The sequence below is a fragment of the Rhopalosiphum maidis genome, chromosome 1 (genome assembly GCF_003676215.2).
Source record: "Rhopalosiphum maidis isolate BTI-1 chromosome 1, ASM367621v3, whole genome shotgun sequence".
In the NCBI taxonomy this organism is placed as follows: Eukaryota; Metazoa; Arthropoda; class Insecta; order Hemiptera; family Aphididae; genus Rhopalosiphum; species Rhopalosiphum maidis.
In genome coordinates, this window is record NC_040877.1 from 7,397,422 (window position 1) to 7,498,593 (window position 101,172).

The window sequence follows — 101,172 nt, forward strand, 5'->3', positions numbered from 1 at the left end:
CAAATTTAAAGGTAAGAATATTATCTAGGGCATTTCTTAGGCTTTTATTGATATCTTAATTTTTAAGTGAGTTATGTAAAATATTAAAACTTTAAAATGCTCGTAACTCGCTTAAAAATTAAAATACCAATAAAAGCCTATGAGATGCCCTAGATAACATTACTACCTTTAAGTTTGATAATAGGTAAATTCAATTTATTAAATTGACTCTAATATTAAAGCTAACATCACAAAATGTGTTCTGCAGAACGAAAATTTGCTATGGTCTATATTATATATTAGTAAGACAACACATGCAGCATGTATAATGTCCTCTTAATATAAAAATGAATTAATGAACTGTTATTGTTAATTGTTGATGATGTTTTTTTAGTATTTTGGGTTTGCCCCCCCCCCCATTTTAAAATCCTGACTGATATCTATATACTACGAACAATAGTAGAGTATCGAAGACCACTAATTAAAATTTTTTAAACATCTTGCATCATATTGCTTTTTGTAAAAGTAATAATTGTTTTTGATATAAAATATAAATAATATACATTTTCATTTGATACCAATTAAAATTATTCACGTGAATATGATTTTAATACGTGTTTTATTTTATTCAGTGCCGTAACTAGAGGTTGGCGACATGCAGGGCGCAGTAAAGTAAGGGGCGCATTGGCCGCGCATTTAAGAATACAATTTTTTTTTTATAAATTATTTAAAGCCAAGCGTAAATGTGTAATCCACAAAAATTACATAGGTACTGGATTGCGCCTTGATGATGTTTATTTATTAGTGTTAACTACTTAAACTGTGATGGATTCAATAATTGTGCAGATGGAATAGAGGTATAAAAAAATGGAAGAAGTTATTTCCGATTTTGAATTTTTAAGCGGCCATTTCTTATATCATCAATCAGACAATATAATAAAAAAATATGCAACTGATTTAACAATAAAATATTCAAAAGATTTAGATGGAACAGAGTTAGTTTTAGAACTAATATGTTTCAAACAGCAAGCGTTGTCACTGTTTTCCGATTTAAATACAGCATCTCCATTGGACCTGATCAACGTGATATATTCTAATTCTTTAAAAGATATATACCCAAACATAGAAATTGCCCTAAGAATTTTTCTTACTCTTCCAGTGACCGTGACTTCTTGTGAACGAAGTTTTAGTAAATTAAAAATTATAAAAAAACTATCTACGCTCAACGTTAGGACAGGAACGGCTTACAAATTTGTGAATATTATCAATTGAATTTGAAACAAGCAATTCAATCAGCTATGGTGATATTATAAACGATTTCGCAGCAAAAAAGGCTAGAAAGATAAAATTTTAATATTTATTTTAATGGTTTATTGTAATACCTGTCCTATTTTAATTAAATAATAAATATTAAATATTAAAAAAATATGGCAGTATTTTGATTAGCGCATAACTAAAGAATGTAATATTATTAAATTTATGTAAAAATTATAGATACCTATGAAATAAAACAGAAGTAAGCGCCAGAATAAAATTTGCCAATGGCGCCACGAAGGGTAGTTACGGCACTGATTTTATTACGCTCGCATGTTTACTATATCGAAATAATATATCGTCTATGGGGAATAGTAAGTTCACTAAGTTCCTACACGAAATTAGCAGGTAAACAATTACATACGTTAGTTCCTACACGGACCAAGGGCGGATACAGTGGTCCTATAGTTACTTATCAACTAAAAAAAGGTCATAATCTATTTTAAAAAAAAACTTTGTTGGAATATATATTATGATACTTTTTTTGTGAACGGGAGGGGGGGAAATTGTCTCCCCCCTGTATCCGCCCTTGACACGGACATATGTAAGGTTAGGTACTTAACCTACACGCTAAAAACCAGGTACGTATGTTAGTTCTTACACGGCGGAAAATATTAAATATGTATATACGAATTGTATTTGTATATATTGAATTGCAGAATGTTTTACCGCAGAATAACATTTTACAGAATATTTTATGGCAGACAAACTTGATAACACAGCTAAAACAGAATTTTTTAATTATTTGATAGACAATTATACATCAAATGAATCAATCTTTCCTTCGTATAGTTCTGGTAGAGTTCGTACGACCGCAAAAAACGCATGTGAAAGTTTTCCTTCAGATTTTAACACAAATTTTTATCACCCACAACCACATATTTTTAAAATTATTGAAATTCTCAAATTTTTTCAAGTAGATACGTATATTAAAATAAGAACCACAATTAGTAACATAAAAAAAAAATCAGTAAAAAGTACGCCGAAAAAGAAGATTTCATAAATGAAAAAATTTCAGATTATACAACAAACAAAATTAATCAATACGATTTTGTTAAATTTTTAAGTTATAGAAATAAACCTCATAAAATATAAAATTTAACATTATGCGATTTTTATTATATTTTTTAATCATCATTATATATTTATTTTTGAAAATTCGTACATACATAATATGTACCTTTTTTCACCGTGTAGGAATTAACATACGTACCTGATTTTTACCGTGTAGGAACTTACATATGTACCTTTTTCTATCGTGTAGAAACTAACGTATATATTTTTTGTACCTTCTACCCTCGTGTTTGCCCTCGTCTATAACTATATCCGTGTACACAGTACAATGTACACGTATATTCACTTAAAAAAGTAAGACTTGTAACTATCTTATAAATTAATTTTTAAAATAACAAAATTAATTGGAACTCTGGAAGGCTGGACAATATTCAAAGTACACTCATAACTGTATCTGTATGACATCAAATTGTATTATTATACTAATATATAATACTATATACTTGATCAAATATTTTTTCGGTAAAAACGGGAATACCGGGACATACAAATTATTATAAACAAAATTACTTACTATTATAATATTTATATAATTATATGCAAAACAAAAAATAAAAATAATTAAAACATTTATCAATAAGAAAATAATTTTTATTATATAGATTTGTTTTTCGTTTAATAATAATAATTAAAAAAAAAAAATGCATACACGATACTACACTAGATGCTAGTTAATTTTTATTGTAACCTAACATATTTTATTGTATTATTACAAATTGATTTTAATAATAAGCCGGGCGGCGAATTCAGCTATCTGCTAGGAACGAGTAAAACTGGACAAACCTATAAAATCTTAGATATAGTAGAAATACAATATTAAATTAGTCAACAAAAATTAATTTTCATTATATTTTTTTATCTATAGGTACTTTCTAAAACGGTACATTTTAGACTTTTAGTGTCCCTAAGAAAAAAATGTGTTCGCGGGCCGCCATTTGATGACCCATAATTTAATGTGTATGTGATTCTGATTTTATTTTTTATAGACCTGCTAAATTTTTGTAATCTGTCCAATCTGTAATTTTTTACTGTAAAGATACTGTCTAAAATGAGTACATCCAATACACAAAGTCGAATGTCTATACCTTAAGACTTAAGTTATAACGCTAAAATTATAAGTTATAAGTTTATAACTAAACCTAATCAAGACACGCCTGTTATTAAAATAGTATCGGCTTCTTCGTCGTAATAATTTATTAATATAAAGGTGGTGTTTTTAATTTATTTTTTAATTCTTTAAATTATTTTTCATGGTCTTTTTCCATTTTATTTTATATTTTTTTATTTTAAAATTACCTTTTGTTAATCCTATTAAAGGGGCGAATGATTTTACTGAAATTTAAAATTTACTTGTGAAAATAATTTGTTTATCCAAAAAAAAGACAATTGATTTATGTTAGTCAGAGGAGTTACCTGTGTAATTATTGCTCTAAGTTCTTCGCTTGTAGAACAAATTTAATACCTTTACTGTTAGTTATGTTTCTAAAATGTTTAACTTTGTGTACCCAAATTTACATATTTATAACTAAAATTGTAAATTAAATTGTTTTATTACAATTATTATTGTTACAAAAGCTTCTATAGCCTATAGTTATGATAATATTATTATTATTAATTTATTCTTCACTATATTGTCATTTGTTCTATTATGTTTATTTATTTTTATTCAAAACAATAGTTTGTTTTATTAAAAATATCTTATTTACTTGTGTGTAGCAGTATAGCATATACAATTATATTTACTTTTATTATTATATTATCGAATTCGCACTTTTGCACAGTAGTTATTTGCTTATAGCTTATAGGTGACCAACTACTATTTTGTATTATTAATTTTAATCATACTAGTTAGAAATAAATATTATAATTATTATTATTATAAGAAAATCAATAGATAATTAGAGAATATTTAATATAAATTATGTTCTTTTTCAAAATATTTTCGTATAATATTCCGTCAAATTTCATACTTGCTAAATACACATCTTGAATATCAGAATAAATGCAATATTCATATTTATAAATACATAACACTTAAACAACTTTTACAATAATTTTATCATTTTTGCCAATGTCTACAATTATTACAATTAATAGTATCAATATAAACACAGCAGATAAAGCGCAGTATAATTATATTTCGAGGAATACCAATACTAATTATTACGAACTTTTGGTAGGCAGTCTGTAGTCACTACAACATAATGACTATGGCGTATCACTGCGGTTCCCAACCCATAGGTCGCGGGCAGCGTGGAACTTAGCCGTGAACCATATAATTTTAACATTAGTACATTACCAACATGTATAATAATATGATTATATACATATGTATATAGATGTGCTTTTAGTTATTGGTGGGCCTCAACAATTTTTTTTTACAAAGTTAATGGTCCGCACAACTAAAAAGGTTGGGAACCGCTTATATCCATATAGAGTTTGGGAAAATAACTATAAACTAATTAGTAGAATTGTTTGGAATTTCTATTTAATAAAACAAGAATTTTCAATATCAACAAACTTTTTAACAAATAAAATATTATTGGGCTGAATTAAGAATAATTAGTTACGTTATTTGCGTGAAACTATATTAACAATAACCGTGTTATCAATCATTCAGTTAATAATTATATTATAAGCATTTATTAAAATTTTATTCATTGGTTGAATTTATATAGAGTTCGTTCGTGCTTATAGAATCTTTACAAAATGAATTTAAGGCACAATTTTGTAAAAAAAATTAATTTGTTTTGGTTTAAAAAATGTGTGCATTGCAAAAAAATTAAGATTTTAAAAAACTTTATTAGTGTAATAGTGTGTATCGGTATGTTACAGGCACGGATCCAGACTAAATTTACAAGGGGGCATGGCCCATTCCCCCCCTTAGTTCCACGCCTGTGCCGAAAGGCGAAATTGCCACGAGAACTTCATACAAGCGGAAAAAATACGTAAGACTGAAAAATTGGAACCAACGGAAGCAACTATCAAAACGAATATAGATGCAATTGTCGTTCAAAGTAGCGTGCATAAAATAGTAGAAAATAAAGGAGATGGATTGCAAACTATAGAAAAACAACAAAATCTGACGAACCTGCAAGTACAAAACACTGGCTTAGTTGTTAACATGTTGCAGATAAACCCGTGATCCATATAGTTATAATATTAATATGAGTATAATTGAGTACATAGGTACTTATAATACTAATAATGTTTACATTTGAATAACTGTACGAATAATTAAATTTAAAAGATAAATTTTAATTTTTACGGTAATAATAATTGCTTTATAACATTTCGCCATTTCGTCTTAGCTTATTGTGTATAGGCCATTTCGCAATCATATTATATGTAGCTTTGTTTGGAGCCAATAATATAACATAATTATAAGTATAGGCATAGGCGAAAATAGGGGGGGGCTTTAGGGGCTAAGCCTCCTCAAACATTCCCTAGCCCCTCCAAAAATGTTCTACATTTTGTTAAGCTTTATCAGTATTATTATAGTGCATGATGCAAAATTTGTTTTAAGGTTATGTAATTTGTAAATGCACAAATTGTATTTGTCGTGGTATTATTTTTATTATTATTGTACATTGTAGACTTGTAGTCATAAACCATAATAATACCTACCAAGAACTAAGAATACTAAGTATTCTTATTACGGAGTTGCAGGTTTGCAGCTCATATTGATATACTATTTGGCTATTATACATTTATACGTTATACGTCATATAACTATACAGTATCTATACTTAATAACAGCCAACAGGTAAACCTAACCTATATAAGTATACCGTATACATATATCTAAATGTTGTATTAAAACATATTTTAGGTGTTGATTACTTGCATAAATACTTCATTCAATAACTAGGGCTTTAGCTTCCCAAATCTCAAACGCTATTTGCGCCTATGAGTATAGGTATTCTAAATAAAGCCAATGGCGTTTAAAAAGTAAAAATACATGTTTTTACAGATATAAAAATAAAATAAAATATCACATAACAATAACAAAATTAATGATAATAAGTAGGGACTATGTGCTAAAATATCTAAAATATATATATAGACATATAGTGTATACTATATATCAATATTTCTATAGCGATGTGTATTGTTGATAACTAATATTATGTGTGAGTTAATAAACTGCTAAATTTATAAAAACAAAATATTAAACCATAAAATACGCAATATGTTATATGATGAAACGAGGAAATCTAGATTGTTCATTTGTTAGGCATCCCTCCACTTATTTTGAGCTATGTCGACCACTGCTTATCATTAAATTCTAGGCCGAACGCCAATACTACGTCGTCATTTTTTTATCGTTCTCATTAACGCAAAAATATAAAAATGTTAGTATGGTTTACTGAACTGCGATACGTTCATCATGTAATCACTAATACTTAACAACACTAATAAGAGTATAAGACGCCAGACGGATCACTACCTTTTGTTGTACAAACTTTTTTTTCCAAGTCAACTTGACGAACGCCGCTTGCTATAATTCGTATATATACCCGGTGAAGTACACAACATCGTGCGACCACACCGAACAGATTATAGTCAATACTCTATAACCACACGGCGGCTTGTTGTTTTGGGCGATCCGAGCGTGTCTTGTTAATTTGTAAGTTGTAGGTATATTATAAATTCATTGTCTTCGTGCGTATTACACAAACACTTTTTTCTATCTCTGTCACTATCTCTCCCTCTCTCTCCCGACACTCGGCTCGCCATCCACATACTGCGTACCTACCTACGTTGCTCGCATCACCGACCTACCCCGGACACTCGCTCGCCAACGGTCCAAGCACTACTTCAACGGAAAGCATCTATTTCGACAGCGTTAATATTATGCATGTTTCACAATGAGTGATTTGTGATTATTCAGCGGTGAATCCACCAACGGAAAAGAAACAGTCAAGCATTCCTAACGGATTTTAACGTGAGTTGGTTATACTATATACCATATATATATATATATAGACGCAACTGCAAATAAACGCCACGCGCACCCCAACACGACCGTCGAACTCCATACTTTCACAAGTATTGGCACATTTTTCATCTGGTGTAGTTATTTATAAATAAAATGTTTTTGTTAAAATTGATTTATATTTTATTTCTTTGTAATATTGTAAATATTATTAAAAGTAAATCATTACCTGATTACAGTAGTAATATTAAAGAAGGAAAAGAATTAGAAATTTTTAACAATATTAAATCAAAAATTGATGTATCATATGACAAATGTCCTATTAGTCATGATGTGCCTGTTATTTCAGCTCTTAATATCGAAAGTGAAAAAATAAAAAAGCTATTAACTTTTGTTCTTTATAAAATACCATATATTGGTAGCCCATTAGAAGGGTTCTCAATAGCATTCTGGCCGGATCAAGAAAAGGATGTATGGTTAGAAATTAAAGATAAAGTTAAAAATGTAATAGATAAAAATACATTACTAACGATTAGTGGTATTCTTTCTGGTGATATAAGGATGTATAAAGAAAGAATAAATCAGCTATCTTCAGAAATAAAAAATCCTACAAATAATGCTTCATCTCATTATATGAACATTGCAGAAGATTTAATTGGATTCGAGAACAAATTTATGTTTGACAAAAATTATGCTGATTATAAAAATATAAATTATCATTTACTTCCTTTGTATTCAACTGTTATATCAATGAAGGCAAGTTATTATACTATTGGTATTAAATATTCAAAAAAGATCGGTTTAACTTCAAATGAAGTTTTAAAAATAAAAAATTATATTACAAATATTATTAAGTCTAAAGATGGTGCTAATAATTATATCAATAACATGTTAGAAGATAGTTTAAATAATGCTTATAGCACATCTAATCAATTTAATATTTATAATAAAATCATGTCTATTAAAGGTCACATAGGTATTCATGGTTTAGAATATATACCAATGTGGAACAACTTGATAGATAATCCATTTTCAGATGAGAAAATAAATATAAATATAATCTCTTATTCTATATTAGTTGGAAGAGTAACATTAAATATTAATAAGCAATTACTAAACATATCTCAACCATTAACACCTAATTTAATCAATGGAACTCGTAATGCAATAGTATCTATAGGTGTTTATATTTGGCGTATACACAATGCTCCACGAATAGGTGGTATAAATATCTTCTTTAAAAATGGTGACAATTATTCTCTAGGAGAATCTACTTCTGAATATAAAAAATTTGATCTTAACGGATCTGTTATTAAAACATTACAAGTACATGGTGATGGTGCAATTGATCGCTTAGTTTTTTATCTCTCTGATAAAAGAATATTATCATATGGAGAAGAAAAGATTCCAAAACCAAGTAATCGGAATTACGAAAAAAAATTTGAAGAAGATTCACATCATATTTCTTCTTTGTTTTTAAGTAATGATGCTTATAATTGTGGGCTGGCCGGTCAAGCCGCAAATATAGCTGTATCATACCAACTAGATTAACTCAAATAATTCAATGAAAAATCAGTATAATTTAAAAATTTAAAAATTTTTAAATAAATTCAGTTAAAAACATATGTTTATTTTAATCGTTTATAAAATTTAAAGTTCTTGGTTTTAATTTAAAACATTTTTTCTTAATAAATGGAAAACGATTTATCAATATTTTTTTTTTTTGGTTTTAAACAATTTTTATTTTTAGTTTTTTTTTTAAACAATTCAAAAAATTAAAATATATTTACCTTTCTTAAAGTTATTATTTTCAGAAATATTTGAAAATATATTTTAACTATAATTTTAAGATTTTTTTTTAGCTTTTGTCATAGGTGCAACTAATTCTAAATCCCAATCCTTATAATTTATACCCATACAATTGTAATAATACATTATTATTACTATTTTATTATTTTATGGTAACAAAAATATTCAAATTTTTATTTTATGGTAAAGTCCTCAAGGGCTAATACCTATATGGTATACATTATTTTAGCACCCCTTAAAACTTAGGTCTAGTTGGCCTTTGTACAATAATTTTCACCTATTACATGTGAACGTTTTGTTTTAAATTTTTTTGTTTATTTTATATAAAAATAAGATTTGTATAAATTTTTTTTTTAATTTGTTATATTTAATATATTCAAAATATTCTGTAATTCCGTTTTTTTTTTTATGTATAAAATATATTTACTATAAACATTATTATAACTTAAAAACCATAAAATATTTATAATAAAATAATTGTATTATTATAAAATTAAATAATATTTTATATTCTTATTATTAAGTTTAAGTATTGCTTCAATTTATACATCACCAACAAAAAAACCAAAAGAAGTTAAAATAGTTGTTGTATAATGTATTAAGTGTTTAATAAAAATATAAATTAAAATAGGTAATATTAAGAGATGTTATAGAATTTAAAATTTAAGAACTAAGTTAAGAAAATAATATAATTGCTAGTATATAAGTAATCATTTTTAACTATATTGTAACTAGGGTAATATACTAATATTTAACAATAATATTACAACTAGTATAATTTTATGCATATAGTCAATAAGATAACTATGTTAAATATAAAATCAACGATAATAATAAAATATAATTAATATATTATAAGGATAATATAATGACTGTTTTATCAGTGGTGGGTGATCGTGTGACTAGGTCACCACACTAAACAATAGACACCGAGCGTTAAGGGTTCTCGCTACTGCCGTTAATTTGAGTTCAGATACATTAAGTTTTGACAAAATTAAAGTTAGTTTAAAATGTCCAATTTTGATTCTGAAAATATATCTGAACTCAGCAAAAAATTGTCTATAGATCGTACGGAATACTTGGTAAAAATTAAATCTTATATTCTAATGAACAAAGGAATAAAAACTTGACAATATGAATTTTTTAAAATTATAATATTAAAATTAAAACCGGAAAGTTTCGTACAATTTACAGACATTTTTCTGCTGAATTTAAATATTTTTTTCAGAATTAAGATCAGATAACGTTAACTAACTTTAATTTTGTCAAATCAATAAGTAAGTCGTTGTAAAATTAGTATAATGAATTTTTATTGTTATCGAGTTATTGACATGTGCATGCGTATTGAATTTCACTTGCACTGTTACACTAATAAATAATAATCATTTGCAAATTTACAACTAACACATAGATCTCGGGCGGCTAAGACGAGATTATGAATTACCTAAATGTTGTCCCTTAAATAATAACCATAGCGAGGCCCCTTAGGCCTTAACAAAGTATTTAGTATTTACAATATTTTGGTTTTCGTCTATACTATAGAGTTTATAAATGCATGTGTTACATACGCAAATTAGTTTTTCAAACAATCATTTGTGTGTTGATCATACGTGATTTATTTCGGGATTCTTCTGTTGTGTGTGTGTGTGTGTGTGTGTGTGTGTGTAATGTGTATCGATCATATGTGATTAATTTTTGGATTCTACACTATCTACAGTGATCTGTGTTCAAACAGCACACAACAAGGTAGTATTTATTTTATATTTGTTATATATTTATTTATTTATGTTTAATTATTATAAAATATTTTTCTTAATGGAATATGTGGAATATGGACAAAGATAGAACGCTCGCTATATCAAAATTAACAGGTATTTATCTAAAGAAAAAAACCAGAATTTTGCAAAATAGAAATTTGCAAATTAAATAAATTAAAATCAATAGGTACAATATATGAAATAAGAACTAGATTAAAAAATGTTTACAAGGGAAACTCAACATTTAACGACCGGGAGGATACATATTAGACGAAAATAAAAATCAACATAGTAAATATTTAAAAAGGTAAATGTGCAAAAACGAGCCGTACCCATATAAGTTTCTCGATTTTCTGTATTTTTTAGTCATAGAAGTATCGGGTACGACTCGTTAGTGCACATTTACCTTTTTTACGACTCGTTTGTGCACAAAGACAAAAGTACAACTTGTTTGGGCAGACATATTTTAGGTTAAAATAATAAAAGTATAACTCGTTTGTGCACCTATTTGTATTACACATAAAAAGTGTATGACTAGATTTTAAAGTTCGATATTCACTAAATGTATACATTTTTTATCTCAACGCGTTTCAAAAACATTACAAAGCATCCATAGTTAGAAGTAGTTATAGTCTATAACCGTTAAGATTTGGCGCCCAGGGCAAAATTAAAAATCTTCGCCCCCTATTTTATTTATCATTATGTATTTCAATTTTTTTGGCGCCTTATAGACGTTATAGTACTGCTTGCTAGCGAACAACTGTTTAAAAGATTGGAACCTTGCATGCAATATCTAAATATCTATTATGTTTAATACACAGGCCTGTACTGGCTACAATCAGAGGGCGCTGGAACACAAATATGAGGGCGGTAAGTCGGTAAAATTAGTATTTTTTCAGATATTTTTCAAATTTTTGTACAATTATCTCTTTTGAGGCTACATTATTTAGCTCTTCTGGCTTAAAATGTTCAATAAACACTTCATTAACAATTTGACTATTATTTATGAAAATTTAATTTGTTACTATGCATTGCATTATTTTTTTTTTTTACCATATTATGTCCAATAACTATTTCTTTTGAAATTGTATTATCAGTAGCACCTCGTAGATTATAAAAAAAAATTAAAATTAAATTATAATTAAAAAAAATAATTATAATTATAATTATTATTATTATTATTATTATTATATTATAATTTATTACTAATTTATAAGTTTAATATCAAATTTCAAATTTATAGTGTAGTATAATATTGTCAAAAATAAAAACTGTGTTTCCTACTTGGTTTTTATCGAGGCGATTTTTAATATTCTGAAAATTGTTAGTGTCACAATAAAAAATATAAATAAAAAATATCGTATTTTATATTTATTGATAGCACAGCTGGAAAAATATATTTTCAAATCGCCTCGATAAAAAATCGACTATCAGGCCTTGCATTTTTAAGCATCGAAATTAATTTACTAAGATCATTGGATTCTTCACAAGTTGTTGACAAATTTGTGGTGACGAAATTTCGCAAAGTTATCATATAATAACAATTATTATTTAAGTTCTGTATACCTATATATTATGACCGAGACTTCTGCTTATTTGTATGGATTGACTTAAAATGTAGCAGAGTGCTATGGAAGTGTATGCCATGTTACAACACGTTCAATTATGAAATTTGAAAGTGCTTTTTTTGCTTTCAACGATTTTTTAAAAAGATGCTTATTTCCAGTTTTTGTGATTATTTTTGCTTTTTTGAACAGTTTTTTTACTTTTAATAGTTTTATCAGAAAATCCCTCGGAAAATCTATAAACAATAAAGCAAAATGTCTTGAAAGTGAAGTTTGATTTTTTTATAATATAAAGATTTATTTTTATTTTTTTGATTTTTTAGTTAGACAATTTTCCCATTCATTTTGTCTCAATATTTTTTTTAATATTTAATTATATTATTTTTAGCACAGTTACAAATTATGTCTAGACTCTAGTACCATCTTTATCATTAAATATTTTTGCTTATGTTTAAGTTTTTTAAATGCTTATTTGAATGAGTGCTTATAATGATGTTTTAAACGCTTATTTTAATGATTTTAAGTGCTATAAGTCCCGAGCCCTGATTATGACAATTGACAGTAGGTACATATTTTAATCTAATAAATGTAATTTACTATCTTTATTGTTTCATCACAACAAATCATTGTTTTTTCCTTATCAAAATTCTGGTTATTTGGAATTGTGGTTGTTAAATATATGAAATCGAAAAAAAAATATTTACTTCTAAGAGTGGGCACAGGGCCCCTATATTCTTAAATCCGGTCCTGTTTTTAATACAAAATAAACTTATATATTGCTATAGAATAGGTTTTCGAAAATTTATAATTATGTTGATATAATATCTGTGGTCCGTGGTCAGTAGTAGTTACCACGATTGAAGATACCATCTTTAATTAATTAGATTTAATATATTTTGTGGTAGTTATTAATAAATGATAATCAGATTTAATATTAGGTTTTAGGTTTATAATATTATAATAACGATAAGATGGATATTTAATAAGCCGTTTGGTATAGCATGTAACGTTTTACAGTTTATACGTAATTCGGTAGGTAAGAGATGTATTTTGTTAGGTTATGTTAGTTTTTAGTTTATTATTGTTTAGATAAATATAATAAGTGATATTATATTCCTACATGGTCAATAACACCGTATTACCGTTTTATAAGTTCCCGGTTTCGTAAGTTCCGTTTAGTTTTGTAATTTGAGTTTAAGTATATTATATAATTTTATATTTTATGGCTTATGCGTCTATAGTATGTTTTTGCTTAGACGTTGTTAATGAAAACTGATATTTACTTCTTAGTTTTAACAAGATATAAAATCTATAAGTCTGCGCCTTGCTGGAAATCGTCATTTGATAATAATACCATTTGTTTATAATCTATCGTTTTTCAATATATTCATTTTTCGCTTTGTTTTGCAATGAGTGAAAAAACCTCGCAAAGTAAACCGACTATCATCAGAAATAAAGAATCCGAAGTGGATATTTACACGGTAGTTGATTTAATTAAATTTTTTACTCCTTAATTTATATTAATTAATTTGTTTAATTTGTAATAATTTGGTAATATGTGAACAGTAGAATTTTCCAAATATTTCAAAACATTGTAGTTATCAAATATTATTAGTTATTACAACTTATAAACTTACTACTTATTGTTTAAATTGATACTTCTAGTTATCTCGACTATCCAATAGATATTTCCAAGACTACTTGTAATAGTCATCCAAGTTATCTCGACCATTTTGTATAAAAAACTTTTGTAAATGAATCTATTTACCAGTTTGCTATCATCTAGATTTCTATTGCACTGAATTTGTTAGGTGACAAAACTTGGAAAAGATCTGTTTTTAAAATTTTAATGGATATTAAAACGTACTCTCATCTATAAAAAAAAAAGATTAATAGAATTTTTTTTTTAAATTTTTAAATGCTTTTTATACTTGATACATTATTTTCGTATGATATTCTTTACATGTCAAAAATTTAATACGAATATATTTCTACTATTGCAGTAGTCAAGATTATCTTGGTTGATTATAAGTATAAAAAGTAGTATTGGAAATATTTTGGTAATCAAGATAACCTAAGGTAGTCAAGTTTACCCAGAAGTACCCTTAAATTTCATATTTTCCTCCTTCTCTACATATTAATTTTGTATTCCTACTTTTAAAAATTAAATTGAATAAAAACTATATGTTTTTAAAGATAACTTTTATTTATAGGCAGTAGCTAAATTTGAAGAAATACAAACATCTCATAGAGATGAAAATAATGATTCTACGATTTACTTTAATACTTTACATAAATGGCAAGACATAATGAAATGGAATTATGAGTTAAAAAATAAAGACGATACACCGGTAAGTTCTATTTATTACAATTTCTTATTAATTATAGTTTACTTATATCTCTTTAAAGAATGGGGTTTAGCCTTCAAAGGTTACAGATAAGTGAAGTTTGAAAATTAGTCTGTACGGTAATTTGCCAAGCACTATAATATTTATATGTATAATATAAATTAATATATGGTTTATTTTATACAAAATATTAATACATAGTTATCTTATCTTTTATTATTTTGCCAGCGAGCTATATTGATTTCAGGTAAATCTTAAATCCCATCCATCAACTTATATTACTATAGATTTATAGTAAGCGTCTGTTTCTTAAAACTATACAGCGTATTATTGATTTTAATTAAATAATTTTTAATTTTGACTGAATTTTTCACCAATTGTTGAAAGAAAGTAATTCTTATTTAACTTGAATATTTGGCATCCAGTAGAAAGATAACATTTGGAGACTTGGCAACCCTACACGGACCTCCCCTAAATATTTAAACACTCTTTTTTAATTTTTTTTCAAACTTGAATGAAGATACTTCTTAAGTATTATTATGAATGATTAAATGTTAATTATATGTAATTTTAACAGAAAGAAAAACTTGAAGAATATAAAAATAATGTAATACATTTATTTTTAATTTTAAAAAAGTTAAATAGACTTGATAAAATACGCTCAAAACAAAAAAAAGATTTATTGAATAAAAAAAAACAAGAAATTGATAGTAAACATCTACAGCAAGAAAATCTTCTGAATGAATTATTTTATTTGAAAAAAGAAATATCCAAGTGCCTTCAATACAAGTATATTATTCATTTAAACTAGTCGTTTAAATAATGTTTATTATATAAATTCCATTTTTATTTTTTTTAGATCTAGTGATAGTGATATTGACCTTGTACCGTTAGATACATTTTGTTTAGAGTCGCCAGATTCATCCGATTTTATTGTATGTTAATAAAATAATTATTTATTATTAATAAAAATGATTAATATTAACATTAATTATTAGGATAAATTAAAAAGTGGATTGATTAATGAACATGATTTACATATAAGACGTCTCCAATGGGAGTTTGAACAGAGGCAAACTCAACAAAAACAGTGTGATGAAGTTGAAAAAAATAAAGAAACTATACTTTCTGAAATTCAGGAAGAGAGCAGGATTTTACAAAGTATTTTACCTATGCTTAAAGACATACGCACTGTGAGTTCAAATTTTATAATGTCTTACATCTTTTTATTTATATTAAAAAATAAAAAATAAAATGTATTAATTAGTGGAATACTCTTTGACATTTAGTTAAATATATGTTATTTATGAAAAATAATAAATTTGTTTATATAATAGTTAAATTAATAAATTATATAATTTCAAATTTGTATTTATTGTTAGGCTGCTCAACCTTTACAACAAAGTTTTGGTTTAGCTCCTTGTCAAGCAAGGTCATATGCAGATATCGTGAATGTATTACCCAAACCATTATATTATTTATACATACAAACAGATGCATATAGGGTAGCTTGCAGTAAGTTATACTTTGTAGTGTATTAACACTTTTATGTACTAAGTCAATTAACTATAAAATAAATAAACTAATATTAGTTATAAAATTAATTCTAGAATCAAAATTCACTGTTTCGATTAATGGTGATGAAGAAGAAGCCAGAAGATTTGATTCTAATAAGAATAATGTCGTGGATACTAATTCTGATGAGGTAAATAAATATTTAAGATATTTTGATATAATATTTGTAAATTGCAATTATTTTATGAATCAATACGTTTAGAAATATTATTAATATTTTTACAATACATAATACAATGTATCTTTTCTATAATATGTTCATTGAGAGAATAGTACGTGGTGGATGAAACTCAATATTTCTCTTTCACTACAGTATGAAACAACTAGTCCCACCTACTTACCAGCTGCTCTCGAGTGAACAATGTCACATTTCATTGTAGTGATTGCGATCCTCAAGTATCAATCTTGTGATAGCAGCTTTTATGACTCAATACCTATCAAAAATAGTTAGGTCGTGGAGAGGGGATTTTTGATGGAGCCCCTGTAATTTCCGTCATTTGTGTGTGTGAAGTAGTACTATTCTCTCAATGTACAGATTGTATTTTAATATATTTTTAATTTCTAATGAGTAATAAAATATTTTGTATTATTTAAATGTATGAAATTAATACAGTATAAGTAAAGTTGATAAGTGAATACATTTTTAAATTTTTGTTTTTATTTTATTGGATTGAAAATAACGATCATCACCAGATAAAAACAATGTTTAATTATCAAATTAATTTAACTCATGTTTATAGGTAGTATGCTAATAGTGTTGTACATTACTATTATGAATAAAATTATAAACATATTTTTCAGTCCTTTATTGTTTATAGGAAAAAGTCTTCTAGCATAATGAGTGTAGGCTATTTGTACTGCCACCAAAGTTGGTTAGACATTTATACTATTGTTAAAAAATAAATTATCTTTCTATAATAATTTTTATCAATTTTTATTTTTTTTATTTTTACTATTTTTATTGGTTATTAATAGGGCTTGGATTTTATCGCATTTGCATATTTGAAGTTTTTTAGGTTTTTAGTGCTATTTTTTACTAATTTGCATAATATAATGTTTTATTTTGTATTTTTATAAATCTAGTTTATATTATATGGTACCTACCTATCAGTGGCGCACAGTAGATTTTTTACAAGGGTGTCTAAAATATATATTTTAACCCACCCCCACCAGTAAAATCTAAGTTTAGGCATGGTATAACTCTTATTTTTAAGTGTTTTTGGTTTTTTCTTACTAACAAAGATACTAAAAATAAAATTATATATACAAATATTCATCCTAGTTCACAATTCATACAGCACTAGTCACTTACCAATTCTCTAAGGGGTGTCAGTTGACACCCCTGACCCTCCCTGTGTGCGCTATGCTACCTATGAAAATTATAAAAATGTTGTCATTTATTTTAATTTTTTTTAATACATATGAAAAATACCCACATTTTTGTTCATATTAAAGTCTATTTAATATAATTTATATTTAAATAGTCTGGAGTATTAGCCTATCGAGCAGTAATTATGACTCCTTATTGGCTATACGCCTTGTATTTATCTTTTTAATTATGAATAGAATACATTTTTATTTTTGCTATTTTTCATGTTTTTAGGTCATATTATTGTGCATATTTCATTTATTTTTAGTGGTATAAAATCTAAGCCCTGGTTATTAGATAATATACATATATTCATTAATATTTTAGTTAATTCTTGATGAATAATTATATTTTACAGGAAGTAGATGTGCCTAAACCAAAAAAACGTCATCATAAGAAATCACGAACAGATACAAAGTCTGTACAACAAAAAAGTTTATTATCAAAACATCCTCTATCAGTTAAATTGACATTAAGTTTAAAGAATAATACTCAGTTTGTTATGGAATTTTTTTATTTGGTTAATTTAAACTTAATAACTGTTACCGTTAGTTCATCTTGGTCTGGATTTTCTTCATCCTACTCTAGGGAATTGCTTTCACCAAGTTCTATACTTGATGCATTATTCCCAGGCGACAATGGCAAAGAAAGCCCTCATATAGTAAACTTTCATCAATTAGAAGAAGTTAGTATGATTTAAATGACAATTAATCATTATTAATTGTAATGTTTTATTTATGATATAGGAAAAAACTGAATTCAACACTATGGAGGTAGGAAAGCCTTATATTTGGGCTCAAAGTATATGTGGTTTGGATTTTTTAAATCCTAATACACCTGATTTTTTAATTTCAAGAAATAATATAGCTCAAGTATTAAAGGCAATAAACAATCGCCTTAAAACTCGTCTTTCATTGATTACTCAGCTCGACTGTGGTGGTAATAATTTATGACGTGTTTATATATATTTTTTAATTTCTCTAATAATCATTATTTCAGACTTGGAACGTAGGTTCAGTATAAACGGAGTTAATTTAACTTCAGTTTTATCCCCTTGGAATACAATGACATGGGAAAATTTTATTAAACTTGAATATTGTAAACCACATGTTGAATTTGGAACAGTGACAGAGAATGATTTATTATTTAAACGTGTAGTAAATTATAAAACAGGTATACAATATTGATTAAGTCATTGGTAAATAGATTATAATGAAATAGCTAGTTATAATAAACTCAATCTTTTCAGCAACACTGACTGTAGTAATGGTAATTAAATGTGATTATCCAAAAAGTAATCCTATATTCACACTTCAACTAAATATGCCAACTATAAATGAAGGAATGTCTGTTTTAAATTCTACAAATAATAATTCTGTTAGAGTATGTACCTACAGTAAATAATTGCGTTATGAATTAAAATAATGCTAATTATAATAATTTAAATTGTCTAATAAAAAAATAATAATTTTATGAATACAGGAATTGGAGAGAGAAATCAATGTTTTTCATGAACAAACTGAAGATGAAGATATTAATGAAATGCTTATCAACATAATTGGTCGTCTTGTTGTTTGTTTTGAGGTGATGATGGAGACTTGGGGGCATTCAGATTTTCCCAAAACTAAAACTATTTTATACAACATAAGGTAATAGCAGATTAGAAATAAAAATAACTGTCTAGTTATTACAATCAATTTTAATTAAAAAATTACAATATTAGGTAAACAATAATATTTATAGTATATACCAATAGTTGGCAATAGGTAGACTGATCCAAATCCTGGTTGTGGAAGTCAGGAAACTAAACCATTAAAATATTTCAAGTAGATTATGTTATTATAAAGATTTGACTAAAATTTATTTTTTTTGTCTGGGGCACCTCATTTATTTATTATTTTAATTTTCTGGACCACAATAGAAATTACTTGCTGACCCTTGGTATACACTATAATTTTATTATTTTATTTTAAGAGGACATTATATTTGCATGTGTTGTCTCTGTATTACTAACATACATCATAGCAAATTTGCGTTCAGTAGAACATATTTTGTGATGTTAGCTTTAATATTAGAGTAAATTTACCTATTATCAAATTTAAAGCCAAAAGGTAAGAATATTATCTAGAAAATGTTTTATGCTTTTATTTATATTATTTTAAAGCGAGTTATGACCATTTTAAAATTGTAGTATTTTACAAAGCTATAACTCTTGGGAGAATCCAACATTATTTTAAAATATAAATGCTGAAAATTTATAGTCGTTAAACTATTCATCACTAAAATGTTTCTACTTATATAAATGTTGGTGTGACTCTGGGATCCTCATACCAGTTACGGCCTTGATTATATGTATTATTGGCATTTGTGTATCAGGTGATCTACTAAATCTTTTTAGGTATATCAGATGATCTATTGTATTATACTACGTATAGTCGGAGATCGATAATTATTATTACCTATTATTATTATTATTATTATTAATACATGATTATCAAATTGTAAAAAATGAGATCAGAAAAATACGGCTGGCTTCTGGTGAACAACGTGAGTACCAAAGTTTAAGATGCCAAACATTCCAATCTATCTGTGTTAAGACAGTAAATTTTTTACTTATTTGGATTTGAATAATAAATGTAATTCTAAATTGTCGTTGGGACAAATGTTAAAGTTAGCGTTTTACTGATCAAAAGACATGAGTATTGTAAATGTTTGTTGGTTTACTGGAGGTTCTAATGTAACAGTAATAGATTGGTACAATTTATGCTGCAATGTGTGTTGTAGTATTATTTAAAGTCTTTAACCTATGGGTGGACCAAATGAATGTGTTTAAATTGACGAGTTTTTACTACAAGGAAAAAGGAAATATAATAGAGGTAGGATTCTACTTTGTGATCATAAAGGTGCAAATTTAACAGACAACAATAGTTCAAATTCATATTCTGATTTTGAAAATATTCCTCTGAATAACAGGATTAAAAATTATGGCATACGAGTAGAAGTAACTTGGGTTTTTGGAATTTGTTGACAGCATGATGGTATAATGTGTTTTTATACTATTAAAAAAAATATATATTTTTCCTCCTGAATTTGCAGATAACTCTACCATAGTAGATCGCCTGCTACATGAATGCCATATTATTAATTTTATGTGTAAATGTCATAAATTATGACTCATAATATTGAAAAAATAACCCAATTTTTTGTTATTATATCATAATCTTTACTAGTGATAATTAACTTGTATATTAATTAGTAATTTTTTGCTAACCTAGTTTGATTCAATTCCAAGAAATATATTAAATATTTTAATATTTTTAGTTTCTACAATATATATACAGTGGTCGCCGTTTAATGTAATCACTTTGGTAAGAGACATAATTGATGATAATGTAATCTGCTTGAAAACACTAAACGAAAGTTGAAAAAAATAAAACATACTTTAAAAAAAAAAAATGATAATAATAATGTAATGTTGTATACAATTTAATACACACATAGTTATTAACAAATATTATTATTTATAAATAGTTATAATTTATTACTATTTAAATTTTAAAGTATGTGGGTATACAAAATTTAAAATTGTTAAAAAAAAAAAATGAAATACATATGTACATATAATATTAACTGCTACTAATTTGAATAATATTTTTTTATTGATGTCTATTTTTTTTTTTCGTATTGTTAAAAGATCATTGATAAAATGTTTATATTTATAATTTTGATTCAAAATTTGACGAGTGATATTACATTCTTCTTTGTAATACTCGTAGCTCGTAGGGCCTCTCTCATTTCAAAAGAACTTGGAGGTTTTTCAGTATATATCCATTTGTGGCTAAAGCTCAATTTCTCCAAGTTCATATGTTTTTAATAAAGCATGTAAAATATCTGCTTCGGTAAAATTTGATGTAATAGGTATATTTTCATCAATTTTTAAAATCTAAAGCCTATTTCTTCATATTCTTCTTCTTTCTCCTACTTGATACTTCCTGCAAAATCTCCATGTTTAAAATAATTTCTTTTACATAATGTTTATTTTATGACCTCAAACTGATAACATTATAAGATAATTTATAACCACTAAGATAGATAACAACTACTGGAGTGCGGACTCTGTTCCGAAAAATAAGCTGTCGTGTTTAGCGTTACCCCTACCACCCAATGGCAAAAACCTGTAGTTTATACATTCAACTATAGAGATAGGATGATTCGGTCACTTTTATTCAAAATCAATTTTTTTGAAATGTGACACATTTTACTGAATTTGCTGAACTATTAAATTTAATAAATTTTTATAATTAAAATTGCATAGCAATACAGCATTAATGTTGTAACCTGGTTATAATTGGAGCGTTCCGGCATACCTTACGAATAATTTGTTAAAGGGAATGCTTTTTATCCACATTTAGAGGTAGGGTAACTGAGTTCCCTCTATAACTCCTGACCCCCGAGTATAATATAATAAGTAGTTCATACTAGAATATATACTTTTAAAAGTTTGATATATTAAACTCTAGAATTCCCTTTTCAAAAGGAAAAAATAAGCATAGAGCCATAGAATTTGTACAAAATGAAACAACATATTCAGAATCTGATTCAGAAAATGAAAATGACATTAACATATTTTTAGATCAACTGAATAAATACACATTTAGGAGAATATGTTAATGAAATATTAAATTACATTTTTGGTTACATTGTTAGAAGTATTATGTCAAAAGTGGTGTGTGACTTTTGTATAAGTATGTTAATGGAAAATCAATTTGACCATAGTTATATAAATAATTTAACATTTACAAAGTCAGTTTAAGATAAATTAATTAATGTTTCAAAATCAGTCATATTAATTGTATAACATTTGGAAAAATCGTTCCAGGTAAATGTTATCTTAGGGATTCCTAGTCATGAATATATATTATTTAATTTAATTAGTTAAAGGTTTGTTAATATTAGAGTGAGATATGTCGAGTACTTAAAAATAAATGTTCCTTAAGAACCAAGTTATCTAAATTAATATTATTTGAAAATTTGTATTTATTTTTTTTTAATTATTATTTTACTTTTATTATATTTGTTATCTTGGTTATGAATATAATTTTTTTCTAGTATAATCATTTCCTTACTAATTTCTCTTTATAAATTATAAATATTTCATATTAAAATATATCAATATAAAGCCAACATCAAGATAAAAATTTTGATACCAAATTCGATCAGTTACGATCATTTTGTTACTGTAAAACGTCAAGTTGAAGTTTACTAAAATCCAGTGTTAAGTAATGTGCATTTAAATAATTTGCCATTCAGTGGTGGGGTTAACAGTATTCGACATGGCTCGTTTTCTGTTAAATTATGAACATAGCGAGTCGGCGCTCCAGTAATTATTATCTATCTCAGTGCTTATAACTCATATAAGTATACATCCAGCCTATACTTAAAGTTTTAGATAACAATAACTGTGATTACAATAAGCAGTGACCACTGTACTTTAAATTTTTTTTTTTTTAATATACGGTTTATTTTCAGGGGTCGAGCAAGAAATCATCCATTCAAGGCTGTTCAACATCATTCAGGAATTATTTTTGAACACCGTTAGACAACTTATATTTATTTGAAATTTCTGAATTATATACCTATATTTTATTGAGTATTTGATATAGGATCCTTTGGTTGCTCTATTATGGTTTTTGTTTTTATGTTTATACATGCTATAATATGAAATATGAATGCCGTAAGTTTCATTTTTAGATTTTAAAATATTATTCTTTAAACATACAACATTTTTATTTGATTAAGTCTCAATTGGTTTTTTGATAAATTTTTAATTTTATTATTTATAAATATTATTTTAAACTTTGTAACCCATACAATTTATTTGTATTAATTGCATATACATGTATAGAAGAATTACTTAATTCAATTTACTAAGTTTATTAATAAAGTGACTTTGATTTCAAATCATTAGCTCTGATGAATGTAAATTATACAACAACAATTTTATATACATTTTATTATTTTAAAATTTAAGACAATATTATTTCTGTAGTAAATAATTTAAGAATATAAAATTTTAATTTTTGTCTAACCTGCAAACTTTTTAATTTGTGAATGTAGCTTGAGTGTCCAAAAAGGTTGCTGACCACTGATGATTTAGGTTAATGTCTTTTTTTTGTTTGTACACATTTAATTATTGTTAAAGTACTTAAATTTTCAATTTTGAAAGGGTTGTTTTGAATAAAAAATTAGATCTAGTTTGTGTTTTAAAAAGGTTAAAATTAAAAATGTTCAGTATTTTTCAAAATAATCGGGGAAAATAAACAACAATTTAAAGCAAAATAGGAATTTTACGTAAAACCCGTTTTGAAAAAAAAAATTTTGTTGTTATAATTCAAAACCAATTCAATGTAGATATTTAAAATTTCACCAAATGTTAACAATAGTATTTCTTACAAATTGTATAATTTTCAAAATATTTTGACTCTGAGCTATTTATAGGCACGAGAAATGTTGTATTTTTTCTAGATTTATTTCTCTAAGTATTGAAAAAATGTTGTTTTTGTTTGGTCAAAAAATATGAAAATTTAATATAAGATCCAATATAAGTTTTTTTAGTTAAAAAAATATTTCAATTGTATAAGCACAATAATTTTTATAAGTATTTGAAATTATTGTATATTTTGAAAAATAATTGTCTAAATTGCAAAAATTAGCAAATTGTTGCTTGTTGCAATAAAATAAAATAAAATTAAGTAATTCATACTAAAACCTAAAAAAAATTTAAACTGATTTCTATAGATAATTGAAGTTCAAATTTGAACAATTTTTTATATTTAAATTATGAATAACAATATTCAATTATTTTGTTATAATTAAGAAAACATTATTTGCAGGGACTATACATTCTTAATTCTTATGTATATTATGAATTACTATACACAATGAAATCTTTCAAATCTACAGGTTAATTATTTATAAATAATACTCATTAATATAATAATTCTATTGGCTATTACACTGTCAATAACAATAATGATATAATATGGTGTAAATATTTATTATTATAGTAATAAATTAAATATTAATAGTATTAATTTGTTAATATAATGTTTTCTTCAAAAATCAAATCAACCTAGTTTAATAGTAATATAAAATAGTAAAATAATTTACTTTTATACTTAAATAACTATATCAAAATAAATATAGTAAATACTAAATAATGATTTAGGCTGAAAGTTGAGACTATATAATTTATTATTTATATTATATTTTTATAAGCGATCAAGTTCAGTAGTAATTTATAGTATTTTAATGAAAATCTATATTTTTTGCTCCTATATCGGGTTGTCAACTTGGTCTAGTAGATAGTAATACAGTAAAAACTACAACAAAAAACTAGTAATTGGTCAAAAAATCCATTTTAAAAAAAGTTGTACAAAAAGTTTGAATTCAGTTTTTATAGTCGGATAAAAAGTCAGAGTACATTTTTAGTGTCGGACAAAAAGTCTGAAAATACAAAATATTTTATATAATTAATATTTATCTTATAAATTTAAACATGTTTATAGACATTATATGATATTATACACATATATTATATATATTATTATATTTATTTCTATTTTCTCATTTTTATTTGTAACTAAATACATTTTAACAAACAATGAATTTTATTTTATTTATAAACACATCAATCTAAACAAAACTATATAAAAAAAAAAAATAGTATATCATAATTATAATAAAAGAATATAAATTTGCCATTATAATAGGTACCTAACTATACTACTATAGTGAATTTTCGTTATATTTTTGTTAGCTATACGAAAATATAATAATATATGTTATACAGTATCTATTTTTAAATTTTCAAAATAAATATTATTAGGTATACAACATATTTTGTATTTTGGACTTTTTGTCCGATACTAAAAATGTACTCGGACTTATTGTCCGACTATAAAAAATTAATCCAGACTTTTTGTTCAACTTTTTTTAAAGCGGACTTTTGGTCCGTGATTCCGTAAAACTATAAAATAAATATTACATTATAATGGTTGGTTTGATTTATAATCTATTATATAATTCTTATACCCTCTCTATTAGGAAAACTCTATAACATATAAAATCCTTTGGTCTCTTCAAATTCGTTATAGAGAGTTTTCACTGTATTTTAAATTAACTACACAGACTGCACTATCTTAAATCGTGATAAACGATAATGATTATTGAGCCCATTGAACTATATGATAACTATATGAATATCATATAGTTCAATGATTGAGCCAAGTGTTTTTAGTCTTTACCTTATCAATAATAGACATTTTAAGAAATTCGTAGTATAGACAATAGACCAGCGTTTCTCAACCTTTTTAGTCTCGTGACCCCCCCAAAAAGGTATAAAATATGGTCAATCAATTCGAGATCCCCCCTCCCTATCTATATTAAGTATAAATTTGTATCATGTCGTTGGGAAAGCCAAATTTTGAATGAAAAAGTTCATTTTGTAAATAGGTGTTTTATTATTTTTGACCTACCACCTACGTGACCCCCCCTGGTTGAGAAACTCCAGTATAGACCATGGCTTATAAAACTAAAAACATGATATTGAAAATTTACCATGTTGTACGTGTGTAAGACAAAAACAACACATGCGGGTGCGGAATCCCGGAAAAAAAGACCGAGAAAAGAAAGAATAATTATTATTGGTTATAAAAGAAAGCATGAAAATTCTACATGGGTAATAAAATGTTATTTTATATTTTACCACTAGTTATATATTTATGATAAAGTATGAAAAGGTCACTAATAACTATAAGCAGGGCCTAAAATTGTGTGCAGTAGCAAAATTAAAAGTGTACAGTATTTTTTTGGATTTTATAAATTTGTATTTGATTAATATTCAATATTGATTATTGAAAATTATTAATTAGTAGAGCACGGATGTTGTAGTACTAAAAAAAAATAGTAAAATTGATCGCAGTATTACACTAAAAAATACCAAAAATTACACTTAAAAGTGAAAATATTAAATATTGCATTAAAAAATAATAGTGTTTTATTATAAATGTTTTAAATATATTGTTATTATCTAAAGTTCTACCAAAAAATATATAATTATAAATAATTCAGTATTCTATTTGAAGTAGCTGAAGAATTATAACAATATAACGCATAATTGTTAAATTTTTTGTGCTGTATTAAATTCTTACCTACCAACTTTAAATTATGTTTATTTTATAAGATAACATAGATGTTATGACGGTTATTAAGTGTCGACTATATAACTAAAATAGTTGTATATAAATGAGTAAATTCAATAAAATTGTCAAAAAATTGAACTTAAAACTTTTAGATTTTAGTTCATACTTACATGACACGCATTTAAAATATACTTAATTTTGAGTAGAAAACGCTTATGGTTATACATTTATAAGGAAAGCAAATTGCTGAAATGACATATTCATATTTGTGTGTAACACTTCATATAATACGGCTATAGTATGTTTTATTGGAAGACAGTCGAGTTATGCGACCCGTTGCCGTCGTACGTTTATTAGTGCGTTATATTATTATTTTACAATATATATTAATTTGTTTGTTAATTTAAATTTACACGTGTTTGGATTACTTTATTATTCTATTCATTTCAACAGGTTAACGAGTTATTTTAGTAGATTTAAAGATTTCTTCTATTATTGTGCATATGGTGGCCAGTGGGAGTCAAAATGATACCTTTGTATCCGAAAACATTTCAGAAAAACGGCTGCAAGTGGTCCCTTTATGGCATTTGCACAAATGTCATGATTTAAAAGCATGTTTTGTTTTTAATATCAAATGCGTATATAAAAAAATTCCTTTGTAATGATTCGTTTCTAACTTTGGATCAATTTTTTCTCAAAATCATATATTTTTTGATCTGTGGTGGTTTTGTTCTATAGATGTGTGAAATATGTGTGCGCGTGCATGAAAGATTAGTTCGTATATTTATTTATATCTATAATGTCAAGAGTAATAAGTCCGTGTATATACACTCGAGTGTAGGTATAACATTATATACCTCTATAGTTTATACGTATATATTATATTGCATGTCCGTCAGCTGCGATGCTCGTTTGGTAAATGCCTTGTTTTTGTTGAAGCGGTTAAGGCGGTTTAAGTAGAAATAATAAAATCAATAAAACGAGGCCTTCAGAATGCGAAGTGAAGGTCCGTGCAAAATATGTGTTTACCTTCTGTTATGTATAGGTATAATATATATATATATATATATATATGCGTATAATAATTATACTCAAGCGTAAGCACTCATGACACACCCACACACACACAATTTTATTTACACGCGTCTGTCTTGCAAACGTTGTAACAAATCGCGTACTTGCCTACCTACCTACCTACTCATGACTCGATGGGGCGTGTATATACTGCGTAACTCGTATACAATAACGTGTAATAATAATACTTTCATGTCGTCGGCCGAGGTACAGCTAGCCGTATACATTACTATTAACCGCGTTATTACTGTGGTAGATACGTGTCTGCCGATATAATGTATAATACTTATAATGGTAATAATAATATATGATGCTGGCGGTATAGATGATTTACCTATATAAGTAGGTACGCTCATAGGCGTAAATAAGGAGGGACTTGGGGGGCTTAGCTACCCCCAAAAATGGTTTAGAGGTTTTACTTTAATGTAAAGCAATATAAGACTATAAGAGTATTCAGTATGGACCTGAAATTTAGCCTTCAGCCCCCCTCCTCACTCTAAAATGCCAAACACTATTTGCGCCTATGGTGTTACGCTCTCTTGCGCGCATATTGTATTACATATAGGTACTTTCGTCGTTTAGTCATACTGCATGCGTTACGACGCAGATGGATACGTATATTATATTGACAGAGTCGGGATTAATGTACCTAACAAATGGCACTGCGGGCTATCCCATTTTTGAAGTCCCTAATTTTACAAAAAATTGTTTTTACGTATTTGATCATTGATATTCTGGAAACACTTTTTATAGGGACCCTAGGCGACTGGGCTAAAGGCTATAATCTTCTTAGCCTCCTCACTATAAGCAATGTGTTTGAAAATAAAGGTAATAAGAAATATTTCAAACACGACTTTGAATTTAATTTGAACTTTTTTACTGCATAAAGAACTTAATTACACCTATTTTTAAAAGATTACCGTACATGCGCGACAAAATAGATTGTTTTAAAATTGTAACGCCCTTTTTGAGTTCATTTTTGAATTACTTTAGTTTTCTAGGCAACTTTGACTAACAAAGTTTTTTTATTTTAAAAATTGACATTTTTTTAACGAACTCAAATTCTTAGTGCGTAATACTATCAATTTGTATTAATAAGTTATTAATAATAACCTAAATAAATCTACACAAATTTAGACATAATGATAATTCTATACTTTTGCTTCATTTTTATTAAATATATGCAAATGCTTTGTAACAATATAAACTATATTGTATAGAAGATTATATACAGGTATATAACTGTTCAAAGTTATATGGGTTGTAAATAACGTAGTTCACTTCGAATCATCATTTCATTTTGTGTAGCCGAAAGTATTTTATTTTTTTGTCTGTTGTGCACACACATTAACTTAATATTTTATTCTTAAATTCTTGATGATTATTTGGTGGATAAGAATGAATGATTGTCTTCAGATGTCTCCATAAAAATCTATAAGGTGTTAGATCAGGTGACCTAGGAGGCCATGCGTGTGCCCATCTATATTCGATTAAAAGTTTGTTCTAAATATTATCGTTCAATTATTGTACATGCGCAGTTACTCCATCTTGTTAGAAAAATAGATTGTTGCGAATGTGCAGTAGAACATCAACCAAAAAATTTGTAAAATGGTTTGATAATAAGTCAAGGTATTTCAAACTAGTTAATGTGCCATCATAAAAATAAGGACTAAATAATTATTAATTAGCCACTTAAAAGTTCACACCAGATGCGTTTATTCTTCATACTTGTTGAATACTTGTATCAATTTGCCCAGAATGGATTATTATCAGACCAATACCGTTTATTTTGCTTATTAATAACACCATTATTAGTAATTTTGGAATCGTCAGTTTAACAAATGTATATAAAAAATATCAGTTCCTCACGAACTTGTGCCATTAACCATGCAATAAACGTATACACTTTCTCTCTGAATCACCAGCTACTAAATGTTGAACAAAACTTAATCGATAAGGATATGTAACTTTTTTTTTTAATTGAAAGCACTTTTCAATATGAGTAAATGATTTGGTGAAATTAATGTAAATATAAACTTACGACATCGCACCTGAGTTTAAAAAAAACATATGAAATCACACGGATCATTGTAGTTTTAGATTGTTAAAAAATATGATAAATACAACCATGCCTAAATCAAAACTTAATTTCACTTCCAACGAGTCAAATTTTAAGACAAAAAAAAATTGTATGTCAAAATTACTCCAAAAATGTAAGTAATTCAAATTTGAACTTGAAAGGGGGTCCAATTAAAAAAAAAATTGTTGTTGTGCATGCACGGAAAATTTTTTAAAAAATAGGTGTAATTAAGTCCTTAATATTATGATGTAATAAATATGATATGTGGGCTATTTGGTTTATTTGAAAATTTTAGTTATCAGTTTATTACTAATCAATATCAACGTTTATAATTTATAAGAATAGTAATAATAATAATACCTACTAGATCCAATATATTATATCTATTTCATATATTTTTGTAAAACTTTTTTTATACCTACTCAGTACCTATAAACACACTATACTTAATATATATAGTCTTTATATATAAGTTTCTGAATAGACTGCACACGGTATAAAATATATATATATATAATAGTAAGATTCAAGAACTTAATATCACACAAACGATATTATCACATGTATTGGTAAGCTATCTATCGTATTTCATATAATAGGTATATAATTTGGTATTATGTTATTTGATCTTCACTTGTACGAGGTGTATACTTAAGCAAAACACTCACGCTCGTGTATAAAAAAATATTTATACAATTATTCAGCGGCGTATTTTAAGGGAATAGGTGTCGTTAGGATTGTCACCTTCTCCTTTAAGAATCGGTCTTTGTGTATTCGAGTGAATAAATGTTTACATAACAATTAAATGTTGCAGTCAAACTGCAGGCATTAGATAAAATAAAAAATAAATATAACACTGTTCGGTAAAAAATTCAAGAAGGCGGCTCACGGGTAGGACGGGGAGCCTTTCGCATTAAAAAAATGTAATCGTCTATCCACCCCCCCCCCGTTCATTTTGTCGAGTTTCGGATAGGTTTTGTGATCGCAGTGTGCTCTACGTATGCACAACACCAGTCGTCGTTGTTATTATTCGCATATATGCGTCACGGACGCGGCTGCAAAGCGCATGGACCAGTCTATATATAATATATATATAATACGGCCGTGCCGGGTTGCTGCGTTCCCATGGCGACGGGACGATCGGCAGCGGCGACGACGAGTACGACGACGTGATCATTACATATTAGTCAACATGCCAACAGGCAAGTGACCGGACACATATTATTACATACACGATCGCGCGAGTCAGACGACCCGTATATGATATACGCTCGTCCGTACAACATAACATCATATAATAATAATATTATTGTCGACATACTACCGCAGCGTGTCGTCGTCGTTATCGGAATTCGTCGTTCGGTTTTTGGTATACATTTGTTGTGAGACAATTTTAGTGTTATCCGTGTCCACAGAGATTCGGAAACGGAACGCAGTCGCCCGGCCGATTTGTCGTGACTGCTTCAGACGGCTCCGGTGCGCTATCGTATTGTGTTTCTCTACGCTTAGGTTTCTGGTCTCGAGAACGATGTCCTTTACGACGGTATCTTTGGATTAGCAACCGGCCGTCCACAATTTTCAGGTGAGTAATTATATAATATTATATACTACGTCGCGATTAGTGATTACGCCAAAACTATATATTGTAAAAATGAGCTGCAATCAATGTGACATGTATCCAATGTTTCACGGATTGTCATAGAAAGTATAATATTATTATTGTGTTATCTCAACAGGTTATAAAATTGTATTTTGGTCCGTTTACATATGTATTGTTGTTATGTAGATGCACGCGCGTTCGCTAAAAAATTGTTGACGAATAGTAATTATTATATAAGTACACACATGCATATATAAGGAGAGATTCGTTTACGCTATCACATGACCTTCTATATTGTATGACTGTAATAGTGTAATAATATCGTATGTGTGACACGATTTTTATAATGTCGTATATTTATTTTCTTCTGCATTGAAGATTTGGAACATTGCATTTTTTAGAACACTCATTAAATCAATTTGAAAAATGTATAGACAATAAGTAATGGTATGCGCGGGAGTAGAAAGATAATTATTATAGCTTTATTCAAGCAGTACGCGCGTAATACTTTTGAGGGGAGTAATTTATAGCCCGAAGAGTAAACATTTATTACGAGTTATGACGCATTCAATTCACATATGTAGTGAAATTGCCTACACAATGCGCCGACTTAAGATTTCCCGTTCGTATTTACCAGATTTTTACATACTTGTATTATAAACGTAATATTTATATTTAAATACAATTTAAATACTATAAATTTGATATTCTGATAGCTAATATCATGGACATCAATATATCTACTGTGACATTAAATAGCAATTACGGTTAACAATAATAAAACAAATTAAAAATATTTCTTAAACAAAGTTACATCATTAAATAAAATATAGGTAACCTTTGAAATAATTGAGTTCATATTTAATTAAAATTTGCGTAGGAAATTAATACTATTCCAAATTTACACAGGAATCTTTTTGGCATTGTATTTCTTTAAAACAATGAAATTATCTACAATAATATAAGTTGTGTTAATGTTTTAGATTCTGAACGAAACGATGATGAATGTATTGATTTTACAATCATGTAAGATGTACCTATATATTTTTTTCTGTTGTTATCATCTTTTGGGGCAGTATATATGCTTCGGATAACAACTTTAAATTTGGTTTTTGATAGCAAATTGGATTTATTTGGTATTTTAGGGATGTCAAAAGTATCAATTTTCCAGTACTTTCCTTAACAATCGAGAAAAAACAAAATTAAAAATAAACCGAAATTTTTATACTAAAGTAGTTTTAAACTAAATTGATTTCTTTATTTTGTTATATATACAATTATTTTTCGTGAAATAACATGTTATAATTTTCAAAATTATTTTGATTGTTTTTGAGTTATTTATAGATTTTTATTATTATTTTTTTTATAAATTCCAATAAGAAATTTATGAAAGAGTAAAAGTGCTTGAAAATTCAATACAAGGTCAATCAAATTTTTTATGACCGTTTGTAGTTAATATTTTTACGGTAATGGATATTCGCTCGTATAATAACTATTTCGGCTCAAACGGTTTATGTTTTTTGTTATTATTCAAGGAAGAATAACCCATAGCTACTTGAAATTTTTATCAAATGTTTATATGATAATTTTCCATACAAGGTTTAATTACATAAGATTTTTTTGATTTTTTTTCTATAAATGTCAATAAAAAATTTTTCAGTGCGACAAAATTTTTGAAAATTTAATACAAGTTTGTTATTACAAATATATATAATTTTTAAGAATACAAAGGCCTAATTTTTTTATATGTTTCTGAAATTTAAATTTTCATGATTTCGTTATATCACTAAAATGTACAATCTACAACTTTTATAATAAAAAATTTATAAAATATTCAATTTTTATAGCTAAGATATGAAAATTTAATACGATGTTCCTTATTAGTAGTGCATACTGAAAATAATTATTTTTTATACAGGTTAGGTTAGGTAATTAAGAAGTAGTTAATTTAAAAGAAATTAAATCGTTAATCATTTTGTTATAATTCAAAAACATTATTTATGGGGACTTAAAACTTTTACATATATTATGAATTTTACTATACGCAATGAAAGTTTCAATATACGTATATTTACACTGTTTTACGATGAGTACAATTAAGTATTATTAACTCAAAAGTAAACATCTATTATGTAATTTGATATAACATAATATATAAATATATGTTATTATAATAATTAAATACTAATAATATAAGTTCAATATTTTTGGAAAAAATGATATTCACTTATTATTAGTTATTATTATAAACTTAAAAGTAAAATAAATGACTTTAATAGGTGTATCAAAAAAATATCATGAAATATACAATATATATACCTACTTACTACTTAGTGATATGGACGACAGACCTTTTTTGCTTAGAATTGTTTTTTGTATACAATGATAAATCATTGAATTCAAATTTAACATATCTATTACATTATACTAAGTATAATGTAAGTAATACAGTACATTTATTACTTACTCGATACCTAATGTACAACAGGAAATTATACAAATATTATTGTCATTTAAAACAGAGTAGATATTTATTTGTATCCATACCTATATTATTATTATATCATAATAAATTTATTTCGAGTCCTTAAAAAATTATGCTCATTAAACATAAGCATAGTGTTATGTAATATAAAAATATATTTACATAATATGTTTTATGCATTTATAACTTATCACTTTATAAGCTTTGCGTACAACGATTAATGCAACAAAAACATTTATTGTTTTTTTGCAGACAAACTGTTTAGCGTTTGAACATTAAATATTTTATGTAAATTAGCTTTAAATAAATAAATTATGAATACATATGAGTACGTTTGTTGTTGTTATTTTGAAATAAACAAATACCTTTCGACAACGTTCACGTATGCATAACAGTATTAATAGTATTATAATATGAATATGGTTGCAACACACTTACCTTGAATTTTATAAGTTAAAAAATTAACTAACTTAATTAAACTTCTCTAATGTATATCATTTAAATTTGATTATGATTTTTCAAAGTTAATAAGTAAGTACCTGTGACCCGGCGTTCGACGTTATTAAATTTCCTGTAAATTAATAATATAGTTGTTTCAGAAATTAAAAATTAATTAACTCAATAATGAATTTAAGTATGTATCTATCTGAAGACATTTCGAGTATACGTTATTATTTATAACCATATATATACATATATATTAGAAACCTTTATATATCGTTTAAAAATGCGATGTTAAATTTGTATATTAACTACTGAAATAACATTCTTGTATTCTAAAACATCGAAATAGTAAATTATAATGTCACTAAGATGACATTGTGTTTAGATAATTAGAGCCTTAAATTTAACGGAGTCTCAATTCCATGCACATTCTACAAATGCCCTACATATTTGTACACAATTTGTATTTTAATAAAGATTTAGGTTGTAAATATATAGAGGTCATTTTATGTTTATAATTACTATTAATACTAGTATATAATTTAAAAATAAAATATTGATTTGAAATGTTAGAATAAATATGTGCGTCTAATAAGTATACTATTAGTTATAATTTAATAAAACAACTTAAATACATACAAAAAAAAAAGATGTTAAAAAATACATTGTAAATTTAAACGTCAAGTCGGGAATAGTAAGAAAAAAATTGTATAGATTATCGTTTACACTTGACATACATAATAAATATAGATTTTCATAAATAAAGTAAACTAGATGAGCATTTACTTTTTTTATAATTTCTATGCTATAAAAAATATTTTGATGGTGGGTTGGAAAAAATTGATTCATCTAATGGTTAACTAAAATTGAATTGACCAGTCATAGACCACTAATTTGCGTTTAAAGGACCTTTAATTCACTATTAATTTATTAAATGTTTAGTGATTCTTTATGCAATTCGACAAACTAAAATAAAATGTAGGTATGATTCCATTTTATTTTATTGTTTTCAATAAAATAGGATTTCAATAGGTTATCATTATTCTTTAAGTAATTCGTAAGAATTCTACATCACTATGCATTATATACCATTCACTCTATACAGTATTAAATATTTTTTTTAATTGTGATTTTTATCTTATTAAATGTAAATAGAATAAAAGAGTGGGCAAGTGGGTATCGATCTGCTGTATAGTAGAGTTGGAGAGTAGGTCACTATAATGGATGTGTTAAATTTGAACGCAATGACATGTATCATTGTATATGAAAAACGATTCTGAACGGATATGATTTGTCAGTTTAGGATAATTAGTAGGATATCATATTATATTATTACCCATATTTCAATTGTAATAAATCGTTATTTTACGCGATTTCGTAAAAAATTAAATTTTTAATGCACATAATTTTTTTTTTATAATAATACTAGAATTTTTTTTACAATTATTTGAAGAACAAGCTATAGAAAATCTTGTATTGGGTTTATTGTAAGAGATCAAATTCATAAATTATGTTTATAATACATTTATATATTTTTTTATAATCAAAGTGTAGAATTTATTATAAATATCACAAGTTTATTATATTCTACTTCTATTAAATAAGTTAGTTACTCACCAGTTACTATGATCATTATTCTTAATCTATTTTACTATAAATGTGTTTGAGTACGGATGATGATTTTGTTAAAAATTAAATTTGTGTGTTACGATGCTGTAACCATAATGATTTACTTATTTTTTGCACGAGAGTAACATATATTTACATTCCTATTTATTTGAATTATATATTATACCAAACTGTATCGAGTCTCTTTGAATTTCCTTTGCCCTTGACCAACAGACCGTACGTAATAGTTCCGCAAACACATTACACGGACCCATTTTCATTATAAACGACAAGATGAAAACGAGAAATTTAAATGACTGGTTCTCGTCCGACAACTTGGTGGCTGTCATGACAATATATTATAATGTCAAAATGACGGTTGCACGTTCTTGAAACAATTTTCATCATATCAAAGTCTTTTAGGAGCAATAGGCACTTAAGTGTTAAGTGTTAATAAATGCTCGCGTATATACCTGTTAATTTACCTCAATAATTTCGTCGACCTTCGCCTAACAAAAAGTTTCCGTCAAAAGCTGTTATAATATCATCATTCATCACCGCTGCTTTTATGCTAATATTTTGTGGTATTGTATAACAGAAAATTTCAGCTTCAAAAATTAATTTTTATTTATAGTTTTAATTAATTTTAAATGGTTAAATAATATAACTAATAATACCATAAAATTAGGTAGGTTCTATTGGTTTAAAAATAACATTAAGATCTTTAAAATTATTTTTACAACTTACGAGGTTATTTGAAATATTTAGTATATTATACTAGGTATTATTATTTCTCTCAAGAATATTAAAGATGTCTATATCGACCCAAAGTAATTAGGTATCAGATAAACAATGGTTTTCGACTAAACTATAATATAGTTATATATTATATAGGGTTAAATTTTGAGTTTCCTAGGAATAATAGGAATTTCCTAATATCCTTAAGTACTTAACAATAGTTTGAAATTTATCTAATTAATCAAAGAAAATTATTTATTTAAGCACTGAAAACGCTAATTCTATGAAATGGATGGTTATAATGTAATTTTAGTAATTTTAATATTGTATTTTTAAAATATGCGTTTCAATCTACAGACTTATAAATTTTCATAAATTACTTTATAAAAAATTATTATTGTTACACAAATACACAATTAAAACATAATTATAAATAATAATATATTATATTTTATACAATTCAATAATAAAAAATATGAAGTTCAAAGTAAAACTAATAAAAGGGACCATGTTTAATAGTTGATATAATGTATTATATGATTTATGTGATTTTCCATTTATGTTAAAATACCAAGTTATTATTATTTAATTTTTTGTGAGTGAATGTAACATAATATAAATATAATAATAATCAATCCACAATAATAGTTATAATAATATATTAATATTTAATAACATAATAATGTATAAAAACAATACAATTTTAGTTTTTAATTATTGAATTTTTTAATTTATTCAACAGATATTAAATAAATAGGTTTTTTAAGTAACTCTGAAAGCTTTTATTCTGTGAAGGAGACTTATGGATCACTGAAGCAGTGTAATTATTTTGATTATACAGACAATACACAAAAAGCAAACTTTAGAAAAAATATTCAAATGTGATTATATATACATATATATAATATGCATAATGCATATTATTTTACATTGAATTTGAATTATTCAATGATAATCAGCCAATATAGAATAAATAGAATAATATAATATTAAAATCGTTTTTGAAATTCATAATTACTAATACATCTATTAGGACCAGGGTTCTAAAATTTATAATTATTTGATTCATTTTATATACAGTAAACATTTAGTTGTTTTGCATATAAAACAAAATACAATTAAAAATTCAAGTTTATATATAAATTAACTCTATTATAGAATTATGTATTTAAAAAAAATTGTTTCAGTTTTATTATTTTAGAAGATTTTTAACAATTTTTATCTATATTTAAAATCGATTTCAAGCCCTGGTTCCTGACCTAAATTTTTTTGAAAACTTAAAAAAATTAAAAAATGAAATATATTTTAACTAATTTGTTACTTAATGTTTCGATGTAACCCCCTATATTTAAATTCTTAAAAATCGTTACTGCTGTAGTGCTATGGCACAAACTATAAACCATATAAACATTAAACTTACCGTGAATCGTGGTCAAACCGGCAAACGTAGGATTTTCTCGCAGTGAACCCAGAGCAGCAAAGCCGGATTATATAGGTTTGATGTTGTCCTGGAATAAATTTATTGCCAATCCAGCAGAAACGCAATTTCGATAAAGCGTCTTATGAACTGACACAATTTAAGTCGTCGTGGATCATCATTAGTCGTTACTGAATAATCGCAGTTAAAAAATAAAAATTACATTATCGATAATCACATTATTTTAAAGTCTTTAGTTATAAAATCTTATAATTTAAAAATGTTTTATCATTGTATATTATATTAAGTAATTTAAATTATATGGGTATATAATATAATGTTTAAGTTAAAAGACATATTATAAAGATTGGGTCAAAAAAAAATTGTATTTATAAGGTATCTGATTAATGAATGTGTAAATTAATTAATTATTAAAAATTAATAATATCTATTAGTAATATTGATTAAAGAGTTTAAAAAAATATATTTCCTTTCGATAAGAGGTAGGTACATTATTAAAATTCCATAAGCATGGATACGGATTGTTTAAAGCTTCAAATAATCGATTAAAATTAGCTTGAAGGTTACTTTCCCATTTTCATTAAAAGCAAATCTTTTAATTTATAAAGAAAGGAAGGAAGAGATAGAGAGAGAGAAGAAAGACTAGAGAGAATAGGGCTGATTCAGACACGTGGCGACATATTTTGTGACGGTGACATTAATTTTGAATTTTCCAAACTCTCTTTCTCTCTATTGAACTAATAACTATTATGGGGTTCTGTGTTGTAAAAACGTTATAATCTCAATAATTACAGATAAGTGGACATTGGTTATTATAGTGGGACACTGTAGGACACCTGTATTAAGAAACACGTTGAAAACACTTCAAAGCCCACGCCCCACATCAACATGTTTATGTTAATATGTTATAAATAATATTTAAAAATTATATGTAATATACATTTGTATAACAAAACTATAAAATTAATTTAAAAAATATCTTAATATTTAGATATATTAACAAATTATTATATATGGTTTGTTTTTGATACTGAATCACGGTGTTCTATTAAATGGAACTAAATTTTTTTTTTTTTAATTTCGTTTTGTGTACAGTAGACCTATGTATATTATTCTCCAAAATATCGCCTTTACAATTAAACAATCATTATAACATAATAAATTGATCATTAACCAAGAACTTATGTGTTATATTCGTCTGGACGTTTAAAAAATATCAACAATTTTATTTAGTTTTTGCTCTCATGACCTATTCAGTTTAAAAATAAAATACCTAGATTTAATTTAATTGAATACTCACAAAATATTATCTCATCTTCTGTGTTTTTTACCTTTTTTTTCTCAACGATTTTAATTCGCTATTTTAAAGGTGAGCTAGGTATGAATTATTTCTCCACGATACAGGAGTATTGTATTTGCGTTAATTTGGAATTAATAATTATATTGCATATAATATGTATGTTCTTTGGATAACTATATCTGAAGTTCTACCGAACCGATTTTCGTGATTTATAATTTTAACGAAAGTATTTGGCGTATCGATAAGTTTTTTAATGATAAAAGTTCAACAAATTTATTAATTAAAAAAATACAATACACGTGGCCTGCCGTATGCACGCATAAATGGTCATAACTCCCACTCTGTATACTACTACGTCGTTGTCGACAGCACGGGTTTATTATTATTTAATAATTTCTAAATCAATTGAAATTTTTATTTATTTATTAACATTTTTAGGTAAAATATTTGCAGTGTTTCCAATATTTATAAATATTATTAAAACTATAGAAGTCAAATCACTTTCAAATACTAAACATTATAAATTTTGCATTATTATAACTATTCTTTTTATTTTTATTTTTATATTATGTATTTTATAATTATTTAGCTATTTTTATTTTATTTTAATACGACACCGACATGTAATTTAGCTAATATTATATGTATTATGATACACCATCATTATTTATGCTATGTAAAATGAAAAATCTTAGGACATATTATACACACTTAGACATCTAAGATAACTGTAGTATTATATAGTACAATAATCGTCAATTTAATCGAGGCACGATTAAAGGAAAATATCACCTAGAAGACCGACAACTCGTTTATTGGGCAAAATAAGTAAGATGTGATAATAGTAAGTTATAGAAAACTCAATTTAAATATTCATAAAAAATCATTGTAAGTTATGCTTATATTTTGTATACCTACATAAGTACTTAAATTCATTTTATTAACTAATTATTGTTGACCAATATAAAATAATTTATAATTTTCAATCATTTCCATGTAGCAAAAAATGTTTAATCAACATTTATATGTAAAAAAAAAAAATATAAATAGCTCAAAAATTATCAAAATATTAGTTTAGTTATATACTATATTTACTTCTTTGAAATAAAACAAATTATTCTCTGTTAAAAGTAAAAATTGTTATAATTTGGATATTAACTATAGATATTGCCATATTAGACGACTATAGGTAAATATTTATCATTAAAATGAAAAAAAAAAAAAATTTAATTTCAAAAGTTATATAATACATACTGATACTATATAAAATTATAATTATAACTAGTCATTAGATGAACTATAACATTACAATCATTATTAGGTACATATTGTAAAAAATGACAATAACAAAATCAAATTTTTATATTAATGTTAAATATTAAATACACCAAATTTATTTTCATAATTCGATTATTAGATACTTTTTAATTTCGTACTACACATAGTTCTAGGTACTTGCCACCAACTAACTAATAAATGTTAATATCGTGATGATTAATTAAATTATTCGGTAAATCATCATGATCTGTCAGTCAGAACGAGAGGATAATAGTGATGCATATTACGAGGAGTGTGTATCAATATTAAATTGTAACAATAGAAATAACAGTACAATAATTGTAATCGCATTAATTTGAAGAACAGATAGACGTGTTGGATCGATCGGTGCGTCGTTGACGCATGAGTGCATGGCGATGCTGTGACGGTCGGTTAGGTATAGGCATTAGTTATAGAATGGACTATAAAATAGTACAGCACTATAGAATTGATTATAGAATAGTCTATTCTATAATTAATAGTATGGGGTCTCGCCGGTTTCGGTGTCGGTCAGCCCGACGTTCTCACATCATATCGATACACCGCTATCGTTATCGTTATAATAATAAATTAATAATAAAAATAATACGAGTAATTATACCATTAAATAGTGATATAATAATAAATTTCAGTACAAGTAACAACCGTCGCAATAATATAATGGGCCTAAATCCCAATAATTTTTTCGTCGATTGACGGCGGGGCCTTTAAATGCGCGCGGACTCGGACTCGTGCCGTCGGGCACTGCTTACACTGACTACAAGAAGTCGACCTCGAAAGCAATAATAATAACAATAATAATAACAACAATAATACATGCACGTATTTTGTAGGAATTGATTTAAAAATAAATCAATACGACACCGGCAATAGTTCGATATATTATGGACAGCAACATTCATTGCACACGTTCCGATTCGATACGCACTGGGTCTTATAAGTTTTATTTACAATTGATCTCGCTGTGGCTATACCTCTATGGCTCTATCTCTCTCTTTCTCTCTCTCTATATATTTATAGTTATATAATATGTATGTATATACCTACCCACATATTAAACATATTTTATATATATATATATATATATACATATATACACACATTAAAATGTGATTTTTTTTATCCCTTTCGGCACATAGTCGTACAACACGAACGAATAATATTCGAGATACGTGCGCAAAGTAATTGCATTTCTCCACTTTATCCGTTTTTTTCAGGTTTTTTTTTTCTTTTTGTCTACTGAAACGAATTTCCTGAACGTCGAATTACATCTATTTCATATCGTATGTCAGGAGTATTTTACGATAAATGATAGTAACCACTAGTCCATTAACCATATATAGGTACCTAACTATTGAGGAAGTAACGAATTTTTTTCTTCGAAACACTCGCTCAGAGATACAGTTTTCATCTATCACTACAAATTTAGACTACCTACACAAACACAATACAAAAAAAATGCACATTGCACAACGCAATATGACATTATAATAATTTATGTGCTTGATTATGTTTTATTTGCGTTTAAAAATAAGTACCTTAAAGTTTTGTATAACAATGGAAGGTTCTATATTAATGAATTCAGTACTTATGAGTTATAGTAATTTAAGTAAAGTGGAACATTGATACTCCATTGGAAATTAAGTTCAATGAAACATAGATACTAAAAAGTCTCAAGTCCTACTATTTTGGAGTACAAAAGCATCCACAGTATTTAAAAAATCAGAATAGTGCCTAAAGCCTAATACTGTTAGAATATATAAATACATTTTATTTATAATTTTAAATCTTTTGATCCACTCACTACAATCATTGTAAAATTGTGTAATAAAAAGCTATCTATATAATATTATAAATCGTTCAAATAAACGTCGACCCATATTTATATCGTATAAAATATATTTAAAAGTAAATAAGTATTAACTACATAATCATACTAATAAGAATAAAAAAAAATTTAAAAAATTTTTTTTTTAATATATATTATTATATATATTTTTTAATATTTTTATATTATATTATATTATATTATTTTATATTTATAATTGATATTTAAATTGGTATTCTCTATCTATCTATGTGTATGTGGTATGTGTATTTTTTAAAGTTTTACTGACAACCAGTGGTTTCCAACCTTTTAATTGCCGAGTACCACTTGACATTTTTATGATCAATACTCGCATCACTTTAATTTTAAATGTTAAATTAAAGATAGTTCACATTTTTTTTACATTAAGTCTTTTATTATTAATTATTTTACTTGTATGTTCTTATTGTTTTATATGTATAAATGTAAAATATTTTAATTTCTAAAACTAGCTATTATTTAAATTAAATAATTAATCTTAAATTTGTTGTTGTTTATTTTGTACAAGAACATTAAAACCAGGGTGGATGGAATTTATTTTTATCCGTAAGGCAGTAAATCACTTGAATCTACTTCTGTACTTATTTTTCAAATACTGTAGCATTTCAGAAATTTCACTTTTATACTTATAAGCCATGATGACAATAAGTCGATTCTACATTTAGTGTTATAAATATTATATATTTATATACAAATTAAGTTGTGGGTTAGGTATATGTTAATAATAATGAATAATGATAACCATATAGGAATAAAATACAAAAATAAAATAATTATAAACAATTTAAAGCTAAGTTTTATAACTTCGATGTAAAAATTATTTTGTAGCTTTATATTTTTTTTTGCAGTGGAGATGATTCAAGATCGTCAAAATTTGAGACGACTATTGCTTGTATGTGTCTTAATGCATTATGTTATACTCGGATTAAATAATATAATGACGATTGTAAAAAATATTTGTTAGTGTCAACTTTTGCACAATCATTAAAATCGTTAAGAGGGTATTTTATAGTCTATCACAAGATCGTTGTTTTATACAACAATGGTGCATTTTAGACTATTCTAAAAACTTTATTGATTGAAAAACCTTAACATAAATCTTCTGTATACTATACAGAATAATTATTTTTATAGTAAATCATTAAAAAAAGTTTATAATTAATAACAATTTATTTTATTTAAAAAACCAAATTATTTTACGCTCTCTGTTTAATAATATGAATAATATGTAAATTTATTAAATAATAAATATATAATATAGTATGTTATACGCGCGTACCCTCCTATATTATGTATTATCATAATACAATTAGTATCATCTTATTATATCTATTATAATTATGCGTTTGTTTGTGATGGAAATGACAATACGTCACGTTGATGAACGACTTCATTCTTCTCTCGAATACTAGGGAAATTCGTATCATAGAAGACAAGAGAAAATTAATTAATTCATTTTATTCATGATTGTTACAGCAATATAGTAGAGGTATGTATTTATTTTACGCGATTTACTTGATTTAAAATAAGCAATAACGTACATTTTTAATCACTTCGAGAAGACTTATTCTGGGAGATTTATTTTAAACGAAATTTGCCTAATAGTTGATAAATATTTTTATTAATCCATTATGGTCGAACAAAATAACAACTCCAGAATATTAATTTATTATAGTATCATTTTAATTGTGTACTTATATAAATGTATAGTAAATGTCAATGATATTTGTTTTGACTGGGTACAACTGTAGTGACCACCACACGAATTAAAATCAATATAAATGAGACAAAAATAATATAATTTACGTATACTAGCTATTTACTTGGCAACTTAGGTATTTATTGAGGTAAAATAGATAAATATATATTATATTGTTATGTATTTATTGTCTTATTGACATCCCAAAGAATATTAAGTTATTTACTTACTATACTAGTACATACACAGAAAGAAAGATTTAGTTAGTTTCTTCACAACGAAAATTATTGTGTAGTGCGTCGACCGACTTTAATTTCAAATGTAGTGCTGTGGCGGGCCCATTAATACTTATAGATATATGATAAAAACTAATAAATCTGAAAACTTCAAATAAGTAACTATAACTTTCAAACTAAGTTCGTTCAACAATTTCTGATAAAGATTCTATAATCATTAATCATCTGCGGAGTATTATTATAAAATTAGTAATACTTGCATTTTAATTCCAGTAATTATTTTTATTTCACAAAATTGTAAAAATATTTATTATTATTAGATTAAATAATATTAATAATTTAATACTTCTATTAAAATTTTTAAATTTAGTATTTTATGTAATAAGTACACATGCAATTTCCATTAATGCAATACATAAAAATGTAGTTTAATTTAAATTATTACTAATATATTATATAGACATTATTTTAATTTATAATTATTCAATATCAACTACTATTTTATCACTTATTGTTAATTTATGGTATAATCCAGAGATAATAACATAATAGTCATATTACAATTGGTATTAAATTTATTGAAATATTATTGAATTTGGAATTCTGGGATAGGATTTATTCGAGCACAATAACAAATCTATACCAAGTCATAAATTGTTATTGCTTTTACGTATTAAATAATAACTATTTTAATTGGTTATAACTTATACGTAGGTATTATTATTGTATTGGTTTAAATGAATGCATTTTCGATATGCAATATAGTTATAGTATAAATGAAACTTACATTTATACCGACCTTAAATATTTAAAAAATGTAATTAAGTATAAAAATACTTTAAATATAATATGATTTTTATAGTATACACAATGCTCTATAGTTGTTATATTATACTCTAAACTACCTATTATGGTATATTCAAATATTTTATATGTACCTATTATAATTTGCAACTCATTATTATTTTCATTATCAAATAATATTAAGTTATATACATTTATTTAAGTTCTTTAATATATTTGTATGTAAGATATAACATCATTATTAATAGGTACTTGAGTATTCAACTATTGTATTTGCATTTATACCAAAATACATGTATTCAAAAATTATCTGAAACGTTTTAAAATTAAATATATTTAGTAAAAATATGGTATTATAGTGGGTTAATATTTTTAATTTAAAATGTGTTTGAAGTTATAAAATAACATTTTCTATTCGAATAAAAAAGAAAGTTTATTATCTATTTAGCTATTGAAGTACTAAATAGAACAGCAATTAAAATACTTAGGTTTGTTTTATATGTTTGAAAAATTATATTGTTTTTATTTTGCTAAGAGAATAATAATAAAATCAAAAATATTCTAAATAAATATTAGAACCATAATTAATCATAAGTTTTCAAAGTGTAAACAGTCATTAATTTTTTTTTCAGTGTATACATTGTGTAAGTACTTTTAAAAGACAGAAATCGATAAAAATGTCATAAAATATAATGAAAAAACAAATAAATGACCTAAAAAATCAAAACTCAAATTATATCAACGCATAACAGTTTTATATTGAAAATTTTTATCCATGTTCGTAACTTCGTAAGTAAAAGCATCTAGGCCGTTAAGGATAAATAATAAAAAAAAAAAATAATCCATAAGTTGAATATTTGATTATTGTTATTAGATAGCTATGTTAGATATGTACACTAATACATATCAATGAAATTTTGTTTGGTTTACTACCAAATAGAGTATAATGTATTAAAAATACCAAAAAAACTTGGTTCATTTTAATGGTTATATTTATGTAATATTTATATATAAATATATATAACTCTTAAATGATAATACTCAGTTCCGAGTATTTTCATCTATGGACTATACTATATCTGTTAATCAATAATTGACCCAAGAGCAAAATTTTCAACGGATTCCCTCGTCCAAAAAGTATATAAGATGGTCTAAATGGGTGGAGGGAGGGGGTAGTGAATTCGTCTTTCCAAAATTATTTTAAACATTTTTAAATAATATTATTGTATATTTTATTAATCGAAAATTGTACGGAAATTTTGAAAAAAAAAATAATAGTTAACTAGTTTATTATAAATTTTCAAAAGAAAAATATTGTATTACTTTGGCCCTTTAAGCGAACAGGCCCGGACGCGCCCTCACCTTATGATTCCTCTTAGTAATGTCACTGCTGTTAATGCGTTATATATCATAAATTTATAACACATTTTAATGACAATCATCGTGTACTCGTGGTATTCGAAGTACTCAAGTATGAGTACTATACAATATTCATGATATACATCTATATTAATATGTTTTATAATATATAAGTTTTTTTTCGCGTCTTTTATTTATTTCAAAGAAATTATAAAATATAACATTTTCTTGGTCGTAGGTACCTATACATTATTATTGTGTAAAAATCGTATTTTCATCTTTAGTATAAAGAATTTAATATAAGTAACAAATAATAATATATTGTACCATCGTTCGCTTTCCAGCATTTTAATAAAAAAATAACTTAATATGTACTAAGAAACTATTGCTTGCTGGCTGCTGCTAAGAAGTTCAGAAAATGCTATAGGTTAATGTGAACATATTGAAATATATCAGTTTACAAGATCAAAAGTTTTTTTTATATTACAAATGGTGACCAGATAAAAAGTTATAAGAAAACAGATTGTACTGATATTAAAATGTACTGGTTTATTTTACTTCTGTATTTTTTTTTTCGATTTTAAATACGCTAGGTAAAATGGGTTAGAATTATATTATTATAGGTACTCCATGATAACGCTGCAAATAATGGATATTATTTAGATATAAGCGATAAATATGTACCTTTATGAGGTATGGTTTTTCAATCTAAATATGTTTATGTCTTATACACAATCAATTCATTTCTTATTTAAAAGTGTACACATTATTTAATGTAAATATTTTATTTGTTATGTATACAGTGATGCGGCAATGTAGCTCTTCATATCGGATGTCTGGTATAGATCGGCGAACAAACGTAGACATACAAATTTTGAGTGCTGCTAGTAAAGCGATTGCGGAAAAATGCTTTTGGAACGCATGCAAAGCATTATCTTTTGGATTGTTTCTGATGGCTGTCGGAGCCATAATGGCCATTATTGGTATGTACATTTATATTTTTACAATATACATAACAAAATATTTATTAAAAATTGAAATTATTTATCCACTTATTGTAATACATATTGCAAACAATACAATACCTATTGTGTATTGTTTAAATAATTATTTTAAATATAATGCGATATGATAAATTCGATTCTCTAAAAAAAAATTATAATAACTATTGCGATGTTTTGAACAAATGTTTTCATTGGATTAGATAATATATATTATATTAATGTATGTTATAATATATTAGATCTATATACTTAATTTAAATTTGCAAATTTGACGATTACATATATGAATATTATAATATAAAAATTTAAAAAATAAATGGATTATTTTAATAATTATAAATTTTTAAAATATTTTTACATGATATAGGAATGTTATAGCAAAAATTGATTTTTTCAATATCGATAATCAGGTGTACTGAAGGTACAAGGCTTTATATTATATAAATAATAATTTCAAAATCAGTTTAGTAGTGTTGGGGGAATAAAGATTTAGTATATATTAGTTACATTAGTACAATAAAGAGGCAACTGACCTAATAAATATTAAAATATGTAGATATATATAACCAATGTAGTAAGAAATAGAGAAATCTTAATCATTATCGAGCAACTAGCAATGATAATAAAATTTAACTAGGAATGCTATCAATATAATTTTAATCAAATAGATATATTTATTAATTTATTGATATATTTTTTCCTAGTTTTTGTTGTCATTAATAATATTCATTATTCGTTTTATTACGTAAAAACACACAAATTAAAGGTTTAAGCCGTATTCGGATAGATTTAATATACATTTTAAGTGTATATAATATACAACAACCAGTGAAAAACGTTTTTCTTAGATACTATCAACTTTATTGAAATATCTAAGCAATAAAAATATCATAAGACTACAATGGTTGATTCGTATAATCCTTACGTTAAATCTCTTCTCATTTTCCACTCTATTTACTACCTATATCAAAGTATCAGTTTTTTTAAATATTTAATATTAGAAAAATATTTTATATTTATGAAGATGAATAAATATAGCACATAGTATTATAATATATATATATATACTATATAAGTTATTGCTAATAATAGTACTATAAATTTCTTTCACGAATATAAGAATTAATCATTAAAACATTTAATATCCTGTTAAAATCAAATTAATTTATGTCTAAAATCGTATTTTATCGCAGCAGTGACCTGTATATGGGTTTTATTTATGTTTAATAATAGACTTTTAAGAGTACTTTACGTGTGCAAATGTGCTATTAACAGTACCATGGAAAAAATGTAATAAATATTTTATTAATATTTATATGATATTTTCACTCTGAGTGTGATGATTAATTATATGTAGTTGATATTTTTATTGATAGATACGTAGCAATTTTTCTTATACATAATAAAATATATATATATGAAAAAATATTTTTTGTTTTTAGATTTTATTGATTTTTGTTAACAGTTAAAGTCATGATTTACATTCACCTTTTACATCATATTTATAAATTTAACATAATATATTTATAATATATATATAAGATTATTATAATAAACAGATAACAAACAATTATAACTCAAGAATTGAACTAATATTTGTGTGGCTTAATAATCGTTGGTGAATTTTGATTTGTTTATTAATAGGTTATTAATAAAACTTGTTATTCACTATTCACCATTAACCATTCAACAATATAATAAATTGTTGAATTGTTGTACCTATTTTAAAATTGATATTTGTTAATTTATTCTACTCAAAAGTAAACCATAATAAAATTATATTCTTCATAATAAGTAGAGCATACTTACCTATATTTATAGTTGGTTTATACGTTGATGGAATATAATGTTATTTAATGATACAATATGTAGGTACCAGTTACCTACCTCACACTGTCTTTCACCGTACTTTTAGCCTAATCGATTGATACATTTGAGTTATTTTTATTCATATTATGTTTGTAAAATTAACATACCTACCATTCACACATAGTTATAAACTAGGTTGAGTAGTTGTACACTACAAACAGCTGATGAATTATCCGCATAACCTGAATTATAGTGAATTACTTCTGTAAAGAATAAAAGCAACTAAGTGATCATTTATTTTCTTATGGTAATTTTTTTAAGGTACATTTTAATGAAAAACTAATATTTTTGTCTTTTAGTTTAATTTACGTATATATAAATAATAATTGAATAACCCTACAATAACAAAACAACTTAAATAACAATATTTGTATAAAATTATTCAGTTATTTATTATTTGAATGATTCCTTTTAAGTCATCAACAATGAATGATTAAATGATAAATAAATAATTTTAAATCGATTTTAGTTTTCTGAAATATTTAGTTTCTTATTATAAATGGTTCATGGTTCGGGTATTGATTGAATTATAATTTATGTATAAAGTATTAAGTAGGTAGTTTAGTTTAAGTTTTTGAATGAGTAACAAATAAGAATTGATATTTTTTGTACCATTTATAAATTTAATTAAATGTATTGTTTCAAAATTATAAATTTCTATAATATTTAACAAAAGTTGACTTTAATCCGATTACATGAGTTGTTTAATATAATTTCCTTAAGGCTAAAAATACTTGTTCAACTGTAGAAGAGTTACGTGAAACGAATCAAAATTTTCATGCATAAACTTTAATGATCCTGAACCTAACAAAACAAAACAAAATCAAGTAACTAAAATTTAAAACTTGTTCAATTAACTTCTATTCAAAGTTCAATTAAAAAATTATACTATAAGTAAATCTTTATAAAAGGTAAAAATCAACATTTATAAGTTATATTTTAAAAGGATTAATAAATTTGAAAACTAGGACACTTTACTGAATGATTTATAAAATTCATTATTAAACAACTTTAATATCATTCTGAATATAAATAAATGCAGAAACCCCATTTTTTTACTAAGCTACCTTACTATTTATTAAAATATTGTTAAAACGATTTTGGCCTTCTTTCATACAATATAAGTTCACTTATGAGTTATGATCCTTACAGTATCTTAGTATCCTACTGTATATATTATATAGTATTATACCTCTACAGTTTACATTTTGAGACGTTGAATACAATTCTTTACTATTATTTATTATTATAAATTATTAAAATGTATAATATGTATTATGAGTTATTTCGGTCCTGATTATGAATTACGAAAACAGTACATTATTAATAACATCATGATATCGCAAGCCGTTATGCTATTTATGATTTATAATTATGTATATAATATGGCGTATATTAGAACTTTATCTATCTTATAAATTGGTATTTTTATTATTTTTTTTTTCTTTCAATATTTGAATTGAAATAGTGTGAGGTATGATTTTTTGGCAGTTTTAAGCCAAAGTCATTCTAACATAAATATATGCTCAAAAGTGTATTGGATTATTAACTTAAAAGTTAAAATACATTTAGTAATCCGATAAACCTACTAATAAACTATGTGAATATAAAATATAATAAATATTTTCTAAGAAACAAGGCACATATACCGAATAAATCAATTGAATATTTCGTAAATTATCATTTTTAATTTACGGGTGCATATCGATTCCGCCGATTTTATATCAATTTCGCCGGCTACCATTTATAATATCTACATATTGATTCCGCCGGCTATTAATTCCACCGGCTACTGTTTATCCCTCTCTTGTAATTTGTAAATGTATTTAAAAAAATACAGTCCTACATAATATACTATATAATATATATATATATATTTATTAATAAATTATAATAATAATAATAACAATAATTGTATAATAATTAAAAACTAAAATGTATAGTCTAATTAATACGTGTATATTATGTGAGTATATTCCGTACGTATTGCTATAACGTATTACGCTACTTATAAATGTCAATGATGATTCTTGCTTTTAACTAAAAAAACAAAGTATTAAAAATTTATCAAATGATTTGAACGATAATAAAATTTCTAAGATCACTTATTTAAAACATGTGTCCAAATATTACCAAAAGTAGTTACATTTATATTAATTAGATTATACATTTTAATTTTAAAATTAAACTTTATACAATTATTATTACCTATCATTTTATACAGTTTAGACTATATACATTTTAATATTTTATAATATATTCACATATACGTATTAATTAGAATGTACATTTTAGTTGTGAATTATACAATTATTATTATTTTATTCTTATTATATACTATATATTTAAAAATACATGTACAGGGGGGGGGGATAAACAGTAGTCGGCGGAAACGATACAAACAGATAGTTTGTAATTTTCCTAAACAGATAGTTTCGGCGGAATCAATAATTCCCTGCAATTTACTGCTCAAAATATTATACCTGTCCTATTTTTATTAATATTTCCATTAGTATTTAATATTAAGCTTTATAAAAAGCTAAATATTCCATTGTTTGAATTTCGATACGCCCTTTTTAGTATATCTACTTGTATTTATCAAGTTTTGATTTAATAATTCTACTTACAAATTGATTGGGATTTTGCGATTTGAAATACATCTTATTCTTACTGTTGACAAACTTTTTATAGGATATTACGCGGAACAACTTTCATCAGATGATATTGTCACGAAAACTGATAGTGGAAATTCGAGTACATCCACACGAACAACAAAAACGACAAAAAAAACATCTCATATATATAAATTGTCATATGCTGGACCAATTGTGATGGGCGTTGGAGGTAAATATTAAGTGACATTATTATGTGCAATACAGGATTTAATTTATCAGATAATAAGTACCGTCTAAAAAACAAATCTTAATGAAAATCTTAAACGTACATAACCACAGCTTACATAATTATGATCCGTACTTAGTCTTAAAAATTTGACAGTCACCTATACTCTCATTAAAATGTTAAAATATAAATTTATGGATTAATCGTGTAACAACTTAACTTATATACTTACTATGTTTGATAGATTACCGTAGATCATCGTCGTAAGGTGTATCACACGATTTATCGGTTCAGAATAATGCATATTTTTGGAATACTTTTACTTTTACAAAAAAAAATGAAAACTTAAAAAAATATAATTACTTGATAATAAAAGAAGAAAAAGTTTTAACATTTTATTTTTTTGCCCAGGGTTATCCTTAAAACTGTTGTATATTTTTCAATTCCGACAATCTCTAAGTACCATCTGTATTAAATTAAATATGCTAGGTATTTGAAACTTTTTTAGTACTTTTTTATTACCCCTATAATATAAAAACGGTAAAAATAATAATATCCGTCGTTATTTTTATAATTTATGTTAAAAAATTGATATCTAATTATATATACATTATATACGTTTCAAATAACTTGTATATGATGATAAAATTTCAGTTGTCTGACTGTTAGAACCTATAATAATAATTATTATTTATTATATATGTTTTTGTATAATAAAAAACCAATAAAGATAATTTCAAGATCGTTTATTACTTAACAGTTAGTAATTAAGTCATTACATGTGGTGAATATTTTGTAAATATATACTAGACATATAAGTCTAGTATATAAGTACTTATCTATTTAGAGTTTCTGTAATCTGTAAAATTATTTTCTCTAATCATAAAAAAATAATCCGTCGATTTTTTCATAAAATAAAAAATATATAATAAAAAGAATGTAGTGTGTCGTGAATAAATTGTTTTCCAACGTTTTTTGGACTTATTTTTAAACACACGATGATATTTATAATATTATTTGGTCTTAATGATGTAAGCGTGTCACCGCATTTAGGCTTGAGTTAGAACGTAGTTGTGAAATAAGTTTGAGAACCACTGGTGAAATGATGACCGAGGACTCGTGTTTCAGGGTTCATCGTTGTGGCGGCGTGCGTGATGACGTTCGAGGCGCGCGATCGGGCGGCGAAGTTCATGTCTAACCAATTGAAAGTAATGGGCGGTGGGGTCGGCGCTGGCGGTGCCGCGTCGGGCCATCGCGGCCACGGCCGGCAGACGCCATCGGCCGGTTACCTGTCCAGGGGCGACAGCGGCCGGAGCAGCTATCAGAACCCGTGCGACGGCGGACGGCACAAGATGAACAAGAGCCCGTCGGCGCCCAATCTGGCGGCGGCCGCGGCGGCGTCGAACCGCGGACCGGGGGGCGCCGGACAGTCGGGCGCCGGCAGATTGCCGCTGCGGCACAAGCACGCGGTGCACGTACTGTCGTCGACCGGCGGCCGAGCGCTGCTCAGCCCGCACACGTTGCGCCGGCAAGCCATGTCGATGGACACGCAGGACTACAACCCGCTGTTCTCGCCACCGCGTTCCCGTCACAGCAGTTCTGGCCTGTTGACGTATAGCAACAGCAACTGCAGCAACATCTTCGGCAATTTCAACTGCAACGGCAACAAGCAAGGCGGCGACGGCAGCAGAGAGTCGGTCAACGACCCGATGAGGACGTCTTCCAGGGGATCGCGGGGCTCCATGGTGCTGGATCTGCACGTGCCCAACGAGTGTCCGGTGACGATGCGGGTGCGGGACAGGAGCCGCCGGTCGGACACGGCCAAGCGGCACGTGCTGCGCCGGCAGACGCCCGTCGAGCTGGACGACACGATAATCGCGTACGCGACCACGGCCATGGCGGCGGACCGGCAGCGGGCCAAGCGGTGCACCACGCGGTCGGCCACTTGTGACGTGCCGCACGCGATCAAGTCGAAGCGCAGGCGGCAGGACTCGAGTTGCTCGGACGTGGTGGCGGCCCGCCGGAGGTCCGGTTCGCCGGTGTGCGGAGCCGGCGGCGGATGGCGTTCGTCGGCCAACGACGTGGTCGACGCCGCCGAATGGGCCAGGACCGCGAACCGCACCGCCGGCGGTTCGGCCGTGTCGTCGCCGCAACGGTCCGCCGACCGTCAGATCGCCGGCGCGACACCGGCGCGACGACCGCAGTCTCCGTCGGCCGATGTCGCGGACGGCAGCAAAATGTCATTGTCCCGGACGTGTTCCGACATCATGTCCATCGACAAGTCGTTCGAAGAGTCCAACTACAGTAGTTCATAGACGGACGATTTGCTGTGCGCATAATGTGCGGCGTAATCGATTCGTAAGCGATATCGGTCTGCACACACGTATAATATTATTATTATTATTATTATAGTGCCATATAAGATATTGTGTTATATTATAGGTGACATACGGCGACACTGCGAATGTATATTATATTTTTAGGTTTGACGGTATATTCGAATCGGATACCGCGGTATCGCGATGTTAGAACCCGCGATGTGTATACCTAACCCACTGCGTCAGTCGGCATAATATTATAATAATATGCATAGTGTAATACGGCGTTACCTACTTTTCGGTATTGTACGGTAAGTCGGTTCTTCGCGGTACTGCGCGGTATACCGTACAAGTGGTATCCGAATAAACCGGTTATCCAGTTATTATGGTTGTTTTTAGTCGTTAGTTTTATACCTAAGGTTTACCCGAAAATCCTTCAACCCTAAATGAAAATGTATACTTTCGCTGCTATGTAATAATATTATACTTTGTCGCACACGCCGTCGTCGTGCTGCACGTCATGATATTATGTGTAAACCCCCAAGTACGCCGACTTACGCGTATATGTGTGTACTATTATAGCTGACATTCGATATAAATGATTATCGTTGCGTAGTGTTCATTATATAATTTTTTTTTTTGTCCATAATATTATCGTCGAGCCGTTCAAAACGATTATGTAGAGGTATGTAGAGTCGCCAAACATCGATTTACTTACCGCGAGTGGTTCATTTAACGTGGGTAAGACATAACTTGAAATGCTTCTAGGATATAATAATTTTTAATATTTTTTATCGTTATGGTTTTATTAAATTTTTCAATCGACAATATCCGTTTTTAATTTACCATTCCAAAGTAGTATATTTTTTTAGAGTACTTCGCGGAGTATAAAAATCGAATTTCAAACGAGTATAGTTTATTGGTTATAATCAATTATTTGTACAAGATTTGATGTCGACAGATTTAAATATTCCGAATAATATTTTGCTTCGGAATTTACAGTTTAAAAACATGTCGTTGTTCAAGAAAGTAAAATACTCAAAAAATGATAGCAATACACAATAGTATAATGTATAATTTTTTTCTCCAAACAAATGTCACGTAACGATTCAGATTATATAAAGAAATATTTCAGAAATAACGAGTGTTCTACGTTGAATGAATCAACCGGTATTATATATAGGTTAGGTACTTGTTATAATTCAAAAGACGGGTAATATTAATATTATATTCACTACCGCGAGTTGAAGTTGCTTAAGAGTAATTTTACTACAGTATAATATATCAGTATATTATTGTTGCAAGTTTAATGGATTTACGAAATATTTGGTGTATATTATATCAGTGTAAATATATAGTATTTGGTTAATTCAAACGGGGAAAAGTATTTAATTAGCGGCATGTGTGCGTATTACAGATATTAATGGTTTCTTAATTCAACTTCGAACCTCGTATTACCGTGACGTGTCACTTGATTCTAGGTTCTTGGAATGCATAATGAAATAATAAAACCCCCATAGAGTAATAAATAGCCCAAGATAAAAAAAATGTTTAGAGGTGTTTTCATATAGCCGTGATATAATAGTTTAGCAGTAGCATAGTGTAAGACGTAGGTACTGCCAAATGTAGTAACATGGAATAGAGTGAAAATGGGTGTGTTGTTTTGTATGATTAGGATTAAATATAAATGATTTCCTTAAAGATGCCGATTTTTTAAAACTCTTTGAAACAAATTATATATTGGAATTTTGTTTTAAACAATTTTTAATGATATTTAATTATCAACGTGTTATCTAAACATCGATTTATGATAATTATTTATTTGAAATTCCATAAAAATAATTTTATATCATGTAGTGCAAAAATGCACTATCTTTTACTTAATTTAGTTATTATATAGGCACCTATGTAGGGTTTCAGTTTTATTACTCTTAAACTTTATGTGTACTCAACGCATAATTGATCAAAATATTTTATTGTGCCAATCAATTTACTTGACATTTTTCCATTAATATTTCCAGGCATGTATATTCTATACCTTCATAATATTTTGTGATTTTTTTGACTGAGACGAGCATTTAATCTGAACTCAATGCCTTGAAAAATGTAAAGGAAATCCTCAATCTGTATTTAATTATCGATATCAATCATCGATGTTGTATCTGAATGATAACAATTAATAATGGATTTTTTTTTAAATATATTGTTAACGGTCTGTGTTTTCAATGATTAGTGATAGAAACTTTAATAAAATACAATGAATCGGTATTTTATATTTTATTGGAGTTATAAAGAAAAATGAAGATTTTAAAAATAGTTTGATTAACTACCAAATTAATTCCAAATAGTAAGGTTAAGACGTAAGTGTTATAGTATTTTACTAATCTATTTATCGTTCGATACCATGCAATACCGTAGTGTAATTATGTTTTGAACCATTTTATATGCAATAGGTACATAATAAACAGGCATATATATTCGAAATTTATCTTTGATCTGTTGAATTATTATATAATTATGTTATTGATCACGTGTAAAATTGTTATGCATAATGGATTGGAACAGATTCGACGACGGTGTTAATATATACATTTTCTGGGCATCAATCAAATGGTAACGGTTAAATTGGCTACGTCATTAACAGTGAGGTAGAGAAACCCCAATTTCATACCGCCTGCAAAGGGAACGTGAAACTATTTCAAACATTTATTACATTCAGATAATCAGGTTACTGTCATTTCTATTCAAATATTTCTCTCGGGGGGAGGGGGGAACTCAACATCTAATGTCTCAAGGCTTTTGAAATTCTGATAAACGGCATACGAAAAACTGTAACGTGATTGTTCGTGAATAAAATCTCGTCGTATAGTAATATTATACTTAAATCTCGTATCGTATACAAATAAAATGTATTCTTATTACTTATTTCTAATTTTTTTTTTAATAATAAATGAAGACACGGAGTAACGATAAATTTATTTCATGAATTAAGACATCATCTAATATATATATATATATATATATATTGTATTATGTAAAACTGTACAATTTTACTATATACAGTTAAGTAAATAACTCTTTTACCTTTTAAAATACGAAATAACAATTATAGTAGGTAGAATTAAATAATATATGTAGATTGTTATGAATTAATAAAAAAGCCTCACATTTTAATAAATAAATAAATAATATGATTACATTTTTAAAAATCATTATTCATTTTACTTAAAAATATAATATCTCTTATCATATTGTGCTTTTCCAAAAGGTGGAGTATAATATTTTTGCCATAGATAAACAATTTCATTATTTGTACTTATATAAAAATTAAATATTTGATTTAATATATTACGTAAAATAAAATTAGATGCCTACCAAGAAATGACGATTTTCTTGTCGAATTGATCCACGTTATCTTCCAAAAATATTTAAATATCAACAATTTAAAAATGAATAATAAATGTTTAGTACAAATTATATTTACATTTAAAATATTAAATGTTATAATATATAATTTCTTTTTTTAATATTAGAATGAAAATATTGATATTTAGTAAATTTATAATATAGTCATGCATATCATACCTATCTATATAAAAAAATGAAATGATAAAATGTTCATAATCTGCTCACATCATTTTTACATGTATAGAAATCATACTATTTGATTTGTTATTATTATTATTTACCATACCTGTACAACTTATTTTTATAGCTATTACACCTACATTAATTTACAAACTTAAATGTAATACCTTAGATTTATATAAAAAAAAAAATGTTCATAAATATATCAATTTATCGGCTATTATTATAATCATAACCCTAAATTAACCGAATTAAAAAATGCGGTCGCAATTAAACATTAAATATCGTTAATATATTTTATTATTATTAATCATATTATCAGATTGTGGACAGATCATAATTTTTATAATTTACAAGTTTATTATTAAATTATATTGCAAAATGTTGACTGTTGATATTTAGCCCGACTGTACTTACTAAAGCAATAATCGATAGTCCTATAATATTTTCCGAAATTCGTATTTTCATCATAACAAAGGTTTCGTGTACAATGTACATGATAATAAATTGGCATGTGACCTATTCCGACAAAGTACAAACAATGAATTTGAAATATGATCGATAACATATTTTAATTATGATGTCTTGTAATTATTAACACACAGAATGGATAATAAATTTAGAAGCATCAGCAACTCTATATTAATTATACGATATTAACTATTACCATTCAAAACCATACAAAAGTCCAACTAAACAGTTATTAACTCAAATGAGAATCTTTAGTAGTCCCACGTGGTCCCAAGATTTAATGATAATGAATAAATAAACATTTCGGCAGTGGAATGTTTTTTTTTCTCAGTACATTTGCATAATATTATCATTATACGCAGATAAAAGTACCTAAAACAACTAATTTATAATATTTTAAATATACTATGTTTTCTTTATATCTATTTTTTATTTGACTTCTTCACTTTTAGCCCGTTTAATTATATTATACGTCGTAAATTATCTATTAGTTCTATAAATAATTATTAATTTAGAATTGAAATCGACTTACACAATATTGATTTCATTGTTTTTTTTATAAACTCATCCAAATATGATTTTTTTTTTTATGTACCTACAATGGATACAATTTATTGTTATTTTATGTTTTAATTAATATTATTTCGTGTTTGACTTCTATATATATATCTTTTGATATTTGGGACTTACTTACTCCCATCATGTATGTATTTTACATTTACTACACTCTATTTTGTTTCAAATATTTATTACTCTATTATTCTTTAATGTATAGAAATATAAATGAACTTTATATATAATTTAGTTAATAGTTAAAATTATATACCTATTAGTTATTACTTATGTAGATAATATACTATCATTAATACTTATATATATATCAACATAAACATATAAAACAATATATTATGTTAAGAATTTGTAAAGTACTGAAGTAATATTCAATTATGTATTAAGCAGGATTATGTTAATTTAGATTAAATGTAAAACGAGAAAAAAAATATAGGTTGGTTTATATTATGGAAAATAATTCTTAAAAGGTATTTATTCTAATACTCATTTTTAGAAAAAAAAATGAGTAAATTAGATAATTATAATCATTAATAAACTATCACATTGTTGTTTCATTATATCATAAAGCAGGTTGATTCGCGGAAGAGCGCTGATTAAAAAAAGAACAAAAAAATAAGATATGAAAATTAGAACCGAAAATATTTCATATGTTTTAGTAATAACATGTGCATAGTATTATTATAGTATTATATTCAATCATACGACTAATTAATATATATTTGTTAGGAACTTGATGAAACATTTAATTGTATTCTATTTATTTGTGTTTTAATATTAAGTATTTACATTACAATTTACAATAAATGAACATAACTATAAAATAACTAATGATTAATGAGGTATCCCTAAATTTTTACACGACATATAGTTATAGATAAAATATTAAGTAGTCACCAAATAGATTTTAGGTATAGTATTCTAAACAGTAATAAAATTATATTGGAAATACATCAAATAAATAAATAATCGATACAAATTTCAAAAACCAATGCTCAATAAGAGATCTAACAATGATTATTAATATTAAGTTACGATGATTTTGGAGTAAATTGTGTCTATATCATATTACCATATTGAGCATGAGTATCATTTTTTTGTTTTTCTTTTCTAAGAAATATTGTTTGTATACGTAACAAAGACAATAAGTATGTATCAACATAATGATATCAAACCCTAGTTATTCCTTTATAAAATAAATATCTATGACTTAATTTAAAATTTTAACCCCTTATATTCGGTTTATTAACTATGAGTTTTAAGTACATATCAAGCATAATGTATACCTAAACATAAAGAATAATATACTTGTAGGTGCCATATTTTATATTTTTGTTGTCATTTTTAGATATCTTCATTTTTCATAACATAAATACATATAAATAACGAGTGTTCGTAGGTGTATCTTGTATGTATAATATGTTATAAAAATTATGTAAACTAATCATATAGTAAGAATATAAATGTTTTGTTGTGTTGAACAAAAAAAGATCCGATATTATAGTTGTAATTTATATATGAACGAAAAATATATATTATATTATAATATATGTACTTGTATATTTTTTAATCGATTTTTTTTTTTTTTAATAAATTATATCAAGTCGTAATTTTATAATATATTATACCGTTATGTTCATGGTTTAAAATAAATGTTAATTCATATTATTGTAATAATTTTGTTTCTGTGTTTTATTGTTTTCAAAATGACCCAATACAGCTATTATACTAAATACCGAAACAAAAGTATGATTTTACTGCAGTCGAAAATAAGTGAAAAAAAATGTCCACAATTTTTATCAGTACAAATAACTGGAATTCATATTCATGCATACCATTAATTAAGACTAGTTAAAAATCAATTTAAAAACAACATTTTAAATATCATAAGCTTTTTAAAATATTTTTCAGTATGATCGGACTTTATGGAAACTTAGTTTTCTTCCTACAAAAACAAAAAAACTATATAATTTTTAACTCTACTATAAAAATCTATGTTCTAGAAAAACAATATTATAATTAACCGATTAAAATGAGATCCAATCTCTACCAACGAAATTTTAATCTTTAGAGGCTTTAATTAAACTATTTTCAAACTTTCACTAGGGAGTATTTTGTTTTTTTTTTTAGAGAATTACAAAGTCATAAATTTCTGATTTTTGTTCAAAATAATGACACTGTAACAAAAAGATGTTAAATTTAAATTATGTCTAGAACTGAATTTATTAATATTAACAGATAAGGCTGTATACAGGGACGGATTGGGCCATCGGGAAATCGAGAAATTCCCGATGGGCCGCGTGCTAATTAGTTGATGGGGCCGCTACGTACGTCAAATTCTACAGCTGTAGTCTATCGCAAACTAATAAGTAACATTAATAAGATATAGATGTTTTTTTTCTTATTTTTTAACTTGTAATTTTTTCTCATAGCAAAAATTGCTATTTTTTGAAATAAAAAACTAGGATACAATAGGTCAATAATTAACATAAATAATAAATATTACTATAATTTATAATCAAAAAATCAACCCCTGTGAACAGTAAGACCTCTAAATAGTTTGTTATATTCCATATTTGGGTTGTCGACTGTCGGCGTTCAGTAGTAGTCGGTGGGTGACGACGACAAATTTTAACAATGCAAATCGTCATAGGTCTGTAATCTGAATAATAAGAATATTTTTATTTTAAATTTTAAATTATTTATAACATTGTAATAAATACTGTCAAATTGATATATTAGTTTACCAACTAAATATGTTATTCTAAATAATATTTATAAGTATAATTAATATTATTTATTTATACTGGTAAGATATGTGTTTTAGTATGTAAGTAATGTAATTAGTAATATTATAGTATTTTTAAAACAGTACATATATATTTAAAGTAGGCCAAATAGTTTTTAAGTTTTAACTAAAAATTACAACCAATAACAACTAGGTACCTATCATATATCTGTCTATTCAAACCTCACTTTATCCTTATAATATAATCATTTTTGTAAGAACAATGAATACACCAAAAAATGTAAATAAATATTTACCGTTCCTTTAAAAGGTTAAAAATTACCACTTTCAGTATGGTGCACTTTCCCCCTACAAAAATATGATTTCAAGTGGGCCGCAGGGCCGCTAAAAAGTTATTTTCCCGAGCCAGTCTAAAATTCCAATCCGTCCCTGGCTGTATAAAATTATTATGAAGTTGATTGATGAACTTTAATTTTATGTTACCTTTATACAATGTCAAATATTTATAAGTGTTATAAACTAATGAGATAAATAATTATAAAAATAGTTGATTTTCTTTTAAAATTGAATCGTGTAATTTATATACATGCTTAATTCAAGACTAAGATGCAACTATAACGATACGAGTACGTATCAGTATACGATAACATCTAAATACAGTGTGATTCACAAAACATGCTCATCCATTTTTCTTCAGTAAAATGTATTTATTCAAAATTTAATTTTTGGAATTTTTAAATAAATTTAAAAAACCCGTGTTTACAAATTTTTGAAATTTTTTATACTACTTAAAGAGTGCCATGTGAAGATATAAACTTTTGTTTTTCAAAAAAGAATCCACCATAACTACTGTAAATTATTTAGCAGATAATTTTGACGTATCAAGATCAAAATTCGAAACGAGTAGTTTTTTAATTTATTGTGCAATACAAGAATAATTATAGGTCTCTGATAATGATTTTGAAAGATATTATGGGATTAAAGTGATTTTGGTTACTAATATTATCTTATCTATCAATATTAATAATTTCTAAAAGTGTTCCAACTTTCTATGTACCAATAACTAATATTAGATCCGATATGACATAATATATTTTATACTTCTACAAAATCATTTTAATGGGCTATAATTATTCTCAGTATAAATATTTTAATAATATATTTCAATGACATTTTAATATAATTTTGTATTTTCACATTTATTATAATTTATAGTAAATATAAAATAATTGAATGTGTGTTAAATAAACGTACCTACATAATATATAGAAGATAAACCAAAATCCACAGGCTTATACTAATAAAAATAAGAGCATATTTTTTTCGAGTAAGATAAATTATTTATTTTTTTTCGTAGGACCCACCGCAAAGAGTAATGCACGTAAATAACTCTCGTGTCCATAGGACTTAATGGCTAATCCGAAACTGTGTGTGTGTGTGCACGTGTGCGCTTGCGCCTTAAGCATCATACATAGACAGAAAAACCGTCAGGTCAACGTCATTGCCGGACGCGCGTGAAAGTGTGTGCGAATTTCACACGACAACATTAATAATGTTGTTATACACACGAGCTTTAAAAAGTGAGACCGTTGTGGCGGCGGCCGACCGCGAGTCGCACATTCACCGTGGCCCGCTGCAATGTTTTGCTGCCCACGTTGTCACGGCGGCACGCTCACACACGCACACCTGTACAGGTACTTACGCGTGTTCGATCGTCAAAACTAAAATATTATGTATACAGGGTAATTTTTTTTTTATCCCTTGCCTAGTTTTTGCATTTTTGGTTATTTGCTATTGCAATTTTGTCCGTCTCCTGCGCGATAACGTTTTATGTTTAAATATAAAATGTAATAAAATTTGAAAAAAAAATTAAATCAACCTAAAATTAACGATTAACGATCATTGTAGGCACCTACTTCATGAACTCGCTTAAAATTTTTTATTTTATTGGTATAATATGCGACATGCACGGTACAGTGTACTTAACCTATGGAGTATATAAATTGTTCAAATTTCGAATTCAAGCCCTCATCTGCTTATAATGAACACGAAAACGAATATTATATTTTAAAGAAAAATACTTATTACTATCACCATATGACTAAGAACCAGTGTTTTAGCGCGAATTTTTTTTCAATTTTATTTAGTTTTTATATTCAACAATTCAACGTTATGGAAAACTTTAAAATTATATAATATTTTCGTTTGGCTTGAGTAATGTTATAAAACTATTATAACGATATTTTGGTTTAATATAAGAAACATTTTTTTAAATTTAAATTTATTAAATTACTCCCTTTAAAAAACTCCCAACATTCTAGTTCTGAATAGGTCATAAACTTTAAATATTCAAATTGAAATCTGTGACAAACTTTGCTCGCTGAAATACCATTAAGTGGGTATGTATACATAAATGAATAACAACTGTTCCCTACTCATAAATGATAATCAGAGATTAATTTTTAAAATTAGTTTAGGTGTACTGGTTTACCATTATTTATTATGATTCTACAATAGCATAAACATGATTTTCTGTGTTTTATTTTAATCCTTATAATTATTACAATAAGGTCCAAACATTGATCGCATATATTCGAGCTTTATAATTAAATTTTCCAAATAATTTCATACATCATGCAATTAAATAAAAAAATGAAGCAAATTAGAAAATAAAAAATATAAAGTGAAATTAAAAATACATTGGCTGTTAAATCATAATTTTTAAATTAAAAAAAATTTGATCATAAAACTCTCTAATTAGAAATCGCCCTGTGCAGACGACATCATGTGTGATATGTACTACGTATATATATATATATATTCAATATATATATATATATGAATAAATTATATATTTTGTAATAAAGTTATATTAATATGTATTATACGTATATAGTATACATATATATTATAATGACCGATATCGACCGGCGTGCTCGACGGCGGCAGAAGCGTACTTGTGATATTCTTTATCGTCCAGGCGCACCTATACGTACCCATATATTATTACCTATATACCCGCTGGCCGTATATTATAATATAGTATATACTGATATAGGGTGATTCAACAAGCATGATAACCCCGATTTTTTTCCTATAATAATAAATAAATTCAAATCCTGATTTTTGGAGTTTTCATAATGATTGAGTTTTTTGTACTACTGCTATATTTTTTAATATCCCATGATGATATTAACTACTGTCATTTAAATGAGTGTTACATTCTTTTACTTTAAATTATGTTTACCGTAGTAAAAATTCAAAAGAGTAGTTTCTCAGTTATTTTTCTCAAAAAATACTCGTTTGAATTTTAATTTTATTACAGTATTATTTTCAGAAAAATTATTCAAGTTAAATAATTTAAGTTAGGAAATGGGGATTTAAAAACAGAATTTTGTTATTCTCTAGTAAACGCTTTAAACATAGTACAAAAATGTGAAGAATTAAAAAATACATGATCTTTAATTTTACAATAGAAAAATCTAAAAATCAGATTTTGAATGACTGTATTAGTAAAGAAAAAAGAGGGCAACCATTCTTGACGAATCACCCTATATAGTCACATATAAACTAACACCCACTCTTAATATCGCTTTAAACAACCCCCTCCCCATAAACACACACACACACACGTATTTTGATTCCTGGTTTACATTCCGGTACAACAACAACAACAATACCCGACTCATATATATATATATACACATGTATATAGAGGCACTTATACCTACAAACCTACTTATTGTATATCTATACACTTATGTATATAAAGCCGGGACTCTAGGGTTGACGACGGCAGACGACGTCCACCAGTCGACCAGCGAACACCGACGACTACGACGAAGGCGACAGCCCGACATAGTTGTACATTGTACAATTTACTTGTCTCAGGTGAATCGGCCCGTCTGTTATTATAATATACATAATATATTGAATAGCCGCAAAGGCCGTACACGTGCCGCGAAATGGGATGCGCCGGAAGCAATCCTCTGCCGGCTAGCGATACGATGATGGCGTCAGCCACTTCCGACAGTCGCACGGTCACAGCCGACGTGCCACCGATGTCCGACGCAGACAAAGCGTGTTCGATTGTCCAGAAGGTGGTTGGAAGTGTCAACATCGACGATGTGGTCAAGAAGATCCAAGGTATATATATATATATATATATGTATAGTAATACGGGTATATTATACGCATGAGGTAAGTGTCAGGCTAGCACATCAAGACCGAGTGCATACTTAAAAAAAAAGAAACGCTGTCCTATTTTTGACATACGTATTTAATGTGTTTAATCATTGGTTACCATTTCTTTTTCATCAATTTTTTTTTTTTTTTGTAAAGCAAGCAATAGTAATCGTTGACCATGTTTATTACTTGCAAATAACGTATTGTTTTAGTTTGAAAATAAACAGGTACGAGTGATTTTATGACAGAATAAATATCAAGTATTAATTTAGATACACAGTACACATAACATAATTTCAAATTGTCACCAGTTACTTATTATTTATTCAGGATTTGGTCATATATGTATACTTAGTTCGTGGGTTGAAATTTTTATGAAAAATCAAATTTAAAAATTGCAACAATATAGCATACTTGGCACATTACATGCTGTTCTAAATTTTATTTTATTTTATAACTATAAATATTACCCTTAGGCCCTAGGTACAAATAAAACCAGCGTTCGTTACTAAACGTCCATGACTAGGTCGACAATGCGCATGTTGTACCAAGTGAATTTTATGAAATTATTGATCGTTTTACCAACGTCAGATCTTCGCTTGAACAATATATTTCAACGAATTAAGTACTTACCTATTTCTAAGTGTGACAAAAATCGATCAAAATCGATAACACGTATGTTTGGACCGATTATTATTGATACTGTATATACTCTTAAGTGTGATATTTTCAAGATATTTTTCTCTATCAATAGGTACTAAAATATCTAGTAGATAATCTAAAATTTCGAAATAGATGCATAAAAATAATTGTATTACTTCTAAATTAACTTTAATTTAAAATAAATTCTTTTAGGAATATTTTGTTACTTTAAAATTGAATTGTAAATGATTTATTAATTAGTTTTGACGGTAATAAGTGTTGTATTTTAAGTTTAAATACATAGGGTAAAATTATAGAAGTGCACCAAACAAAACGTTTGTCCACTACTCCGTTCGTCTAAACTTAAGTATTTATAATTATCAAAATTAACTTTCAAAACTATTTGTCCTAAATTATTTTATAATACTATAAAATTCTGAATTTAACAATATTCTACTTCGCAATATAAAATTAAAAAGTATGATGTCATTTAAAAAAGTAAAACAATTTAAAAATGAGAACGATAAAAATAGCAAGACATAGAATTTTTAAATAGTTATTGGCGTTTAACATTTTAAATTTGGTAGTGGTTTTACCGATAAACACAAGAGTGAAAAAGATAATTATAATAAAATGTTAGAATTGTGTATATATTTTATTTTTTAACCAAAAAAATGTCGAATAAAATATTAAATAACACATTTTTAAAATATAATTTTATATTGTGAATATTTTTTTAGATGTACCCGTGTAAACAAATTCTCTAGATTTTTTCACCCTATCTTCCTTGATAATTACGGATCTGTTTACACAAAAAATGTACATGATTGTTAGTTTTTATATAGAGGTATTTTTATACGTTTTGTTGAGTCAAATACCATTTGTCTCGTCACATCATATAGCGTAATATGGTTTATAAATATATAATTAACTCACAACACGCATTATACTTATTAATCAATATATTATACCTTATGGCTAGTATAGCTATGGTGACCAGATATAAAAATTTACAAAAAAATACATTTTAAAACTTAGCTTCTTCTCTGTCGTAATTGTCCAATGCGTATACTATTCTACCCGTTTTACCCATATTTACATAGGTCATCTACTTCTATAAAAATTGTTTTTTTTTCATCTGATTACTCTACTTATTTTATTATTACCTATTATCAATTGTAAAAACCAATTATTTGAAATTATAATGTCAATTAATTTAATGTATGTCATTATGATAAAAATACTTTGATATTGAAGAATTTAAAGTAAACTTAAACTAAAGTATTAATTATTTTTTAAAGGTAAAAATACCAAGTGTAAAACTTAAATATATATCTACGATTTAGTATATCTTAAATCATGCTACCAAATACCAACCAATAAGAATGCTTTAGGTCGAATCATAAAATATAAATTAATAATCAAATTATGAAAAACAGTAAAAACACATAAACACGTATTAGCCCATAATAATTTTTTTTTTTAAAAAAAGTTCAATATCATGTACTCAACGCTATTGTTAAGGACACTAGGACATACGTCAAAAAAGAGTACTGTCCTACAAAAAAGAGAACATCTGGTCACCATAAGTTTAGTACGAATTTGAACTCGTATCGAAAACAATCGTTAATCAAACAGTGTAACCTCCATAATACATAAACAGATACCATTTTAGATTCTTGTACAAAAGCAAGTTTACACGTGGGTACACATTAATCGAACTTTTTCTTAATGAGGACAATTTTCATTGATTAATGATTTTATTAAGTGTTTTCAATTTTCATTTAGTGGGCCACTGTAATGGATGTGTTAAATTTGAATTCAATGATATATTATTGTATACAAAAAAAAAACGATTCTGAGCGGAGACCATCTGTCAGCATGTATCACTGAGAATATTTCGTCGTATGTGTTTAAATATTGCTATTAAAATAATGTATATTTTACAATTATTAGTATCTACATATTGCACGGTAGGTTGATTTAATTTTTACTGAAAACATCGCATAGTAACCTACATTTATATTTATTTCACATTATATTATTGTTAATAATTTTTGAGTCAATACTTCTTTACTGTAAAACAGTGTGTATACTGAATGGTATAAATAGGTGTTTTGTACCTATAAATTAATTTACATATTTTGAAAATTTAATTGTTCAAGCTTTAGATATAAAAACTGCTCATTGACATATTTGATGAATATATTATAAATAATAAGTAATACATAACTACAAAATAGAAAATAAACATAATACCTTGGTACTTATTATAATATTATAATTTTAATAATTTGATAGACAGTTAAAATGTTTCATTGAACAATAGTTTTTAAAATCATAAAAATACAATAATGATAAAAGGAACAACTATGGCTATTTGTACATTTATCATATTATGACTAAACCCCAATGTTCTTTTTTAAGTTAAATTAATATTGTTCGTATATTTCGGCCTTTTAAATCGGTTACCACTGAGTGTCACAGTCGTCAGACACAAATGCGACTTGATGCTGCCAGCATTGCTTATTGTTGGCTATCCTCTGCTTTGATCGTAACGGCTCTTTGGTCGTCGACGTTCATAACAATGTTATTATTACTATTGTTCTTGTTAACGTCAAATTACGTATTTACGTGCCATTGTCTTGTAATCCGTATTCTATGTGTATTAAATATTAAAACGTGAATATTCACCATGAATTTGATTTCGTTTGAATGTCATTTTCGAACAATATATTTCAAGCTGCTCGGCCGATTTCCGTTCAATTTCCATTGATAAACTTCGTTTCATATGTCCATGTGAATAACACCACAAATCTGCTACTAGCAATTCAGCTTCGTCACCGCAGTTTAGACCTAGAAACTCAACAAAAACCAAATAACTAACTTTGGAGTGGCAACCACAAATAAAATCTACATTGTCCAAATAAAGATTACTAATTACGTTTGATAATTAACGTTTACCAATTCTTACTTTTTATCTTAGCATTAATTGTGCATATAATCACCCGAAGAAATTTAACTATTAATTGCGATAGACGCGCACATGGTAAACAAATATAAATTATTACATTGACATAGATATAATATTTAAAAATACCAAAACTATAGTTACCTATATTTTTTTTTTATCATTAACATAAAATTATAAAAATAAAAATTGTAGGTTGTGTTTTTTGTTTATTTATTTTGAAATGTATACAATTTAAATTCAAACTTCACGAAATATTTAAAGGCAAATAATTATCTAGAATCTCTGTACCAATGTGCTTTATAAATGTTTACGTTATATTAAGTTTATACGACGGTCGACGGCTAAGTTATATTAGGTAGTTTTCGTTACTGATAAATTAAACGTTTCGGATATAGCTTATTTCCAATATATATCATATATAAATTAAATTAGTAAACGCGGTAGTAAGACTACGTCTGTAAAGTTAATGATTATTTATTATTAGTTTATTAGTGAGAATATCCGTTACACATGTATTCGTAATGTCTTTATTATAACGATTTTACAATATTATTATTTTTATAATAAAATACAGGTAATATAAAGTTTTTATTTTGAGTGGAGTTATGTATATATTGAGTTTATAATGACGGTCTAATATGTGTGTATTTTTTCTGTTTATCATTATTACTCACAATTTTAAACAGTAAAATACTAATGTTATAATTTACAATATGTTACTGTTATTATTTATAATATTATAGAGTATCTACATGGACTGTTCTAGTGTTCTACTATACGTCGATATTGACTTATAAGTTATAACACTTAAAACAATAACTACCGTATAATATGCTTTAATGTTATAATAACTAATTTAATGACGCAATGATTTTGTCAGAATATATTTCAAATTTAATCTATCTATTATTACTTATCGAAAAATAAACTATTCATTGTTATATAAATATCCTTGGAAATAGAGACTGATACACAGTTTCACCTCTTTTCGTATACAGTGATTTTTATCATTGAATTCAAATTTAACACATTTATTACAGCAACGTATGAAATGTTAAGGTCTTATACTTTAAACCTATTATACAGTTGAGAAAATTTTCTAGTTTTTAATATTGTTATGAATATCAATATTTATGTTCATTGATAACTGCACCAATCTTTTGGCTATCGAAACTATACTTCTATCACTATTAAGTAGTAAAGTGAGTAAAGCGTGGAACATTAGAACGGTTACCGGGGCGATTGAACTATAATAATTCTTTAATTAGTCAAGATATCGAAGTAATAGTGGTACGTGATTAAAAATATAAATTGTTGTGTTTTTCTATTTTTATTATTTTCCCCATAGATGTGTATTTTGGACACACGTAATGTGCTTGAAAAGGTTTTATAAATTAAATCGTATGTATTATTATTTATTCATCATTGTTTGAATGAGCAATACATAATTTAATTTAATAATTATTTTAAAGCTTATTCATTAATCATATGAATTTATGCGTTCCCATAACATTTTATAAAACCAATTTAATATGTTTTAGGTACTAGAAAAAAATAAATCAAATATATCAAAAACATTTTTAAAAGAATAAATAATCAGTGAATGGACATACAATTTTTTTATAAAAAGGATATATTTAACCCTTTTAGATATTTTTTAGACAGTTATACAAGTATATAATAATGTAATATAGTATACCTATTATAAATTATAATATGATATATTTTAAATAAGATTAATAAGGTTAAATAGGAATAGCTTGTAATTAATAATATTATAATTAAATACCAGATTTTTATGCAGTTAACACCTAAAAAATTCGCAAGTAAAATGCTGGAATATCCAAAGTTGTTTTTTTTATTTTTATATAGATAAAATTCTTTTCATTAGGAATTATAATACATAACAAAATGTTTATTATAGGTACTTTAATTTTTATAAATTTTAATTTATTAGTTGACGATAGTGTCAATAACTATTAAATATTGTATCAAGTATTAAATTTAAACTGGTTTACAATATTTGATTAAAATGTATTATCATGTATCTACATATTTAAGTTGTTTTCTGTAAAATTGAGTCTTCTGTCACTTAATGTGTGTTTTAATTGTGAAAACACGCGTTCTACGTCGACACTTGTTATCAGTTATTATCTGTAGCAGCTTATTATAGCAGTATCTTATTTTAAATCTACGTAATTTCCATTTAGTGAATCGTTATAATATAGTTATAAATTACTGTACCCGGGATTTTTATTAAGTACTGATTTGAATTTTTTCAAGAGTACTTGTCCCTTTTCATTCTCAATTTTCTTAGGTCTATCTCTTACTGTTTAAACTATATTTAATTAATAATTTAAATTAGAATTAAATTTTTCAAATTTTGTCATTAAATTTGGCGATTGTGAATCCAACAATTCTTTAAACGTGAGTATAATATTGTTTGGTGGCACAAAGGCAAGAGCCGATATCATTCTTATATGTAAAGCAAAATTAGGATCTAATTTATACTTTGTTGATAAACTTTGAATTTGTTGAATGTGCCTCCATATAGATTGTCCGAAATGAAAATGGCAACCGTTTTGTTTGATATTTGGAAATACGTATTTAAATGCGTTAAAAGCACTATGTTCGAAGTCTGTCACGATTGATTTTGGATTTGAATTAGGCTTAATTTCTTTTAAAGTTGTTAACAGACAAATATACGTTTCTTCAGTTTTGTTCGGCAGTAAAGCATAAATAGTGGGTATAATGGTATTTTCGTTAACTAATACATGTATTGTATAAGCTTGCGAAAATATTAAAGGCGATATTTTAAACATGCCATCAACAAACCAATCACTATAATTGTCCATTATGTCTAAATCATCATGTGTAGAAAATATAATTATTCGATTATTTGAAGAGCCACTATCGTGCAACAGAAATTGTGCGCCATTTTTTGTTTTTCTAAATTGCTCAGGAATATCAAAATCAAAAAGCGATTTTGGATCCGTAGGGACGCAGTCGTTCCTTTTGTGAATTCGACGGAAGTGTATTTTTTATTGAATTTACTGATGGCATTGCTCCCACCACTCCAGTTGTTATTTGTGTAGCACTTATTATTTGTTGTGGTAACTGTTGTGTGTGAATAGCTTCGTTTTTTATATTTACCACTACAATCCTTGCATGAAGTTTATTTGCATCAACCACGTGTAAATGATCTGACCGCCCTTTAGTAATAGATTCGCTTTTAATTATCATTCGGCTTTTACAATGGTGTTCTGTACACATTAAATACATTGTGTTCTCAATAGTTTTTTCCACTCTGAATGTATATCCATCAACAATTTCAAATTTTTATTTTTATTACTGAGTACGTATTCCATATTAATACAATATTATTTGCGCTTAGCGAAGAATTATACACGTAAAAGTAACACGAACTACACTAACCACTCGAATACTCGATTACTACTAAGCCACGATTAAAGAATAAAGATATATTTAATTGTTCTATTAAACTGATAATTTACTTATGTCTGAAAAAATCATTATCGATATTATTGTCATTCGCTTTTATTTAGATTCGTCCAAACAGCTTTAGCTATTTTTAATTCGCGGTTTTTTTTTCGTTATTTTATTTTTGCTATTTTGACGGGATACCGTTTTTTCTACCTCTGTTATCCTCTATTATACTTCTTAATCGTTATTGTAAGTTCTAGAGGAAGGTTACAAAAATACTTGTACAAAACTTGTATTAATTAGTAAATTATTTAAAAAAAAAAAATGGAAAATGAAATTTTGTGCGAACTTTCTTGAAATTAATCTGCATATCTTGATCTAGATTTGTAGCTTGTTTTGGTAGGATTTAGATTACGCCATAAAAATATGCAATTGCACGGGAATCCGGTCTTTAATTATATAATATATTTGAAAATAAAAGCGCATGTTTATCGGTGTCGATAAGTTTTTTTTTGGTAAAGTAATGTTGATCGATTTGCTATTTTTATATCTACTTTTAAAATGAGTATGTTAAAGGAATATTTATGAATTTGAACTCTAACAATGTGATTATATTTACGGCCAATAACTGTATTATATTGCATCCACCGCCATTCATGATAGTTTTTCAGAAACAAATCGATACACTTAATGCTCTTTTGGTGTTCCTGGGCAACAAATACTAAATAACACGTCAGTAGTAAAAAGTTTTCCGGTACCTATCTATATATAAACGGAAATCGATTTATATTTATACTCCTCTACACGCACACACTTATTCTTGACGAGTTCCAATTAAATGGGTCAATTTCTGATGAGTTGGAAGTGTACATGTTGACGACGAGAGTTATGAAGAATAGGCACCGCAAGCGTTTCTATTCTGCCAAGAAGCGCTTCGACAATAGGTTGTGTCCCAGTGAATTATTATGATAAATTGTATGTTTATACTAAAAGAGAAAAAAAAATAGAAAATAATAACAAAAGTCTTATATATAATGCATATTATTTAATATATGTGTGTCGAGGCTTTTTTATTGTGCCACCTTCTTGTCAGTGTCTTCAACACAAGTATAATTTTGACACATTTTTTTCTCTACTCAATATTTCGTTCAAATAAAAGACATAACTTTTTACGATTTTGTCATTAAACATTGAACAAAAATGTTTTCGTTGTAATTTATGTACCAAATGGATAGTTTAATAGTTTTATCACAAAAATAAAATATTCTAAAAGATAAATATTATAACTATTCAAAAACGCGATGGTTATTTTATTAACATATACTAAATAGTAATATAATACAGACATACAGCGTAATTTTCTTTTTTTTTCACATAAAAATTAAGTATCATCAAAATTACATTGAGTTACATATAATTGTGTGTATATTTAGTAATAACACTATACTGATGTATAATACTTATAATAAATGGGTGCTCATAATCACCACGATGTATATTCCGAAATAATATTTTGATCTAATAATTAATATATTAATACATTATTGGACTGATCACTATTATCTAACCAGTACAATTCTAATCAGAATGTAATCATGTTGCCTAAAGTTAAATACATTCAATTTTTGTGGCAGTCGTTACCATAGCATGATGTTGCCGTGTTAGTACTTGGAAGATACGATTACAATTTTATAACCACATTTTTGTAAGTCAATCAGAAAAAATATCTCATACGTCACGACACGACACGGCAAGTTGTAAACCTCCCTTAATTATACAAACAATTTTAGTTTTTAATATTATCGAAATTGTAATTCAGGCAACTCCGATGAGTATCTATAGTTTTTATAATTTGATAATTTTTTTATACCATATATTTATTTATTTGAACAATAAAAATTTTCTTGCTTCCCTATTACAATATATCTTACACAACTTCTTGTTTGGTAGTATCTCACTCATAAAATAGGTATATTGTTTAGGTTAACAGTTAATAGTATAATAATAATCAAAAATATTTACATATAAGATAATATTTTATAGCAAATGACTGTCGTATGTTGATAAAAAGATAAATTGGTTTTATTTACCTATGTTTTTTAAATATTAATTTATTTTAATAATTTTTACCAACTAATTGGCAATAAAATGCAAATTTATAAAAAGTAATAATATTTTGTATTCAACTTGCCAAATTTAAAAAACAAGTAATTTTTTTCGAATTTCCATATCATCTAATAGTATATAGTCACGAAATATAGTACCTACACGAAATAGTATAACTTAAAACTTTAATAGTGTTAGGTACTTATTATCGGTCATTTCATATTATTATTATAAAAGTACCTATGTACAATGTACTTAGTCTTTATTTATAAATAAATATAAATGAAAAACATTCAATAGTTTATTCAATCATTTTTCCATTCTAAAATTGTACTTTTTAGTTTATTATATTATTACATTTAATTTAAAAAAATTCGATTATCTTAAAATTAGTAGTTATCATCCATGAATATGATTTCAGCAAAATAATCAATACATTCTTTAAGCCCCATTGAAAATCTTTTATTACCTATGTTATATAATATATGTAGAGTTCGAATTAAATCATTATTAATAATAATGCCATTTATCAAATCAAATTAATAAGAGTTTCTGACAAAAAGATATAATTTGTATTTAATCTAATTATTGTTTAAATTATGTTTACACAATTTAAATGATTCTGTTCTGTACCTATAATATGTTATTAATAACCTGTAAGCTGTATTGGAGAAAAATTCTGCATTTATGTTTATATAAATTGTAAATTTATATAATTGACTAAAAGGTTAGACTACTTTATAAAAATTAAAATACTATAATTTTTATTGTAAAATACATTCTTAAAAAATAACTATAACTTATAGGTAGTAAGTTGGTACTAGGTGTATATATATATATGTTACATATCGTGCTTACGTACAACTCGTATTTCACTTTACTTGACATAATTTACTATAAGAACATTCGTGATCCATAATTTCTCGTCACCTGAATTCACATTTTTTTTTAATTACTGTATTTATAATTACTGTTTTAATCGCATACATAATATTGCATAATAATGCATACACATGTATTTTAACATATAGTTAATATTCAGTATAATTCGGGTAATTACCTGTTGGCTGCTCTGACCAGTAATCAGCACCTATTATTCTTAGCCAAGAAATAATTAAATACAAATAGTTAAAAGTTCTAAGGTCTAAAAGATCTAGGCGAATAGGCTCTGGTATAAAATTTGCAATTGCCAGCAATAAACTATATATCTTAACTGAACATTTCTGTATACTTTAATAATTAAATAATAAGTATAGGATTATATTAATATTTCATAGATATTTTAGCTATCTTCGAAAATAGGATAGTATAGTCTACTAATAAGAGTATGTAATATATAAGTAACTATTTCTAATTTTAAAAAAGTACAGCTGTAACTCACACTTATTACATACATTGATACATAAATTAAACATAATACATACAGATTTCTCTTAAACCATTTCATGTTATTGTCTATTCAAATAAATCAAATTTTTTTATTGTACAAAAATGGATTACAGGTTATAAAATATGATATTCATTTATTTATTTTTAATAAAGAAAAAAATGCAATTTTGTAGAAAACTTAATTTAATTGTAATTGTATAACGATTCAAATTATTAAGGTCAACAAAAGAATTCCAAAAAAAAAAAAAAAATTATTAATATTTAGTTTAAATATTATATAAATAAGGGTAGCTGAATGGTTACCTATTAGGATAAAGTATTTATATAATACCATTCGTTAATATTTTCTCTGAAACTAATTTTATTTTTATTTTTATGTATTTTATTTTTCTATAATATTATATATTTTTATTCATTACAATTTTTATTACGTTAATTATAATATATCCAATTTACTAAAGTTTTAATGTTTCAATTGAAAATATGCCTTTCAAAAGAAAAAAGTTAATTTATCTTATAAAATTATAAATATATAATAAGATATTTACAGAAAAAATCATTTTCTTTTTCTTGAATCGTGAATTTACAAATTAATTTGTCAATATTGATCAAAGCGTACTTGGTAGAAATAAATGGAAATTGTAAATATCATGATTCTTTGGTAGTATACATATGCATTATTAATCAATAATATTTCAAACTCAGAATAAAAAGTTGTATGTATCTGCTATTTTAAATAAGATAATGACAAAAAAAAAATATACAATTAGTGAATTTAAATAATATTTTATAAATTATAGTTAACTGAAATTCAATTAAGTATAAATGATAAGTTTAAGAATAATTATCTATAGTGAATTTTAAATAGTTTATAATATTTTGTCTTAATAACATGTATTATAAAATAATACATTATTATTATCAATAAAACCATTGATATAATTTTTAAAAAGTAACTCGAATGGTACAAATATATTATAGTAATAGTATCTATGACCGAGTCTTATACCAAGTCGTAGACAATTTTGTTCTACAGAACACCTGCACTGGCACTTTGGAATTTCGTCATATTCTTATTGTTTACAGTAAACCGTTAAATTTGTTTAGATTTTAATCATGTTTGTTTTAATCCTACGTTTAACTTTTAGACGTCGGCGGAAGCATGGAAAACTTGGTGGACGAGACTCAAGAAAAGTTCAGTTCATTATTTGGAAAAGCAGAACAACAAGTTGAAGATGTAGAAAAATCAGTAGAAGAAAAAGTAAACGATGTTACTTCAACTATGCCAGAGTAAGTGGCAATTATTATTCCATGGATACTTGTATCGTTTGTTTAAATTATAAAGTATGATAGAGTCATGGCCTATACTTATAGGAATAAGAGACTATACTCCATCACATGTCATGAATAAGCTATAATGTACATCGATTATTCTTCATGGCCATCTTATATAACATGTACAAGTTAATTATTTGTTATTTTAAGTACCTATATATATATATATAAAACTTACTATTTATCCATGTATTTTATTTATAAGCTAATGTAGAGTATATATGTCAATCATCAGTAACGTAGGTATAAGGTATATAATATAGTTTATTCATATATTATAGTGTATACAACGTGACTAAACCAACTAATATAAATAAACAACATATAAAAAAAAAATCATATATTTTGTATGTTAATATTAAACTATTTAACCTACCTACCTCAACTTATGCTCTAAACTACATTACGATCTTTCTTTTCATGGTTCAAAAGTATTTTACTTGTTATAACATAACACATTAACATGTATACATAAATGTATTGTAGAATTTACACATCATACGAGTAGTAAGTATATTTATTTTTCTAATTATAATTTATTTAAAAAATGTGGTGTGGATTTTATAACAATGAATATAGTTTTTGATATGTTTTATTGTTAAATAAATCGTCTTGCAGAAATCGACGTATAATTATATATTATATTATGGACCTAGTCGTCGAGGAAACGTTTATATACTAATACAATTTTTTTTATCCTCCTAAAAATAATTTAATTTCTTTCGTGTTGAACATAATATCCAAAATCCGTAGACAAATTATGGATAAAAAACAAACATATGTCCGTAAAAATATCTTATTCAGAAATAAACCTATTAGGGATAACATCATAGAATCTATAAAACCTGCACCCCCTAGGCACTAAAATGCGAGGGCACGCAATGTCTGGCCTCGCGTATATGCAAAACATGGATATTTATAGAACAGTCGTGGCCTGATAGTAGGTAGGTACATGCCAAATTAAATTAACATCTATAATAATACATTATGTAGGTACACAGGTCACAACAGACTTGTACATTTTATAATGTAACATATTATAATGTGTATGTTTTTATAGCCTTAGGTCTATTACGATTACGAGTATGTTTCTATTTATATCACTACTAATGTCCCATATTCAGGATATTATTCTTGAAATTCCTTTAAGTAATAATACTAATTGATAGATACTTTATGTTGCGACCACCCAATAACCCAGTAACGTATAATAAATCAATTGTTTTTTTTTTTTTTGTAAATAAGATATTACAAAAACTACTCCATTTTAATTTGTTTTGTAAACAATTTCGAGATTGTTTTTAAAAATAATTTTAAGAAAAATTAATTAATTCTTAGAAAATCTAAAAGTAATTATTTTAAAATAAATAATTAAAAAACATTTTAAGTACCCAAGTCAACTGTTACAAAGCAAATGTTGAGGATTTCTCTTTTATAATATCTCTAACCTATCGATATAACTAGAACTAGATAGTTTATTTTTAAATAATTCACTTGTAAAGCTGTAACATAATAATTTAATATCGAACAATTCGTTAACATTATTTTTATCAAATAAAATTTCATCAAGCAATTCAATTCTTTAAGTTTGCAAAAATCATTTCTCTTGTCCTGCTCACGCAAATGTGTATGGCCGAGCCTTGACCTTTGGCTGTTATAGGTAGACACGCAAATCGTCAGTTAGTAACACTAAATATTGTGTACTTACAATCAAGATCAAGATTTTTTGATATTATTATTAACCTTTTAAATAGGTTATAATTTTATTTTGAATATGTTTTTTTTTTTAGAAAACCTAAAATACAAGAAGTTATTCTTCTTACAGTTGAAGAAACTAGAATAATACCAATAGATTTAATCAAATCAGAAATTCTAACAAATGGAAATGATTCCGTATTTGAAGGGGTAAATAACAGAATAAAAGAAGAACAGACAGAAATAAAAACAGAAGATTCTCTTATTGATGCAAATGTAAAACAAAATGATAAAGAAGATGATGAAGTTGAAGAAAAAAAAGACGAAGAACAAGTTGAAGAAGAAAAAGTCGAAGAAGTAAATGTCGAAGGAGAAGAAGGGAAAAAATCTGATGAAGAATTAGAAGCAGGAGAAGAAGTTGCTGAAAAAGAAAACGACAAAGAAAATGAAGAGAAAAGTAATGAAGTAGAAGAGTAAATATCAAATTATGTAAAATAATTAAAGGATGGCTCAAAAATATATTTAATACATTTTATAAAAAGAAAAAGCTTTTTAAAAGATTTATATATTAGTGGGATTAAGAATTTTATACATTATATTTTTTTATAATATATTAAATAGATAAAAATTGCATTAAAGTGTATAATATACATGATATTTACATTTACATATTACATACTTCATTAATAATAGCTTCGCTAGGAAGTTTTTTTTTTTTAAATATGTATGTGATTAAATTATTTTATAATGCAACAATGTATTGTTATATTATTATATTATATACAATTTTAAAATTACTTTTTTCTACTAAATAAAAAACTGTAAGTTTTAATTTACTTCAAACATTGAACTTATTAAAAAATTCAGCAGGACACAAATGGGTAGGTATTTGCCACTTGAAAAGGCACTGTTGGCCTATAGACTCCATAGAGTTTTATTATTTTTAAATCGAGATAAAATTAGTAATATTATTTCTTAAAGTTATAAAGTTTAGTATAATAATATAAAATATAATAATTTTATAAAATCAGAAATCATTTTTTATACATTGACTTTGATATATAATTATAATTACCTATTTACATAGTAAAAAGCAAAATCTACGGAACAATATAATATAATATGTATTATATATACAATATAATCTAAGAACAATCAATTATTATTTATAAAAGAGCTGGTCAAAATGTTGCGTCTTTCTATAGTAAAACCTGAAATATCAGCATTGTATTAAAATAAATTTAAATTATTATACTATTTTAAATAAATTATTGCTTTTTAATATATTTTAACAACATATATTTTGTCATTTTTGAGCGCAAAGGATCATACACATCCTAACCTTATTATTTGTTTAGAGATTGTAACTCGTATGTATAGTATGTCATAATGGATGCCGATTTAATCATTTTATAGGTGATTTTATGTTTCTAACAATAAGATTATGGATTAACGTCATGCTAAACATCGTTATGCCATAATAAATAAATCGATTTATTAGTGAAAAAATTGTTACTATTATTTAACAACACAATTTTTCCAGGACAATAAATTTCATACGTATCAATAATTACTTAGACTACAGAATAATAAATACACATTCCTTTACTTTCACTATGCCGTTAATGCCTAATGGTTAATTTTGTAACAGACGTGTGCCGGATGTAAGGCTTTAATTTTTATAAACATTAATTATTATTAATTTATCGTCCAAATTATTATAACCGAACAAACATAAAAAGTTTGCATTGTAGGTATAGTCGATTACCTACCCCGTGTCAGAACACATGCTAATATGATTCACAAGAAGTATTGAATACGACTAAAATTTACATCGTATGATAATTTAGTAATGTAAATACTATGCTGTAAGAACTTTGCCTACTCAATCGTATAATTTCATTACACTTTAAGTGGATAAAAACTAAAAATAGTTGGTTCTTTTGGATGAAACCTTTCAAAATAAGGACCCAAAAACTATCGATAATTTGAATTTTTTCCTTTTAATACAAAGCATCTATCTTCGAAATATTCAATAAAACATCAAAAGTCTTCAACTGATTAATACTGGTTTACCATGATATACGATAACCAGCGCAATCTATATGACTACGTTTTATTATTACTATAATATATTTAAAATTAAAAAAAATTGAAACATTTTTTCTAACAGATATAAAATAATGAGTAATGCAATTTTTTTCATGCCTATTTAATCCAGTGTAAATGTTATGTGTTCTACTATAACAAGGAAAATATTAAAAACGATATATTTTTTCTTTTAATGTGTCCATCAATAGCTTAGCTGAATTAAACCAAAAAGGCATTAAGTAGGATGTACTGGTTTATGTAACAAATTTAGATTTGTTTTATATAAATTTACTTGCATCAAAAACAAGAAAGCTTTAGGAAAAGCTAGTAAATATTTATACAAACATAATAATTTAAAAGTAGAATTTGGTAAGTAACTATTGTGTATGATGAAACGTGAAAATAATACCGTCAACCAAAATACTACATTTTTCTCAGACCGACTGAATAGGGCATGACAGTCAACGGAAATTAACTCGCTAATCACAATAAATCTACTATGTAAACCGCGATCGTTGAAGTTATAAGCGGTGGAGTTAATATACCTTCATCCATAATATAGAGTAACTGACATTTACCGTTGGTCAGTGATTAATCGCCAACCATGTTTCTTCACGTCCGATTAACAGTGATTATTCTAAGACCGACCAATGATATATAAACTATAAGTTATACTCGCGAAAAGGTTAGGTAACCGTGATGCATAATTTAAAAACCTTCAGTCCGGAGAAAACGTGATCGTCGCTGGCTTATATCTCCGCGTCAATCGTACCGATCAGTACTCAATTAAAAAGTTTTCTCAAGAAAATCGTGACTGTGTAAACTGAAGGGGATTCTTACACTTTTCTACTTAAAAGCCTTATAGAAAATCAACAACATGCAAAACATATATTGTATAATAACATTTATGATTTTTGTTTAATAGAAGTGCAATGACACTATTAGTATCTAAGTATTCTAAGTCCAAGTTTGTAACAATTGATGTGGCACTCCATTTTTTAGAAAAGCATAAATATATAAATATCTATTTTCTTTTATCCATACTTAAAAATAAATTGCAGTTAAATTTAATATTGTAGTACGTATCTATATTAATCTACTTCTTTTTTAGTTTCGGCCCTAAGACCATCCTGAAAACGATAAACTTTACCACCTATCCCTGTCGTCCGCTACTTCTCTCCATTTTACACCAGGCTCTATCCTTTCCGCTTCTCTCTTCACACCATCTTTCCATCACAACTTAGGTCTACCTAGTGGTCTTTTTCCTATAGGCTCTTCTTTGATCACCTGTTTTACTAAAGTACCCTGTTTGCGCAACGCATGTCTTGCCCAACTTAATTTTCGTTTGGCGATCTCTCTTACTATATTCGGCCTCTGAAAGTCCTTGGAGTTCCACGTTATAAAGTTTTCTCCATTCATTAGTTTGTTTATCGAATATGGGGCCGAAAATTATCCGTAGAACTTTTCTCTCAAATATCATTAATCTATGTTGTATGTATCTATATGTATCTATATTAATATATTTGATAAAACAAATATTTATAAAAAAAAAATAAGAAGAATTTTATTATCCTCAAAGCTTATTTTAAACTAAAAAAAATATATAAAAATAATTTATTTTGGGGTTCTTACTCCTTATGACTTTTAATATCCTCACATTAAATTTGATAGTAGGCCATCAATTCCCTTTAATAGCTAAGTAAGTACCTATTTAAAATGACATACAAAAATGTATAATTCAAAATGTCAACTTCTGTATATTCTAACAGTTAATAATACCAAGACTCAAGACTGTATGATATGCCCAATAGTATTATCTGTATATTCTGTCTGACTCATTATTAATTATGATAAATTATTGTTGTTACCTAATACCTATATATTATTATTGTAGTGAGAAATAATAAATTAATAACCAATCATAAGTAATAATATTGCATACACAAGACGCCGTGTTACGTTCAAAATTATAATATTTGGTGACAAACGTGCTAAATATAAATATTTTACCTACTAAATTATTTTGTACAAACTTAATCTCTGTGCATTCAACAACTTTATTCTTTATAGACCGCATTAGAAGTGAGATAATAACTCGAAACACTTGGAAAATAACAAACACCACCACTAGACTCGTTTAGCGTCAATAAGAGTAAATATACTTTCCCTTACGCTCACATTCTCTTCGGAAATATTATTTATTTTTTATATAAAGAACTTACATATTTTTTCTCGGTGAGTAAATATAAAATAGACGAATTATCGTAACTACAGTGGACCAGAAGTGCCATAGATCACAATTCCTTTATTTTTCCTTTTGGCGTCACGGACGAGACGACGATTACAATAGATCCAGTACAAGGATCGGAGAGTAAAAAGGTTTTCAGAACGAAACTCGGAGAGGCAGACTCCAGTCGTATCAAGTAAAGCATTAGACTATATGAACGCATTGGGCAGTATACATCATGATTCGTGACATAACAGGTCTATCTTATTGCATCTAATCCTGTGTTTCCCAGCTGGTGTTCCGTGAGAAATTTGAGATAATATAAATTAATTAATAATATTTTTGATTTTAATTATGATTCTAACATAAATATGTTATAAATAATCACCTCGTTAAGACGTTTAATTTGACGTGTAACATGTTAATTTTTTTGATAAAAAAATAATTGGTAAATTTACGCGGTAAAAATTACCAAGCTTACATCTCTAAGATGAAGGAAATAGTAATTTTAATCAAATCGTTTTGCTATTATCTCGACATTCACCTGTGATAAAGAAAAATCGTTTCGAAATCATAAAACTATATATCTACCATAATCGTGATTCTCAAAACGAATTTTTAAGTTATTATCTGATAATGTAAAGAAAATAATTATAAAAAATATCACAGATGCTAATATATACTCTGTTATGGAAGATTCTACCCCGGATACTTCACGGGGTGATCAGTTGTCAGTTTGTATTCGTTACATAGATACATTAGGGGATGTATCAGAAAGGCTATTAGAAGTATACCAGGCAAACAATATAACTGATTTAAGTGTTGCAGAAAAAATGTATGAAATTTTGGTTGAAAATGGTTTACTTGTAGATAATATTGCTTATACTAGTAATATGGTCTGGTACCGATAGAATATATACAGAGCATAACATAAATTAACAGAACTGATGGGTCATAGGATTCCTTTCATATCATGTTTATAGATTAAACACATTTCTTGAGCATAATTATGATGCTAGTATTCGAATAGATGATTTTTCTTCTACAAATGAAAACCTATACATATTTTTTCAACTAGCACTAAGACATATTCATGTTAAAATTAGCCACCATAGAAAATATATTGCAACTTCGTACTTAATTTTTCAAAAACGAGATCTATAAAAACTGTGTGAGTTTCATTCAAAATAATAATTAAAACTTAACAAGAAATAATTAATTTGCAAAACGTGGACAAAAATAATCGAAAAAAATACTCAGCTTGTAAATTTTTGTAATTTTGACGAATTTGTTCAAATGCATATAAATTCTGATTATGCCTATCTATTTTTATTTTTTTATAATTTTAAACATTTATAAGAAAAACTTATGTTAAATATTATTTTCATGAATTTTGAACCAGAGTATAATATTTTATCATTATTTTTAGAAAAAAAAAAAATGTTAATTTCAAATAATTTCACTCTGAATACAAAATTAATGAAAATATTTTCATTTGCTATCTAAAAATTAAAATAATTCATTTTTTGTATGCAAGCCAAATAAAGTTCTTCTATGTTATAGTTTCTACTTAACTTTCTAATTATATTTTATTTAAAATCTATTCCATTCTGTAATATTTCTTAATCCATATTTCCATTAATTTAATTTTGCCTTTGAAAGATAAGAAAAATATGACAATAATAACATGAAAATTCATGTCATCATCATTATTTAAAATTATACTATTTTTTAATTTAATTATAAACACATTTGTACTATGAATATAATATCTAAAATCTAAATGATGCTATTGTAATACAGTAGCAGTGTCAGACAAAACTAAAATTGTCACAATTGTTGTGTGTTATAAAAAATTAAAAAGGGACTATTAAGGAGAAGACCTAGGCAAATGAACATCTTTGAAGATTGGCCTCAACATTTGACACTTATATTGAACATTTTATATAATTAAATTCCTCAATTCACTCATAATCTAAAATGTATATTACAATTATTAGAATTACTTGGATGAGACACTTACACAAGATTATGATGTAAAAAACAAAAGAAAATACATATTATACAACTATGTCAATAGAGTATTGCTTAATTTCTTATTAATTTATATATCAATGGTCCATTTAAATTAAGAGTACTTCTCGACAGTGACCAATTTTTGTCCAGTTTAGTCAGTTAACTAGTAAGAGAGAGCATCCTTCTTTACCACAATAATACATATTATTGTTGTGCGGGACTTACACTGCAAAATTTAGTAAGTTATTTATTGATGATTGTAGTTTACATGTTTCAATGATAATAAATAAACGCACACTGTATAGCTGTTGAAAAAAATGATATATCGTAACGTAAAAAACTGTTAGGTGATGGCAATGGTGATACTAAATAATATACCAATGTCACCATCTTGCAAATAATATGTGCCGAGAAATACTCTTAGATCATAATGTAAATAGACAAAAAAATTTTTTTAATGAAGTATAAATTATATATAATATTTATTTTTATGAGAAGTTGATAGTTATTAAATTACTTAATTAGTTAAATACACAAAATATTTTGTTGTTGAATTCTTGTAATTATGTACCAAAAAAAAAAAAAAAAATAAAAAAAAAAATTATAAATAAAAATTGGTAGTATGAATTTATACTTATTTTACTTAATAACTAATAAGTATATTTTATACCAGTTGTATATTAATTATAAAGATGCCAATAAGAAAAAACAACAATAATTTTATATACACTAAATATAGCGATAAAAATAAAACTCATCCTAAGAAATTCAATTCAATTAGATACACTACAAAAAGTATATACCTAAATATATATATGTGTATATTGTATTCAATCCATATTCTAGGTTTTAACAATATAAATTAAATTTATTTTAAAATGATAGGTAAATCACACTGGAGGAAGGATCACATCCATGAACTTCTTAAGATCCTTTAATTCCTATAAAATATAAATAATACATACATTATAAATTAAGTATTTGTTTTATAAAACTATAATAATATAACTAATACCTATTTGGGATTAAAATAAATAAAATTAAAAATAGACTGTTCAAGTAATAGTATTTTATTTTAGATTCTAAACGGAGTGATGAATGTATTGATTTTACAATGATGTGTGTTTTATTTTTATTTTTATGTCTGTCATCACGTTTTTGAGTAGTAATAATACTTTGATTTTTTACTTCAGCCTTTCTTTGAAAATGAAATTGAATCTAGTAGGTCAAAAAGGGGGGGGGGGTGGTTGGTCAAAAATAAAAATTTTCCAGTGGTTTTCAAAAGCATCAAGAAAAACCCTGAAAAAATAACGGAAAAACGGGAAATTCTACACATAGGTAACCAATTTTAGACAGAATCAATATTATTTTGCTATAACACAAAATTGAATCATGGTAAATACTTAAAATTTTCATCAAATGTTTATATTAGTGTTATCTATTTACGATTAAATTTTAAAAATATTTTGACTTTTTTTAAGCTATTTGTAGACAATTGAAATTTTTGATTTTTTGAAATGTCTATACATTTGACGCTCTAAAAAATCTAAAAAAGTTTTAATTATAGTTTAATATAAGGTTTATTAAGAGTTGTACTTATCATAGTAAAAAAAAAAAAATCAAAAATCATTTGTCACAATTTTTGTTTATAAGCATTTAAAGTTCAAATGTTTACGAAATATATCAGAATCGCAAAAACTTGCAAGGAATTTTGAAGTGTAGAATTTGTAAAAGTTTTGTGATTTATACTTAAGGTTAAAACACCCAATACAAGGTTATCCATAAGTTTTCCTTCAAGTAATGGTAAAAAAAAATTCCAGCGTCAATATGGAAAAAAATTTATGAATGTATGAAATTTAATTTTTTACGAATTTGTGTAAAATAACGATATATTACAATTTAAATATAGGTAATAATATATCTTACTAATTATCATAGACTGACAAATCATCTCTGTTCAGAATCGTTTTTCGTATATATTGATACATGTCATTGCATTCAAATTTAACACATCCATTATAGTGACCTACTCTCAATCTCTACTATAGAGCAGAGCAATATCCACTTGCCCACCTTTTTTAAGTTATTCTTCCCATGTATGTTAATGAGAATAAAAATTAAATAAAAATATTCAATAAAGAGAAGAATAATATATTAAAATTGCAAACATGTAAATAATAATAAAAAATATATAATTTAATAAAAGGTCAATTTATAATAAAAAGAAAATATTATATGAAAAAAAATATCAAATCTAACTTAAAAAGTTACTGCTGATACAAAAAAAAAATTAAAATCTCAACAAAATATATTCTGACTATTGAAAACTAGGATACATCTAACTTAGATAATTTTACAATATGCCATCGGCAGCACATTACATTGGAGGCAAAGTAATTTTACTAATTTTAAGTTTAGTTTTAATAAATACAAGAAAGTTTTTTATATATTTTCATAAGTAATAAATTATTTATTATTATTTTATCAATTATTTTTTCTATTTATCACATCCATTTAATTAAATAAATTATTCTTTTTTTGAAGTGGATGTCTACTTATATATCATACATAGATATATTTTTATATTACTAGATGCAATTAATATATCTTAAGTGGATAAGGAACGAATATTACTAATATAATACCATGTATTAAATTATAAATCGAGATAATAATAATTTATATAAAATAGGTACCAAACATGGTTAATTAAGGTTTGTGTGATGGTGACTGTTTTAAAAAGTGGATAAAAACTTTGTAACAAATGAATATACATGGTTAACAATTAACAAATTGTTTATTAGACAAATGGTTACCAACATTTCAGATTGGCAAGAATTCTTATTTTGGACACACAAATCAAAAACTCTGCAAAACCATTTTAAGAAAAAAACTATTAAATAACAGCCAAGATATGGATATTTGGTACTTTCCTGTTATACAAGACTACGGCTATTTTTGCGACTACTTCCATTGTATAAGACTACCGCGGTTGTTTTGTAAAACACCACAATTCTGTTATCTAAAACTAAACAAATTTGCATACTTTCCTATTATCACAGACTACCTTAGTTTTATTTAATATTTATATTTGTATAATGCACTTGCATATTTAATTCTTTGATATTTTTTTAATCAGTAGGTAATGTTGGGATGGCTATATTCAAATTATATATATAAAAAAAAGATTTAAATACCCAGTAATCATTTGTAATGAATGATGGCCACATTTACTATAATATATGTATACATATAATAATTGTGAATTGCTACACTAGAACGCAGCACGTGAATATCGTACAGCTAATTGTAGTATAGTCGCGATAAAGGAGGTGGGCTTAGGTGGTAGTCACGAAAATAGCCGTAGTCTCGTATAACAAGAAAGTACCATTTTGGTAGTCTTAAATAACATGATTGTGATGTTGTTAAAAATAATGGTAGTCTCGTATAACAGGAAAGTACCAGATATTTTTTATGAAGTAAATACACTTCATAATAAAAAATATTTTGTTAAGTGCAACATAATAATATAATAACATTGTATCATTCAATCAAAATAGGCTGTTTCAATTATGTAATTTCTCAATAAATAATATATGGATTAATTTGGTAATATTTGTACCATATTTAGATAACTGATTAAAAATCTCATAATACACTTGTTATCACCGATATGACAATTAAAATAATTTTGCATTAAAATTATTATCTCTATCTTCATTTTAAAATAGAAGCAAATGAAGAATTAACATAATTTATAAATAAATAAAATCGTTATTACTTATATTTTAATAATATTTAAGAAAAATTATTTTTAAACTATTAACTAACAAAAACAATAGCAAATACATACCGCATCAGATGAACTATGCATCAATCCTCGATATGTTTTCAGTTCAGTATTTTTAGCAAAAGATTTGAGAATGGATGCTGTAAGTTGACCCCATTTTAGTGGTACAATTGGATCACAATCTCCATGACACTGCATTATTGGCATATCTTTGTTACTTATAGCAGCCTAAAAAATAATCATAAATATATTTTATCAAAAATGGAAATAAATAATGATTCTTACAGCTGGAAAAGTTTTATGTAATGGTATCCAACATGATAGAGCCATAACTCCAGCTAATGGTTTGTCATAAGTAAAAGCTGAATACAAAGCAAGAGCTCCGCCTTGTGAAAATCCACCGAGAGCAATACGAGATGATGGTATATTGTAAGTTTCTATCTCACGATCGATAAGAGAATGCACTATTTTTGCAGCTTTTTTAATTCCTTCATCGTCTTCTGGACCTGATTCATCTAATGTAAACAAATCAAACCATGAAGGCATACGAAATCCTTGGTTTAGAGATACTGGCATGGGGCTCCTGTTGAGTTATATTTAAAAATTATATATAAAAATAAAGCTAACTAAAACAAAGAACTAAAATAGACTTACGCAGATGGACATATTACTTTCACATAAGGTTGTCTTATTCTAGTCATAGCTTCGGCCCAGCCATTTCTAAGTAAAAAATTAAGAGAATATGATAACAATTTAAGCTAGAGTATTTAAAAAAAAAACATAAATCATAAACAAATTTGATATAAAATAAATAGTTAAATTAACTAATTAATTTTTAAAATATTAAACTAGTTTTAAATTTCATCAATAGATGCAAAAAAGTTTTACCGTTGCAGTAATATAATAATCTGTTATAACTAACGATATGTCTAATGATTATTAACAAAAAAAAAAAATAAAAAAATACTATACCCTGAATCTCCAAGACCATGAAGAAATATGACCTGCATAACAAAAAATGTTTAAATAGTAATGCAATAATTTAGGTTAATGTAAATATATGTCAAAGATTATTATTCATATCAATTTATATCAATTACATTCAAAATTAATACAAAAAAAACACATTATAAAATCATAAAATGTATGTACCTGGTACTAGAGTACTAAAATGTATAAGATATTATAATATAGTAATTAGGTATTTATTTTATTAGATTCATTTCTAATTAGAAAACAAAATACTGTGATCAAAGTACAAACAAGAATTAAACACAAAAAGAATGTATACGTACAAAACAATTTTTTGAACGACTGTGTGGGTGAAAAAAATATTTGATCGTAAGTTACACAAAATAAAAACCAAAGTACCAAGGTAACTATCAAATATAATATAGTTTAACTAAGTACATTTTTAAGAGTTACACAGTTGACTAAGTACTTATCTATTCAACTACTTACAACTACATTTGGCGAAATGGAAAATATTTAAGAAAAACATTTAATACATAAAATACTTACAGTGGCCGACTGTTTAGCGGACGAAGATATTACTACGGGATTCATGTTTGCGACGGAATTTGCGAATGTATTGTTAGAGGAATTAATTACAGAAAACAACGAAAAAATCAATCCAATTTGGGTTAATGCCAGTTTTTGAACTGCCGAACTTTTGTGGTTATGTAAATCCATAGAAATGTCGACAAATCTCATGGAACGCTAAATCTAACCGATACGAAATTTAAAACACAAATGTCATCACGCATTTGAATAAATTACAATATTATATCGACGGCGTTTTATTTTTGGTAAACGAATCCAGTAACACTAACCACGCTCGAATTTTTCTACGACCAACGCGTTCGGAAAAATTATCCTGTTCGCATTAACATTTATCACGGTTTGCATGTGCTGTTGCCCGGCGTTGTGGCCCCCGACAGGCGATCATATACATTATATTGCATATACAATAAGTTATTTGGCAGGTTTATAGGTAATAATTATTATTATGTCATGGCCGACAGAGGACAACACACGTTTCCCGTTAAAACCATGACATACCTACCTATACGACCGGTCTCCCGTACTCGGTTCAACGCAAATCAACACGCACGTAAACCGCTACGGCGTAGGTACCTAACCTAACCTAGTGTAGAATAAATGAATACAAATAATGAATTTTAAATTAATTCAATGTTAATTCATATAGATAATGTATCGATGAGTATCGAGGACATTACAGGCGGCTGTGACCTATTTACCTGGTGAGTTCAACTATTATTATTAATCAATTTTTTTTTAAGGCATTGTGGAGGTAAGTATGGCATAGGTTTTACACCTATTAATAATTAGGTACCTATATAATGTATAGTTAAGTACCTTTATAATATACGCATGTATTGCAAACGACTAATTGATTTTGGTATTCATATTTTATACGCCTAATTATACATACTAGATATCTGTGTATACTTATTATTTGCACTGTACTGTCTATTTGCATAAACCTAAAGTAATAAAAAGTATAATTAAAAACTAGTTTAGTATTAACTTAATGTAGGTATTAATTATATGACATGATGTACCTATAGACTATAGTACCATGTGGTTAACATTTTTAATAAAAATTCTAATCTCTTCAGTTACAATAAGGGTAGGCAACTAATATTATATAGGTACCTATATATACGTACTTTGAATAAGAAAACTAGTTTTATATAGCATTAAATAGGTATATAATATATATATGGTCAGTGGCGTGCCCAGGAATTTTCGATGGGGGGAATAGAAATATGTTATAAGAAAAGACCGGATTTAATTCCATTTAATACACACAAAAACTGTATAATTATACCAAAAAATATATAAAAATTGATTAATAAATTTCACCGTAAAAGTACAAGTCATATGAAAAACTTTAAATTCTTAATTGTAACTAAATTAATTTTAAAAAAAAATTGATGAATGTATTACTTTTTTGAATTAAAATTAATAATTAAATTTATTTCCAATTGTATTCATTAAAATTAAATCTTTTATTATACTTAAAATATGTTTGTACAAAGAAAAAATACGTTCTATTTCTACTACACTAGTCATTAGTACCTACATACCTATTAAAAAAATTCTAAATTATTTTTAGACGTTATATCTAAATAAACATGTGCTTTACCCGACATGACTTCATAGTAAGATTTAATAGTTTTATATCCTTTATTTTTTTTTCAATTATATATATATATATACATACATCTTTAGTTTTTTTTCCTTTTGGACCAAGAATATTTGTTAAAATATCTTCAGCTTTTCTAAACCTATTCATACTTTAGGTAGCTCACTATTCAATTCTTCCAAGTTTGTAAGATTAATGGATAACTTAGATAAGTGTATAATTGTATGAACGCTATAAACCATATTTGACTGCATTATATTGTACAAATTGTTTCAGCTTTTCCACACTGATGGGGATTAACATCGTTTTATAAACTTTTAATCACAATTAAAAAAATTTCAAAATTATTTGCATAGAAAATTACAGCAATAACCATGTTTCCGACCTTGTAATAATAGATTCAGGAATTGGGAGGTAAAGGTATACCCGCCATTTCTTTTCTGTATTTATTTATTCTCGATGGTATTAATTTTAAGAAAGCTTATTTTCCTAAAAGTAAACGAAATAAGTCATATATGTACTTAGATTTTATATATTAAATTAATTACCATCATTAAATAATCTATTTATGTAATAATATTATAATAAATTTAGTTTTGTTAAGTATGTTGTTCATTAAAACACCATATTAAAAAAAAAATCAAAAAACGTGAGAAATTGCAAAAAATTGCATCATAAAATTAAATATAGGCAGAGAATTACAGAACATAAAGTATATAATTATAATAAAATGTATGAGGGTGGGCTGATATGTAATGCGTAGTACATCTATGTAAATGGAGCTAGTGAGGGAAATATAAAATATTTAACATATAATTATTTAAATCCTATAGGTGAAGTTAACTAACACCCGTAAAAATATTTAAAAACATATACTGCGTTGAGGGATTTTTATTCCTTAATATACGTAGATATTGCAGGCTTAATATACAATTTCGTCTATTGTCAGTATATACATGTGCAAAATTAATCGTTGATTGATTTTTTAAATACTAATCATTATGCGGTTTTATATTGATTTATTTATCTACTAATAAAATTATACAACGCAATAAGTAATGAATAAAGCATTGTATTTTCACATATTTTGACTTTTCCTAGTTTTTTAATAATTCAACTTTACAACTAAAATCTATAAAACGTTAAAGTGGTGGCTGACCTAAATTATCTCGTGGGCTACTTTGGAAATACATTACAATCCTGCGGGGCACATATAAAATCATATTAGTATTTTGCCGCAATACAAAAAAACTTGATGTAAAAATTTTAAACAGAGTTAACTAACATCATAAAATAAGTTAAGTTACGTTGTCAATAATACGGATACCGTGTTGTACGTACATTCCAGAATATTCTATTATATTGGCAGAAAAATACATTTTTTCCGTAAATGTTTGATAAATTTTGCGAGCCGTGGGTTGCAGGCCATCCCTGGTCTGAATTACATCATATTTCAATTTTTAACTAATTTGCTTTTAAAAATGTTTTTACACGAGTAAAAAATATTTAAATTATGTTACCTATTCTTACATTCAAAAATATATTCTAGGACAACAAATTAAAAAATATTGATGTTAAAACAATTTTTTTACTACTTTAATCAAACTTTAAGACATACAACTTAAGTGTATTTGATTTGGTTAAAATGTATTTGTTTTAGTGTTGCATCATAAAACAAGTTTTTCATTAGACGCTATTTGTGTTGTCTCCACAGTCCACATATAGTAAATATACGAGTATAATATTAATATAGCAAATATGCATTCAGTTAAACCAACTGTTCGTTGTTACTCTGTTAGCTTTAAACTTTAATATTAAAGTGAATTGTCTTATGATCAATGTTAAAAGTTAGTGTTAGGTATCTAATATCTGTGCTTGCAGGGAATTAACTTTTTTTAATATTTAATTTAAAAAAAATATGTGAATACCTATTGAAAATATTATAAATTAAAATTGCTCACATTTAGGTTAAAAATTTGCCTAAAAAACTAGCTCCCCTCTGGAGAAAATAATGCATTTAATTTAATCTATATTTTGGAACTTAGGTATGGTGGGTATTTACTGCAGGAACTATCATATTTATACTTAACCATTAATATGTTTCACGAGCAGAGAACTTGCCAAACCCTCTCAACTTCTTTCTGTTATTATATTCCTGGAATAAGTGGAATATATTTTGTATTCTTTAAGTTGATCTCATTTTGAGGTACCTAATCCTACTTAAATAAATAAGTAATATTCTTGTAGTTTTTAAAGTTTATTTTTCTTTTAGGAATCTTTCTTATGTTGTTCGTCTACACTGGATTCTACATGTGAGCTTGTCTCTATACAAATTAAAGAATTCCGTTCGACATCAGGAAGAAATTAATGAACATTTGATAGACATGCAATAGAAACACCAACGTTCAACGGCATCGCCGCATAGGATATTTATCAACAAATCTATTATCTTGACAATAAATACATTTTATAAATACTGTTTAATGTTTTATATATTTTTAAATGTACCGCCTAATCATTAATACACTAAAATTATATTACTTACAAATTTACAATATTATATCATTCAATTTTATAAAAAAATTAATCTATATTAACAAAAAGCAATGCTCATGTATGATTGTGTAAAAGCAATCTAAAGCCAAGTCTATTGCACTAATTGTTCTGAAATTTGGTTCATATAGGTAATCCTATATATAATTGATGACGGTGAGAATATCTGAATATGTGCATCTCGAAGCCAAACTTATAAATTTTAAAGACGGATTCAGTCATACACTCATACACGAAAAACGAATGTTTTGTATATTGTTTGTATACTTAATAAGTTATTATTAGATATTGAATATAAATTGTAATTATGATTGGATATAATTTTTAATCTTTATTTTATATTGGGTTAAAAGAATCTAAATAATTGTATACAATATCTGTGCCGTTTATAGGTAAATTAATAATAATAAATTTAATTTTACGTATTACTTGGGAGGGTATTAACAAGTTGATAATAAGTTTACGTATTACTATTTTTTTATAAAAAATATATTTTCAACCATTCTTAAAATAGAAAATTAGGTACTTAAAAAAGTAACTCACACCTACAATAATTTAGTTATTTTAAACTTGTAAAATATAACAATAAATTATTATTTATTTAAATATAGTATAGTACATTAATACTATAGTCTATAGTGCATATTTATAATACAATGTACACATGTTATACAGCCCATGAGGGGGATGCAAATCCCCGCTGTAGGTATACCACTGGAGGTAGACGAGTACCTTAGGAAGAGGCAGACTGGAAAGGAGCAGTGTTTCTGCATTTCTAGTTGAATATGCGGGAAAACGGAAAACTTTAAAGCTAACTTTGGTAAGTAGACAAGAGGAATCAATATAGCAATTTTATTCAAATGTTTTAAAAGGTATAATTGGCGGTTAGCTGTAAAGTGGCAAACCATAAGACTAGATAATAAATTTAACATAATAACACTTAACTTGGTTAGGTCGTGTAATCATAGGATGTTCGTATTAAAGAAAACACCACGAAAAAACATTCGCTGGACATGCTTGTGTGATAAGACGATTATAAGAGTATACTGAATACTAATCTTAATTTACGGAACCATATTCTAGTAAGTAGGTAGTAGGTACCTATGACATGGGGTGAGCAGTAGAGAGGGTTTAAGAGAGGTAGTAAATTTAATTTGACGTGTGATTCATAATAGTTAAAATCCAGCATTCTTAGTGCCTCGGAGGAAATCTCTTCGATGCGTTGATCAGGCCTAAAATTGTAGGTACTTCAAGTGAAACCCAAGATCTCGAACAGAAAGATCAGTGCGGGGAACAATATCTCTAAAAATTCTATAAACGAAATAAGAGTAATTAAATTTTAAGTTGTGTGTATAGAACATGACCTTCAATTTAGCAATATTTTAAGTTGTAAATTAAGTGTTTCATAACTGTTATTGACTTATTGTTTACAAATTTAAGTTAGTTCACAGTTAGAAAGAAAAAACAATTTGATATCATCAACAAATATAGGTAAGTGACTTAGGACTTAGGTAGTAACTAGTAATGCTGCAACATAGACGAAACACTGTTGACGAGTAAAAATAATAGATTAGGTGAAATATTATGAAATTATAATAATTTAAAGCAAATTAGTTTGTTTAAAAACTATATAATCAAATATATAAATTATAAGTACTTATTACTACTTTGACTCAGTTACAGTAGTATTAAAAATTAGTTAAAAATGAAATTAATAATATTGTAGTAGCCAGTAGGTTGTAGCCTTGTACTTTGTAGGTATGTAATATGTAAAAGGTACTTTATAACTAGGGCTAGGATTTTTATGCAGTAAAAAATTGTAAAATATGCATTTTATTTACAAAAATATGCAAACACAATTTTTTTTAAATATTAATTAATATTATTACATGCTATTATTAAATCATGTTTTTTAAATTTTCAAATTTGAACGTCCGGTGTTTAAATCGAAGATTTATATTGGCTGAAACTCCTTTCCACATCACACAATGTTGTTGGAGTATAGGTATTTAAATTACGTGATTTGTCACGGATTCAAAGTAATACCTTTTAACATCTATTTCTTCCATTTTATAATTGCCGTTTATAATGTTGAACATTTTTTGAAATGTTTTGAATCCCTCATTATTCTTTAGTATTAAGTTAATTTTAGTTTAAATAGATAGGATATTTATGATAATTCGACAAATAGATGTTTATTAAATAAATACCGTTTAAAAATAACAAGGTTCTCAACAATTTATATATATGCAATTATATGCATTATGTTCAAAATATGCAAAAAAAAAATTTACTATTTAATCAAAAATAAGCCAAATTGTAGACATATCTGACAACTAGTAAATTTGGACTTAAGGAAAAAAACATGCAAATGCATAGAAATCCTAGCTCTATTTATAACATGTACTATTAAACTACAGAAAAGTATTGTATAATATATTATACGTTGTAAATTGTAATTGTATTCTATAATACTATAATATATTTACATGTAAATAAAATATTCTTTATAATACTATTTAATAAATATTTGTTATTTCTCATAATTTCATTAGGTATGACTTATGAGTGTTATTATGACTAAAAATGATTCTTTGTTTTATTTTCTACTTATCGTTGTAAGGTGTACACTAATAGTTGCTATATATGATACATTTTACATGTAATTAGCCATGTACTCGTACTAGAGACTTTTCTCTAGGAATTATTTTTCGGACTGTTCCGGCATTCATCCATCATCCCTACACGAGTAGGTACTATTATAAAATGGTTTACGAAAGTAGCTGCGTGATAATTTTTTAAATATAAAATAGCTAAAAAATACAAAAATATCATGACCTAATTTTTAGCAGCACCAGCATTTAAATTCATATAAATCATTTAAAACAACAAATTGATAAATAGCAAAAATCAATGACGACAAATATGTTTATGGACGCCCTTGATTAAAAGTTTTATAATAATGGCTTATGCTAATATATATAATATAGAAAATAACATTTTTAAATTATTAATATTAATCTATAGCTAAATATATTGAGAACAATGCTTAGTACCTAGGATGTAGTAATTAGTATACACTTACACTAGGTATAGCATTAAATTTAAATACTAAGAAAAATTTGGACAATTATTATTTGTGTAGGTACTATTGTTGTTATTCATCACTGTTGGAACTTATTATAATGCATCTCATACTAAGAATATTAGAGTTTATATGCTTATAGGTATAAAAATAACAGTGTTCAAAATTGTTTTCTAATTTTTAACGATCGTCGATCTTTTATATATTAATCAAAAATTGATAAACTATCTTTATTATATCTATATCTATTGATTAAAATGAAATACCTAATGTATACAATATAATACGTTTTTTCCCAAGACTTATCATAATAATTCACAATACAAAATTGGATCTATTTTTTTTTTAGTGTGTACTTTTTGGAGATCGACATTGAAACCCCCCCCCCTATATTTATCGGAAAAACAGGAATTTTTACGCAAAACTAGTATTTACAAATTTATTTTAATTTGTTGTAATTCAAAAACGAATACGGAATAACTGTAGATACTTAAAATTTTCACCAAGTGTTTATATTAGCATTTTCTATACATACTTACCTGAAACTTAGTATAATTTTTAAAATATTGTTTAATTGTGTATTGATATTTTAATTTTTAAGTAACGTTTCTATAAATATTAATAAAAAAATGTTCGCTAGGTCAAAAAGCTTAAAAATTGAGTGAATGACATTATTTTCGATTTAGAGTCATCTTTAATTAAGTTTATTTAGTTTCTTTTAGTCTATTTCTTAACCTAGAAAGAACTAAGTCGAGGTAATGTTGTTGGTAGTGACTAGTGTAGATACTTGTTTTGTTGTAATAAAGAAATTGTTATTAGTTATTACACTAGGAATAATATTGTCAGCATAGGTATCTAAAATGGTACATATTTGTATTTTTAGAAGGTCATAGGTAATATATAAATACATATTGTTGTGTAAACTGATTAAGTAGTAGGTAATGAAAGATCGCTATCTTTGAAAATTGTGGGTACATTTTAAGTATATACAACTGTAAGAATACAAATATAATTTTAACAATATAATACTGTTATTTGTGTATTTATATTTACTATTTTGTGATAAATTGTATGTTAGGTACAATGTTTAATAATATAAAGTGCAAGTAAAATATAACTTGCGCCTTTGTGGTTTATTAGTAGATAAGGAGGGATTATACTAATCATTGTCCACCATAAAAATTGATAATTTTCTCTTATACTTTTGTGTGATTTTAATTATAAAATTTATAAGTTTACTCAAAAACCAAAACATTGTGATGACACAGTATAATTATATAATACAATTAAAGTATGAAGCTGTATATTTTTTATCCTTCATTATTATTAAAAATTTAACTTCTTATGTTTGTATTTTTTCCACTTACATGTGTCACAATCCAAGAATAAACTAAATATATCCTCTATTTATTAAATACATATAAAATGTATTTTCACAGTACAAAATAAAAAAAAAAAAAAAATTAAATCCATATTACTTAAGAAGACATCAAAATAACAGTTTAAAATGAAATCTTCTATTGTAAAATGTACCATGCTTTATGTTATTAAGATGGAATTAACACATTCTGATTGCTGGTATACAATGTCCTAACAAATTATACATTTTTGACATACAAGATGATGTTGTATATATTTAAATACTCAATAAATAATACCTACTCTAATTAAGTAAAATGGATTAGGGAATTTATTTAAATTAAAAATAATGTACAAATGAAAATTTACCCCTTTTTTACTGTTGAAATTCAATTAACATACGTAGTATTAATATATATTATTAAGATTTTTATGAAGAAAAATTTAATAAATAAAAGTTACTTTTAATTGTATAACAACTAACAAGATCTGAGTGACTGAGTTTGTTTATATAGTTGATATATTACACTTATAACTTCTTGAATGTTTGATTTTGAATATAAAAAAATGAAAATTCAATGTACTTAAATGATTTAATTATTTGAAGTAAACAGTTGATATAACATATGTCATGTATAGTTGCTGATGATTGATGTTTTATACTATTTTACTTTTATTTATTTAAATATCTTATTGGTTATCGGTTAATATATTACTA

At 26.2% G+C, this 101,172-nt stretch overlaps 5 protein-coding genes across 8 annotated transcripts; 4 read left to right on the forward strand and 1 right to left on the reverse strand.

Annotated features, from left to right (window-relative positions):
* The first annotated feature begins 6,742 nt into the window (after positions 1-6,742).
* On the forward strand, positions 6,743-23,526 carry LOC113556816 (THO complex subunit 5 homolog). 4 transcript variants are annotated; one of them, XM_026962003.1, is made up of 13 exons: positions 6,743-7,315; positions 14,651-14,788; positions 15,363-15,574; positions 15,645-15,720; positions 15,784-15,978; positions 16,168-16,300; positions 16,396-16,490; positions 18,088-18,414; positions 18,476-18,668; positions 18,729-18,902; positions 18,979-19,112; positions 19,212-19,378; positions 23,259-23,526. In XM_026962003.1, the coding sequence occupies exons 2-13, from the start codon at positions 14,747-14,749 to the stop codon at positions 23,326-23,328; spliced, it is 1,818 nt and encodes a 605-aa protein (XP_026817804.1). In that variant the 5' UTR covers positions 6,743-7,315; positions 14,651-14,746; the 3' UTR covers positions 23,329-23,526. The 4 variants fall into 4 exon arrangements, with proteins under 4 accessions (XP_026817804.1, XP_026817787.1, XP_026817781.1 ...); XM_026961986.1 differs by lacking the exon at positions 6,743-7,315 and adding an exon at positions 13,549-13,918 and having other exon boundaries at positions 18,476-18,665; XM_026961980.1 differs by lacking the exon at positions 6,743-7,315 and adding an exon at positions 13,551-13,918.
* LOC113556839 lies at positions 7,314-8,984 on the forward strand. Its single transcript, XM_026962016.1, has one exon. The coding sequence runs from the start codon at positions 7,463-7,465 to the stop codon at positions 8,855-8,857; it is 1,395 nt and encodes a 464-aa protein (XP_026817817.1). The 5' UTR covers positions 7,314-7,462; the 3' UTR covers positions 8,858-8,984.
* Positions 23,527-31,298: 7,772 nt separating the features above from the next.
* Positions 31,299-58,000, forward strand: LOC113560780. Its single transcript, XM_026966842.1, has 4 exons — positions 31,299-31,668; positions 47,785-47,964; positions 52,546-52,698; positions 53,824-58,000. The coding sequence occupies exons 2-4, from the start codon at positions 47,787-47,789 to the stop codon at positions 55,008-55,010; spliced, it is 1,518 nt and encodes a 505-aa protein (XP_026822643.1). The 5' UTR covers positions 31,299-31,668; positions 47,785-47,786; the 3' UTR covers positions 55,011-58,000.
* Positions 58,001-66,201: 8,201 nt separating this feature from the next.
* On the forward strand, positions 66,202-80,720 carry LOC113549438 (FK506-binding nuclear protein-like). The gene is made up of 3 exons (XM_026950734.1): positions 66,202-66,537; positions 78,280-78,421; positions 80,257-80,720. The coding sequence occupies exons 1-3, from the start codon at positions 66,357-66,359 to the stop codon at positions 80,636-80,638; spliced, it is 705 nt and encodes a 234-aa protein (XP_026806535.1). The 5' UTR covers positions 66,202-66,356; the 3' UTR covers positions 80,639-80,720.
* A 5,722-nt stretch (positions 80,721-86,442) lies between these two features.
* On the reverse strand, positions 86,443-92,213 carry LOC113556505 (acyl-protein thioesterase 1-like). Its single transcript, XM_026961481.1, has 6 exons — positions 91,807-92,213; positions 91,258-91,289; positions 90,940-91,005; positions 90,571-90,868; positions 90,349-90,513; positions 86,443-87,436 (listed from the first exon to the last, which is right to left on the reverse strand). The coding sequence occupies exons 1-6, from the start codon at positions 91,996-91,998 to the stop codon at positions 87,386-87,388; spliced, it is 804 nt and encodes a 267-aa protein (XP_026817282.1). The 5' UTR covers positions 91,999-92,213; the 3' UTR covers positions 86,443-87,385.
* Positions 92,214-101,172: the final 8,959 nt, after the last annotated feature.

What these genes read in the sequence shown, in the direction of transcription:
- LOC113556839 (XM_026962016.1), top strand. Translation starts at nt 7,463, where the DNA reads ATGTTTTTGTTAAAATTGATTTATATTTTATTTCTTTGTAATATTGTA.
- LOC113556816 (XM_026961980.1), top strand. Translation starts at nt 13,847, where the DNA reads ATGAGTGAAAAAACCTCGCAAAGTAAACCGACTATCATCAGAAATAAA. An exon ending in TACTCAGCTCGACTGTGGTG is followed by an intron (nt 18,669 to 18,728) that starts GTAATAATTTAT and finishes TCATTATTTCAG; the next exon opens with ACTTGGAACGTAGGTTCAGT. An exon ending in CAAATAATAATTCTGTTAGA is followed by an intron (nt 19,113 to 19,211) that starts GTATGTACCTAC and finishes TTATGAATACAG; the next exon opens with GAATTGGAGAGAGAAATCAA.
- LOC113560780 (XM_026966842.1), top strand. Translation starts at nt 47,787, where the DNA reads ATGCGGCAATGTAGCTCTTCATATCGGATGTCTGGTATAGATCGGCGA. An exon ending in AGCCATAATGGCCATTATTG is followed by an intron (nt 47,965 to 52,545) that starts GTATGTACATTT and finishes AACTTTTTATAG; the next exon opens with GATATTACGCGGAACAACTT. An exon ending in AATTGTGATGGGCGTTGGAG is followed by an intron (nt 52,699 to 53,823) that starts GTAAATATTAAG and finishes CTCGTGTTTCAG; the next exon opens with GGTTCATCGTTGTGGCGGCG.
- LOC113549438 (XM_026950734.1), top strand. Translation starts at nt 66,357, where the DNA reads ATGGGATGCGCCGGAAGCAATCCTCTGCCGGCTAGCGATACGATGATG. An exon ending in TGTGGTCAAGAAGATCCAAG is followed by an intron (nt 66,538 to 78,279) that starts GTATATATATAT and finishes TTTAACTTTTAG; the next exon opens with ACGTCGGCGGAAGCATGGAA. An exon ending in GTTACTTCAACTATGCCAGA is followed by an intron (nt 78,422 to 80,256) that starts GTAAGTGGCAAT and finishes TTTTTTTTTTAG; the next exon opens with AAAACCTAAAATACAAGAAG.
- LOC113556505 (XM_026961481.1), bottom strand. Translation starts at nt 91,998, where the DNA reads ATGAGATTTGTCGACATTTCTATGGATTTACATAACCACAAAAGTTCG. An exon ending in CATGGTCTTGGAGATTCAGG is followed by an intron (nt 91,006 to 91,257) that starts GTATAGTATTTT and finishes TTTTTTACTTAG; the next exon opens with AAATGGCTGGGCCGAAGCTA. An exon ending in AAAGTAATATGTCCATCTGC is followed by an intron (nt 90,869 to 90,939) that starts GTAAGTCTATTT and finishes ATAACTCAACAG; the next exon opens with GAGCCCCATGCCAGTATCTC.